Raw genomic sequence first — 144,179 nt, forward strand, 5'->3', positions numbered from 1 at the left:
CCGGTGCAGGAGACATGGGTTTGATCCCTAGGCCAGGAAGATCCCACGTGCCACAGAGCAGCTAAGCCCGTGTGCCACGACTACTGAGCCTGTGCTCCAGAGCAGAGGAGCCCCAGTGACTGAAGCCGGAGCACCTTAGAGCCCGTGCTTCGCCTCAGGAGAAGCCGCCACAATGAGAAGCCCTCGCATGGCAACTAGAGAAAAGCCCAGGCAGCAGCGGAAGACCCTGCACACTAAAAATAAATCATTTTATTTTTTTTAAGACAATAGCAATTAGTAGAAAGGAAACCACAGGGTGGGAGAAAACTTTTGCAAATTATTCATTTGACTAAAGTTAATATGCAGACTATATAGTGAGAACTCCTGAAAAGGTTAAAAAAAAGAAAGACCAAAGGCAAGCATTTGCAACACCAGAAATTAGATATAGAGGTCTGTGTGGCTCCAGCCCACAGAGTCTAGGAAGCTAGTGACAGATATGAGGCTAGAGAGACAGGGCCATATCATGGAGGATCTCATAGGTCAGGATAAATATTTCATTTATTACAGACCCATAGATTAACCTTTTAAATAGATCACTCTGGCCACAATGTAGTGATGGAAGAGGAAGGGAAGAGAGCTTGTAGACAAATCAGCTAGAAGCTGTTACAGTAGCTCGATGAGTGTGTGGATCAGAATAGGCGAGAGGGGAGATGGAAAGAAGGGACTAATTCGAGAGACACTTGGGAAGTAGAATTGACAGAACCTGGTGATTGGTTGGTTATGGGAAGAAGGAAGTGACTCCCAGTTTCTGGCTTATTTCCAAGAGCATTATCCACTAGTAAGGGAATGCTGGGGGAGGAACAGGATGGGAAGAAAATGAGGGCGGAATGAGGGAAATGATAAGCTCAGTCTGGACATGTTGATTCAGGATGCCAATGAGATGTCAGGTAGACAGTTGAGAATAGGTGTCTGGACTCAGAGAAGAGTTGGATTGAAAATATAGATATCAGTAAAAAGGTGGCATTGGGAACCATGGGTGTACATTAGATTGTCTCAGTTAAGTTTAGAGAGAGATCAGAGGAGACCTGAGGAGCTCTGACAAGTAAAGAGTGACTCGACGAGCCTTGGCCAGGGAAGGAGGCTGAGGAGTGGCCAGGAAGGCGGGAGGAGAGTGTGGTGTCCCAGAAGCCAGAGGAAGAAACTGTTGCAGGAAGGAGAGAGCACTGATCAGGATGAAATGCTACTGGTTGTCAAGTATTTCCAGCTTTATGCACTCCAGAACTCTTTGTAACTAGAAGAGGCACTGTGACTAGTTTGGTCCAATAAACTGAGAACCAAAGTGACAGATGAGGTTTCTGGCTGGAGTATATGTCAGTACAAGACCCACTGGAGGTCTCTCTTCCCTCTGGTAAGGTAATCAGCAATGTCTGAAATGGTGTCTGCTTCCATCAGCTTGGAGTAGTGTGGGTTCTAGCATCTATAACTTCTGAATTTAAAACTTTGTAGTCTTGAAAATTCTGGAAATAGACTAATAGTTTTGATAGCTCTAAAAATTAACCTTGTTAAATATACTGGAAACTCTTACAGGTTTTGATGGATACGTGGCTTTATTCTTGCAATGAAGAAAGGTCCTCAGCAAATAATTTCCAAAACAAAGATGCCACCATCATCTCACTCTCCTAGTCCATCATCTCTTACGTCCAATATGAGATCTAGGTCACTTTCACCTTTAAACGGATCTGAGACTCTGCCTTTTCATTCTGGAAGACAGTGGTACGAGCAAGTCGAGATTATAGGTGAAAACACTATGCTTTTGGACTACCACGACCAGAAAGGTAATGCTTTTTAATCTGCAAATTTCGCCAAATACTCTTCTAAGTACAGATGGAAAATATTGAACTTACATTTTTGGTCCAAATATAACATGTATCCATCCTACTAGTAACTTGACCCATTGTTTTTGACAGAAATTGTCTAAGGACAGTGGAGGATGGAGGCTTCTGGTTGAGGGTGAAGATGTCTGAAAGGGTTAGGAGAAGGGTTTCCAGAAAGAGGAAGCTTTATTTCCTGTGGTAGGAGAGGGCTTTAAAGCTCATATGCCAGTTCACCATCATCCTTGGTTGAGGGGAAGGCATATCTGGTCACTTAGTGCTTTGATTCCGTATAGACATGTCGTCCACCGCTGGGCTGTTCCAGTCTGCCTGTAGGCAAGCTGCCAATCTGTGAATGGACTGATTCTCACATCAGGGACGTACATATGAATGTTCACCAAGGTTTTTTTGTTTTTCTTAAAAGCATTCCGTCAGTCTAGGAATCTGTTTTCAAAAATGGGTCCTTTTTTTAAGAAATTTACTTACTGTGATTAAATACAAAGAAAACTTTTTTGTGATTTCTTTCCTATGTCATGAAATCACGGTCATCAAATTCGATTGATGAATACTGCTGCTGCTGCTAAGTCGCTTCAGTCGTCTCCGATTCTGTGCGACCCCATAGACAGCAGCCCACCAGGCTCCCCAGTCCCTGGGATTCTCCAGGCAAGAACACTGGAGTGGGTTGCCATTTCCTTCTCCAATGCATGAAAGTGAAAATTGAAAGTGAAGCCACTCAGTCGTGTCCGACTCTTCACGACCCCATGGACTGTAGCCCACCAGGCTCCTCCATCCATGGGATTTTCCAGGCAAGAGCACAGGAGTGGGTGCCATTTCCTGCTCTGATGAACACTGGTCAGTGTTTATTCATAAATATCATCAGCATTGAGTTTGGACTGTACCCTTGCTGCCCACTGGCACATTGTTATTTCTAATTTGATTAACACTTTAGAATATTTTCTTCGCTAGATTGGGCCAAATTTTAAAAATTATTTTCTTTTGAACCAAAATAAATGTAATATATACTTATTATAAGTAATCATGGGGAAACTTTGGCCTACAGCCTGGATCTGGGCTCTGAAACTGGGCTCTGAAATCACTGGAGATGGTGATTGCAGCCATGAAATTAAAAGACGCTTCTTCCTTGGAAGGAAAGTTATGACCAACCTAAACAGCACATTAAAAAGCAGAGACATCACTTTGTCAACAAAGTCCATCCAGTCAAGGCTATGGTTTTTCCAGTGGTCATGTATGGATGTGAGAGTTGGACTATAAAGAAAGCTGAGCACCAAAGAATTGATGCTTTTGAACTGTGGTGTTGCCGAAGACTCTTCAGAGTCCCTTGGACTACAAGGAGATCCAACCAGTCCATCCTAAAGGAGATCAGTCCTGGGTGTTCGTTGGAAGGACTGATGTTGAAGCTGAAACTCCAATACTTTGGTCACCTGATGTGACGAGCTGACTCATTTGAAAAGACTCTGATGCTGGGAAAGATTGAGGACAGGAGGAGAAGGGGGCGACAGAAGATGAGATAGTTGGATGGCATCACCAACTCAGTGGACATCGGTTTGGGTGGACTCCGGAAGTTGCTGATGAACGAGGAGGCCTGGCGTGCTGCGGTTCATGGGGTCGCAAAGAGTCGGACACGACTGAGGGGCTGAACTGAACTGAACTGGATCTGAACCCAGGATTAATTGTCTTTGATTCATAAAGAACCAAGAGACAATTTTCTTTTTATGGATGCTTTTGTAGAATTTAACTTGGCTTTTTTAAAGTGTTTTTTTAAACTGGAATATGGTTGATTGACAGTGTTGTGTTTCACACGTGCAGCAAAGTGAATCAGTCATTCACATGCACGTGCACACTCTCTCTCAGGTTCCTTTCCGTGTAGGCCATTACAGACTACTGAGTAGAAGTTCCCTGTGCTGTGCTGACATGGCTTTAATAAGCTTTGATTGTAATATCCAGGAAGGTCTTGAGATAGGGTATTCTATCCATTAAGTTAGTACTTTATCTCTATAAAATATGTTGTGATCCCTTACCATGAGTTTCCTACCATAACAAAAAATAGGAAAAGGACATTTTTAAGAATTCCATTATTTTTTTACTTGATTAGATTTGTTTAAAACAAAAAACTAAATAATCCAATATATTTTTTAAAAACTAACATTAAAATTCTGCTAAAAACCTCAATGCTGCCCGTACTTAAAAGTGTAAATTTTAGATTCATCTGCCTAGGTTCAAGTCCTAGATTTGCACATTTTTGGCTGTAAGAGCTTGAATAGATTGTTTTTCTAATTTTTTTTTAATAAAGGAGAATAGTAATTTCTATCCCAAAGGTTTGTTGTACAAATTGCATTTTTTAATGTAAAGCGTTTAATGCAAAGCTTGCACACAGTTTATATTTATGAAGTATAACTTACTGTCATCATTGTGAAATGCTACATAAAGTAAAATAGTACTTAAACATTCCAATTAGAACTAGCCAGCTGTTTTTACAATTGCATGGTTTAAATTTTTGTTGTTGAATAACATCAATACAGTTGGTTTCTCGTGAAGTATTCCTGTCTTCCTCTTCTGATAATGATCTGTTTGTATAACTTCAGAAGCTGATTCACAAGCCGGAGTTAGGTATATTACAGAAGCCCTTGTTAAAAAACTTACTAAACAGGAAAATTTGGCCTTGGTAAAATCTCTGAACCTTTCACTTTCCAAAGATGGTGGCAAGAAATTTAAGGTAGGTTACCAACATTTCTGAATACAGACATTGATTTTAATTTTTGCACTTTAAAATGAAAAAAATATATATATGGCATTTACAGTACTATTTCATCCTAATGTTGCTGGATTTGTTGCAGATCTTTTAGTGTTTCTAGTGAAAGTTCTCCATCAGAAGTGTAAAGTGTGACATCTTTAAATTCATAACCTCCTGTTATTCTACATGTTATTGATTCTTTCTAGAAAGGGACAGCAAACTACAGTCTAAACGCCAGATTAGGCCTACTGCTTGTTTTTGTTAATAAAGCTTTATTGGAGCACAGCTACACTCATTTATTTCCATATTGCCTATGGCTGTTTTTGTGTTACAATATCAGAAGTAAGTGATTGTCAAAGCAACTATATATGCCTCACAAAGCCTTACTACCTGGCCTTTTGCAGAAAAAGATTACTGATCTCTGCTCTAGACTGTTTGCTACTTTATTCTATTCATAAACTCTACACCATGAGTACATTGGAATTTAATTTTTATTTTTTAAAATAAAAATAATTTCTTGTTTATTTTTTATTTTATTATTTTTGTTTATTATTTTTTTTAAATTATTTACAACTTAATATTTTTGTTTGGAAAAAATATAAACTTAGATGCCTCCTACTCCAGTCACAAAAATTAATTCCAGGACATTGACGATCTTAATGAAAACAAAACAAAAATCAACCAACAAAAGTGCTATGAAAGTATTAGGAAAGAATATAGTTTTAAATCTTAAAATTGGGAAGGCCCTTCTAATTGAACACCAACCCTAATACCACAAAGAAAAATATTGACAGATTTAGCTTACATAAAGATTAAAAAGTGGTGTTTAACGAATTATTATCTTTTAAAAAGTTAAAGAAAAACAACAGGCTGGCGGGTAGTGTTTCCAGCGTGTGTAACAGTATCCACATGATATAAAGAGCAGCTGTGATTCAATAGAAAGAGACAACCAAACGGTAAATGTGCAGAGAATAAGTCTGTTCACAAGAGTGTTATAAATGGCTGTTAACATGAAAATATATTCAGTTCCATTAATGTCAAAGAGATGAGAAATAGAACAATGGTTTGATGCCATTTTCCATCTTGTATGTCTAATGGACAAGAATTAAAAAGATTGTTTCAGCATTCAGAAAGATGTGAGAAATGGATCTTCTCATTTGGTCTAAGTGGATGTATAGATGGGTACAACATTTTAGGAAAACAGTTTGGTAGTATTTATCAAAATTTCAAATGTACTTATTTGATCCAGCAGTTAAGTTTGTACTTACTGAGTTTATACTCACCAACATAGCAGTTCTACTCCTTGATGTCTATTAATATTTACACATGTATCCAAAAGTATCTGAAGAGTAATGTTTATTAGGCATTATTTAAAATAGAAAAATTGGAAATAACCAATTGTCTGTCAGTGGGGAATTGCTTAAAAATTACGGTGCAGTAGACCATGGAGTGGGCTTCCCTGGTGGCTCGGTGGTGAGGAAGCCACCCGCAGTGCAGGAGCTGCAGGAGACATAAGTTTAGTCCCTGGTGGGGAAGCTCCCCTGGAGCAGGGCATGGCAGCCCACTCCAGTACTCTTGCCTGGAGGATCCCATGGACAGAGGAGCCTGGTGGGCCACAGTCCATAGGGCACAAAGAGTTGGACACAACTGAAGTGACTTAGCATGCACGCACGCCATGAAATACTATCAAGTGTCTTGAAAAACAAGAACAGAAGCAAAAACTCCCAGAACTCTATGTATCAATGTGGGAAAATGGTCCAGTATGTTTAATGGAAAAAACAAATTCTAAAATATTTTTAGTAAGGTCTCAGAATACTTTCTTACTGAATAGAAAGGTCTGGGTGTATATACACTGGTCTGTTAACAAGGGTTACCTTTGAGCAGTGAGATTTTTTGGTGGGAAAACTGAGCTGAAGACCTGATGAAGAGAGCTTTTTATGTTTTGTTTGAAATTTTTATGAGAGTATATTTATGTCTTATGTAATTAAACAGGAAAAAAGGAGACATCCTGGAGTTTAAAGATTGTAAAAATGAAATATCAAGTTAGTAAGTCCTTACAGTGTGGTTTCTATATATGCCAGGTATTACATTAGGCTGTAGGAATAAATATAGTAGTGAATAAGCTTAGTTTCTGATTTGGGGAACTTAGAACTGAGTGTGAAGAATCCCTAGAATTAAGAGGAGAAATATTGAGGGGGAATCAAAGGAAATGAGTGGGTCTGGGAGAGACAGACCCAGTGAAAAAGTCTGAAGGGGCTGTTGGCATAGAAGATCCAAAAGTGTGGTGAATGGAGCCCAGAGGAGGAGGAACTTCAGGAGGAGGAGACACGCTGTAAAATGTCAGAGCATCAGCCGACCGCGTGGAAACTGGGAAGAAGCTGTTTGATTTGGGTGTGAGAGGCCCTCTCTGTCCTGGAAGCCCACCAGCTTCTTTCTTTTAGGGTCAGTGCTGCTTGCTTTTTTCTGCCTGGTATTCTCTGTCTGGAGATGGTCACACAGCTAGCTTACTCTTAGCGTCTCGCCTCAGTGCACCTCCTCTCTGTGAGGTCTGCTCTTACCACCAGCTGCAGGTAGCTGCCTCCTCCGTCACTCCCTCTCATTCTGCCCCGTGACAGAGACTGATGTGGCGCCCACTGCGTGCCAGGCACCAGTACCGAGTGGTGAACACAGCGACAGAACCTGCCCCCATGGTGCTTCTATTCTGCCCCATCAGGTTATCTCCTTGCTAGTATGCTTCGGTGCCTGGAAGCTTTGTTCTCTCTATTTGTTTATTGGCTTTCCCTGTAAATGAAATCAAGAGCCTTGTGTTCCTTATCCATCACCGTCTTTTCCATATTTGCAGAACAGCTCCTGGCACATAATCCTTGTTTGATTAGTATTTGTTGGAATGGGTGAATGAATGGCTATCTTGCAGAGAACTCTTTGAATACATAGTAGGGATGGAAGACGTGTTGCCTTACCAGTAGGCTAATACTGAATGGGAGGCCGCAGAGTGAGCAGAGGTACACAGGTTTTATGAGAACATTTACGCTTACTCCTTGGAAGGAAAGTTATGACCAACCTAGACAGCATATTGAAAAGCAGAGACATTACTTTGCCAACAAAGGTCCGTCTAGTCAAGGCTGTGGTTTTTCCAGTAGTCATGTATGGATGTGAGAGTTGGACTGTGAAGAAAGCTGAGTGCCGAAGAATTGATACTTTTGAACTGTGTTGTTGGAGAAAGACCTTGGACCGCAAGGAGATCCAACCAGTCCATTCTAGAGGAGATCAGCCCTGAATATTCCTTGGAAGGACTGATGCTAAAGCTGAAACTCCAATACTTTGGCCACCTGATGCGAAGAACCAATTCATTTGAAAAGACCCTGATTCTGGGAAAGATTGAAGGCAGGAGGAGAAGGGGACAACAGAGGATGAGATGGTTGGATGGCATCACCTACTTAATGGACATGAGTTTGAGCAAGCTCTGGGAGTTGGTGATGGACAGGGAGGACTGGCGTGCTGCTGTCCATGGGGTTGTGAACAGTTGGACACAACTGAGCAACTGAACTGAACTGAGCATGTTGAGTGTAGATTCCAGTGACAGGGAAATTGTCTGGTGCACTGGTATGTTGCCATTGCCTGGTGCCACATCTGGGATGTAGCAAGTGTGTAGTGAATATCTGTTGAATCATGACTGTTTCTGTTTTTTGGCCATACCACATGTGGCATGTGGGATTTTAGTTCCCCAACCAGGGATCAAACCCCTGCCCCTTGCATTGGCAGCTCGGAGTCCTAACCACTGGACCATCAGGGAAGTTCCGAACAGTGACTTTTTCTAAACTTGAGGGGAAGAACCAGGAGAGAGAAAGGCTGAGGATCCAAGAACAAAGGCAGAGGAGACGGGGGACATTGTGCCAGAGCATGAGCGCCTCAGCTGGGCCTCGAAGGAAGGAAGGGAGAGGCAGAGGAAAGTGGAGGAGGAGGGAAGGACTGATGGAGAAATCTCTCGCGGAATAGGCTTCAGTTTCTCAGTATGTAGGAAGTGTCATCTCCTGCAGGGCAAGAAAAGTTTGGCAGCTTGAGGAGAGTGGCCCCTCCTGACCACAGAGAGCCACACCAGGGTTCTGTGCAGGGGGGCAGGAACAGGGAGCAGGAGCGGGGAGCAGGGACGGGAAGCAGGAACGGGGAGCAGGAGCGGCTTGGTCTCTGGTGACTGATCAGCACGGCCCCTGATGCATGTGCTCATATGTCGAGCTTATGTCGAGGAGTCTGTTGTTTAAAGCATTTATTCATTTGTTTCCAATTAGTATATTGAAAATTTGGAAAAATGTACTAAGCTTGAAATACTGAATCTCAGCCATAATCTAATCGGGAAGATCGAGAAGGTGGACAAGCTGTTGAAGTTGCGTGAGCTCAACCTATCATACAACAAAATCTGGTGAGTAAATACTTCTTTGGGTGGCACTGCAGGGTCATCATCTTTGTTAATGAGGTAGATTCACACTGCCTGTGTTACTGAAAGAATCCTTTGAAAGAGCACACACTTTGGTTATTCACTTGTAGTCTAGCCCTTCACATAGGATAATTGTCATATTTTGGCATTTCTAAAGAACAGAATAATACCTAGTATTACCAAAGAAGGAGATACACTTGTTGATTACCAAATCTTATCTTAGTTCCATTTTGACAGGACGTTTTCCCAGCTGCAGTCTGTGATGAACTGCCTTATTCATTAAGGAAGTTGGCATGAAGCAGAATGTTTTAACCCTGTTGTTTTGATCCTAAAGATATTTCGACCTGTTTTGAGCCTATGTATTTTATCCTGATGTTCTTTGCTCATTTCTGTAATAAATATGCCCTCAGTCTTGTTTCTACTTCATAATATATATTACTGACTCTGAGAAATAAACATAATAAAACTGACAGAGGCTAAAAATACACATAGAAAACTTGCTTTAGGCGAAACGATACAGTTATCAAGTGCTGAGAGTCTTTGCGTCTGTGTATTTTCCCTCCACGTAAGACTTGGTGTATAGAATGTCCAAAGAACAAAACAACCTAACTGTAGCAGAAGCTCTAATATGGAAAAAATGAAATGGGAAAATATGATTAATGAATTAAATCCTTAATGTAAAGTTTGTAGTAAAAAAATTGATCCTGATGAAAATATTTTCAACAGAATAAAACTGTAAGTACGTTTGCCCAGTATAGAGAATTGACAAAGGAATTAAATTGAAATCAACTCAAGAAAATATTCCATCAATGAAAATTCACCAATGCAGGTGATAAATGTTTTATTAAATTTTGATTAAAACATCTTTATTCATAAATACAGTGTCATTCTGGGGCTCCACCCGCTCAAAATGGCAGCGTGTCTCATAGCTGGCATAGCTAATCTTTTGGTAGTGACTTACGGTAGTAGTTGAGGGCCTCTTCTCATGCGTGGCTAGAAGCCTGGAGAAGGCTGCATAGCACCGTGTGTGCTGTGGAACTTTGCAGCTCCCCGCTTGCTGCCCACTGGTAGTCTTCACAGTGCTTAGTGAGATTCTCCCAGGCAGCCTCTTCTTTTCTGTGTTGTGGGATCCTAAAGGCTGATAGTAAGATAGTTGGGACTCCTGGACACGGACAGTAATGGAGAGTTTACTGGAGCTGTTCTGGTAAATTTGTTTTTAGCCACTATTTTTAAATTCTCATTTGTAAATTATAGCTGTGAAAAGCAACTCCACGTAAAACCACGCCTGTTAATTTTTAAAATACAGTGAAGGGACACTATCATTGTACTTAATGAGTTTGATTTTACCCTTTGGTTTCTAGCAAAATTGAAGGCATAGAAAATATGCACAGTCTACAGAAGCTGAACCTTGCAGGGAATGAAATTGAGCATATTCCAGTGTGGCTAGGGAAGAAGCTAAAGTGTTTGCGCGTCCTCAACCTGAAAGCCAACAAGATATCATCGGTACGTTATTCAAAGTAGCAAAAGTACTTAAATTTTTTGGACTTGTTGAGGTAAAAAGATTAAAATCTAAGTGGTGTTTTTTTAATGGGACTTCTTCTGATGTCCTTGACCAAGCATCAGATTCAGACATAGCTTAGTGTTCTCTGTGGTAGTTGAATATACACAGACGTGGGTTTGCGTGGTCACACGGTGACAAGAGTTGGCCTTATGGCATTTTCCCATCTTTCGTTTCATCTGAGCCTCTGAGTTCTCTCCTTATGGAGACAGTGCAGGGGTTATTTTTATAATTCTGTGAATTAGGTGCCATTTTATTATTCCCATTTTGAAGTGACGTCTCAGAGAGGTTAACTCTCTTACCCAAAGTCATTCAGCCTGTGCTAGAATCCATGTCACTGCATGCCTGGAGCAGAGTTCTTTTTTTTTCTTTAATTCATGAATTAATCTGAATTAACCTTGATTATAGTATTAAGTACTACAGGAAGTGTTAATCACTAGCTTTTTGTAGTAAAGCAATTTTATCATGGTTCACGTAAGCTGATGGTGACATGTATTTTTCTGTCATAAAATATATGAGTATATTTTATAGTTTTCTTGTAACATTTATACAGTTAGATATTCAATAAGCATTGCAAAGTGAAAACATTAATTTATTTAAATCTGTATTAAAATGGAAACAATCCTCCTATAATTTAAAGAACTTAAGCCTTAGAATAGAAAATAAAAGAGGTGACTTCCAGTATGGGTCTAGATTTGCCTTCTGTGATCTTTGGATAAATTTTCATCTGTCTAAAACTCACTGTTTAAATTGGAAAAAGTTTATCCCCTGCCTTCTTTATGGAAGTGGTATAGGGCTCAGATGAAATGATAAAATGTGAAAATAAAACCTTTAAGGAATACAGCCTTAGAGTCATTTAGTGTTTTAAACTTTTACCAGTATAAGAGAGTAATAATACGTACCTTTTGTTTAATGCTGTGCAGTGTCTCTACTTTCCTGCTTCATCTTTATGAAGGTCTGATAAGGTGACCTGCCATTTCAGTCTGGCAGCCCAAAAGACTCAGAGCCGAGCCCCACGCCACGTTACACAGCGTCACCTTGGAGATCTTGGAGTTTAGCGGGTGATGGGAGGAGGTAGCCATGAATTCATCTAATATTGCCACACATGTTCCTAAAGTAGTTGATCCCTAGTTAGCACTGTTAACTGTACGGAGGCTCATTCAATAGATGCTTATCTATTATTATTTCTAGTTTTGGACACTCACTCGTCTCAGTTCGTATTTGAATTGCGTTCAACAAGAGCATCCATTCGGGGAGATTGTTTGCACTGGCCATTAGTAGTAGTATTTCTCAACCTTTTAAAATCCCTCTCTGGATAAATGTAAAAGTCTCACTTCAGGAATGTGAATGTTTCTATGTATCCCTATTTCTTTTAATTATCAACTATAACAGTTATCTGAAGATTTACAAAATTTCTCTTTTATAGCCATTTATATTTTTGATTTGTTCATTCAGAGTAATGAAAAGATAATAGGATTAGAGTTACCCAGTCTAGAATTCAAATCCTATTTCATTCACATATACTCTCTGAGCTTTGAGCAAGTCACCTAGACTCGAACCTCAGTTTCATGATCTATAGAATTCAGACGCTATGTCATAGGTTTCTGTGAGGAGTCACAGATGGCATGGCATGTGGAAAGTGCCAGATACAGCTCTTGATACATTCTAGGTCCTCAGATATTCCTCTCTGTCCCTCCCTTCAAACTACCATTGGATAATGGATTTTATGAATAGGTTCCTTGTCATGATAATTGCAATTTCCTTGACTTATTACTTCCCTTAGATATGTTTAGGATGTTTAAATTCAATTATGCCAATAATAATATTACATATCATTTTAGCTCCAAGATGTAAGCAAATTGAAACCACTTCAAGATTTGACTTCTCTGATCCTAGCTGAAAATCCAGTTGTGACCCTTCCGCATTACCTTCAGTTCACCATTTTTCACCTCCGATCCCTGGAAAGTTTGGAAGGTCGGCCAGTAACCACTCAGGACAGGCAAGAAGCTTTTGAGAGATTCAGTTTAGGTAAGGTGACATATTTTTTAAAAAACTAAATTCGGATGGGAGAGGAATTTATTTTCAGAAATGATTCAGAAAAGATGTATTTGTTATTAACTTTATAATGCTATTAAAATTGGCATAGAAAATGGCACCACAGATCAGTGAACTCAGCGAATACTCATCAGGCCTGTGCTGTGAGCCAGGCTCTGTATGTGGCACTGAAGATAGGGCTAGCAAGACGTAAGGCACTGGCCTTCATGCAGCTTCTGTTTCAGTGGAAAAGACAGACAACAAACAACTAAAGCCAGACAAAGGAACAGAGCTGAACCCCCTTTTGGAAAGTGGTGTAAAGGGATGGCTCTCTGAAGAAGTGACATATAAGCTGAAGGCAAAGGCAGAAGAGGGTGAGAGAGAGGGAAAAGCTTGTACTTTGCTGTTGGGAAGAGGCTGGTGGGTTGGGACAGAAAGAAGACTAGTCTGACAGGAGGATAGCTCAAGTTCAAGTTTGGAGAGGCAGGGGCAAGATGACACAGGGCCTGGGCTTTGGGTGTATTCCAGGCGCAGCAGAAAGCACTGACAGCATTTAAGCAGGTGTTATATGTTAAGAAGATTATTTCTGATGCAGGATGGAGAATGACTTAAAGCAGGGCAAAGTGGTGGTAAAGGGGCATGTTAGAAGGCTATTGACTTAGGAATGTTGGTGGCCTGTATTTAGATGATAGATGTGGAATGGACAGATCCACTTTGGAAGCAGAATCAGCAGCACTTTCTAATGGATTAGATAATCCTCAAGCTTCTGGTAAAAATGGGAGAACTTAGAACTCTGAGTTTGAATGTCTGTGAGGCAGCCAAGAAGAGAATCAGAAATGTGTGTCTGCGTTTCAAAGAGATCTGTCCTAGAAATGTAAATTTGGGAGTCGTCAGCATAAAAATGATACTTAATTCCACCTGAATCAACTAGCTCTCTCAGGCAGCCGTTGGGGAGAGCGAAAAGGGGAGCCAGTTAAGAAAACAGAAAGAGAGGCCATCAAGGGAGGAGAAAACCAGGAAGTAGTGGGTTGCAAAAGTCTGAAGTTTTCAGAAGAGGAAGTGGTCAGCTGTGTGGAGTGTCACTGAGACGGAAGGAGAAGGGTGCGCACAGAGAAGTGCCCTGGACTAGCAGTGTAGCGATGAGCTTGACGAGAGCAGTTAAGGAGTGGTTGGAACAAATGCTGGGTTACCGATTGAAGAATGGATGGGAGGAAGACATTTGGATAAAGATTTGAAATTTCCTCCCACAGTTTCTCTCCCCTTGTACCTAATAAGTGAGTTTTAAAAAATGTTTAAAAAATTTCACCAATCACTTCCACACCAGGAAATTGTCAGAAGCAGCAAAGCTGGTAATCAAAGAAGCAGAATATTCAAGAGTTAAGTGAAGAAACAAATCATGGCTTAGTTTCTTTGGTCCTTGGGAGGACAAGGAGATGAGACCAGAGAAGAAGAATAAAGAATGTCTCTTGATAAGTGGGGTGGGACACTTTCTCTATCAGAAGGAAGAGAAGATGTGTGTAGGTGTTAGTTTTGTTGCTTTGGGGCTAAGAAAATGAGGAGTTTCTACTGGTGGGGTCTGTCTTATCAATAAAGTATGAGCTCATCAACTGGAACAAGAAAATAGAAGGAGTATGGGAATTTTGAAGGGAAGAGGAAGATACGGAGTAGCCTAACACAATAGTTATGTAATAGTTACAGGCTACGAACCTGTATGTTCAACCATTTGAAACTGATGTTAGTCCTTGTTTATTGATAAAAACAGCGGTTTCATGTGGTTTGATCCAACACTTGAGAAATGTGGTAAATGTTTATTAGTTCGGGATCCCCTAACTCAACATTTGTTTCCCAGAAGGTGATGTTTTGGAATCATTAAAAAACATAAATGAAGCAAAGAGAAGTCAAGTTGCGGGAAGTGTTTAAAGTACCTATGATTCATTCGCAACTTTGAGTGTTAATTAGGAGCTTTTAGTGATGCTGAGCTCTTGGGAAGGCAGACACCAACTCCCCCTGTGACGAGGGCCACGGCAGAGGTGCAGGGTGGCATCATAGCATTCCTGAGAAGCATCTTATCTGGGGAGGGTAGAGTCAGGGCTGGCTTCTCATAGTGTTTTATATTAAAAAACCAAACCTGGAAGATGCAAAATAGGCCAGTAGGAGATAGAGGAAGACAGTTCCAGGCAGAAGGTGTGAATAAAAGCCTGCAGATGAGAACAGGCATCAGAAAACTGAAGAAGTGGAATCATTTCAGAAATGTGTGCTTGAAAACGGGGCTGGAGAGGGGATTTGGGACCAAATCATGAAAAGCCGTGTCAGTTCTCGATGAAAACCTTTTGGATCCTATCCTAAGCATCATAGGAAGCCTTAGAAGGATTCTTGAGATGTCTTCTCTGGTAGCTCAGCTGGTAAAGAATCCACCTGCCATGCAGGATAACGTGGTATTTTATTTTGTAAGCATGCTTGCAACATCCTTTAAAGTGTAATCACTAATATCAAATAAAATTTTGCATGTTTTTTCTAAGAGACTTGGAAAAAGCCACCTCATTTATCAACACACAGATGCTTGGAATTAAAATATTATCGTTTAAAATCGTTATCCAGATGATTATGCCTGCCTGCCTTTTAGTATAAATCACTGTCTAGCTCAAAATAGTCTTTTTTTCCCTAAACTATAGTGAATAATTTAAAAAGTAGAATTGTATTTTTACTATTCTAAGACTTCTTTTGCTGTTATTTAAGAAATAGTCCTGCCTTTCTTCAAATAGAAAATATAATGATTCATAAACTATTCAATTTTTACTGGTAGAAGAGGTAGAAAGACTGGAAAGAGACCTGGAGAAGAAGATGATGGAAACTGAAGAGCTTAAAAGCAAACAAGCACAGTTCCTTGAAGAAATTAAAAATCAAGATAAATTGAACCGATCATTAAAAGAGGAGGCTATGCTACAGAAACAGAGCTGTGAGGAGCTCGAGAGTAACCTTAACACGAAAAATGAACTGGTAAGTCTGTATTTTACATTGCTGTGACTGTATTCTCTTGAAATAGAAAATTCTCTGTTCTTAGGTCTGAAAACACAACTTCCTGGCCGTAGAATGGCGAGGATGTGGTTTAACGGAAATAGCGTGCTTCAGTTGACTGCTCACTGCATGGTATGGCTGCCCAAAAGATGCGTGCTATCTGGGACTGTGCCCCAAGCCTGCAGATAGTCAAAGGGCTGTTTCATGGAAGAGGGGCTGGAATTACTGATGAAGCGCCCAAGACATAAAATTAAGTGGCAACTAGTATTATAGGGAAGCAGTTTTTCATTTAGTAATGAAGAGGAAATCTAATCGCTGTCTTGAGATAAAATGTGGTGACTCTGATTGTGTTTGCTCTCACTGAAATAGGCATGTACTCAGGGTTTAGGAAAAAGATTTAAAAAAAAATTAGTCAGGGAGATGACTAAATCACCTTAAAAGACTTCTTCAACCTAGAGAATCTGATCCTGTAAAATTATTAGGCTACTTTCCTTGAAGGAAGAAGTAGCTGTTGGTACTCTTTTTTTTTTTTTTTTTAATTTGACAATTCTTCCTCTGATCTAAGCATAACTTCAAAGAACTGTATTTCTCTTATAATTAATAGAATCCTTTATACAGTTAATTTTTTTTTTTTTTTTGGTGTCCCTCTTTTAAAATTGGCATTCTGGCTTAATTACTTGATTTGTTGACAAGAATTCTGCCTAAACACTTGCATTTTTAAACAAGGGGGGAAAAACGTTCCCTTCTCTGTGTGGAGAGAGAAATTGTTGCTTGAAGTCTACATACCTCTTTCTTGAGCACTTCTTTATCAGTGGGGGACATGGTAAAAATCAGAACAGCTTCCCCAGCTCTGTTAGTCAAATATTCATAACATTTGTGGCTTTCTTCTTATGCCTTTTATTTGAAGGTAGTTTTCAAATATGCCTACCGTATTCTGAAGGCATGTTGTATATGATGTTAATAATTCAGTGATTATCAGTGGTCTTACGCGTATATCTGCCGTGCTCCTTTCCAGAATAGAATGGATCATTGAAGACTTACTACAGTCAGTTTCATTCTAGCAGTGAGCTCTTCGTGCCATCACTTAATGTTTGTATTTAAAATACAAAAAACAGTACTTAAAAAATAAAAACAGTACTTACTGTGGTAAGTTTTCAGTATCGCATTACATTTGTGAACATTTAATAAATTTTCCTGAGTTACTGATCTTTTCTGACAATATAAAATTCACTTTTATTACTAAGATAAAGGAAGATTATAATTTCCATATGCTGAGATTTTCCATGCATGTTAGTCAACCTGTTGAAAACCTTGGCAAAGTATTGTATTTATTTATTTATTTATTTTAAATTGAAGGATAATTGCTTTACGTATTGTGTTGGTTTCTGCCAAGCATCAACATGAATCAGCCTTGGGTTTACCCATGTCCCCTCCCATTTGTATTTATAATCGCGTGCTATCCCAAATTATGAGTTCTTACAGTTACCTAGTTTTCTCTTTTGTTTGTTTATAATGTTGATATGTTTGTGCTATAAATAGATGTTTTGTAAATCAACAGTTTTTGCTGTTTCTTTTCTGTAACTATTTTTGGTTAGAAGACAGACTGTGCTGTTCTTTAAGTCTTTATGTTATTTTTATCATTAACTATTTAAGTCACATTATATACAAAGTTAATATGTTTATTATAACAAATTCAGACAACACAAATGTATACAGTGGAAAATGAAGGTTTCATTCTTTCCTATCCCATTCTTTGGAGGTTAATATGTATCCATTTTGTTTTCTATGCTTATGTAATATATATTAATTACACATGTAATTGAATATATATACACATATCTATACCTTTGAATGTTTTCTGATTTAAAAAGGATCTTACTGTATATTTTTAAAATTCTGCCTCTTATTTTTAATAAAACAGTATATCATTGGACAGCTCTCCAAGTTAAAAACTACATACACATGTACATGTGTGCACACGTATATGCACACACACACAAGTTCTTTTTCTTTTCAAAGTCTGTATTGTGTTCTGTTATATGGGTTTTCTGTAATTTATTCAATCTACTGAATATTTAGGTTGCTGCCACTTTCTTGTTATTAGGAACAGAACTGTAGATAAAATCTTACTTAAGAAAATCTTTATGCCTTATGCATTCATACTCATAATTCCTTAGCATAATCACTGTAAGTTTAAAATTTTAAAATCTTGATTAATGTTAATGAACCCCTCAAAAAACTTATAATTGCTTCACACTTCTATAGGAATGGGTGAAGGAACCCAGTCCTTCAGTTGATATTATTTTGAACTTGTAAATAGAGTAGAAAAAAATAGAATCTCACTGCTTTAATTTCACAATGTTTTTAGTTATTGAAGTACTGAATATATATTTATTAGCTATTTTGTATTTCTTCTTTAAATTCATCTTGTTTTACTTGTTATTTTATGATTCCAAAGAACTGTTCTATGTTTAGAAAAAATAATTCTGTGTCTTATTTTAAGAACCTCCATTTGAAAAACACTTTCCTTTATCTTATGCAGAATGTCTGGTGGTAATATCATCTATAGCTGTAAATATTCTAGTTTCATGAAGTAATTCCTCATGTAGTATGCAAATTAACTTCTAAATGAAACATAATAGCATTGAAGGAAAACTTTTGGTGGTCATTTAACCTGTAATGGTCCTTCTCTCCTGCCACCAACAAATAATTAACTTTAATATTAATATTTCTCATTGTCTTTTCCAAATTATTTAAGTTACTTAACTCTTGTTCTTGTTTCCTCAGTTTTAAAGTGAGGACTATTTACCTGCCCTGTGACTAAGTGAGGTTATGAATCTGAAAATGCTTTAAAATGAACTAAATTAAGTAATATGGTAGTAAATTTGAAACTCATAGGTAGGATGATGATAAAATGCACCCATATAAAAATAATGCAGATGTTAATAAGCATATCTTCCTAAGGTAAGTTGTCAGTAAAGAGCAACTTACAGTGTCACAGCCTCATTCTCTAGAATTCTCCAGGTGATGCTGTCCGTCTGCTTCTTTCTCCTTTTAGCCCTTGTCTTGGCTTCTTGCAGACCCTTGTCTGCCGATTCTTCATTCCTCCTTAAAGGTAGTCTGTCCAGGGCTGAATCGTACACTGGTTTTCACGGTTTGCATGGTAACTTATGATAATAGACTTACGTCCATTTTAAGTTTTGAAACTGGCTTGCCTTTCGAGAAATGTGCTCGTGTGTGTACATATTTTTTTTTAATGAATGTGTACATAGGAGAGTGAGTATGAATGTGGGGAAAAGAATTTGTATTATTTTTCCTACTGGTAAATATGTTAAGTTCAGTCAACTCTTGATTATCCACAACTAATACTGTGACTACCCTACTTTACAGGGCCTTAGACTCCCAGTTTGTTCTCATTTATTCATTTCTTCAATGGACATTTATTGAGTGCTTACTGTATGCTAAGCCTACTGCTGTAAAAGACACAAAGCACAGAGTATTTATTGGTAAAGTTGACCCTTGAACAACATGGGGGTTAACCCATGTGAAACTTTTAGTTGACCCCCAGTATCCTTAGTTTCTTGGTATCCGTGGATTCAACCAACCACTAACCGTCTAGTACTACAGTAAATACTGTTGGAAAATACGTGTAAGTGGACCTGCTCAGTCAAACCCACATTGTTCAAAGGTCAGACTGTATTTGCCTGCAGAGGCCAATTCATGTATTCTCCATGGTCCAGTCACATTTGTTTTTCCCCACTGCCACCAAAGGAGGCAGTGGCCACCCGCTGCAGTACTCTTGCCTGGAAAACCCCATGGACAGAGGAGCCTAGCAGGCTACAGTTTATGGGGCCGCAAAGAGTCGGACACAACTGGGCAACCGAGCACGCACTGCCGCTGACCTTTGAGGAGCAGAGCCCAAGAGTCGTTGACACTGTGGGTTGTGAGTTGCTTTCTTGAGACTCAGGGACTCGTGAGCACTGGTGAAAGCATCTATGTGGGTAATGTGCTTGGCACCCCACAGCAGGACATGGAAGGCGGTGTCGTATAACAGAGTGTTAGATTTGAAATCAGGAGACTTGGAATTGAGCTCTGCCTCTTCCACTACCAACTGTGCAGCTGGGCAACTTACTTAACCTCTCTGTGCAGCTCTCGTCATCTCATTGGGTGGTTGTGAAGATTTACTGAGATAGCACATGCCAGATGCCTAGCACAGAGTCTCGCATCCCGTGAGTTCTGTCAGGATTGGCTGTTATCCCCGTTAGCCTTGCTTCCCCTCGGGTCGATAGTCAGGAGGTGACTGAAAGCTGAGTCATGCACGACTTTGGTTTCGTGGGCCTTATAAAATGTTCTGTGTCTATTCTCTTCAGCTTGCGTTTTCGTATTAAAGAAGTCTTTCTGCATGCATGTTTTTTGTCTAGTATCTACTGTTGGATGCTGGGGGCAATGAAAAAGCAGAAATCACTTAGTGGACCTTTGAAATGAATCAAGAATTGGTTTAGTAGAAAGGGAGCTGGTACTGGTAGTTAATAAAATATTTAATTTCTACCACTAATTATTTAACATCTGGCAAGTCAGTTAACCAATCTGGGATTCAGTTTCTTTAAATTTATTTATTTTAAATGAAACAAAGATGAATATTTTTAATGATAAAAGGTACAATTCACAAAGAAGATATCATAAACCATTGGCACCTTAACAGCAAACAAACAAAGATATAAAGCAAAAGTCAGAAGAAATATAAGGGAAAAGAAAAAATTCATAATCATATTGATACATTTCTCTGAGAATATTTTATCAAGTGCAGAAAAAATAAGAATAGGAGCATCTTAAGTGATGTCATTACTAATTTAAATATAATAGATTTATATTTAACTAATCTATATTAATCATATTATACACAAATATATTAAAAATTTTTTATCTCATGCATTGTTATTAGATGTCCATAGGACATGTAGAAAAACTGGCAAAAGATAAGCATTACTAAATTTCAAAAAGTAGAATTCTTTTTTGTGTGTGATTCAGTTATACATATATATGTGTGTTATTTTAAAATTTATTTTCCATTATAGGTTATTACAAGGTATTGACCATAGTTCCCTGTGCTATATAGTAAACCTTTGCTGCTTGTTGCATATTGTTTTAAATTAGAAATCTAGCATTCTAGTCATACTGTCAAACATGTGGAATCAAAATGTCATAAATTTTTTAGTTAGGCAAGAATTCATAAGTTTTCTAAAATATATATATTATTCATATATTTATATATATGTGTGTACAAAAGCTTTTCTACTATGCTTAATAAAGTCTTAAGAACATCAAAAGAGAAAAAAGGGATGGAGAAATGGAAAAACATAAACTAAATGAAATGGGAGCCCTGAATATGAAATAGAAGAAGTGAGACAAAATAGCTGAAAGTAGAAGACCCTCGTACAGTCCAGTTGTTTTTAAACATGGCTGCTCATTAGAAACAAATCTGGAGCTCTGGCAAAAAACAAAAGCAATACTTGGGCATTTGTAGTTTATTTATAAATTCAGAAGATTAGATTAGATGATTTGTTTTCTTTTAGCTCCTAAAATTTCCAAGAATAACTGAAAAGTTGTAATATGGTAGGATTACTTTATTAAAAGTTTAATAACATCACATATTTGGATCTGATTGGGCTTGTTTGCATCCCTTATCCTCTATTACAAACATAATGCTCTGAGCACTTAGGACCAAGCTGTTGTTAGTCATAGCCGAGATAAGACAGCGAGGGCAGTGCACCAGTCAGAACCAATTTCCTACTTTCATCCTTCCCACTCCTTCTAATTTCTTTGTAATTAATATCTAACATCATGCCTATCCATGAAGCTATTGTAAATAAATTAAGTAAATTAGTACCAATTATTGGAAAAATCAGGAAGCAGATACTTAGTAGACAAGTTACTTAAAAATAATTGTTAAGAATTATTTTCACATTTGGATAAAACAAATTTAAATGATTTTTTAAAAAACTTTTCATTACATCCTAAAATAACATAATAAACTTCAAAGGTCTCTTATGTGATCTCTTATGAAATGATAATTTTGTATTTCATTTTTTATAATACTTTAGAATTAAGATAAAATGCTCTTAATGTTCCATCTGCTGTGGGATTTTTTTGAAATCTAATAATCAGCTATGATTAGAACTTGCCACACCAGTCTACCTTTACACTAACTTATTGAATCTGTGTGTTGTTTCTTATCAAACTGGGCCAACAGCTAAGACAGAAGACCATGGAACTAACGCGAGCATGTCAAAAACAGTACGAACTGGAACAGGAGTTGGCTTTTTATAAAATCGATGCTAAATTTGAGCCACTGAATTATTATCCCTCAGAGGTGAGTTATTTTAATTTTGTAGTAATCCAAATTAAAGACAGGATAGAAGGGGGCAGGGGAGGGCAGGGTAGTGGTGATGTTTAAAAATATCTTATTGTTAATCATATTCGTATTATGAGGATATCAGCAGAGTAAATGTATCTTGGTTCAATCTGTGAATGACCTAGGTCAGTGAGATAGAGCAGTGTCCATAAGAGTTTAAAAGCCCTAAAAGGATGTTTGCCCACATCCATATTTGTAACCCAGAGCAACCTTCTAATGCTCAGTTATCTCACTCAAAACTGTAGTTTGATCAGTTAGTTCAGTCACTCAGTCGTGTCCAACTCTTTGTGACCCCATGAATCGCAGCACGCCAGGCCTCCCTGTCCATCACCATCTCCCAGAGTTCACTCAGACTCACGTCCATCGAGTCCATGATGCCATCCAGCCATCTCATCCTCTGTCGTCCCCTTCTCCTCCTGCCCGCAATCCCTCCCAGCAGCAGTTTTTTCCAATGAGTCAACTCTTCTCATGAGGTGGCCAAAGTACTGGAGTTTCAGCTTTAGCATCATTCCTTCCAAAGAAATCCCAGGGCTGATCTCCTTCAGAATGGACTGGTTGGATCTCCTTGCAGTCCAAGGGACTCTCAAGAGTCTTCTCCAACACCACAGTTCAAAAGCATCAATTCTTCAGTGCTCAGCCTTCTTCACAGTCCAACTCTCACATCCATACATGACCACAGGAAAAACCATAGCCTTGACTAGATGGACCTTAGTCGGCAAAGTAATGTCTCTGCTTTTGAATATACTATGTAGGTTGGTCATAACTTTTCTTCCGAGGAGTAAGCGTCATTTAATTTCATGGCTGCAATCACCATCTGCAGTGATTTTGCAGCCCCAAAAAATAAACTCTGACACTGTTTCCACTGTTTCCCCATCTATTTCCCATGAAGTGATGGGACCAGATGCCATGATCTTCGTTTTCTAAATGTTGAGCTTTAAGCCAACTTTTTCACTCTCCACTTTCACTTTCATCAAGAGGCTTTTTAGTTCCTCTTTGCTTTCTGCCATAAGGGTGCTATCATCTGCATATCTGAGGTGATTGATATTTCTCTTGGCAATCTTGATTCCAGCTTGTGTTTCTTCCAGTCCAGCGTTTCTCAGGATGTACTCTGCATAGAAGTTAAATAAGCAGGGTGACAATATATAGCCTTGACGTCCTCCTTTTCCTATTTGGAACCAGTCTGTTGTTCCATGTCCAGTTCTAACTGTTGCTTCCTGATTTGGATACAGATTTCTCAGGAGGCAGGTTAGGTATTCTGGGATTCCCATCTCTTTCAGAATTTTCCACAGTTTATTGTGATCCACACGGTCAAAGGCTTTGGCATAGTCAATAAAGCAAAAATAGATGTTTTTCTGGAATTCTCTTGCTTTTTCCATGATCCAGCGGATGTTGGCAATTTGATCTCTGGTTCCTCTGCCTTTTCTAAAACCAGCTTGAACATCTGGAAGTTCACAGTTCCCATATTGCTAAAGCCTGGCTTGGAGAATTTTGAGCATTACTTTACTAGCATGTGAGATGAGTGCAATTGTGTGGTAGTTTGAGCATTCTTTTGCATTGCCTTTCTTTGGAATTGGAATGAAAACTGACGTTTTCCAGTCCTGTGGGAACTGCTGAGTTTTCCCAATTTGGATTTTGGAAGTTTGGATTTAAGGAAGCTGAAACCGCTAGACCATTCTGGTATGACCTAAATCAAATCCCTTATGATTATACAGTGGAAGTGAGAAATAGATTTAAGGGACTAGATCTGATAGATCGAGTGCCTGATGAACTATGGACTGAGGTTTGTGACACTGTACATGAGACAGGGATCAAGACCATCCCCATGGAAAAGAAATGCAAAAAAGCAAAATGGCTGTCTGAGGAGGCCTTACAAATAGCTGTGAAAAGAAGAGAGGCGAAAAACAAAGGAGAAAAGGAAAGATATAAGCATCTGAATACAGAGTTCCAAAGAATAGCAAGAAGAGATAAGAAAGCCTTCTTCAGCGATCAATTTTGGCATATTGAGTGCAGCACTTTCACAGCATCATCTTTCAGGATTTGAAATAGCTCAACTGGAATTCCATCACCTTCACTAGCTTTGTTCATAGTGATGCTTTCTAAGGCCCACTTGACTTCACATTCCAGGATGTCTGGCTCTAGATGAGTGATCACACCATCGTGATTATCTGGGTCGTGAAGATCTTTTTTGTACAGTTCTTCCGTGTATTCTTGCCACCTCTTCTTAATATCTTCTACTTCTGTTAGGTCCATACCATTTCTGTCTTTTATCGAGCCCATCTTTGCATGAAATGTTCCCTTGGTATCTCTAATTTTCTTGAAGAGATCTCTAGTCTTTCCCATTCTGTTCTTTTCTTCTATTTCTTTGCATTGATCGCTGAGGAAGGCTTTCTTATCTCTTCTTGCTATTCTTTGGAACTTTGCATTCAGATGCTTATATCTTTCCTTTTCTCCTTTGCTTTTCGCCTCTCTTCTTTTCACAGCTATTTGTAAGGCCTCCTCAGACAGCCATTTTGCTTTTTTGCATTTCTTTTCCATGGGGATGGTCTTGATCCCTGTCTCGTGTACAGTGTCACAAACCTCAGTCCATAGTTCATCAGGCACTCGATCTATCAGATCTAGTCCCTTAAATCTATTTCTCACTTCCACTGTATAATCATAAGGGATTTGATTTAGGTCATACCAGAATGGTCTAGCGGTTTCAGCTTCCTGAAATCCGAACTTCCAGGAAAACTGCACTGCCTGCTTCAGTGTCCATGGCATAGTCGTATGCCTGTATTGTTTGTTCAGGAATCACTGGGTTCACTATTCATCAGTCATTATTTATACAAATACCATAAATGTCACTGTAATGGAAAGCCATTTAACTTCCAAGATCCAGTGATTCCAATCAATATCATATATCATTTAGTAAAAATTAAGTAATTAAAATTTATTAGACTGAGATTTTACTTTTATGCCAGCCAAGAAACCACAATACAGGAGTTGGCTTTGAGAGATCTGATTTGAGAGATTGAGCAGTACTTAAAAAAGCACATATCTGTAGGTGCTTCCATAATCAATCAATCCAGCTCACTCTTCAGGGACAGGAAGAGGAGTCTTTTTGGGGCCATTTTTTTGTTCTAGTTCCTTTTTAGTATTAAGAATAAGATGCAAGAATTCTGTATATAATTATATATATATTTTAACTTCTGTATATGTAAGATTAGTATTTAGGCAATTCTGTGCTATATTCTTCACTAATAAAACAAAAAACGTCACTTGACTGCATAGCAGTTACTTAGTAAGCATAAGCTCTGTTTATTTTGTTTTCAGTATGTTGACGTTGATAAAGCCCCAGATGAAAGCCCTTACATTGGCAAGTCCAGATACAAGAGAAATATGTTCGCCACAGAGAGTTACATTGCAGATAAGGCCCAGCCAGTTGAGATCAAGAGGATGGAGCCAGAGGAAGGGGAGCAACTTAGAAACGAGCATGTGAACTTGAAAGCCCGTATGCCACTGGACACGGAGCTGGAAGACAAAGAGAACAAAATAAGTACAGGTTAAAACAAGTTACTTTGAATTCTTTAAATATGTAAAAGGACTGAATTTATATGCTGACTTTTTAAATTCTTCTAGTTAAACATGCTGAAGGTATTTATTATGATGGTGTTTACATGAGAAGTTTAAAACAAAAGTAGTGATTCATTGAGCAGGTTATTTTTTAATCATTCCTGTTAGGAGGGAGAATTAAAATCTGACCATAATTTGGCAACATGTCCAGGGGCTCCAAGAAGGCTTAAATCTGGTTGTCGTGACAACAGATTCTTCTCACCATTGGACCTGCACCTTCAAAGGCACATTTAGTAATTGAAGCAAGTACAGTTATTGATGCCTATACACGCTGCTAAAACCTGAAGCAGTGCTGTGGGTAAGCGGGATTAGTGTATTCTTCTTAGGCTTGGGTCCAGGGCTGACTTCTGACTCTTCTTGACCTGTCCCACACTCCACCTCCTCAGTTGCCTCCCAAATCATGTAATTCAAGGAATCTTACCACTTCCTGGCAAGTCATAAAGAGAAAGAAGTCATCCCAAGGGGACACTTGGAGACTGTCCAAATGGCAGAGTTTGAATGCACTTACCCACTTAGCTCTATGCATATGAAGGAATTAGAAAGCAGTCTTGAGTTCATGCGTCTATCTCACTGGTAACCATGGCCCATTGTGGGGATCTCAGTCAGTGAGATTAGTGGTCCATCTTCCCATTTAGCTGGTTGGCAGCTAAATGGAAGAACTCAGAAGGCCAGTAGAGGTTGACCTGGAGACAGGAAAAACGAGGCTGGCTGCCATGTCTGCGTACACTATCCTCAAGGCTCTGGAAGGGAAAGGCAAACTGCATCAGACACCTGTGCTGCCCAGCTTCACGGGGCTCACGGTTCCATAGGAGATGGGGAAGGAGGGAGGGAGAGAGGAATTAGAAACTCGAGGCAGAAAATCATTTGTAAGTGCATATTTTCAAGTAAAATCCTTAGTCTCTCAAAAGTTCCTTAATCTGGGGACTATCAAGTAAAGCCCCTTTTATGTTAAGAATTTTACAAGTAAATGGATCAATTATAGCTCTATGTCATATCATGAAACTATTCTATAGATTAATAGAGAGGAAAACCTTCATAAGCAATTACTTTTTTTATGCATGTGATGTATAATTACAGAATTTAATTGGGGAAGTTATTGCTAAGAAAAGGGTAGAAATTTGAGAATTAACTATTTTTCTTGTGTGTGTCTGTGTGCATGGTTTTTAAATTTGTAGCACAAGCTCGACTATCAGAACTGCATGATGAAATAGAAAAGGCAGAACAACAAATTTTAAGAGCCACTGAAGAATTTAAACAACTGGAAGAAGCTGTACAGCTTAAAAAAGTAGGTGAACGTAAAGCTGTATTGCTGAGAGGAAACGCCGAGAGTGAAGCGTGCTTCCCTCTTCACAGCTGTGTAAAGACCGTCTTCAAACAGTCTTTACATCAGTGCTGCCTGTTTAATTGTGGAAGAACACATTTTAGAGTCAGACGTGGTTCTAGCATTTTCCAATTTCATTTCCTACCATTCAGGATGGCATCCTATTAGCATTTTATAGATTGTACAGGTATACGTTACTTTTATGTAAAAAAGATACATTCCATCTACTCTATTATGAAAGTGTCTAATTTATCAAGGGAAGCAGCTTCCTAATATCTTTCTTAATTTAATTAAACAGTCCCCACCATTAAGATCTTACCTGGGACCTAGATTAAGAGCCAGAAGACATCTCTGTAATAACATTATTAAACACAGGCAGCAAAAATATAAATGATATAAAATGTAGTATGTAAAAAGACGATGTCATGAAGAAGTAAACAGCTCAAAACCTGTGACATAGCTGAATAGGAAGAAAGATCAAAAAAGGAAATATTCTGACATTTTAGTTTTTAAGTATGTAGAAGGTTTTGATTATTTGCAACTTCTAAAAATCAGTATTTCAAAATTATGATGGTAACTGTATTCACACCATAGTAAGTAGAAAAGAACATGAAGTCCAAGTTATATGTTCTTTTAAAAAGATACCCTGTGTGTTACTTTCAGATTGTTTAGTAACCAGAAACTGATTCAGGTTTGTGTGGCGGTTGCTGACTGGGCTGCGCCCTGAGTAACGAGCAGCTGTGTTCCTCCCACAGGGACAGGAAGTAGGCAATAGATAGTAAAAATAAGTGTAGCAGAAATGTGTAGATAAACAGCATAGGTTGTAGGGAGGGAAAAAACGAAAATTAGGAGAAACGATAGAAGGGATGTCGAGTGTGGCAGCCCACAGAGGCCTCGCTGAGGAGGCGACAGTCAGGCTGAGAGAGTGTGACAGGGAGCCAGTGAGGTCTTCAGGCAGAGGTGACAGAGTGTGCAAAAGGCTTCAGACTGAAGAGTCCTCTGCAGAGTGAGGGAGAGTGTAGTGGGAGATGAGGTTAAAGGTCATGCCAGGCATCATAGACCCTTTTAAGGGGTATGAATGTATCCTGAATGGAATAGGAAACCTTTGCAGGACTTTAGGTGGTAGAGTGGCTGATCTTATTTGTATCTTTGTAAGCTCGCTCCCCTACTTGATGAGATGAAGTGGGTTGAGAGAGATGGAAGGAATGGAGATGAGCACATTGGTTTGGAGGTTTTTGTCTAGTGCAGGCGAGGTATGCTAATGGCTTGGACCACAAAGGTGATGGCAGTCATGGAGAGAAAGGAGGCTAGGTAAAAATCTGGAAGGAGGAATGGCGGGAGTTAAAGAAGGATTGAAAGTGGGAGATGAGGCAGACAGAGCTGTCAAGAGTAGTGTATAAGAATTTATAATTTATAAGAATAATTAAATAAGAATGTTTTAAAACAGCACTGGCCAAAGCTTTATATAGATAAATTGATAGAAGTAAAAAATGTACAAAATATTTAAGTAAATAGATCCTTATAAAATGTACTTAGGAAAAAACTATTTTAAGTGAGTTATTTAAATATTTTTAAAATATTTATATTTTTAAATATAATAAAGCCTTATAATAAAGGCTTTTAATTACACTGTCAGTTTTATATTCTAATACAAGGGTAAGTGCTAAAGTCAACTACCATTAAGGCTATGGTTATTATTATTATTAATTTATGTTATTTGTACTAGAATGAAAAGTTTCATTACTACCTGCATTTATTTTCTCATAAGCTCTTGTAAAATAAACATTTTTACGTGTAATAAAGATAAAAGTGTAAGCTATGAATGGATTGCCGAGATAACTCTTACATTTTACTTTTACTAAGAAAATCTGATGGAGCATGCAATTATACTTTTTTAAAATTGTGCTAGTTGTTTTCTATAAATTTGAAAATCAGTGTTTCTGTCCTTTGCTAATTGTGTATTGGGGTGTGGGGGGAATTAGATTTCAGAAGCAGAGAAAGACTTTCTTCTCAAGCAGCTGAGTGGCAGGATACAACTTTTAAATAAATTACGCCAGGAAGCCCTTGATCTAGAAATGCAGATGGAAAAGCAAAGAGGAGAAATTGCTGAAAAGCAGGAGGAGATCAAGGACCTCCAAAGAGTTATTGATAGTCTGGATTCCAAAGACCCAAAGCACGTAAGTAAATGAAGAGAGCTTTGGCTTGGTCTGTGGGGGTGAGAATATCATCCCTTCTGTTAATAGACACTATGTCTCATCATTTTTAGCCTCAGAGTCCTTTCTGAAAATCTCTTACTTTGATGCACAAATGTGAGCGACGTGTTTATGTGTGTGTGTGTATATATAACGTCTGTATATACATATTGTTTGTTGTTTTTATTTAGTCACTAAGTCATATCTGACTGTTGTGTGACCAAGCTGTAACCTGCCAGGCTCCTCTGGGATTTCCCAGGCAAGAATACTGGAATGGGTTGCCATTTTCTTCTCCAGGGAATCTTCCCAATGCAGAGATTGAACCTGATCTCCTGCACTGCAGGCGGATATTTTACCACTGAGCCACTGGGAAGCCCACATGAAAAATTAGAGGTTTTAAATAATATATAATATGGCCAGCAAATTTGGAAAACTCAGCAGTGGCCACAGGACTGGAAAAGGTCAGTTTTGATTCCAATTCCAAAGAAAGGCAATGCAAAAGAATGCTCAAACTACCGCGCAATTGCACTCATCTCACATGCTAGTAAAGTAATGCTCAAAATTCTCCAAGCCAGGCTTCAGCAATACGTGAACCGTGAACTCCCTGATGTTCAAGCTGGTTTTAGAAAAGGAAGAGGAACCAGAGATCAAATTGCCAACATCTGCTGAATCATGGAAAAAGCAAGAGAGTTCCAGAAAAACATCTATTTCTGCTTTATTGACTATGCCAAAGCCTTTGACTGTGTGGATCACAATAAACTGTGGAAAATTCTGAAAAAGATGGGGATACCAGACCACCTAACCTGCCTCTTGAGAAATCTGTATGCAGGTCAGGAAGCAACAGTTAGAACTGGACATGGAACAACAGACTGGTTCCAAATAGGAAAAGGAGTACGTCAAGGCTGTATATTGTCACCCTGCTTATTTAACTTCTATGCAGAGTACATCCTGAGAAACGCTGGACTGGAAGAAACACAAGCTGGAATCAAGATTGCCAGGAGAAATATCAATCACCTCAGATATGCAGATGACACCACCCTTATGGCATAAAGTGAAGAGGAGCTAAAAAGCCTCTTGATGAAAGTGAAAGAGGAGAGTGAAAAAGTTGGCTTGAAGCTCAACATTAAGAAAACGAAGATCATGGCATCTGGTCCCATCACTTCATGGGAAATAGATGGGGAAACAGTGGAAACAGTGTCAGACTTTATTTTTCTGGGCTCCAAAATCACTGCAGATGGTGATTGCAGCCATGAGATTAAAAGACGCTTACTCCTTGGAAGAAAAGTTATGACCAACCTAGATAGTATATTCAAAAGCAGAGACATTACTTTGCCGACTAAGGTCCGCCTAGTCAAGGCTATGGTTTTTCCTGTGGTCGTGTATGGATGTGAGAGTTGGACTGTGAAGAAGGCTGAGCACTGAAGAATTGATGCTTTTGAACTGTGGTGTTGGAGAAGACTCTTGAGAGTCCCTTGGACTGCAAGGAGATCCAACCAGTCCATTCTGAAGGAGATCAGCCCTGGGATTTCTTTGGAGGGAATGATGCTAAAGCTGAAACTCCAGTACTTTGGCCACCTCATGAGAAGAGTTGACTCACTGGAAAAGACCCTGATGCTGGGAGGGATTGGAGGCAGGAGGAGAAGGGGACGACCGAGGATGAGATGGCTGGATGGCATCACGGACTCGATGGACATGAGTCTGAGTGAACTCTGGGAGATGGTGATGGACAGGGAGGCCTGGCGTGCTGCGATTCATGGGGTCACAAAGAGTCGGACACGACTGAGCGACTGAACTGAACTGAACTGAACTGAACTGATGGCCTATAATATCTTCCCTTATCACATTTATTTGCTCAAAAGTTGACCACCCTGTGTAAGGCCCCTAAGGACAGGAACTGTATCCCCAGGGGTCAATACTACATTTAGAATGATTGCATTAAGGAAAATAGTCAAGAATAGGCCTATAGCTACTACCCAAACAAAGCTACTTTCCTCCCTGTTTGAGTTCTGTGATCTATGAGTGGAATTACACCCTAGATTGTCTGTTTGCTTTCAACAAACAACTGTGATAGTCTTGGCATACAGGGAGTCTAATACACGCTGGATGTCTGTAAAGTATTACATATAGAAAGAGGTTAAATGAAAAGTAGGAAAGGCATGCAAGTTTTGAAGGTTGTCACAATCAGTGTGTCAGTGGAGATGAAGCATGCAGGCCAGATTTTAAGACTCCTGAAGTTCAGTTCTAGGGCTGTAGCTTTAGTCTCAGTACCAGAGGATGTCTCTGTTTCGCTCATTTACCCAGAAGGAGCATTTTTTTTCTGGTTTGCACAAAGTTAACGTTATTGGCTAGTGTCTGGCCCCCATTTTATTGCTGCAAAATGTGAACAGTTTAGCAAGAGGGAAAGAAGCATGGTATTGCGCATGTTTTTCTGCAGATATAGACTAACTTTATTATCAGATGAAGTATTTTTCTGAATTGCAAATAGAATTTAAAAGTAAAAGCTTGACAGATCAGAAAGCGGTAAATGAGATATGATGAGAAACGTATTAAGTGACAGTGATGTGTCTTGCATTGCGCTTGGTTTTAGGATATACTGTGAGTAACTTTATTTTATTACAGCATGCAAATGAGATTGGTGACTTTTTAACTTGCATAAGATTAAAAAAAAAAAGAAAAGAAGGGGGGGACTTCCCTAGTTCACAGTGATTTAAAAAACAATCTGCCTGCTAATGCAGGCGATGTGGGTTCCATCCCTGAGTCGGGAAGATCCCCTAGAGAAGGAAATGGCAACCCACTCCAGTATTCTTGCCTGGAAAATTCCATGGACAGAGGAGTCTGGTGGGCTACATACAGTCCATTGGGTCACAAAAGAATCAGACTCAACTTAGTGACTGAACAACAACAAATAAGATAGAAGTGAGATCAGCCCTGGGATTTCTCTGGAAGGAATGATGCTGAAGCTGAAGCTCCAGTACTTTGGATGCCTCATGCGAAGAGTTGACTCATTGGAAGACTCTGATGCTGGGAGGGATTGGGGGCAGGAGGAGAAGGGGACGACAGAGGATGAAACGGCTGGATGGCATCACTGACTCAATGGATGTGAGTCTGAGTGAACTCCGGGAGTTGGTGATGGACAGGGAGGCCTGGCAAGCTGCAGTTCATGGGGTCGCAAAGAGTGGGACACGACTGAGCGACTAAACTGAACTGAAATGATTTCCCAAGTCTCCCTTTTAGGAAGAGGCAGAGCCCATGCTTACGCTACTAGATGACTTTCTCCTCACAAAGGAGTTAAAAATCTAGAGCTTAATTACTTTTAAAATTAAATCAGTGCCAAGCCTAATCAAGTTTTCAACAAACGCAAGCATTTAACTAGTTTTCAAAAGCAAAAGATACTATGTAAAAATCAAATCCCTTTAGTTAGAGAAAACGGTTCACAGTTAGAAGCAGAAATATCAGAGGAACAAGGAACAAATGTGATAAGGGGGGATTTGTATCCCTGTTCACTATCTAGCTATGCCCTATGGAAGCAAAAGGTAACAGTACCCCTGGAGGGAATCAGCCTGTAGTAATCTGTTGCAGACGTTTTCGTGATTGGCCTGGGGGAGCTTCCTGTGTTGTGATTTAAAGCGTGGAGGGTGGGGCCTGCTTGCAGAGGCTGCTTGCGATTGGACGGGCCGGGTTGCCGCTCAGCCTCCGCCAGGAATGTGGTTTGAAGTGCTGGGAGGTTAGAGGCTCGGAGGCGCTTACAAAAATGTGGCTGTCAGAGAGGGAAGTGCACATGAGTTTCAAGGCAACATTAGAAAGCGTTCCGCCCACAGCTCCTCTGTTCTCAACGGCTCAGTTTTAACAGGACACATTCTAAGTTAAGGTATGACCATTTTCTCTCTCGCTCGCTGTACGAGGACTTAGAAAGGAGGAGGAGTCAGAGATGTAAGTTCCTGTTTTTACAATACCTCTATTGTGAGCTCCACGGTAGGGAAAATCGCTGAATATACTTTTGCTCCCATGTGTTTAATGCAGATCATTGACGTATTGAACTAATTTTTTGTCCTGCATGTAGAGATTTCAGTAGAAGTTTTAATGGTGAATTTTTAAGATTTATTGATACAAGTATGAGGGCAGAAGATTTTAAAAATTTACTCTGAGCCACAAAAATCCTAAATTTACTTAGAATTTAAGCTTTTATCTTTAGTTACCTTTTGAGAAAGATTTCAGATGGGTATTTTGGGAGAGTAGGAGGAGTTTTGAAAATCCCACTGAGTCAAGCTGGCTCTCATCTGTTCTTCAGAAATGAAGAGACTTTTTTTCTTGTCTTTGGAGGCAACAGCATATAAAGCTGAGGACTGTTCTTTTATAGTGAAATTACAGTCTTAGACTTGAGAAGAATGGAGTTTGTTACTCAGATGGATGTAGCTCTTTCTCCTGATCACTTTCTCTTGATTTATTTTTGTCCTGTTCCTCTGATCCTGTGGGGGCAAGCTAGAGCTCTGAGAGTGTGTGTGGGAGGACACAGGTTCTCTGGAGAATCATTTTGTCTCCATATGAACAGTCGCCTAAGGAGACCTGGGCAAGTCATTTGGTGGACCTGAGATTCCATCCTCAGGCGTGAAAGAAAGAGGTAGACTAGAGCATTGGTTCTCAGGGTTTTATCCCAGCATACCTGAGAAATGCAATCCAGTCCTTTCAGTTAACAGCAGCTCCCTAAAGCAATGACTGTCAAGGTATATGTGGGTGTGTGAAAGCTTTTTTTTCTACCAGGAATATATGTAGTGGTTGGAGGAGAAGGGCGTGCCTCCATAGGGCCCTCCGTCTTGAGGATCACTGGCCTAAATGGTCTTTGAGGTCTCTCTCAGCTCCCAGTTTATAGAACTTAAAAGCAAAATGTTTCTTTGTATAAAGAATTGGAAATAAAATTGAATTCTAAGGAAGAGTTTATTTCATGTCTCTATCTCCCCCAAAATATTATAAAAACATTATTTTGCTGACAAAGATCCATCTAGTCAAAGCTATGGTTTTTCCTGTAGTCATGTATGGGTGTAAGAGTTGGACCATAAAGAATGCTGAGTGCCAAAGAATTGATGCTTTTGAACTATGGAGTTGGAGAAGGCTCTTGAGAGTCTCTTCAACTTCAAGGAGATCAAACCAGTCAATCCTAAAGGAAATCAGTCCTGAATATTCATTGGAAGGACTGATGCTGACGCTGAAGCTCCAATACTTTGGCTACCTGATGCGAAGAGCTGATTCGTTGGAAAAGACCTTAATGTTGGGAAAGATTAAAGACCGGAGGAGAAGGGGACGACAGAGGATGAGATGGTTGGATGGCATCACTGACTTGATGGACATGAGGCTGAGCAAGCCCCAGGGGTGGGTGATGGACAGGGAGGCCTGGCGTGCTGCAGTCCATGGGGTCTCAGAGAAAGCAGCTCATGTGAAAACAACACAGTGTCTGACACAGAACAGATGCAAATCGTTACATTTTCTTTTCCATTCTTCCTTAGAAATGTTATTAAGGATTATTATTTTTATAAACATTAAAAGAATTTGGATTATTTTTTTTTCAATTTAGTGCCATATGAAGGCTCAGAAAAGGGGTAAAGAACAACAGTTTGACATTATGAACAAGCAGTACAAACAACTTGAAAGCCGTTTGGACGAGATACTTTCTAGAATTGCTAAAGAAACTGAAGAGATTAAGGACCTTGAACAACAGCTTACTGAAGGTGAGAATTCTAAGCAGGATTTGAGGTATATCAGTTTCAGTGTTAGTAAAAGACAAATGACAGGCATTAATCCAAATATTAGCTGAATATACTTCAGCTGTTAGTGCTAGTATTTGATAGGGAAATATTTACAGAGTTCTCAAAAATGGTTAATAAAGTTAAAAATTTTTATTTTGGTTTTCTTGGGTTGATGTCCTAATGAGTCAGGTCACTGTGGCAGGAAGTGCATACGTGATCATGATAAACACTGGTACGTGATTGTCTTCTTCTAAGGCATAAAATCCTTGTCACTTATCCCTGCTATCAAGCACTCAGTGTCTGGTTATAAGGAGAGTGCAGAAAAGAATTTTAGACTCTATTTTTGGAATGCAAATTAAGTTGTGACATTGCCGAAACAGTGGAAGAGGAAGATGCTAGACGGTAGTGAAAAGAACCTTGGCTTGGTGTAAAAAGATCCCAAGCCTCGTTTTGCTGTTATCAGCTGTGTCACCTGGGACAAGTTATTTTTGTCCTGATCATTTAGTTTTAGAGAGGTTTAAATGAGATAGTGTTCATAAAGTGCCTGGACATAGTAGGCAATCACCCAGTATGTGATTGGTTGTTGTTTTTTTAAGTCTTCAGGTTATAGGTTGATGCTGCTAATCTTGGATTTGACTTGGTTTTGTTTCGTGTGTCCAGTAGTAAGATCTCAGTTTTGTTGCACATTCTTCATTATTTTATTTGGAAATTACTACTTGAAACTTTTTACAGCATGAATTAAAGCATTTCATAAGCAATGCCAATGATTATACTATTTTTATTGTATACATGCTTGATACTCCCGTACCATGGATAATAGGGGGGAAGCTATTATTGTATCTTAAATATGAAAAATAAGATAGGAAATCATTATTAGAATCAAATCTCATTCTTAGCTAGTAACAAATAGCTAAGGAGTCTAAATGCAGTAATAATGTATCCTGAAAGCATCTTCTTGTATAGATCATCACCTTCCCTTTCTCTGTCTTGCTTAGGCCAGATAGCAGCAAATGAAGCCCTGAAGAAGGACTTAGAAGGCGTCATCAGTGGGCTGCAAGAGTACCTGGGGACTGTGAAGGGCCAGGCTGCTCAGGCCCAGAGTGAGTGCAGAAGGCTGCAGGATGAGAAAGAGGTGTTGCTGCAAAGGTTGACCGAGGTTGAGCAGGAAAGGGACCAACTGGAAATAGTTGCCTTAGATGCAGAAAACATGAGGAAGGTATGATTTGTCTCTTCTTGTCTGCTCTCCTTAGCCTCAGAAGTAGATGGTGCCCAAATGAAGTTAAGGACGTTGGCGACACTGCGGTTGGAAGTGGCAGAAGCGGCAGTGGCTGTCCTGTGTTTTGGGCTTTTTTCCCCTTTGCAATGTGCTTGGAATGATTTTTTTTTACTTTACTAAGAAAAGGAAGATTATTTTAGCAGAATTTCTATCCCTGAAAAGTACTGTGCTCAAATAGCTTGAAAGAATAAGAAAGTGTAGCTGTTATAATAGGAGAAGGCAATGGCACCCCACTCCAGTGCTCTTGTCTGGAAAATCCCATGGATGGAGGAGCCTGGTGGGCTACAGTCCATGGGGTTGTGAAGAGTCGGACATGACTGAGCGACTTCACTTTCACTTTTCACTTTCATGCATTGGAGAAGGAAATGGCAACCCACTCCAGTGTTCTTGCCTGGAGAATCCCAGGGACGGGGGAGCCTGGTAGGCTGCAGTCTACGGGGTCACACAGAGTCGGACACAGCTGAAGCGACTTAGCAACAGCTATTATAATTACTATATTAGATGTTCATATTTTATTATTTGTGCAGCAAAATTAAGTACAACATGATTTTTCTTATTCTTGTTGTTATTACTTCATGATGTTAGTGTCATTTTGCAGGTAACAAGATGGGCACAGCGTCGTAAATCAAACCCTCCCATGCTTGATTTGTTGCCCTTCATTCAGAGATTTCACTTGCTTTGTTTCAGTCGTTTGGCAGACTTTATACTGCAAGAGAATCCAGATTCCCAAACCTCATCCCCAGTAGGGCTGTCTTTGGAAATTTGAATTAATGTGTTTTAATGTTATGAAATTTATCAGGCGTATAAGAATATCAAAAATATTGAGCACCATGTACCAACAACTCAGCTTAAAAAATAAAACAGACATACTTGAAGCCCTCTGTGTACTGCCTCCTAGAAGTAGCAAAACCCTGGGTATGGCTATTATTTCCCTGTATATCTCTTCTTTTATTTTATGTGTGTCCATCTATACAAATATGTAGTATTGTTTTGCATCATTTTAGGATTTATATAAAAAGCACATAGTGTATTCTTTGGCCACTTCCTTTCTTCCTTCATGTTTATATTTTTGAGAATTGTGCACAGTGATACATTCAGCTCTATTTTATTTATTTTGATGTATGGAGCATCCCATTGTCTGTGTATGCCACAGAATTTATTGCTTATTCCTCCTCTTCTTGGGGGATATTGAGATGGTTTCTAGTCTTTCGCTATTATGATACTGAGAGTGACATTCTTATATATATCTGGAGCATGGGGACTGTGCTTACAGGGGACTGGGGGTCAAGGTACGTGCGCCTCCTCCAGTTCACTAGACGTCATCGAATGGCTGTCCATGTTCACTCTGCGAGTTTCTGCTCCACCCGCAGTGTGAAGGCTGCCATTACACGTGCTTGCCATCTGACTTTCGTTCTGTAAAAGCCTCAATTTTGAAATGGTTTCAAGCACACAGGAGAGCTGCAAGAATAACTCACTGTAATTTCCATTCAGAGTCACCAATTAATACTTAGCAGGTTTGCTTTATCTCATATTTAATTTTACATGATTTTATGTATATTTTTATATAAATTTTTTTCCTAATCATGTTAGAATTAGTTGTAGGCAATCATGCTCTTTAGCTTTGAAATACTTAAGCATTTCTTTCCTAAGAACAAGGACATTTTCTAACGAAAGCACAGAATAAGGATCAAATTCAGGAAATATAATATTTTGCCAGACTTAATGTTTCCCAATCTGCTAGATTTGAAATGATCTTTGTGTTTTTTTAACTTTTACAGGAAAGTTGAAAGAAGAGTTCACTGAGCTTCTGTGTGCTCTCCTAAATTAAACAAATAGTTTACCATATATATATATATATATATATTTTGCTGGGTCATTTGAAAGTTGCAGGTGTTAAGACATCATCCCTTTAGTCCACATCTCTTTAAAACGAGGCTATTTTCTTCCATCACTATGAAACCCTTATTGCACCTAGAAAATTAGAAAATCAACAGCAGTTCCTTCATACTGCTTACTCTCTGAGCCATTTTCCCGTTTATGCCAAGGGTGAGTTGTACAGCTGTGTGTGTCTGTGTAGAACCCACCAGTAGTTCTGGATGGTGTCCCACCTTCTAGGTGTGTCTGATTGTCTCCTCATGGTTGGTTTAACTTGTTCCTCGATGCTCTGTGCAAAGTAATGTCTTGTTTTAACTACACTTGCCCCTAATTACTGGAGAAGTTAAGTACTTTTCATCTGTTTATTTGCTGTTCAGTTTTTCTCTCCAGTGAATTCCCTCTTCATGTTCTTTGCCCACTTTTTTCTGTTGGATTGCCTGTCTTTTTCTTAATGATTTGTAGAAGCTCTTTATATATTCTGGATATTAATTCTCTGCTGGTTTTATGGAGAATCTGCATCCTGGACCAGCAGCCCAGATGATTCAGATGCCAGCTGGTCTGTTATCACCCACTGAGAAACTCTTCTGTAGAAGTCCTCATCACAAGATGCTCCTTTGTAATCCAGAGCAGTTTGGTCTAATTCTTCAAGATCCCAAATAAATAGATGAAAATTATAATGTTTAATCATTAAAAAAATGGACTAAAATGGATCAGAACTGTGGCATACTAATCAATATGTACTATACTTGTCAACATTCATTTAAGTTTCTCTGTCATCCTTAACATTAGAGAGTGCTGGTCCCGTTTTGTTCTTCTGGTAAGTGAACATGCTATGGTTCAATAGAAAGTCTCGGCTTTGGAGTCAGAACTCTCAGTTCACATTCTGACTCATCGTTTTTTTAGCTGCACAGCCCGGTGCTGTTTACCTCGATGTTCATTCTCCTTTTCCTCATCTGTAAATCTGGGATAATACCTTGCCTTACATAGTTACTATGAGGGTATAGTGAAATAACGAATGTAAAAATATTTATTCCAGTGTCTGAAGGAAAATAGGCCTTAAATTTTATCCTCTTTTTTTTTCTTTTATGAATACATAAGACTCGTTTAAAGGATCACAGCTGGTTACTCTGAAAAACACGTTGTAGCTTGCTGACTTTTCTGATAACAGTCAGGGTTTTGTTTTCCAACCTAGACTCACACAGCCTGCAGCCTCATCGTGTCGCCAGTGAATGCTGCCTGTGCCTGGGCAGCAGTGGCTGGCCAGCATTTGGTGTAAGTGCTCGGGTTACTTATAATGACTTGCAGATGCTTAAGCAGCACAATGAGGGTTCTGCACTTAAACATACACTGAATCCTTGCAGGAGCTTGCAGAGCTAGAAAGTGCCCTGCAAGAGCAGCATGAGGTGAATGCGTCCCTGCAGCAGACCCACGGAGACCTCAGTGCCTACGAGGCTGAGTTAGAGGCGCAGCTCAGGATGAGAGAGGCCGAAGCCAGCCAGCTCAAAGAAGAGCTGGGAAAACTAGCAAGGCTCAGCCAGGTGAGTAAGAGCATGAAGCCATGTAGAAACCAAGTAGTCTGGGCCTTAACACAACAGCTTTCCTTTCATTTGCGCTAATATTAAACCCTTTTTAAGCCCATGTGGACTGATGGGCCTCCCCGGTGGCTCAGTGTTAAAGCATCCACCCACAATGCAGGAGACGCGGGTGCGATCAAGCCCTGGGTTGGGAAGATCCCTGGAGATGGAAGTGGCAGCCCGCTCCAGTGTTCTTGCCTGAGAAGCCCTATAGACAAGAGGACCCTGGCAGGCTACAGTCCATGGGGTCACAGAAGAGTCAGACACAGCTCAGCAACTAAACAACAGTGTGACACGGTGAGAAGAGCACATGTTTGGAGTCAGACGGCCTGAGCGCAAGTATGACCCCTGTGTGAACGTGGGCAAGTCACCTCATGGCTCTGAGCTTCTGACGGATACTTACACTTACTTCTTCTGTCATGAGAGCTATGGTGAGGATAAGTGAGACAGTGGACAGGGAGCACTAGCAGTTGGTAATCACTAAATTCTAGTTTTTCTTTCTCAAACCAGCTTCAAGAGACCTCTTTCAAGTTGATGGTAAATTTTACTGTGCTACTTTCTGTTTTGTTTGGGTGAAACATCCACAAGTTTAAATTATACCTTGAAAATTAGATAAACATTTATTCACCCAATAAATACTTATTGATTGGCCATTAAAGACCAGATGCCCTGGGTGCTGTAGAGAGAAGCACAGCCATGGTTACTGTCCTTGTGAAGCTGACAGTCTGGTGGGTGAAACAGGTGTTAGAGGGAGAAAGGGGTAGGGCCCTGTGCTCGGGGAGCAGTGGTCAGGGAAAACTGCCCATGGTAATGATGTTTCAGCCGAGACTTGGAAGATGACTAGGGTTTGGCTGTGCAGGGGGAGCAGGGGCGAGATGAGCAGAGGTAAGGGATGTGTTCTAGGCGGAGAGGCAGGAGAGAGAGCATAATGCATTTGAAACGCTGAAAGTATGCCTCCAATATGCCAGGGATGAGGAGAGGAGTAGGGAATGAGAGTGAGAAATAAGGGCAGAGAGGCAGACAGTGACCAGTTATAGTACATTCTTGATCTCGTTAAGATACAATTTTGTTTAGCTGTTAGACAAATGGGTTGCATTTTCTACCAGGAAGCCCACTCAGACCTTCCACTGTATCTGCTGAAACTCTGGGTTCAGGACTCTGATTTTCCTTTAACTTGTGCTCAAAGCATTTTATCCTGCATGTGAAATCAGAATCTGTTTAGATTGTCCATCTCTCCTGCTAGACTCAGAGCACAGTGAATGCCCAGATTGCAGGTGCCTGTTCCAGTACCTGCACCTGAGGAGGGTTAATAGCTTCTCACTGGGTGAAAGTTAAGTAAGGTAAGATAGTTTGAAACAGGCACAGGAAAAGATGCTCAACATTGCTAATTATTAGAAAAACAAAATCAAAACTACAGTGAGGTACCACCTCACACTAGTCAGAATGCCCATCATCTACGAACAGTAGATGCTGGAGAGGGCCTGGGGAAAAGGGGGCCTCCTGCACTCTTGGGGGAGTGTAAGTTGGTACAGCCACTATGGAGAACAGTATGGAGGATTCTTAAAAAACTGAAAAGTTACTGTATGATCCAGCAGTCCCACTCCTGGATCTATATCTGGAAAAGAGGAAAACTATTTGAGAAGACACGTGCATGCTTGTGTTCACAGCAGCACTGTTTATTGATGCAGTAACCAAGACTTTGGGAGCAACTTGAACGTAAACAGATGAATGGACAAAGAAGATGCAGTGTGTGTGTGATGTTACTTAGCCATAAAAGGGGATGAAATACCATTTGCAGTCAAGTGGAGAGGCCGAGAGATGACCATTACCAAGTGAAGTAAATCAGAGAAAGACAGTTAGCACAGATCACTTACATGTGGAATCAAAAAAAATGATACAGGTGAACTTATTTACAAAATAGAAATGGACTCATAGTCGTAGAAGACAGATTCATGGCTACCAAAGGGGAAAGGGAAGAGGACAGATAAATTGGGAATTTGGTATTAATATATACACGCTACTGTATTTAAAATAGGCAACCAAGGACCCCCCTGTAGCACAGGGAACTGTAAGTAGTATCTTATAATAACCTATAATGGGAAAGAATCTGAAAAAGAACAGGTGTATATTTGTACACTGAAACATTATAAATCAGTTATGTGTCAATTAAGAATAAGGTAGTTAATTAAAAATTGAATTAGTTTGAATCCCAGGAATTCATGTAAAATTGCTTTCATATGATTAGAAAAGGAAATAAAAATAGGTTGGCTTATTATAGTAATTGTGTTACTTTCCATTCGTTTACTTATTAGATACTAAATGACCATTTACTGATTGACAGCATTATATTTCTTAAGAGTACCAAGTTTTATAAAGAGTGTGGAAAAGAGGAGATTGGGAAGAAAAACAATAAAATAGCAGTAAATATTAATATAAATAATATATTTATATAAATATATTTATATAAATAAATATTAATATATTTTGTAATAGTAAATACAATTTCTAGATATCTCCTTTGAAATAAAATTTAAATGTTTAAGCCAGCCCTTACTAGCTTAAAACTCTTTTGTACTTCCCTTGTCCTTTTTTAATTTTTCTTATAAGTCTTGACAAAAATAGGCCTTTTCTCAAATTCATATGGCATTTAAAAGGGCATTCCCTTCCTTGGCATCAAGACTACCAGCACTGGTCTTCCAGCCGCACGTGGAGAGCACGGGGGTGACAGTCCTTCTCTCTCGGCTGTACAGGCCTCTGACTGGCACCTTTTAGTTATTGAAGTCACTTGTGATGCATGTTAAAAGCAGATTCCTGGGCCATGTCCTAGAAACTCTGGCCCATCAAGTCTGAGATGGAGACCGGGCCTCTACGTGTTTAACAAGCGTGCCCAGTGATTTGGTGCAGGTGGCTGAGACCACAGTGTAAGAAATGTGGGTCTAAGGGAAGGGAGAGCAGTAGTTGTTGACTCCCTCACAGAGCTCTTAAAGGTTGGTGTCTGGGCTCCCTCCTGGAGATTCTGATGCTTACCCGTCCTTATGTGTTAATAGTTGAAGGAGGCCTGTGAAAACCCTACCTTGAGCCTTTTAATTTGGAGGTACAAACATAGAACTGAATTATAAAACCAAGGCTCCCAAGGGATTGCATGTGTATGTAAGTTTATGCAGACGTGCTAAGTCCCTTCAGTTTATGCCTTATAAGATCATAAATTATTGCTATTTTACTTTTTTGTATCATTGTTTCCTATGGCAATAGCTAGAACAGTCAACTCTACAAACAGAACTTGAGAAAGAAAAACAAGCCCTCAAGAATGCCCTGGGAAAAGCCCAGCTCTCGGAAGAAAAAGAACAAGAAAACAGTGAGCTCCGCACCCAGCTTAAACAGCTGCAGGTAGGGACTTGCTGGCTCCAGATGCATTCTTACTTGGGACGGCCAAAGATGCTGCCATCCATTAGTCAGACACTCTACAACCTGCTCTGACATGCAGTAAGCTATTTGCAAAAAGGAATTTGAGCTAGGATAGCACCACAGCTTCTGTTCCTCGTGAGCCCAGCGTTCTGAGATTATTACTGTGCGTGTCCTTTGTGTTGTTATGATGGTGCAGAGAGATGCAGGCTGTGTTGATCCTAAACCGAGAACACTGTAAGCTGATGGGTGGCAGCAGTGCCTTGCATTCCCCCTAATAACACCATTGTCACAGCCTGGGCTAAAGTACGCAGCTGGACACATTCTTCCTCCACTGAAATATTCTTGTAATTATCCAGGAATATAACTAGAATGGGTTGTAGTAGGACTTCTTAATTGTAAAGCTTTCACAGTCTCCTCAGAAGTGATGTCATTTTACATTTGTGAGAGTTTTCTAATTCTACAGCTATTTTCACAATAACCTGCCCCATAAACTGCAGGAGAAGCAGGTGGACAGGATTTTCCAGGTAATTAAACGTTCTCAAAGAGGACAGGTGCCTGAAAAAATGAGTACCTGGACCAGCCCACAGGCTTCCAGGTCTGTGGGGTCGGGGGCCTCACAGCTGAGGCGCCAGCTGTTCCCCTTCACCAGAGACCAAGGGGCAGAGTTGTGCTTATCTGTGAGGAGGGCTCCAATAATTCATGTAGGGGGGTTGTGACAAATAAGACTATATAAGCTCACCTGAATTCTCTCTCTTTTCTCCCAATGCATAGAATATTTTTTTCTCAAAGTTTAAGTAGATCTAGTTACCTGGAATCTTGTTTTTACTGCTATCATTTCAGCTTCTGAAGTGAATATCATAAAAAATATACATGCTTTCTATTCTTGTGTGAGTTCTGTGTTTGTTAGGTATTTGTTGTGTTATTTTTTATTTTTACTATGGGAATTTGCAAATCATTACAAAATCAAAGAGGAAATACCCTTAGCCCTTTGCTCACTCAGCTCAACCGGTTGCAACATTCTGCTATTCTTGTTTCAGTGAGTCCCCCCCCCCCTTTTTTTTTTTTTGGCTGGGATACTTTAAAGAAAATATCATACCTCTTTATTTCAACACTAAGTACTTCAGTATATTCTCTTAAAGAAAAGGATTCAGGAGCCTTCTCTCCAAAGGAGAAACTGAGATCAGCTTTCCAGAATGCTGGTCCATGCTATGAGATTCTTTTAGTTGGAACTGGGTCATTTGGTTGCTTGGCCTTCTAAATTCCTGATACGGAGCTCAAGTTAAACTCACTCTGCATTTATCTTTGTCAGAAATCATTTAGTTGCCGTGAGCCAAAACCTACTAATGCTAGCTCAAGGAAGGAGACAGGCAGCTTGCTAGGGACCAGAGCTGCTTTGTCAGCCACCCATCCAGGCAGTTCTCATTCCTCCTGCTCTGTCTCCCTGGACCCAGCATCGACTCCAGGCCTGCACCAGTGTAACTTTACAGGACTCGCTCTCCTGCAGACTTGCTGGACAGGATTTTGGTTGATGCTGGAGGGAGTGAGAACTCTCCTCTGTCTAATCAGTGCGTTGGCTGTCCTGGGTCAAATCACCTGTAACCAGGATTAGATAGTAGTGCAAATATGGGTGCCTTGGGGCAAAGGGCAGAGACAGTTTACAGAGAAGAGACTCCAGGTGGACAGACCTGTTCGTTGTAATGCTGAACTCACCCTATGAGTTCAGTTCAGTTGCTCAGTCGTGTCCCACTCTTTGCGAGCCCATGAATCGCAACACACCAGGCCTCTCTGTCCATCACCATCTCCCAGAGTTCACTCAGATTCACGTCAATCGAGTCCGTGATGCCATCCAGCCATCTCATCCTCTGTCGTCCCCTTCTCCTCCTGCCCCCAATCCCTCTCAGCATCAGAGTCTTTTCCAATGAGTCAACTCTTCACATGAGGTGGCCAAAGTACTGGAGTTTCAGCTTTAGCATCATTCCCTCCAAAGAAATCCCAGGGCTGATCTCCTTCAGAATGGACTGGTTGGATCTCCTTGCAGTCCAAGGGACTCTCAAGAGTCTTCTCCAACACCACAGTTCAAAAGCATCAATTCTTCAGTGCTCAGCCTTCTTCACAGTCCAACTCTCACATCCATACACGACCACAGGAAAAACCATAGCCTTGACTAGACGGACCTTAGTCGGCAAAGTAATGTCTCTGCTTTTGAATATACTATGTAGGTTGGTCATAACTTTTCTTCCAAGGAGTAAGCGTCTTTTAATTTCATGGCTGCAGTCACCATCTGCAGTGATTTTGCAGCCCCCAAAAATAAAGTCTGACACTGTTTCCACTGTTTCCCCATCCATTTCCCATGAAGTGATGGGACCAGATGCCATGATCTTCGTTTTCTTAATGTTGAGCTTTAGGCCAACTTTTTCACTCTCCACTTTCACTTTCAAGAGGCTTTTTAGTTCCTCTTCACTTTATGCCATAAGGGTGGTGTCATCTGCATATCTGAGGTGATTGACATTTCTCCCGGCAATCTTGATTCCAGCTTGTGTTTCTTCCAGCCCAGCGTTTCTCATGATGGACTCTGCATAGAAGTTAAATAAGCAGGGTGACAATATACAGCCTTGACGGACTCCTTTTCCTATTTGGAACCAGTCTGTTGTTCCATGTCCAGTTCTAACTGTTGCTTCCTGACCTGCATACAGGTTTCTCAAGAGGCAGGTCAGGTGGTCTGGTATTCCCATCTCTTTCAGAATTTTCCACAGTTTATTGTGATCCACACAGTCAAAGGCTTTGGCATAGTCAATAAAGCAGAAACAGATGTTTTCCTGGAACTCTCTTGCTTTTTCCATGATCTAGTGGATGTTGACAATTTGATCTCTGGTTCCTCTTCCTTTTCTAAAACCAGCTTGAACATCAGGAAGTTCAGTGTTGAAACAAAAAACCCAATATTATACCAGGTTTGAAGAAAATTAATCATTGAAGTAGCATATAGGTATTCGGGGAACCTTAGGATGTAGAACTATCTTTCTGTCTAATTTAGGGAAATTCTATCAGTTTTTTTTTTTTTGGTTTTTTCACTTGAAAGAGACATTATCTGGATTTAATTCTGGGGTCTAGATATGCTCACTAGTTTGTTAGTGAAGATATGCTCACGTATAACAGATACTCCCACAGAGCACTGTGAGCTGTCAGGGAAGCTTCAGTGCCATGGGGAGGTGCTTCTGTTTCTGTTTTTTCTAACTTTGAATTGTGTCCATTCTCCAGCATATACCAAAGGAGAATACTAAAGTGAATCCGGATGTATATATCACTCATCTTTAGCAGTTTCAACACATGGCCCATCTTACTTCATCTGTAACACACCTCTAGTCTTATTTAATCTATAACATCCTCCACCTTGAGAGCTTGTTGGGAGGTTCTAGAATGATGCTGTGAAAGTGCTGCACTCAATATGCCAGCAAATTTGGAAAACTCAGCAGTGGCCACAGGACCGGAAAAGGTCAGTTTTCATTCAATTCCAAAGAAAGGCAATGCCAAAGAATGCTCAAACTACTGCACAATTGCACTCATCTCACACGCTAGTAAAGTAATGCTCAAAATTCTCCAAGCCAGGCTTCAGCAATACGTGAACCATGAACTCCCTGATGTTCAAGCTGGTTTTAGAAAAGGCAGAGGAACCAGAGATCAAATTGCCAACATCCTCTGGATCATGGAAAAAGCAAGAGAGTTCCAGAAAAACATCTATTTCTGCCAAAGCCTTTGACTGTGTGGATCACAATAAACTGGAAAATTCTGAAAGAGATAGGCATACCAGACCACCTGACCTGCCTCTTGAGAAACCTATATGCAGGTCAGGAAGTAACAGTTAAAATTGGACATGGAACAACAGACTGGTTCCAAAGAGAAAAGGAGTACGTCAAGGCTGTATATTGTCACCCTGCTTATTTAACTTATATGCAGGGTACATCATGAGAAACGCTGGGCTGGAAGAAACACAAGCTGGAATCAAGATTGCCGGGAGAAATGTCAGTCACCTCAGATATGCAGATGACACCACCCTTATGGCAGAAAGTGAAGCCTCTTGATGAAAGTGAAAGAGGAGAGTGGAAAAGTTGGCCTAAAGCTCAACATTCAGAAAACGAAGATCATGGCATCTGGTCCCATCGTGGAAATAGATGGGGAAACAGTGGAAACAGTGTCAGACTTTATTTTGGGAGACTCCAAAATCACTGCAGATGGTGATTCCAGCCATGAAATTAAAAGACACTTACTCCTTGGAAGGCAAGTTACGACCAACCTCCATCCTAAAGGAGATCAGTCCTGGGTGTTCATTGAAAGGACTGATGCTGAGGCTGAAACTCCAGTTCTTTGGCCACCTCATATGAAGAGCTGACTCATTGGAAAAGACCCTGATGCTGGGAGGGATTGGGGGCAGCAGGAGAAGGGGACGACAGAGGACAAGATGGCTGGATGGCATCACCGACTCCATGGGCTTGAGTTTGAGTGAACTCTGGGAGTTGGTGATGGACAGGGAGGCCTATTGTGCTGCGATTCATGGGGTCGCAAAGAGTCAGACACGACTGAACGACTGAACTGAACATTCTCCACACCCTACCCCCACATCTGTTCACACTGAATTATTTTGAAATAAATCCAAAACATCTGATTTTATCTGTAAATAACATACCACTGTATGTGTCTCTGGAAAAGAAGGGCTTAGAAAGAAGCATAAAGGAATTCCCTGAAGGCCTTGTGGTTAGGCTTCTGGGCTTTCAGTGCTGTGGCCAGGGTTTAGTTCCTGGTTGGGGAGCTGAGATCCCACTAGCTGCACGGCATGGACAGAAAAAAAAAAAACATGGATGCCATTGTGATACCTTAAAATTATAGTCACCCCCGATATCATCAGATACCTTAAGAATATTGAAACTGTCTCATTTTTAGAAGTGTTTTTTGGAATCCAGACGATGTGTTCACAGTGCACTTAGTTGGCTTGATTCTTAAGTCTCCTGTAATCTACAGGTTTGCTTTTTCTGACCTTTGTTCCACACTGAAGAAAACCAGGTCTTTGCCTTGTAGACTCCCGTAGTCTAGATTTTGCTGGCCACATCCGCACGGCGTTGATTAACATGTTCTTATATAGAGGTTTATTTAGATTCACGTTATTTAGTTTTGGGCAAGAGGAAGGTAGTGTCCACAGGTACTTCCTGTGGCGTCACCACGACACAGATCATAACGCCTGTTCGTGTCTTTTGTGACTTCGGATTAATCAGTAGATTCAGATATTGTCAGCCGTAGTGGAAAGGATTTTTTAAAAATTGGTGAAAGAAGTTGACTAGAATGATTACATGGTAAATAATATAGGCTGTGTGTGTATGTGTGAGTGTATTTTTAAATTTTGTTTTGGTGACTTTTACCCCTCTTCATTTTGCCTCCCTCCATAGGATGACAATACCCTGTTAAAACAGCAGCTTAAAGACTTCCAGAGTCACCTTAATCATGTAGCTGATGGTCTGATTCATCCAGAAGAAGTGGCAGCCCGTGTAGATGAAGTAAGGAGGAAACTGAAATCAGGAGCTGGAGAGATGAGGTAATGGCAGGTCAGGACCGCCTGGTATAGAGCGGGCCGAGGGCCGAGTGTGGGCTTCAGTGACGGAATCCCCTTTCCGCAACCGTGCATGGCTGATTCCTTTCGTAAGGTTTTCTCCTTATCATATGACCATGATTGAGACACAGATTACTTAATTCAAGTTGTCCATCACTGATATTTTTAATCTTTTATATGTTTTGTTATTATTTAATTTAAAAAACATAAAGGTTTTATGAGTAACTCATTCTTGAAAGCTTACTGCGGATGGTCAGGAAGTAGAGTCACATTGTACACTTTAAGTAGAAAACAAATAGCTAAAGAAAAACAGGCTAATTTGAAAATGTGAAAGGGACGTTTATTCTTTGAACACACGTTGTTAGCCTGAAGGTAGCCTGTGCTCTCAGAGCGGCAGCATCAGTTGATAAAACAATGCTTTGCGCTCCAGAGATGCACAGTGATTTGCCATGGATTGACAACAGGTGCCGTCCCACACAGCTCTTCTCGTGTACTAATGTTACTGGCGTGCTTGCGTCCAGCGTCAAAAATAAAACGTCACGTTTATAACATCTTTCCTCTCCCCCCTTACCAGAATCCACAGTCCTTCAGATGTCTTAGGGAAAAGTCTTGCTGACTTGCAGATACAATTCAGTGAAATGCTGACACGTTCTCAGTGGGAGAAAGAGGAAGCCCACGGGAGGGAAAGGAAACTCCAAGAAGAAATGGCTCTGCATCGGGAGAAGCTGGCGGATGGACAGGAGGCGTTCAGGAAGGCCTGTGAGAGCGCGCTAGAAGCAAGGGTGAGAGATGGGCAGGCGGCAGCCGGAGGGAAGCCTTTAGAACACATGCACGCTTCTCAGCAAGTCACCTTGCCGCCTTTTTTGTGTGAATACAGTGTAGGGCATTCCCTGGTGGTCCAGTGGTTAAGACTGCTCACTTTCATGGCCAAGAGCTGGGGTTCGATCCCTGGGCGGGAAACTGAGATTCCACAAGCAGCATGGCATGGCCACAAAAAAAAAAGTGTTTGTTATATTAATTATACCTTAATAAAGGTAATTATACCTTTAAGGTCTAATTAATAAAGCTATAATTTTTAAAAAATACAGTAATTGCGGTTAAGTTTCACTCCTAGTAAGTCAGGCTGTGTGTGACTGAAAGGCAGCCCTGAGTGTGGTGCCTGATGGCAAAGTCAGGCTCCTGCAGGACGCTGTTTTCCTTGCTTTTGGAAGCAAGTGAGCTGTTTCTTAACGTGCAGGTCAGTAACACCGCATTGCTAGAGCATAGTATGGTGCCAGAATCTGAGTTTTTGATGTAGCTATTTTAATGAGGCAAATGTTAAAATGGATCCTAGAGAACAGTTGTGATTAACCCATCCCCAGTAAGCCATTAATACTCTTTAGTAAAATGAAATACAATTCTCCAGAAGGTGTTTATTTTGCTCAAAAAATATTTTGCTTAAAAATAAGTTTTGAAACCTTATTTCCTCACAGATTAATTTTGACAAGAGGCAACATGAAGCAAGAATTCAGCAGTTAGAGAATGAGATTCACTATTTACAAGAAAACCTAAAAAGTATGGAAGAAATCCAAGGCCTTACGGATCTGCAGCTGCAGGAAGCTGATGAAGAGAAGGAGCGAATTCTAGCCCAGCTCCAGGAGTTAGAGAAGAAGGTGGGCAAGACCAGGAAAGAGACACACGAGTCCCTGCTGCCGGGGTCCTGCTCTCAGCGAGGGGGCAGCTCAGAGAGCTGTGGTCCACGGTCACCTCTAGCTGCACGGCTGGCTCGGGGCCTGCCCTAGAGAGGCCTGGGTGCACATCACTGGATCTGGAGCCTGAGACGAGGGAGCGTGATAGACAGAAACAAGGGAATTGGGATGTAAGGAGCGAGCGAAGAGTTGGCTGGGTGGTACTTAAATGCTGTTGGGATGATTTGCCTCCTTCCACACCCCTTTCCAAACTGGACACATCTGTGGAACATTACTTTTCAGCTCCTCACTTTTCTTTCTGATTCCCTGGCCTCTTTTTAAGCTTCTCCAAAGCTACCTCAGCCACTACTCCCCTTGGCACACCTTGTGCGATTCAGAAGCTGCCCCCAGCGTCTCTGAGGTCACAAGTGGAGCACCCCGACTGACCACAGACTCCTTTGCCGTCCGCGCCCTCGCGCTGCATGATCCCAGCGCCTGAGCCCCGGCTTTCCTTGCATGTGGCTCTCCTGTCCTTGCTTTCTTCCTTGTCCAACTTAAATCCCACGGTCCCCCACTGTCGTCATCGTTTGCAGATATCCTCAGATTCCTTGCTCCTTTGCCCTGTCTTCTGTGACAGAACAGCAGCTGTCTGCGTTCTTTAGCCCTGCACTCGTGGCTGAGTGTTCCTGAGTTAAAACCCACCCATCCAGGCATAGTGGTGGCACTGGGAGTGTGTGCAGCCTCGGCGGCGGCCGCCTCACTCCTCTCTGGAACCTCGCTGTCAGGCTGCAGTGTTCTGTACCTTCTCCCAGCCCCCGTGAGTGGCCTCCTTCATGCTCTAGTGAGAACACATCAGCTCCCTAGTCTTACGAGTCTGCCTCCAGAATCTCTCTGGAGTGTCTGCACTTTGTCCTCCTCCAGGGCCACCAGCCTCATCCGCCGTGACGCGTCATCTCTTCTGGACAATGGCTGCAGCCACGGCACAGCCGCCGTTTCCACTTACTGCCAGCTCCGTGGAGCAGCCAGCACAAAACAGAAACAGACTCTTGTCAGTCCCTGCCATCTTCCTCTCCCTCCAGCAGCCTCTGTTGTTCCTAGGATAAGGACTGAAACGCCTTCGCCTCTGAGCCGCCGCGGGCTTCGCCTCCGTTGGTGCCCCCTTTTCTCACCGTGCTGCTGCTTGCAGTCCCCGAGACCCCCAAGTTCTGGCTCCCCCTGCACCACGCCTCTCCCCATCTCTTCTCCCTGACTCCCTCTCCCACCAGTCTAGGTCTCTCCTGCCAGCCTCTCACAGAGGTGGGTCCCTTGTTCTCTCCCTTGAGAGCACCACTCACAGTTTCAGTTACACATTTGCCTCGGTGTTTGTTTAACGTGTGTGTCTCATAAGCCCCTCGAGGGCAGCAGGCAGGTCTGTTTGGTTTACCACCATATGCCCCAGTGATCACAAGGGGCTGGTCCATTGCTTGCCAGTGGTGCCAAGAAATGTTTTTCCAACAGATGAATGGATTTACGAGCACAAAGCTTCCAGACTAAGTGTACTGATTTCATTCTAAGTTACTGTACAGTTTGGAGGCGTTTCTATTTTTTAAGTCCGAGCACCTGCTGTGTACCAGGTATTGTTCTAGGCATGGGGTATGTGAACAGAGTCCCTGCTCGCATGGGGCTTACATCTTAGTTCATTGCTACCAAATGAGTCATCTCTCTGGTTTTTTTTTTGTTTTGTTTTATCTCAGAAGAGACTTGAAGATGCCAAATCTCAGGCGCAGGTTCTGGGTTTAGATAAAGAATTGAAGAAACTAAAGAAGGCTGTGGCCGCCTCTGATAAGATAGCCACGGCCGAGCTCACCATTGCCAAAGACCAGCTCAAGTCCCTTCATGGCACCGTTATGAAAATTAACCAGGAGCGTGCAGAGGTGAGTCCCACACACAGCAAGTGCCCACCAAGGCTGCCCCTGCCGAGGCACCAGCCCCTTGCGTTTTTGAGCTCTCATTAGAGACTCTGGCTCTTGCGTAAAGTTGTCTGTTTCTCTTCAGACCTGATGGGTGCACTTCCACCATCACAGCCCTGCCATGGGTGTGGTGCTCTAGAGAGTCTCCAAAGAACCATCAGATGAAGCGTACCATCCTTACCTCAGAGGGCAGGGGTCTGCTGAGGGAGCCAGCTGTGAGCGCAGAGCTAAGCAGGAGTCTGCAGGCCTGCGGGGTCATCCTCCTGAGCCTCAGCCCTTCCATCACGTATAGAGGCTCGTGTGTCTCTTCACGGGGTTATTATGAGTCTTGCCCGAGATAAGTGTCACAGCCTGTATAGGACGCAAATGCTGTTGCGATTAAGACCACGGGTCGTAGGAGGGAGAAGCCTAACCATGGGAGCCCAGAGTCCCCCCAGTCATGGGAGACTGTGGGACGGGGGAGGAAAAGCTGGTCTGTGCTTTTTGATGCAGCACCCTGCCCACTTGGACCCCACAGAGGGCTTTGAGGGGCTCCCAAGTGGTGGGTAGGCGAGGTGGGGCCAGGCGCCTCCTGTGCAGGGGGTAGCCGGGCGTGCGAGCTGACGAGAGCAGAGGCTGAGTCTGGGAGGGAGAGAGGAGAGCACAGCCCGCAGTGCCGTGCCGCCCTCCCCGCGCCTCCGTCCCAGCAGGACCTGCAGGAAGCAGAGCGGTTCAGCAGAAAGGCAGCACAGGCCGCGAGGGATCTGACCCGAGCGGAAGCGGAGATCGAACTCCTGCAGAACCTCCTCAGGGAGAGGGAGGAGCAGGTCAGTGCCGGGACCCCGTGAGACCACCTCCTTGGGTCCTTCTCAGTTCCTAAGCGATTGCATTGTGGTAGGGACCCTCTCAAAGGATTCTGAGGTCCCGTCAGCAGTCAGTCAGTACTCGATCCTCTGCTGTGTGCCGGCCATTGTGTGGTTTAAATGCCCAGAGGAATGGGGTTCCTCATTAGTGCAGTAGAAGTAAAAAGTCAGAAGATTATAAATCACACTGCAAGGAGAAGTGCATCTGGAAAAGAATATTCACTGGCAACTTCTTATATGTGATTTTTTTAAAAGCTTCAAATTGAGATGGAGAAAGTAGAGGTAGGCACCCGAGGAGCAAGCTCACAGGTGCTGGAAATCGAGAAATTGAATGAGACCATGGAGAAACAGAGGAGAGAGATCGCGAGGCTGCGGAACCTATTAGACCTCACCGGGGCTGGTACAGTACTGGGCTTTGGTTTTAAAATCAGATCATTCTGTTTGTTTTTTCCCTTTAACAGATTTATTTGTTACCAGTCAAGCCCATGCTTGATTTATAGAGCTGTGATAGTTAGCTTAATAAGTAAAGAACTTTTTCCAGTGTATATAAGTGCAGTATCAAGGGACTTGATTACAAAGAGAGAAGAGATTCATTTTTGTATTTTCAAAAAAAGGAATGTTTACAAATCTGTTTCTTTCTCTGGCTCGCTTTCTAAGTGAATAGCAGTGGGGTATCTGTCCTCTTTTAAGAGTCAGCAAACGCTTACTACCAAAGGACAGCTGTGAGGAACTAAGAGTCATCGGCTCTCGTGGAATCACTTTTGTATTTTGAGAGAGAAAGGAAGTAGATGATTTCATGCCCAACTCATGGAATAACTTTCCTTTACAGATAACAGAGGAGGCATTGAAAATATTTTGGAAGAAATTGCTGAACTCCGATGTGAAGTTTCTTACCAGAATGATTACATCAGCAGCATGGCAGATCCTTTCAAAAGACGAGGCTATTGGTACTTTATGCCACCACCATCATCATCAAAGGTAGGAAGTCTGTGTTGTTGGAGATATATACTAAGTTTTCTTTAAGAAAATGTAACAAAGTTGCCTTCCGTAAATCTGTGATCAGATGTCAAGAACAACATATCTAGGCTAAGCCATGCGTTGAGGTTCTTAAGTGTTTACACTGAGATCGAAGTAGGGCGTTCCCAAGGAATGTGGCAGTTGCCCACTCATGCTCAGGTGTATGTGGTGGGCTCCTAGAATAAGGATCCTGTAAGGGAGATAAAGTGACTTGAGCCCAGAGAGCCTGTTGAAACTGTTGAAAATGGCAGTGGAATTATACAGAGGCTGAGACAGAAAGCTAGGCACCTGGATTTCATTTCCTTTTAACAGTCATTCATTCAGTGCTTACTGAGGTCTAGGTCAAGTGCAAGACTTTGGTGGGAAGCCATGATGAATGATACAGCCCCTGCCCTCCAAGAGTTCATGAGCTGGGGAGGAACACAGTTACACCAGTGTAATTACAAAACAGTGGCATACACGTGACAATAGACCAGACATCTCTGCCCCCGTTGCAGAGAATTACAAATTTATCTCATGGGAATGTTTAGGAAAGAAGCCTTCACAAGCAGGGGCATGAAGTGAGCGCTAAGCAACCCTCACAGGATGTGCACTCAGGAGCGAGGGGACAGCCCGCAAGGACGAGGAGCGTTGGGTTAGCCACGGCAGGTAGCCTTGCGGGGCTTGAGGGTGGGATGGGAACAGTGAAAGGCAAAGTAGATTGGGGCCATGAATTTTTTTTTAAAGGGACTTCAGAATCCCTTACCCTTAATTATAGGCCTTGGGAAACTGCGGTTGTGTGTGCCATGATCAGAGCTCGAGCTTTGGAGGAATAGTCTGGCAGAGTGTGAAGGCTAGACCTGCAGTGCGTGAGCTGCTCTGTGTGGGGCTGTTTGAACTCACTTGGGTGAAGGATGGAAGAGGCTAGAGCAGAGGAGCTGGAGGAGAGGAGGGTTGAGGGGTGTTCAGTGGGCACAGAGTGAAGGTTTGTGGCCTGAATCTGGGAAGGAAGGAAGGATGGATTCCATCCTGCTGGAATCCGCTGACAGCCCCAGTCGGGAGAAGCAGCCCTAACCCGCTGGGATCCCAGGGACGTGTGGACTTCCTCAGAACCCCAAGAGCAGAATCTAAGATCCTCCTCCCAGATCCCTAAGGAAGCCAGACATCTTGGCACAACCAGGGCCACAGGTGGAAGCAGTGTTAAGTTAGAGCAGAGCCCGAGTTGGCTGAGGGTTTGGAGGGCCAACCTGCAACTGGGAAGGAGGAGCGTAACAGTAGAGCTCTAAGGCCAGGCCCGGCCCCCAGCGCCGCAGGAGACGGAGACCCCAGGCAGCCTGGCGAGCGCCTGCTTTCCATGATCTTACCGAGAGAAGAGAGGCCACTAGGAAGGATGAGTACGGCAGCCAGGAGGCTGACACCCTTGCAGGCTGTATGACCATGTGCCCACGTCTCACTCTCATGTGAGAACGAGAATTATGATGTAGGAGGAGAAACCGGTTCTGTGTCGGCGTTGCTGTAGACTTTGATCTTTCTCCACATCAGTCTTTTTATCTTTAAGAGATGCTGTGCGCTTCTGTCATTTGTGTAGGTTTCCAGCCATAGTTCCCAGGCCACTAAGGACTCTGGTGTCGGGCTGAGGTATGCAGCCTCAACTCCTGTTAGAAAACCACAGCAGGACGGGAAGGAAGACGGTGCCCCTCCAGCTGCCTCGGGATACTGGGTTTATTCTCCTATCAGGAGCGGGTTACATAAATCGTTTCCAAAAAAAGGTAAGTCAGATCACATCCGGGAAGTTGCACGTCTCTTGCCTGGTTAATGACTTTTGGTCCCCTGAAATCCATAAAGTACAGCCCAGTCTCTTCGCTTGCTCAGGAGGCCCTCTGTGACCTTGTCTTGGCCAGTGGCCCCCTTGCCTCCCTTCCCGTCGCTCTCCCGCCTGTCAGCCACGCCCAGCTGCATGCTGTGTTTCTCACACCTCCATGTTTGAACCCCTCTGTTCAGAATGTTCTACTCTTCTTTTCTCTCCCAAACTATTCCTGCTCATCATGACTTCAGGAAGACCCAGGTCCTCAAAAAGCACTCTTCTTCTGGACCCTTCCTCCTCACTGCCTTACCCAGGCACGCTGAGCAGCTCACCTGTGCTCCTAGAACATGGCAGTTTACATCCTTGTTTCAGGGTTAGCACACTAGGTAGTTACTGCAACTGAAATGAAGTATTGCAGGTCTGTCTTCCAGAGCCCCAGAGGAAAGAGTTGGACCTGGGGTAAATCCCAGCTCTTTCACTAAGTAGCTGTGTCATACTAGGCAAATTATTTAGCTGCTCTCAGAGTGTTAATCTGTAAAATGGGAATATTACATTCTGAGAATTTGTTCATTCAGGAAATGGAGTGCCTGTTGTGTGCTTGGTTCTCTGAGATAAACACAGCTAGTTCTTGCTTCCTGGAGAGATAAGTGAGCAAACCCCCACCGAGAGAGGCTGTGTGCCCTGACAGTGGTGGAGCTTGGCGCTGTGGGTCTCATAGCACTTCTCTGCTGGCCTCATGTAACATGAAGCAGGCACCCACATGTTGCTGAATGATGAATGAATGAAGACGGGAAAAAAGCAAACCAATGGATAGGTGTCGGAGAAACTCAAGTTCACCTGGTGGAAAGAATTGGAATCCCTGTTTTGATCCACTTTTCAAAACTGCTTTTGACCTTTTTTACAAAATTTTATTTTTCCATCTCTCATATCTTGGCCTGAATGCTGCTGTTCTCTGCTAAGTGTGTTTACCTAGTAAGCCACAGGAATAAGACACGCTCCTGTGTTTCTGTTTGAAGATGCAGACAGTGGAGGAGAGAGCCGGGAGGAGAGCGAGCTGGATGACCACGACGACCGCCCGTTCGTCCCTCCTTCTGGATACTTGATGTACACCGTGTTCCCCGACGGCTCTCCTGTACCGCAGGGCATGGCCCTCTACGCACCGCCGCCTCCCTTGCCCAACAGTAGCCAACCTCTCACCCCTGGCACTGTTGTGTATGGCCCGCCCCCTGCCGGTGCCCCCATTGTATACGGGCCCCCACCCCCCAGCTTCTCTGTCCCCCTCATCCCAGTGGGCGTGCTGCACTGCAACGTTCCGGAGCACCACGCCTTAGTAAGTGGGGAGACGCGCGAGCCCGGTCCACACTGCTTCCCTGGGGGCCTCCTCAGAGCCTGTGTCCCAGAAGTGTGCTTTTAAGGCTGATGTGTAGAACCCAGCAAACATTCTGTTATTAAAATACTGTTCTGGTCAGAAGTTAGGGTGCCAGTCAGAAGTTGTGGTCCTAGTTTAACCATTTTATAACAAAAATGCTTTCAGCCCAGAAATTAGCCATTTTTAAAGAAGGCTTATTGTGTATGTTTTTGTTGATAAGCACTGTATGAGTGTGTATGTATAGGCATGTGCTTGCTCAGTTGCTGCGGTTGTGTCCGACTCTGTGACCCGGCACATGCGCGTGCCTGCCTGTACTTGTGCACACATGTGTAGACGTGTTTACGTGTAAACATGTGTAACAGCAGCACAAAGTAACGCTTTGCTGGGGATCATCCCTCGCTGGTGAGATTAATGACTATTCTCTCTTTCTTTCCATAGCTCTCTTCTTGTTGTGCCCATAATTTTGTGTTCTGTTTTTCCTACTTAATGTTACAAGCATTTTTCCCATGGTTTTCATAGACATTTTCAAGCAGTATTTTAATGACTGCATAACACTTCTTTATTTGTAGGAAGTGTAGTTCGTTTAATTTTGTATAAATTTTACTGTATTTCATATTTCTGCTCTAGGCTAAATTCAAGAAATGATTCCTTCCTAGTCCCTAGCTTACTTTTCAAGCTTTTGGCACTAAAGAAATAAAATGCATTGCAAGTACCTCCTTCAAACTCAGGACACCTGGATCCTGATGTTTTCCTGAGCTCTTGATTTTTCCCTTTTCCTCTCAGCAAACTGAGAGGAAGAGAAAGGATTCGAGTACCTGGGTGTGAAGCCACCAGCCCAGTTTTAATCAGTCAGCCTAGTTCCAGAGCTGTGGATATTTGCATGGTTAAATGGCCGTTACTCTTGTTCGCCTGCCGTGCTCTGGTGCACACTGCTCTTGGAACAGTTCTGTTGGCTCACTTGCTAATCTCGTAAGCTGGCTCTTTCACCCTCAGCCAGTTCCCAGCGCCCATGTGGTTCCCCAGGTATGCCTCTGTATCTCCTATATTTGTACCTTACTTCTTCGGCTTAGATAGTTCCTGTTTCATTTGTTCTTCAAAACCAAGCAGAGCACCCGTTTCTCTAAGTAGCCTTCTCAGCCCACTCCCCTCCCATGTGTCCAGAGGAGGGGGAGACGTGTACGTCTGTGTCTCTGTCAGATGCTGAACTCTGGGACCAGACAGCACCCGCAGGAGGTGCCTGCTGTCTGCTTATCAGGCAGGCATAGCTGGACTGGGGGAAGAGTTGTAGGGTCTGTCGGTCCGTCCATTGCATCTATGACCTGTGAAGACATTGGCTTGGCTTAATTTTTCTTTTCAAACTGAAGTCTTAGCAAGCTACCACTATTTTCAGGGCATAGATACCACTTTAACCACAGTTCATTTCAGTTTGGGGCAGGAAAAAGGGGAAATGACCTCATGTGATATTTCAGTATTGCATTTTTTTCTTTATTCAGGAGAATGAGGTTTCTAGATTGGAAGACATAATACAGCATTTAAAATCAAAGAAGCAGGAACAGAGGATGAGAGCGTCCAGGCGGCAGTCTGAGAAAGAAATAGAAGAACTGCGTCATAATATTGATGAACTTTCGCAAGAGAAGAAAGACTTAGAGCACGAAGTAGAAGGACTGCATAGAACCATCCAGAAACATCAGCAGCGAAAGTAACTATTAGCCATTTTATTTTTATGATTCAGATGAATTAGTTATTAAGGTAACCAAAATCAGTGTTGTCCTGTAGCACTTTCTGTGATCTTGGGAATGTTCTAGATCTGTCCCATCCAGAACAGTAGCCTTAGCCATGTGTGGTTGTTGAGCACTTGAAATGTGGCTAATGAAACTAGGGGACAGAACTGAATTGAGTTGAATAGCCACGTGGTGATTTCTAAGTTCTTGTGGCCAAAAGTCCGAGCCAGCGTCTCTCATAGTCGCTCTTGGAGAATGGCATCCCTCCCCGTCGTCCTGGCTGCAGGCTTGCCACTCCCCGTTCCGTCCACTCCCCTAGGCGTCCAGCTGCTCTCAGCCCCGCTGACGCTATGCACAAAGGGCTCTCGCGCTGGCCCCCTTCTTTCATTGTCGCTGCCCTGGCCTTCAGGCACTCTCACCCTAGGTCAGGTTCTCCAGGCCTGGTCTCTGTCGCTCTGTCCCACCCTCGACGTGGCTGCAGCCCTGGCCGTGCGTGCCCTCATGCAGCGCTTATTCCCACCAGCGGACATTCTGCCCTCCCGGCCCTGCACCCTGCCTCTCTGCTCGTCTTTCTCTTCCCACGCAGCGCTTATTCTGGCCCTGCGCGCTTTGCCGCGGTTTCCCTGAACACCGCCTTTCCTCCTGCCGCCCCACCTTTGTGTGCGCTGTCCTCTGCCTGCAGTGGCTTCCCTGCCTGCCCCGCGCAGCTCCAGTGTGTCTCTCCAGGTGAAGGTCAGGGACCCCTCTGATACAAGAGGTTTCTCACCTCAGGCTCCCACAGTTAAGAGTTGGCAGCGTTGGGCATAGTGCTATTCATACTGTGTTGTGCGATACCCAGGAGGGCAGGCGGGCAGGCGGGCAGGTGCAGGGCCTCCCTCTCTGTGCCCCAGTGTCTGGCAGAGCGTTCGTCAGCTAACACACTGTCTGCTCCTTGGGTCAGTCACACAGAGCGCATCTTCTGCACTAGGCCATGAATTATGACAGTTCCTCAGTTTTTGTCCATTTAGCCAGACTGGCCCACGGGCCAGGGTTGGAGGAAGACCTGTGGAGGACCTTGAGGTGGGTGAGATGCGGTCTCGGCCTTCTAGGAGCAAATGCAGGAGTGACTAACAGACCTGGCAGGAAAAAGCAAGGGCCACCAAGAGAAGGCTGGACTCGATGCTTGAAGGCTTACAGGAGGGTTATTGCATTTGCGTAGGTGTTTTTGAGGGGGATGTAGGCCAGTGGGACAGCCACTTCTTTTCCTAGTTGTAAAAATAAATTATCATTTGGGGGAATTTGGATAACACAAAAACAGTCAAAGAAGAAAGTAAGAATTGTCTGTATTCATTTAAAGACAAACTGTTAATATGTTAAGTTTATTTTCACGTTTTTCTGTATAGATAGTCCCATTTTCAAGCAGTTTTGACTTTAGCCTTGTGTTACTAAGTCCTGTGTTATGCTTTTTGATTTGTCAGATATCGTCACCACAATTTTACTCTAGCAGAAATGTAGAATAATTTTGAGGGAAATAGATGGTTGTCTTGGGAGTGGCTTGCTTTATTTTTATACCACAGAAGAATTGAAGTATCAGCATTGTCTTGACTAAGTGTTGATTAAAAAAAAAACTTTATATTTAAAAGGGCAAAACAGGAGCATCATACATTATACATACTATTCACTTATTGTCAGCAATATGCCACGTTGAGTAAAAATATGGTAACATAACCTTGAACTTAGGTATACTTAGACCTTGAACCAAGGTAAACATAGGCCTTGAGCTTAATCAGATGTAGCTGTCTGTCCTATCCCTTCTCGTATTAGAAGGTCAACGTGCATCTTTTTATCACTAGGCTATAGGTATTGATATGGTCACATTTAAAATCTCTCTATGTGTGTGTATGTGAATTTTTTTTAGAGACTTCATTGATGGAAATGTTGAGAGTCTTATGAATGAGCTAGAAATAGAAAAATCACTCAAGCACCATGAGGATATTGCAGATGAAATTGAGTGCATTGAGAAGACCCTCCTGAAACGTCGAGCGGAGCTCAGGGAGGCTGACCGACTGCTGGCGGAAGCCGAGAGCGAACTTTCATGCACAACAGAGAAAGTATGTGCTGCTGTGCTTGGATGGAGGGGCCTCACTGTCCCCCGCAGGATGGGTTAGAAGGAGAGCGTGTAGGAGCGCAGTCGTCAGAGTCAGGCTGCGCTCTGCTGGTTAAGGAGCTGCAAGGATTTGGGCAAGTCACTTAAGTCTCCGAGCTTTGCTTTCCTTAACTGTAAATTCAGGCTAAGAAAACCTAAGCTGGGGAACTTCCCTGGTGGGCCATTGGTTAAGAATCTGCCTTCCAGGGCAGGGGACACAGGTTCAATTCCTGATCAGGGAGCTAAGATCCAACATGCTGCGTGGCAGCTAAGCCCACGCGCTGCACCTGCTGAACTTCAGGGAAGACCAGCACAGCAAGAAACAGACCGCCCAGGCTGCTCCGGATGAATGGAATGAAGTCGCGTATTTAAAGCTCCTGAAAGCCGTTTAGTTCCTAACACAGCCCACCTCCTTATCCTGTGGGTGTTAAAAATTACTTGGGCTCTAATGTTTATTAAATGGGTTAACCTTATATTCTTATAAAATAACAAGGGACCTCATAGTCAGACTCTTAGTTACTCTCCAGGTTGACAGTTGATATAAAATCAAGTATTTTTTGCCCTGAGGTAATATTCTTGAGACTTAAACACAGAGTAATTTGGGGAGAGAAAGGAACTGCCTCTTATTGAGCCCCTGTTAGGCCACACGTTGGCTGTTTTATAAATACCTCTTCGTTTAATTTTCCTGGCAACGCTGTTAGATGGTCGTTAGCCCAGTTCCCAGATGTAACTCAGAGAGCCTGGTCTAGCTTGTGGTCACGTGGCTGAAGTCCTGCCTCACCAAAAGAGCTTTTTAGCTAGATGGGAATTCCAGGGTTAAACAAAGCCCCTCATCCACATGGGGCACCTCAGGGACTACTGGTTTTACATTGTTGTTTCAACATGGACCGATTTGAATGAATAGAAATCTGTTACCCAGGAGCTGAAATGAAGGATTTATGAAAGTAATTCTGAGTGGTGGCTTTTTAAGAATGGAAAAGTGTCCCCATCTTCCTTTCAGATGATCAGTTGCCTCTTCTGTCGTATGGTAGATCACTGTGAGAGCAAATAGGTGTGTGAGCAGGACCAGAGGAAAACCTGTTGGTGGTGTGTAAAAGATTACTGAGACCGGTAGTTGGCAGAGGGAGGAAGTGAACCTAGGTTCAGGCTAGTGAGCTTCTCCTCCTTCACCTCCCAAAATGACTCAGGGAGGCAGCTCGCTCAGGAGGAAGAGGGAGAAGGTGCTGCGTTTTGTAAGGAATGTGCCAGACTTGTTAAAACCGGACATACACGGAGATAAAAAACTGCTTGGAGATGTGCTGGCTTTCCACAGTGGGAAATGAGTTTTGTCCAGTGGCTTGCTGATGAATCTGGTCGAAGCTGGCCATCCAAAGTGGAAAGCAGTGTGATGAAATATTTAGCACTTCGGGAGCCAGCCAGACCCTCTTGCGTCCACACACAGTGTTTACCAGATGAGCTTCGCATACAGACGTCTCTGACTTGCGTGCAACTGCAATGCGAAGTGTCTCGCTGAACAGTGAGTCACTGCTCAGCCACGTTCTAACGACACTCTGGTTTTGGATCTCTCATGACATTGTTTTTAAGCCTCTTATTTTAGACAGAAAAAGAAACCAAGCTGATAGGGAAGAAAATGCTGTTTTTGCCAAATCTTGTATAGGAAGGTTTTGAAGTATTAAATATTTGATTCCCAGTCATAATTAAACTATCCTTAGAGTAATGGGATTTTACTGAAGATAATATCAAGAGTAAAGGTGGAGGCTCTAGGAACTCCCGCAGTGGTCCAGTGGCTGAGAGTCCGCCTGCCAGTGTGTGAGACGCAGGAGCAGTCCCTGGCCTGGAAGGATTCCAGGTGCCGCAAAGCGACTCGCCCATGTGCCGCCACTGCTGAGCCCAAGCTCTGGCGCCTGTGCTCCACAACATAAGAAGCCCCAGCAATGAGGAGCCTGCAGCTGCGCCTGGAGAGCAGCCCCCACTCACCGTGACTGGGGAAAGCTCACACGCAGCAGTGAGGACCAGCTCAGCCGGAGATAAATCAATAATCTTATTAACAGAAAAATCTCTATGGAGGGAATTTTGGTAAAATAACGTCTTTGCCACTTAATTGGGTAGCTATTCACTTTTTTCTTCTCTTTTTAAATTTTTTTTTGGGGGGTGGTTGTTTTGGTTTAGATAACTTTTACATGAAAAAAATAATAGTACAGACTATTTTTAAATAGAAAATCATCTACCATCTCACCACCCTCAAATTACTATTTTTAACTTTGCAAAGCCTTTCTCTTTGTTGACAAGATACAGTTTTATATAGTCGCTCTTATAGTGCTTGTACCACTTTACATTTATTTTTTTTAGTTAACATTTTATATTAACATTCTTCCATGTTACTACCTTGTCATCTTATTTTAAAGACTACGCAATATTCCATTGTGTTGATGCATTATCACTTGCCGAATCAATTATTTGTCAAGCCTTACATTATCTCAGTATGCAATGAGCAGTTTTATATAGCAGTTCTTCTGAATTCTTTTCTGAGAACTGGCAGGTGAAAGTGAATGGACATTTTTATCACTCTTTCGGTGTTGTTTTCTAAGAGTTGTGCCAAGTTACAATCCCAATAGTTGTAAGAGAATATTGCAGCTGAATTGCTTTTAATGACAGTTTCCTTTCTAGACAAAAAATGCTGTTGAAAAGTTCACTGATGCCAAGAGGAATTTGTTGCAAACTGAGAAAGATGCTGAGGAGTTAGAAAGGAGAGCTCAGGAAACAGCTGTTAACCTTGTCAAAGCTGATCAGCAGCTCAGGTAGGCAGACTCGCTCGGCCACTGATACACCCAGTGAGATGAATGGGAAGTTTGATTCTAAGAGGATGGTAATTGCTTTAGGATAAATAACACGTCACGTCAAGGCTAAGGAGTCTGGGGGAAATAAAGCGATGTGTTTCAGATTGTTGCAGGCTGACACAAAGGATTTGGAGCAGCACAAAACCGAGCAAGAAGAAATCTTGAAAGAGATAAACAAAGTTGTTGCAGCAAAAGACTCAGACTTCCAGTGTTTAAACAAGAAGAAGGAGAGACTAACAGAAGAGTAAGTGCGGCCTCGGCCCGGCTTCGCGGGGCCTGTGCCGGGTGAGGGCCCCCGGGGCTCGGCCTCCCTACCGATTTGCTCTAGTGCTACCGGTGCTTTGTAGGCTGCAGAAGCTACAGAAAGACATCGAGACCGCAGAGCGCGCTGAGGGTCATCACCTGCAGGTCCTGAAGGAGTCGGAGGCCCTCCTGCAGGCCAAGAGAGCAGAGCTGGACGAGCTGAAGAGCCAGGTATGGCAGCAGCGCCTTGAAAGCCAGTTCCTGGGGCTGGGAAGCCTCCATTCGTGTTGCGGTTATAAACATGATATGTGTTTGATTGTGGGAAAAACTGGAAAATACATAGTAAAGTATGATTGAGGCTATATATCCGAGTGGATAGGAATAGAGCCCAACCCAAATTTGAATCTCAACTCAAAACAATATCTTATTGAATGAGTGAGTCTGAAGACATGATCTTTCTGAGATCGTTTATGTTAAATGTGTGTGCAAATATTTGTGTTTGAATTTTTAGTCTCTGCCAAACTGCAAACATGGTCATCTGATAAGGGAGGACAGTGAATGTTGTCTGTTTCCTTCCTTTCACGTGTCTGCATTTTCTGTTTGTCTGAAACTGAATATGTATTGCCCTTAAAATTGTAAGTTTTAAATTTACAAAACGAGTAAATTTCTTAAATCCCTGCCTGGCTTTCATTGCCAGGGTGGTGTCAGTTGGAACGAAGCACAGATAGAGAAGCTCTTTGAAACCCTGACCTGAGGGGTGATCGTTGCTTTCCTGTCATTGTTCTCGCTGTGATTTGAGCGAGCTCAGGGCCTTTATTAGGCATGTCATGCCTGCATTCCCCAGCCCGGCCTTTCTGACTCTTGCGGCCAAGATAACCAAAGTTAGACTCCCACCTCCACACAGCATTTGGCTGGACGAAATATTCTCCATCTCAGCACTTTGGTCAAGCTGCGTCTTCTTCCCCTCTCTCTGATGCAGGTGACGGGTCAGCAGCAGGAGATGGCTGTCTTGGACAGACAGTTGGGGCACAAGAAGGAGGAGCTCCATCTGCTCCAGGGAAGCATGGTCCAGGCCAGAGCTGACCTCCAGGAAGCGCTGAGGTTGGGGGAAACTGAAGTGACTGAGAAGTGCAGCCACATCAGGGTGTGTCTCTCAGTACTTTCTAAGAGCCCTGTAGTTCTGTAGATTTATTTCCGGATGTTTCTGCTGGTCCCCCCAAGATGCAGATATGAGTCCCTGAGTCTCGCCACCCGCCCCACCAGCTCGCTAGTCTCGAGCCTCTGGGGCTGTCGTGTGTCGCTGGCCCTCCATGTTTTCTGGCCATGCCTGAGGTCTTCTGCCTCTGCGTTTCTCATGCTGTTTCTTCAGGACTTTCCTTTCTGGGAATGCCCAGATCTGACCTAGTTTGCATAGTTCAGCCTCACGCCACTAAGGGACTTCCCCAGCTTTTCCTGGAAGCGATTTATCTTGCTTCTGAGTTGGTAACGCTCTGCACATTTCCTACAGAACCTCAGCCTTTCTTGATCATGGTTCTGTCCCCGGCCTTACTTCCCCGAAAGGTACTAACAGCCCCTGGAGGGCAGGAGAGGGACCTGAATCAGCCTTTTCTCTGTAACACACAGCCTTGCCCATAGTAATAATTGTATATACATTTTAAATGTAAATATGTCAGTGTAAATACAGTGCTATTCTTAATGTAAAACACAAAGATGAGCTTGTTTTCAAATGAGAATTTATATGTGAGACAATTAATAACAGAATTGATTTTAAAGTATTTTCTGTTCATAACTTGGTAGAGGTGGGTTGACTTTTTTCTTTGCATAGGAACTAAAAGGTCTTCTGGAAGAACTGAGTTTTCAGAAAGGAGAACTGAATGTCCAGATTAGTGAGAAAAAAAATCAACTTTCACTTATAAAGCAAGAAATTGAAAAAGAGGAAGAAAATCTTCAGGTAGTTTTAGGGCAGATGTCTAAACATAAAACTGGTAAGTTTAAAGTTTAACCTTATTTCTAATCAAAGAAAGGCAGATTATAAATGGAATATTTAAATTAACTGAAAGCAAAATTTTCATTGCTACCAGAGTGTGATGAAAGATCACTTATAGGCTGTTGATTGAATTATAAAGTGAAACAACCTCCCAGTGTCTTAAACTCTTAAAATACACACCTGTCAAACTTACTAGGTAGCCATTTCTATTTATCTAGAGAGGGCAAGCGTTTATGCACATCACAGCAATATTTATTTCTATTTTTCAGTTTTATTAAGAAATAAGCCTTAATTTCCTTGTTTAACAATTTAGCTGAGTTACTTACAGTAGAATTTATAATGACAAAATTTGGAAACAAATGACCAATTTAAAAACCATATTTTAACATTTAATGGCATGCAAAAATACTGATAAGAGTGAAAAAATAGATAAAAACCAAGCATTGCACGTAGTCTTAACTTGTTTTAAAAAATATGCTGGGGGGGCTCCCCTGGCAGTCCAGTGATTAAGACCTCGCCTTCCAGTGCAGAGGTTGCAGGTTTGATCCTGGTCGGGGAGCTAAGACCCTACATGCCTCACAGCTGAAAAACCAAAACATAAACGAGACGCACTGGTGCAGCAAATTCAGTAAAGACTTTAAAATGGTCCACATCAAAAAAAACTTAAAAAAAAAGACTGTTAAAAGTCTTAAGTGAAATGAAAGTCACTCAGTTGTGTCCGACTCTTTGCGACCCCGTGGACTGTAGCCTGCCAGGCTCCTCTGTTGATGGAATTCTCCAAACAAGAATATCTAGAGTGGGTTGCCATTCCCTTCTCCAGGGGATCTTCCTGACCCAGGGATCGAACCTGAGTCTCCCACAATGCAGGCAGATTTTTTTATTGTCTGAGCCACCAAAATATTTAAAAAGTAAAATATGTGTGTGAGGGTGTGTACATGCCCACACAGAAGCTTCCGGAAGGAAATTGTCAAGGTGCTGTTGCAGTGGTGATCATCTTTGGATGGTAGGATAATGATGGGTTTTAATTTTTTTCTTTTGTACTTTTTTCAGATTTTCTATAATGAACAAATATTCTTATAATCAGAAAAAGTTGTTAATATTTAGAAATCTATATTTCAAAGGACAAAAGAATTGATATATAAATTTCAGCTGATATAGTTTGAAGTTTTTCTGTTTGATTTAAAATCTTTTAGGTAGGGTATAAGTTCTTTTAGAACTAGATCTTTTTTGAATATTTGTTTAAATTTTTTCAGCAAATTAACGTTTAGCAATACTTTTAAAGGATTTTTTTGTTCAAAATGCAATTAATTAGCTCCATTAATTCAGCACAACAAATATGTATTTTATTACCTATTGTTACATCAGCCAATAGCATTATCTTCTGTCTCATTTTGTAAATGTTTCCACATTCAATTAATAGCCTGGACCATGCTTTGTTTCTGTTAGAACTTAAGAATATTCTGGACATGTTGCAACTTGAAAACAATGAGCTGCAAGCTTTGAAGCTACAACATGACCAAAAGATGTCTGAGTTAGAGAAGACTCAGGTTGAAGTGCTGGAGGTAAGACACCAAGGCATTTCACTGGTAGCAGACCACGCAGCCTTTCCCCATTTGTACGGCTGAGTCCTCTTTCACCTTCTTTAGGAGAAACTGGAGCTGGAGAATTTGCAGCAGACAGCCCTGCGACAGAGAGGGGAGATCGAGTGGCAGAAGCAGCTCTTAGAGAGGGACAAGCGAGAGGCTGAGCGGACCACTGCTGAGACCCGAGCATTGCAGTTGTGTGTTGAGTCTTTGTGCAAACAGAAGGAAGATCTCGAGGAGAAATGTGACAGCTGGGAGAAGAAGCTGGCACAGACCAAACGGTGAGAGCAGGAACGAACAAGCTTGCAAGGCCCTTTCTGGAAGGCCAAGGCCAAAGCATTATAAAGACACTGTTTAAAAAATTGGAAAAGGCAAAAATAAGAATACAAAATATACCACAAACTCAATATCACAGTACAATTCACCAGTAGCATTTTGGGATGAATTTTCCTTTTAGGCTTTTTTCCTCCCTTAAAGCATTTTTTTTTAATAACTTGTGATTTAAGTAAAATAATGTATGCTTGGAATATGTGAGTCAGTGGAGAAATATACCTTGTTGTGGGTAGGAAGGCCCAGTATTAACCCATTGTTAAGATTCAGTTCTCCTCAGATTGATCTGTAGATTCAAAACAAGCACAATTAAAATCCCAACAGACTTTTTCAATAGAAATTGGCCATCTGATTCTGAAATTCTTATTGAAATGCAGAGGACCTAGGATAGAAGCCTTTTTAGCTATGACACCAAAACAACTTTAACAAAGACTAAAAGTCCAGAGCCGACAGTGTGATTTTAAGACAGTGCACAGCCATGGTGATCGGAAGCACTGTGGCCTTGGTATAAAGGTCGGGAGAGAGGCCAGTGCAGCAGAACAGAGTCTGCAAGTGAACTCACAGAACATGCACAGCTGATTCTGACGAAGATGCAAAATAGAGGAGAGATGGTTTCAAAATATGTTGCTAAAAGCACTGCGAAAAAATGAACCTTGATCTATACTCACACCAAGTATGAAAATTAACTCAAAATGGGTCATTAACATAAAGGTAAAACCAAAATATAAAACTTGTAAGGGAGAAAACTAGGTTAAAAAGTCTTCATGGCCTTGGGTTAGGCAAAAATTCCTTAGATAAGACCCTGAAAGCATGATCCGTAAAAAAGTAAATTGATAAAATTGAACTTCATCAAAGTTTAAAATTTCTGTTTCTTGAGAATTCCCTGGTGATCCAGTGGTTAGGATTCCATGTTTTCACTGCCAAGAGGGCAAGTTCAATCCCTTATTGTAGAACTAAGATCCCACAAGCTTCACAGTGTGGCTGGGGGAAAAAAAAAAAAAAAACTTGTTTTGCAAAAGACACTGTTGAGGCAATAAAAAGACATCTCAGACTGAGAGAGAAATCTTTGCAACTTGTATCTGATGAAAGACTTGTACCCAGGATGTATATACATGGATAACGAACTCTCAAAACGCAGTAATTAGAAAATGAAGAACCCAATTTGCAAATAGGCAAAAATTTGAACATTTTATTTAAGAAAATAGATTAATGGCAGATAAGCACATGAAAAGATGCTCAGTGTCATTAACAATTAAGGAAATGCAAATTAAAACCACAACTAAATATCATTATATACCTATTAGAATAGATTAAACACTGACCACCAAATTCTATCAAGGAACTTTCATACACAATTGGTGGGAGTATAAAATGTCAGTAAGAGTACTTTGCAAAATAGTTTGGCAGTTAGACTTAAAAATGCAAACATACACCTACTAGGAGATCTAGCTTTCCCACACCTCGAGGTGAAAGCGTGTGGTGTGTGCGCACGCAAGCATGCTAAATTGCTTCAGTTGTGTCCCACTCTTCACACCCTGTGGACCGTAGCCCACCAGGCTCCTTTGTCCATGGGATTCTCCGGACGAGAAGACTAGAGTGGGTTGGCATGCCCTCTTCCAGGGGATGTTCCCAACCCAGGGATCAAACCCACATCTCTTGTGTCTCCTATATTGGCAGGTGGGTTCTTTACCACTGGCGCCACCTGGGAAGCCCAGAGGTTAAAGCCTGCGTCTATATAAAAACTGTACACTGGTGTTCATAGCAGCTTTATTTGCAGTAGCCAGACACTGAAAACACCCAAAATGCCCATCAGCTGTTGGATGGGTTGGCAGATTATGGTATATGCATACCATCGAATGGGCTTCCAGGTGGCACAGTGGCATGGAACCCACCTGCCAATGCGGGAGACACAGGTCCACTCCCTGGGTTGGAAAGAGTTCCTGGAGTAGGGAATGGCCACCCCCTCCAGTATTATTGCCTGGAAAATTCCATGGACCGAGGAGCCTGGTGGGCTGCAGTCCATGGGGTCGAGAGGAGTCGGACACAACCGAGTGACTTCCCTTTCACTTTTCATTTTCATGCACTGGAGAAGGAAATGGCAACTCACTCCAGTGTTCTTGCCTCGAGAATCCCAGGGATGGGGGAGCCTCATGGGCTGCTATCTGTGGGGTCGCACAGAGTCGGACACGACTGAAGCGACTTAGCAGCAGCAGCAGCATGCCATCGGATGGGCTTCCAGCTGGCACAGTGGCATAGAACCCACCTGCCAATGCGGGAGACATAGGTCCACTCCCTGGGTTGGAAAGAGTTCCTGGAGTAGGGAATGGCCACCCCGCCAGCATTGTTGCCTGGGAAATTCCATGGGCAGAGGAGCCTGGCAGGGTGCAGTCCATGAGGTCACCAAGAGTTGGACAGGACACAGCATACACACGGGCGCACCGTCGAATGGGCTTCCCTGGTGCCTCAGTGGCAGGGAGTCTGCCTGCCGATGCGGGAGAGGCGGGTTTGATCTCCGGGTCAGGAAGATCCCCTGGAGAAGGAAAGGACAGCCCACTCCAGTGTTCTTGCTTAGGAAACCCATGGACAGAGGAGCCTGGCGGGCTACAGTCCATGGGGTCACAAGAGAGTCGGCCATGACTTAGGGACTGAACAATAGCAACAGACCATAGAATACTACGAGGCAACGAAAGGCAAAGGAGTATTAATAACATGCAACTACGTGGCTGCGTCTCAGAGTAATTATGCTCAGTGAAAGAAGCCAGACAAAAACCAGTCCATAGTGTGACTCCTGTTCATGTAAAGGAACATGTGCTCATACATACATTTTTTTTTTTGACAACTCTTATACATAAAATTGTGTTTTTTGCTTTTTCACTTATAAGTTAAGTCCATTTTAATCACATGTTTGGAATTATAAGTGCTATCCATGTTGTCCCTGGTTTTTATAAAACTTCAATTTTAGCAAGTCACTTTTTGAAATGACAAACATTTCCAAATGTTCTATTTGGAAAGCTGAAAATAAGGGCTTTTTTTTTTAAGACTGGGTTGAAGAGCCTTACAGTTTGTTAATATTTATTAATGTTTGTTATGTTAGTAAATTATTAATAATTTATTAATATCATCCAGACTCCACAGCTGCGTTGTGACACGTAACACTATTCGTTAGTTGTCTGGTATTTGTGCTTGGACATTTTGTGTTTGACGGTCTAACAGCCTCGCTTGTATCGTAGGGTTTTAGCAGCCACAGAAGAGAGTAGCAAAGCAAAGCAATCAGACTTGGAAAAGTTGGAACTGGATATCAGAAAACTGCACCAGGAACTAGACCAGCTAAACAGAAACAAGCTCTCACTGCACAGAGACATCGCGGTTGTGCAGCAGCAGCTCCAGGGTAAGAGGCGCGGCGGGGAGGCGACTGTCTTCCTTCTGCCGGAGTCTTTGTTTAATTGTTTGCTTTCTTATTACAGAAATAGATCATGCTGGAGGGCATGGGGTTTCTTTTAGAAGTGAGAAAAATGTTCTAATATTAGGTATGGTGATGGTTGAACAACTCTGAATTTACCAAAAGCCAGAATTACATCTCAGTAAAGCTGTTTTTTTTTTTTTTATGAATTCATATTCCTTATAGAACAGTGTTAAAACATAGCAAAGTGACAAAAATTACTATTGACCACACTCTTCAGAGATAATTTCTACTAGCAATGTAGTAAATATCCTTCAAGATTTTTCCTTGAGGGGTAGTGTGTGTGTATAGATTTAAAAGCAAAGATGGAAATAACGTATTTATGACCAAATCTTTATAAATCCTCATGATTGTTTATTTATGTTACTAAGTAATTCCAGCCACCAGTATACTTGTTGAACACTTCCTGTGTACTGGGCATGACTGTAGATGTTTCATATGCATTTTATCATTTAATTCTTATAACATTTTTATGAGGTAGAAACTATGATTTCCCCCATTTAAAGAAGCCAGCTTAAACCCAGTTTCCTTGGGACTTGCTTAAGCGAGAAGTGACCTGCTCAAGCTCACCCAGTTAGTAAGTGACAAAACCAGTACAGATAATAAAATTTATTTTCAAATTGTCTTCCTGAAAGGTTGTACCAAATTTACATGTTTATCAGCAGTGTGGAAGGTACCTGTTTTTAAACCACGCACCTCATCAACACTAGGTATTGTGTGTGCGTTTTTTTTATTATGAAGTTTTGAACCTGTTAATCTTTTTTTTTTTTTTTTAACATGTAAGTCTTTAAAAAACGCAAGGCCCCAAGCCCAGGTCTGGCTTGCGCATGTGCCTCTCTCTCGGCCTTGAATAAGATAGGGTGGCGAAGTCACCTGTTACACCGTAACAGAAGGAAGCATGAATTCACTGTCAGTCTACATGTTTAAGGGGACTGATGGGAAACTGGAAAATGTATGCATATGTATTTCTTACTCTATGTAAACGTCATTTCTGTAGAAAAACGAGAAGCAGTAAACTCACTACAGGAGGAACTAGCTGACGTCCAAGACCACCTGAACCTCGCGAAACAGGTGAGCCTAACAAACGTAACCTTCCAGTAGTGTCCCGCAGGTGTGCAGAGAGCTGCTTGAAATAACAGGTCAGAGGCTGGTTCCTTCTGATATGAGCAGGTCCCGTAGAGCCTTATCTAACACAAATGTAATATATGCTAAACCTCTGATGCAGAGCAATAGTTTTCTAGTTTATTTTAGCCCTAGAATTCTCCATTCAAACAATGTTTTGCTCAAAGCTAGTAAGTAAGGTGGCTAGAAGACCCCCGTAGTTGCTCAGCCGCCATTCTGGGGGCTTCAGGGACCAGACGGACCTCTCTTCCCCGTGGCACAGATGAGGCCTTTAGGCTTCTCAGCGTCTTCCTGCAGGGATTCAGTGTTGCCCTGTGAGAGTATTGCCGTGAGCTGAGTTCCAAAGAACCTCAAGCAAGTTTTAGACCTTAGTTTCTACTCTGTAAGTTACAGGTTAGATAAGACATCTAAATGCTCTTCCTTCTACCTTTACGATTCTGTGTTTCTAAGATGTATAAAACTTATAAAGTATTTTGTCCTTTAAAAAGTCTTACACGGTTCTTATGAACATTTTCTATGTTACTAGAAATATGGAAACTTTTCCAAAAGTGTTTAATTAGGGTTCTTTGAAGAAAGAAGTATTTATTGTTTTGTGAATTTTTTTAAACCTGTATAAATATTTCAGATGGTAACAAAACCATGACTTCAGGTTCAGTTTCAGTCAGAGTTAAGGCTTGTTCACAGCTCTTCTTAATCCTAGCAATCCTGTGAGGTGGGTGGTGTTTATTCCCACCTCAGTGACGAGATGGCTAAATTTCGGAGGAATCAAGTCTCTTGCTGAGGTTCTATCATCTTAGGTACTAAACAGAGGGAAGTCAGTGATTAGATGGAGCTCTGGGTGTCTTCGCATGTTTATTGCAATGCTGAAGGATGTGGAGCTTCCATCTGGGCGGGCTTAGGTGGCGCAGCTGTGGCACTGGCGCCCGTAGTGAAGGCGGCTCTGTCCGTGGTTTGAGTTGTTCTTTGCCCTGAAGGACCTGCTCCGCACCACCAAGCGCCAGGACGTCCTGCTTGGCGAACAGACCAGGCTGCAGGCGGACCTCCAGGAACGCATGAAGAGGTTGGAAGCCTGCCAGAAAGAAGAGGAAGCAAAACAGCAGCACCTGCAAGCGCTTCAGAACGAGGTGGAGGAAAGCAAGACCGAACTCGCCCGCCAGGAGACGGTACTGCACCCCGCGGGCGCCGCAGAAGAGCTGATGCTTCCCCGGCGGAGCCTGCTGAGGAGCTCCCACTCTGGGTCTCGCTCGCTGTACCTGCCCTGTGTGACCTGAGGGGGATTTCACACCCTCTTTGCCTCCCTTGGTATTAATATTACGGATCATTAAGACTGTAGAACAGGCCCCATAAAGAACCGTGGTGGCCACCTGTCAGTTCCTGCATATCCCCTCCTCACATGCTAGCCAGATGGTTTTCCGTCCCCACCTGATGCCTTTTGCAAAGAGAACTCCCTCTCTATCACCGTGGGCTATTCGCTACTTTCTGTTTGAACTGGAGTCCAGCTAGTGTCCATGAAGATTCCCGCGGGACATTGTTTGTTAGCTGGTGACTAACTGAGGGTGTTCTCTAATAAGACGTTTCAGAGACTCCAGAAAGAGAGAGAAAGTGAAGAAAAAAAGTTAGAAGCCAGTCGAGCGACCCTGCAGGAGCAGCAGCAGCAGCTGGAAAAGGAAATCGCAGCCCAGAAGAGCACGCTGGACCAGGTGCTCAGCCAGGTGCTGGGGGCCGAGGAGCGCGCCAGGACTCTGCAGCAGGAGGCGAGGTGGGGTGAGACCCTGGAGAAGACGCTCTCCCAGACCCGTATGTATCTCGGAGCGCTGCCAGGGTCGGGGGGGGACCCGCTGACTGTCCTACGAAGCGTGTAGAGGAGGCCCGGGCCTCGGCCGTGGCCCAGACAGGGGGCAGGACCGGTGTGGGGGGACATGCAGCCCCTCACTCGGTCCTCCGGGTCCTGCGAGAGATGAGGAGGCCGGCCCAGAGCAAACAGAGTCTGTCTTTATGGAGATGGAATTTGATCCCGACACAGTCAGGTGTTTCTCCTTGACTTTATCGCTTTCTTTGAGAATGCTTTTTCAAGGAAGTGGAATATTAAGGCAAAGAAGTGCCCAAAGGTGCCCTAAAGGCTTTCTATAAAACTACATTAATTCTGAGCTTTGGAACAATGATCCATTTCATCTCAGCCTGTTACAAAAAACAATATTAACAGTTCTATGATACAGTTGTTGGCCATTGGGTCTGTTTATTCTTTTGAGCCATACGTAAATGAACTTGACTCCAGGGCAAAAGATGGTTCTTACGTCAGTAAATGAATTCTTTTTCCCTCAGACTTCAGGTTTTAATAATGCTCAGAAAATGATGTTCTCCCCTGTGAAAACTTTGAGGACTTGGGTTTTGAAAGGGTTATTACTCCTTTTTCCCTGGGAACTCTTGATTCAGACCCAACGTTCCACATTTTGAAACAAACCTAAGTATGCTGAGTCCGACCATGCCAGCGGTGTGAGAAGCGATGTCTGGGCAGGGCGCTGCTTTACACAGGTCGGTTAGAAAAACCTGTGTTAGATATCACTGTTGCGTGTAAGCGTCATCTGTTGAGTATACTCACCGTGCATCAGGTGTTTGCACGCATGATCCCCATTAAACACCAGGAAATGGGCTCCTTCTGGAGAAAATAAGACTCATGCCACTCCAGAGCCACTGTTCTTTCCCTGCGCTGCCTCCCATGAAGGAAGAAATACTGTGCCCCTCCCTTCATTTGAAAGGAGGTTTATAACAAAGCATTCCAGGGCTTCCTTGGCCGTCCAGCGATTGAGACTCTGCACTTCCAATGCAGGGGCGCGGGTCCAATCCCTGGTCGGGGAGCTAAGATCCCTCGTGCCTCATGGAGCAGCTAGAAATGTAAAAGTGGAGAAGGGGCGTGAACAAACGTTTAAACGAGCAAGTAAGTAACCGGCGTCTCGGCAGTCTGCTCCGTGTTCCACGAGCCTCCCAGGATTGGTGCTCTCGGGTCTGAAAGACTCAAAAGAGGAAATGGTGGACGCCTGTCACACTGGAATCAGGTCCTTCAGGAACAAACTACATCAAAGGGCAGCCTTCTCTGAACCTTTCTCTGGGCTGCCGGTGTGGGTCAGGGGGGAGTTAGACAGCTGGCTGGTGGAAGAAAGTGGCTGAGCGAGCAGCATGTCCTGTGCAGTCTGCCTCAGCCAGCCCAGGGCCTCGGGCTGAACTACCTGAAATGCTGTTTCAGAATGCCAGCTCTCCGAACGGGAGCAGCAGTTGTTGCAAAAGTCAGCTGAGCTGCTGGCTCTTCAGAAGGAGGCGGACTCTCTGAGGGCAGACTTCAGCCTCTTGCGAAACCAGTTCTTGACAGAGAGGAAGAAAGCTGAGAAGCAGGTAGCCAGCCTCAAGGAAGCGCTCAAGACCCAGCGCAGCCAGCTGGAGAAGACCCTTCTTGTGAGTACCCACTGCCCCGCCCTGGCAACTTGTGTGCTGACGCCTTTCCATTGTTAACTAGCATACGGCTTCCATGTAGAGAAAAGACTGGGCAGCCCAGTCCCTAACCCAACTGTTGATTTGGGTACCTCTGTGCATAGTTTGTGCCTGAAGCTAATGGTAGATGTTGCCTGCGTCTGGGCTCAGCCCTGGCGGAGTCGGCTGGCTGGCTGGCTGGAATGCTGATCACAGGCTCAGACAGCACCCTCGGCGAGCCAGCCTCTGCACACCTCTCCAGCGAGGGTGCAGGGGTTTGGGGGCAGGAAAGCTTCTGAAGACCCTCTTCCCCAGCTGCAGTCTGTGCTCACAGGCTTTCTCACCGTGCCCTTTCTGGTCAGCATTGGCTTTAATCATTATCCTAAAACTAGCAGGCTCAGTCTGTCATGCTCTCATCCCTGAGACAAATTGTGGGTGGTGGTACTCAGATGAGTTGAAAACAGTTTCTGATGCCTCGAGACCGACGGGCAGTGATGGGGGCTGTCCCAGAAAAGGGTTTTCCTAACCCTCTGGAGGAGTTCATGTCACCCTGCAGTGTGAGTGTGGCTTTGCGTCCGGATGTATTTCCCAGAGGGCAGCACCACTCACAGCCAGTGTCGTGCAACAGGACTGCGAAGAGAGTAGGCAGGTGTCTAGGCTTTAATCCTCCCAGGAGCCCCGTGATGGTGGCTGTTGTCCATGTCTCCCAGACAGGGGAGGGTAACCTGATCTCAGTGGTAACACGGCACACCTAGGGTTCAGGCTTTCTGCTCCCGGCTCTACCACCGCTGCTGCAGAAGGCTGGTCGATCATCCCTTTTATAGCTGGAGGCCAGACAGGAAACGAAGTCTCAGAGCTAGTGAGTGTGCCAGGCAGCCGCGCGCCCCTCCTGAGTCGCTCTCCTCCTCCCCTGCTAGGAGCAGAAGCAGGAGAACAGCTCCATGCAGAAGGAGATGGCAACCATCGAGCAGGTGGCGCAGGACAACCACGAGCGGGCCCGGCGCCTGATGCGGGAGCTCAGCCAGATGCAGCAGGAGTACGCGGAGCTCAAGGAGCAGGTGAGCCTGCAGCCCCGGGCGCGGGGCGGGGCTCAGCGGCACTCGTGCAAGGGGCGTGGCTCTGTGGGGACTGTCAGACTAGCGGTCAGATTGTTCTTCTAGTCCTGAAATTTAGAACTTTCCACAAGAAGAAAGTATTTGTTCAAGATACACTCCTAAAATGCCCCCAAGATACACTTTTGAAATGCCTTAAGTTCACCAAACTTGTTAGTTTTTGAAAGAAAAATGGCAGTTCTTCAGCATAAAATTTTATCAAGTCCCAAAGTGCTGTGTTGAAATACTAGATTTTATGCCAGAAACCAATCTGTAAGAGACAAACTCCCAAGGAAACCTCTGATCGTCTGTTGTGCAGCCGGGCCGAAGAGAGGAGGAGGACGGTTCGTCCTCGATGGAGGGTCTCACCCTAGACCCCCCTGTGTCCCTCAGCCCGTGTCAGGGACTGGGCCGCCCCAGAACTGTCTAGTCAGCCCACTCGGGCCCCTCGACTGACCCTGCTACACTTTGTCCTTTGGATGACCCCATGTGGCCCTTTAGTTTCATCTGTTCCTATAACCACCCTCCCAAAACACACACACACACACACACACACCATACCACACCACCCCACCCCACCCCACCCCACCCCACCCCCTGTTTGGTTCAAGAAAAAATTACTTTTAAAGGCCCCTCGGCCTCTCTAAATTTGGGAGGGCAGTTAGCAGAGAGTATGACTGTAGTTTCTCCACCGTGCTCTTTATGGAGAGAGCCCCATAGAGTGGTCTCGGGTATTTAACACAATCTGTGGCACCTGAGGAAACCTCCAGACTCCCCACCACCAGATTCTTCACATGTAAAATGAAAACATTCAAGCAGACCTTTGCTAAGCCCCGTTCAGTGCTAACATTTATAACCTAGACCACCTACAGCTTCTTTCAGTAAATGCCCCTTTTCTCATTTGAAGACCACTAAGGTGCCGCATATGAATTCTCACCTAGCTCTCACGTTTCAGGACACAGGAGGTTTAGAAGTTAGCTAGCTTGCCCTGAGTTGTCCTGGTGCTGTCTATTGGAGGTGGGGCTGGAGCCCAGCTCTGTCCAGCTGCAGCGAGGCTGGCTTCGATGGTGTAGGCCACCTGCACGCAGCACCACCCTGGGCTTTTCCATACGGGAGTCGCTCCAGTCGGAAGGCCAGTAAAATTGTTCGCTTGGTAGCTTAGAGATACTTGAGTAGCTGGGAAAATGGCAAATTTTTACAGTTCTAATCATAATAAGTAACATTTGTAGGTCTTTTGGTATATGATACATGTATTTAAAATGTTAAATCATTAAATAACAGTTCATTTCCAGTACCTGGTGGTATTTGACTCTCACTCGCTCTGTAGATGGTAAACCAGAAAGATCTGGAAAGAAGACAAGTAGAAATCAGTGAAGCGATGAGGACGCTTAAGTCTGAAGTGAAAGACGAGATCAGAGCCAGCCTGAAGAACCTCAACCAGTTTCTCCCGGAGCTGCCGGCAGACCTGGAGGCCATTCTGGAAAGGAGCGAACACCTAGACGGAGGGCTGGAAAGCTTGAAGGAGAACTTTCCATTCGCCCTGAGTGAGAAGCCATCACCTTTTGAAGAGAAACTGCATTTTTCTCACGTTCACATAATGGTAAGGGCTTGTTTATCCTGCTGTTCTCTGGACTTCCTGAAAGGGCCCTTTGGTCCCCACCTCCCCCAGATAAGTTCAGACAGACTGGAGGGTGGGAGGAGGGAAAGGCGGGTTGGTTATGACGGTGGTGCTCAGAGACTCTCTGATGGTTCCCTTTTCGTCTGAAAAAGGATGAACACTGGCGTGGAGAAGCTCTCCGGGAGAAACTGCGTCACCGTGAAGATCGACTCAAGGTTGCCCTTTTAAAAGAAAAAAAAAAAGTATAAGCTGCTCAGCCTGTTGAGGGTGGGGGAACGTGCTCTGTCGCAGCTCTCACAGTAGGTTTATAGGTTACACGTCCGAAGCTCAGAGAGGTTGGCATCATAGTTAATCAGCGCCAGGGTCAGGGTTCAGAACCATGAGTTCTGGTGCTCAGCCCAGGGTTCCTGAACCCTCGGTAATGCTGCTTTACCTCAGCTGAAACTGATAGGACCCGCAGACAGAAAATAGAGATGCGCTGATAAAAACACGGCTCACAGGCCTGTGGTCGAGGGAGGGATTGGGGAAACCAGAAAAGTAGGCATGGGTGTCAAATGAGAAGCTGTTTGGCTCAGGATATGTTGAACTTGAAGGCTTCATGAGACACACAGGGAAGGATGTCTGTCTGTAGGCAGCTGAAAATAGGTGTCTAGAATTTAGTTGTAAGTTCAGTTCAGTTGCTCAATCTTGTCCAACTCTTTGTGACCCCATGAACTGCAGCACACCAGGCCTCCCTGTCCATCACCAACTCCCAGAGTTTACCGAAACCCACGTCCACCGATTCGGTGATGCCATCCAGCCATCTCATCCTCTGCCGTCCCCTTCTCCTCCTGCCTACAGTGTTTCCCAGCATCAGTATCTTTTCAAATGAGTCAGTTCTTCACATCAGGTGGCCAAGTATTGGAGTTTCAGCTTCAGCATTAGTCCTTCCAATGAATATTCAGGACTGATTTCCTTTAGGATGGACTGGTTCGATCTCCTTGTAGTCCAAGGGACTCTGAAGAGTCTTCTCCAACACCACAGTTCAAAAGCATCAATTGTTCAGTGCTCAGCTTTCCTTATAGTCCAATTCTCACATCCATACATGACCACTAGAAAAACCATAGCCTTGACTAGACGGACCTTTGTTGACAAAGTAATGCCTCTGCTTTTCAATATGCTGTCTAGGTTGGTCATAACTTTCCTTCCAAAGAGTAGTTCAATTCAGCTGCTCAGTCCTGTCCGACTCTTTGTGACCCCATGAACCGCAGCACGCCAGGCCTCCCTGTCCATCACCAACTCCCAGAGTCCACCCAAACCCATGTCCATTGTGTCGGTGATGCCATGCAACCATCTCATCCTCTGTCGTCCCCTTCTCCTCCTGCCTGCAATCTTTCCCAGCCTCAGGGTCTTTTCAAATGAGTCAGCTCTCTGCATCAGATGGCCAAAGTACTGGAGTTTCAGCTTCAACATCAGTCCCGCCAATGAACACCCAGGACTGATCTCCTTTTGCAGTCCAAGGGACTCTCAAGAGTCTTCTCCAACACCACAGCTCAAAAGCTTCAGTTCTTCAGTACTCAGCTTTCTTCACAGTCCAGCTCTCACATCCATACATGACCACTGGAAAAACCATAGCCTTGACTAGACGGACCTTTGTTGGCAAAGTAATGGCTCTGCTTTTGAATATACTATCTAGGTTACTCATAACTTTCCCTCCAAGGAGCAAGCATCTTTTAATTTCATAGCTGGAATCACCATCTGCAGTGATTTTGGAGCCCAGAAAAATAGCCACTGTTTCCACTGTTTCCCCATCTATTTGCCATAAAGTGATGGGACCAGATGCCATGATGTTAATTTTCTGAATGTTGAGCTTTAAGCCAACTTTTTCACTCTCTTTCACTTTCATCAAGAGGCTTTTTAGTTCCTCTTCACTTTCTGCCGTAAGGGTGGTGTCATCTGCATATCTGAGGTTATTGATATTTCTCCAGGCAATCTTGATTCCAGCTTGTGCTTCCTCCAGCCCAGCGTTTCTCATGATGTACTCTGCATATAAGTTAAATAAACAGGGTGACAATATACAGCCTTGACGTACTCCTTTTCCTATTTGGAACCAGTCTGTTGTTCCATGTCCAGTTCTAACTGTTGCTTCCTGACCTGCATATAGGTTTCTCAAGAGGCAGGTCAGGTGGTCTGGGATTCCCATCTCTTGAAGAATTTTCCAGTTTATTGCAATCCACACGGTCAAAGGCTTTGGCATAGTCAATAAAGCAGAAATAGATGTTTTTCTGGAACTCTCTTGCTTTTTCCATGATCCAGCAGATGTTGGCAATTTGATCTCTGGTTCCTCTGCCTTTTCTAAAACCAGCTTGAACATCAGGGAGTTCACGGTTCACATATTGCTGAAGCCTGGCTTGGAGAATTTTGAGCATTACTTTGCTAGCGTGTGAGATGAGTGCAATTGTGCGGTGGTTTGAGCATTCTTTGGCATTGCCTTTCTTTGGGATTGGAATGAAAACCGACTTTTTCCAGTCCTGTGGCCACTGCTGAGTTTTCCAAATTTGCTGGCATATTGAGTGCAGCACTTCGACAGCATCATCTTTCAGGGTTTGAAATAGCTCAACTGGAATTCCGTCACCTCCCCTAGCTCTGTTCGTAGCGATGCTTCCTAAGGCCTGACCTAAAAATGTGGGGGTGAAGAGTATAGTGGGGAGCTGGGAAATGAGAGTGAGGCGGGTAGAACCAGAGAGGACAGCGTGCGTCTCTGAAGAGCGGCCACTCGCCTCGAGGGCTGGGAGGGAGCCACGTGCAGTTCCGAGGGAGTGAAGGCCCTTAACATCAGATAGCCTCCGGCCACACGTGGCTGTTTAAATGGAAATTCGCTGTCATTAAACCAGATTAAAAATTCTGTTCAGTTACCACACTTCACGAGCTCGGCAGCCACCCATGGTTAGAGGTTACCATAGAGGGCGGCAGATTTAGAACAGGGAACATTCCTGTCGCCGCAGGAAGTTCTGCGGGACAGTGCCTGCTGGCAGCGTTGACTAGAGGATCGTTTCAGAGGTGCCGTGGGGGAGCCGGGAAGCACCGTGGGTTGAGGGTTCCGTACACTGCGAGACACTCAGAAGGCCTCAGTGTGAGCCCGCCATCGGAGTCTGAGCAGGCGCCTAACGAGGAGGAAGCGGAAACCCCGAGGGTCGTGACAGTGGCGCACAGCGCACAGGCTGAGGGAAAGGCCCAGTTAACGAGGCTACACGGGAGACGTCTGGCACCTGCCCGCCCCACCTTCCCCCCTTTAACTTTTGCAGACAAGAGGATTTTCAGCAGCCACTTCTGTTCTGACGTCAGATTTGCCTTTCAAATGTTAAACGTGAGGAAGCTACTCAGCACTAGTTCTGACACATCCCTCTGTAAAGCCCTAAGTCTTCCCGTAACACTTTCAGGCCCAGCTCCGACACTGTATGTCCAAGCAGGCAGAAGTGTTAAGCAAAGGGAAGCGGCAGACCGAGGGCACGTTACACAGCCTGAGGAGACAGGTCGATGCCTTAGGGGAGCTGGTCACCAGCACGTCTGTGGAGTCCCCGTCGTCAGCCACTCTGTCTCAGCGCGAATCTTCCCTTGCAGAGGACTCCCATCTTGGACCAAGTCAGGTAGGAGGCGGCTCTTCATAAGTGGTCTGGCTTGTACACGGAAAGTCCCTGAAAGCTTTGAGGCCCACAGCCTAGAGGAGACTCAGAAGGACACAAAACAGTGAAAGTCGCTCAGTCCTGCCCAGCTCTGCAGTCCTGCTGACCATACCGTCCACGGAACTCTCCAGCCCCGAATCCTGGAGTGGGTGGCTGTTCCCTTCTCCAGGGGATCTTCCCAACCCAGGGATTGAAGCCAGGTCTCCCACATTGCAGGCGAATTCTTTACCAGCTCAGCCAGCAAGGAAGCCCAAGAATACTGGAGTGGGTAGCCTATCCCTTCTCCAGAGGGTCTTCCCAACCCAGGAATCGAATCGGGGTCTCCTGCATTGCAGGCAGATTCTTTACCAGCTGAGCTCCAGGGAAGCCGAAAGGGCATGAGTTTCCCCAAGATTTGAAGGTGGAAGGACACGAATGTCACCTTCAGATCTCGGGGAAACTTGTCTTAGGGAAGACTCACAAAAGTTTTCATGGTCCCCCTGGGAAAACTGGAATCAATTGGTTGGTAGTAAATGTGTAAAGAGGATAAGCTGATGATTTAGGAAATCAACTAGGAAACAGGGACATAGTTAATTCTCCTATGAAGGCTTTCCACTGTTTGGATTTCCTTATCATCTATTTGGTAAATATAACGAGTTTAGGTAATTCCCTGCTGGTCTAGTGGTTAAGGATTCTGTGTTTTCACCACTGAGGGCCCGGTCTGCCTCTCACTGGGGAGCTAAAATCCCATAAGCCATGTGGCACAGTCAAAAATAGAAGAGTTGAGACCTCTGAAGCCAACTTGTGTCCCAGTTTAGTCTGTCCACTTGGGAAAGGTGATTGTGCCAATTGTTAGTCCTAAGTGAAGTTTGAACACAGTTTGAACTCTTAATTCAGAATCTGTTTAAAAAACCACAGCACTGGCTTTCACGTTTTCTGTGTGAGACCTAGATGAGGTTAGTAATTATTTAGAAGGAACATAAAATATATTAATGGAATCCGTAAATAAGAAGACAGTATTCCTGTCAGATAATAGCTACCATGTTGCATGCCTAGTGTGGGGGTGTGGTGGCTCAGCGGTAAAGAATCTGCCTGCGATGTGGGACTTGGGGGTTCGATCCCTGGTCAGGAAGATCCCCTGGAGGAAAGCATGGCAACCCACTCCAGTATTCTTGTCTGGAGAATCCCAGGGACAGAGGAGCCTGGCGGGCTACAGTCCATACGGTCAGAGAGTCAGACATGACTGACGCGACTCAGCACGCAGCGTGTGCGCACTGAGCACTGCGTGCATCGCCTCCCTTACATCCTGGGAGCCAGGATTTATCCTTCTCTATGAATAAACTGTAGAAAACAAAAAATGATGTCACGGTCACAGCAAAACACGAAACCAGGATTTAGACGCTGATCTCTCTTTACCGCAGAGCAGTGTGTTGCGTGTGAGCCCAAGAACATCCAAGGCCAGTTTGCATCTTTAATAGACACACAGCTTGCTCATTAGCAGCAGAGCCAAGATGTGAATGCGATCACCTTAAATCTTCCACGGTAGGACCCAAGTCAGATACAGGCCAGGACCGTCATGGGCCTCAGGGCAGGCCGTGAGGGCGAGTGTCAGAGGCACAGAGCTTTGTAGAGATGGCGACTCCGGAGGTGAGCCCCGAAGAGTGGGAGACAGGCACGCAGGGGTGTGGGCGCCAGCTGAAGTCTTCAGCTCCCGTGGCCGCCAGAGACCCGCAGCGCCCCAGGCCCAGGAGGGCAACGGAGGCGGCGGGAGAGCCACAGCACGTAGAGAGGGTTTTGTCAGAAGTATGTTGGGTTCCGGAGTCTCAATCTATTGTTATGTGGGATGAAAATCTGAACTAGGTTGGAGTTAGGGGTCTGGCTTCCGAGCTGAACGCTTTATCTTCTTTCCAGAGCTCCTTCCATCAAGTTCTCCAAGGTCCATCACAGTCAGTGGACAGTTACCGACACTGATGCTGTCCTCAGCTTCCTGCTCACAGGGTACATGTTACAGAAAGTTCTTTTATTTATAAGTAACTAGCACTTTCAATCGGCAGATGTTGAATTGTAGCTTATCATACAGTCTTAAGAAAAGTAACCGTCTTACTTTTATCCTGGGTAATTTGTATGATGGGTCATCTTAAAACAATTTTCCAAAGAAGTACTCAAATATATTTACCTGTTCGCCATGATGCTATCATCTAGTTCTGTGAATTTAGCTAAAACCTGTTTTTACTGTTGCAGGAATTCGCCCTCAGTCCTTTCCCATCCTGCTGTAGGACGAGTGGCTCAGGCAGATGGAGGAAGACGCTCTCGCCTAAATATGAGGAAATAACCTGCTCCACCACCTCACTGACTTCACTGGAACGTCACTTGGCTTTTGTCGAGAGCCAGTCAGTCCAGACGCTGAAACCCCACCGCGGTTCATCCCACTGCTGCGGCGGCTGTCAGCGGTTTGGAAGTCCCCTGCACACACGGGAATATTGTATGCTATTTGAACCAGGGTCGTATATGGCTGAGGGTTTTCTTTTTTAAACCTTTGAAATGCATTATGATGAAACCAGTGCTGATCTGAATCTATGAACTGGTAAAATCTGCAGTTAGAAATGCTAAGAACAACATACTTAGGCTCCTCTTTATTTATAGTGCCAGAAGTTATTTTTGGATTTTGTTTAAAATCTTATTTTCATATGAAAATAAAAGATAAAATGTGGGTCTGACATCTGACTTTACATTTCACACATCTACAGTAAAGCTATATATTTTTTACCCTAATTCCAAGAGAATGTCAAATCTTTGAGATGGCTTTCCATCTCTGTCTGCAGGTTGAAGTATGTTGTATCCATCAGTGATTTGAAAATGCCTGTCATAAAACCATAATACATACTTCAGATGCCTTTCCTCAGCGAGAAACATTCTTTGGTGCAAAATTAGAATTTTGGGAAATCCACGTGCATCTTTAGTCGTTCAGTCACGTCTGACCCTTTGTGACCCCCACGGACTGCAACCCACCAGGCTCTTCTGTCCATTTGGTTATTCGGACAAGAATGCCGGAGTGGGTTGCCATTTCCTCTTCCAGGGGATCTTCCTAACCCAGGGATCGAACCCGTGTCTCTTGCTCTGGCGGCTAGATTCCTTACCACTAATCCACCTGGGAAGCCCTTGGAGAATCCAACTCAGCGGTAAATTCAAACTGTGTTCAGACTTTAGGGTTGTTTTAAAATATTCCCAGGAACTATTTTGTAGGTTCCTAGACAGCTTTTGAACCAGAATAGGTATTATATACCATGTTACTATAGATAGTATAGCAGTATTCTCTGACTACCTGCTGAGGTTTATATTCCTAAGTTTGCCTAGAGCTGGACCATTAAGATCTGGGATAGGCACTGACATGGGATAAATATGATTAAAGACAGTGAAAATGGCATAAAACTAACACCCAGTAAGTTCTAGAAAACATCTACTTCCAATGTAAAGTTGATTTGATAAGTGTCTTTTTTACTTACATTGTTTCATTTTCACAAGTCTTGGCAAAATGCTTAAAAGCCTGGCCTATTCAACAATTATTGAAATCCTTCAAGGACAGTTTCCTGGTCTGTCCATGTACTGAATGAGGGTAAAATACTTTCTTCCTAAACTGCCACATGAACAGGAATCATTTGTCTTCCGTTAAGGTTGCGAACTGAGCCACACGTTTATAAGAAAAGTGAAAGCGAAGTCGCTCAGTCATGTCCGACTCTTTGCGACCTCGTGGACTGTGGCCTACCAGGCTCCTCTGTCCATGGGATTCTCCAGGCAAGAATACTGGAGTGGATTGCCATTTCCTTCTCCAGGGGATCTTCCCAAGCCAGGGATCGAACCCGGGCCTCCCGTGTTGGAGGCAGACTCTTTAACCTCTGAGCCAAGAGAGCACACTTAAAACAGGGGTGTGGAGAACTTCCCGAAACTAGAGTCTTATTGATTTAGAAGGTGATTTGTGTATGAAACCAAACACCTGGTCTCAAAAGACGTCTTTCCAAAGAAACTACTCCCTCCAACTATGATTATGTAAAAATCACCAGCCACCACCCCGCCCCCCCCAAAAAAAAATCAAAATCACTGCATCAAACACTTTATTGTCCATGAAAAATACTTGAACATCATACTGGAATGTCTAACGCATAGAGTACTGAGCACCAATTACTACTCAGGAGGGCCTCATAGGTGCAAGGGCAACAAGGAACCCAGAAAAGCAGGTGACCACACAAGTAATAAGCTCTCCATGGATTAAAAATTAAAAGAATTTCACATTCTCCCCAAGGTGTACTTGCCCAATATCTGGCACACAGATGTTTACAACAGTCTGCCTCTCTCTCTCTCGGAGCACCCAAGTTTATTACAGGGGATTACACATGCAAGTAACAGAACCTGGTCCCAGGCAGCAAGGGAGAACAGTGTCTGCCACCAGACGTGCTGGTCTCACACTGGAGGAGGCCAGACACCACCCGAGAGTGTGATCTGAATGCACGGGTCGGACTGGAGCTCCGTTACCGAGTGACGTGGATTTATGTGCTACTGACGCAGACGTCTCTTTTTAAACAATTAAGGGCAAGTGCTGCAGTAAAAACTGGCAACTTAATGCCAAACAGCTATTTGCCTGAAGAAAATATGAAATCCTGGTATAATTTAGAAAATAAGGCAAACAATTTTACTTTAATCTAGATACAGGTACTTTATTTACAAATATTTAGATTAATAGCATTTTGTTACATCAAATGAAGAGTACAGCAGTCTGAGTAAATCCTGTCACAGATCAGGTAAGACCCACTGTGACAAACTCTGCGAACCAGGGTGTGCACCTGAACACGCCACAGGCTTCCGTCTGTGATGGCTGCCCTGCACCCCGGCGGGCGGGCGGGTGGTTTTGTTTTTGTGAATATATACACACACACCAGCAGGTCATGGTCCCTGGGTGAGCCCCTTGTGATCCAACAGTGTAAGCGAAACGGATCACTGTGCGTCCTTAACAGCACATTCCCGATACACTCCAGGTATCTTGTTTTTTAAAAAAGTTAAACAAAGACAAAAATAAAGATGAGTCCACAAATTAACCAAATCCTATTTTCTGCACATTCCAGTTTTGGCTTTTATTTAACATTGACTATACAATACTCTGGTACTATCACGTGTTTACAACCCAGAAAGCAGTATTTTTTACTTTAGTGTCTGTAAATAGGGATTTTAAATGTGTATTTTAAACACAGCAGTTGAGCTGAGGGTGCATTTTATATAACATACTGAGGTTTTACCTATCCTACTTCAAATAACTTCTCAATTCCCAGCCTGAACCATAAACTCAATTAGGAATCAATCAACAGAAGTAGAGAGCTTGGTAAAACATCTAAGTTTGCTGTCTACAGACATGAGATCGTTTCCTTGCAATGCAGTATTCAGTGGCCACACCGCCTAGTCCAAAGTAGTCACTTACTTTCTATCAGCACAAAGGCTGCAACACCATGAGAAACACTTTCCCCTTCACAGACAATTTATGCCAACACGACATAAATACACTAAGAATGCAAGGGGTATCTTAAATTATTTCACTGTAGTGTTAAAAATGCACTGTTTAAAATCCCTTAACAGCAGACCTGCAGTTCTGGCTGTCTGGTTCAGAATCTCACCATTCCGAGATACAGGTATAAAAGCTTAAAATGTGCAATAAGAAACCCAGCCTTTTTTCTTCTTCTATACAGTAAGGCAAGAAATGCAGCCTGTGATGCAAAATGTTTACAGAAAGAGAAAAGCAGGTTAGCACATTGTTGACTGCACGAGAACAGTTAAGAAAACCAGCAGGGAAGCCGCAGTGCAAAGATGGAGCAGAATCTGCTAGTGTTAATCCTCTGACGCCAGGAGCTCTTTCCAGCATAACGTCCCCAAACACTGCCAGCACCAAAGGGTGGAGCCAGTATATCATGTGAACAGAAGTTGTGTCTATTTCCTCGTGTGAAATGGAAGGGGGTAACATGGGTCACATATAGGTCCTACTGTACAAACTGGTATTTTATACTGTTCCAAGGCCAGTAATCAATTTATTTTCTTCATTAAAATAATATACACAGAATGTATTGTTAGTTCGGTTCCTTCAAATTTTATACATATTTACTTTCTGCTAAAGAGAAAAAGATAAAATGGTGTAAAAAAAAAAGGATAAAGCTATTAATTAAGCATAAGAAAAAAGATAAATGGATATTTCCCCTGCGCAAGGCTAAGACAGAAGCAAACCGCCTTAAGAAAAATGCCACCCACACAACAGGGAATTTATCCGACAAAAACAAAAGGCTTTGAAGAACGCTTTCTCTATCATCAGAAGTCATTTCACAGCAATAAATTTATGGGTTACAACAGACATACCTGAACAGTTAAAGATGGGAAGAAAGCTTAAGATATCATCAAATTAAACCGTACAATGAGACAAAGCCTTGCCAAAAAGGGCGGGGGGGTAAAACAATCAAGTCCAGCATCAGTGCTCCGTGTAAGTCATGGACTGGTGACATACCTATCAGGAGGACAGTCAGGGGGAAAAAGTCTCGATTTACCATGCAGGAGAGATTTATTACTCTACTTGCCTTTGATAACCTGATTACATCTAATTGTTTAGCAGTTTAGTATTGTGTTAAACTGTTTTTACAACAGAGTTGTTTTTTTCTTTTTAATTAAACCCAGTAAGATGTACAGAAGACAGTGAGGCAGTAAAAAGTACTGCTTCCAACAGACAGAGGTGAAAGGTCGAGTGAGAGCCACGGCGAGGAGGTCACTAGCAGCCGCAGCCTTCCCTCTGGGGCTGGGGCTCGCTGGTTAGCCGGCCCCCCTGTGGGGCTGAAGGTTTGTGCTGTACACCAGACTCGGCGGCATTCAGATCCAAGCTTCCATCCTGAATGTTCTGATAGATCTTCTTGGCAGCCTCAAGGAAAGCATCTTCTACGTTCTCTCCCCTAAGAGGCAATCGACAACTTTATTGGCAAACCATAGCTTTCTACAAAATGTAAGACATTACACACTGACCTTTTGCTAACCTTTAGTCAACTGCCATGATGTCTTCAACTCAGCCACTGTCATCTAATAAGGGATTACTGAGCTAAGAGAACAGCATGGGGAATACTTTCTGTGGAAAGTGTACAAACAATACCAAGAGCTCTTTGTGCAAACCTATCTGAAACTGTACAGTGCTCTAATCATTAAAATGCTATATAGTAATATATAACAATAATTAAGCAGGCCATAATGGGGGGTGTTCTACACAGAGATAGAATTATCTCCAAACAGTATTCCAGGACTTGTATGGCCTGATTAGCCAAGCATAAACTGTACTGTTCTTCTGTGAAGTCAAGTCGCTCAGTCGTGTCCAACTCTGCGACCCCATGGACTATAGCCTACTGGGCTCCTCCGTCCATGGGATTTTCCAGGCAAGAGTACTGGAGTGGGTTGCCATTTCCTTCTCCAGGGGAACTTCCGACCCAGGGCTCAAACCCCAGTCTCCCGCATTGCAGGCAGACGCTTTACCGTCTGAGCCACAAGGGAAGCCCAATGAAGTGAAGTCGCTCAGTCGTGTCCAACTCTTTGCGACCCCATGGACTGTAGCCTACCAGGCTCCTCTGTCCATGGGATTTTCCAGGCAATAGTACTGGAGTGGATTGCCACTTCCTTCTCCAGGGGATCTTCCCAACCCAGGGATTGAAACCGGGTCTCCCGCATTGTAGACAGACGCTTTACCGTCTGAGCCACCAGGGAAGCCCAATGAGGGGTGTTCTAAACAGAGATAAAATTATCTCCAAACAGTATTCTAGGACTTGTACGGCCTGATTAGCCAAGCATAAACTGTACTGTTCTTACCACACTTAGCCATGTTCACGTTTGATGTTGGCCCTTTTAGCACCAACAGTATAGATTGAGGCTAAACACTTTTTGTTTAGGAGTGGAAAATTTTATAGGAGTGCTGGGGTTCAATAATGGACGTGGAATAACAATTAGAAATGTTAATTATGCTTCTAATTCCTCTTAAGACATTGAATATTTCCTAAAGTCATGCTTTTACTAAAATGAGAAGTATTAAATCAACAGGTTGAACAACCTTGAGTCCAAGATGCCAAATTCAGCCTTGGTTGTAAAGGTCACTGTTAAGCCTTTACACAATTTGTGTTAACACAATTTCATTTATTAACCTGTATTACCAATGGGTATAATCAAGGTATAATATTTTAGGGAAAGTAACAAAAAACATTATTTTGAAAAGTGAAACAAGCAAAGGGATTTTTGCTGTTTTCCCTGCCATAAGCATCACACATTTACATATTATACATTATATGTATCGATACATTATACATTTATATATATATGGTTCTACTTTCAGAAATTTGAATATAATTAAAAATGATCTACTAATTTTAGTCATACTTACGTTTTCGCACTTGCTTCAAGGAACAATAAACCTAAAAATAAAATTCAGACTATGAAGAACATTTCAAATTAACTCACAAGGACATTCTCTTCAGTGACTTCTGAGTAAAACTTTCCCATCAGCTTTCAGTACTACCACCACAGTATTTTATGAAAGACTATGAGTTTGAAATGGAGGGAATCTTTATGTCATTAAATAATTCTACTGCCCTCGAAATGAATCTCAAATACAAATGCATTTTGTTATTTCCTCATTCTTCGATTTGAGCAATTTGCACTTAATAAAAAGAAAAAACTGTCCAATCATCTGCACTGTCAAAACCCCACTTCTCCTTAGAAATTCTCCCATGTGTGACCCAAAAAAGCCATTAAGTCTCAAAAGAAACCCACCATTTTCTTCAGCAAACTGTTTGGCTTCCTCATACGTCACATCCCTCTGAGCCTCCAGATCTGCTTTATTCCCTATGAGGATTATCACCTGGATTGTAACCGAAAGAGAGACGTCTTACACAAAAGCAACCTTTAAATCAGACGTGAAAACTCTAAAATCCAAAAATCTGGAGGAAAAAACATGCAGGTCTAAAAAAGAAACTAAATACTACCAATTACCCATCAGACAATGGCTACAGAATCGTGAAGGTGTAACTATGAAGAGGGGCAGAGGATGTCTCCCAGGACACTGCCTGCGCAAGAGATGGTTTCTGCCTTTCATTAGATTTTCTAAAGTTCCTGGAATCCACAGAAAGCTTTAAAACTACTAGTTCAACTTCTGAGGCTACAAGTAAGGAAATTAATACTCAAATAAAGCAAATAAGGACTTGTTAAAAGATCACTCCAGAGTCTGTGGTAGGCAGACATTAGAATCAGGCAGAAAACCCAAACTGTGGCCTTCCAATCCTGCCCTCCCCTGCACCATCCGCAGGCTGGGCCAGGTCTGTAGCAACTGGTGACAATGATGCATCCACGATGGGGGACAGCGGGGGTGGGAGAGCGTATGTACAGTGAGTTCAAACTGAAGGCAAAATACGTTCCCCTTCAAAACTGATGTGGTAAATCGAGATACTTCAGAAACGGATGGTTTCAACTAAAAGGGCTGTCCGCCACTGACTTCTTTTCATGTGAAATTTCAGCCCCTGGCCGTCCTTTCAAAACATGGTGTCCATGAACTGTAACTATTTTGACCCAAATGTCCACCTTTAGCGTTCTTCAATCAGTGTGGACAAGTGCCCACTGAGGATGGGAAAACATTTTCACATACGGTCACTCCACCAATCCAGTATAGAATAAGGCAAGAACACTTAAAAAATGAAATCAAGGTTTTAAAAAAATCAAAGTTGGTAAAGTCACGATGGCTAAGTAGTACAGGGCCATTATAACAGGCACTCAGTGTAAGAAATGTTTGCTTAACGGAGACAACACTGCCTGCTCTCCATTCCTTAAGCATTTCCAAACCACGCTTCCCGTCTTCAGGAGAGGGGAGGCATAACGTGGCATGCTAACGAGACAGAGGTGCAACATACACTATCAACAAAATTAGAAAGCACGTAACTTCCACATAGAAACCAAAGGCAAAGTTACAGAAAACACAACGTTTCCATTGGACCTTGAGAGTTTTTCTTTCTTCTATAATAAGATCTGGTAAGATTTTAAGAGGCATAAAGGAAACAAGAAGGACATGGCTCATTTTTTTTTATTATGCTCCTCTAATGACTCTCTACAATAAATTGTTTTCTTGCTGTCTTTAATATTTTACTTGAACATAACAAAAGAATCACAGAAGTTTACTGAAGAGAAGAGCTCTTATATATCCCTTTCACCAAGCGTCCCCGATACTAGGATCCTACACACTCACTGCGCACACTCAACACCAGGGAACTGACACTGGCAGAACCCGCCATCCTCACTGAGCGCCCAGTTCTCCTGCGTGTAGTTCTGGGCAGTTTTACTGCAGGGACAGACCTGTGTCACCACGATTGGCTTCTTCACTAAAAACAGGCTACGCTGCGCTGCCCTCTCCACAGTCAGCTCACACCTTCACCCCGTCACTAACCCCTGGCAACCACAAACCTGCTCTCCAACTCAGTAACTTTTCTTTTTGAGAATGTTTTATATAAATGGAATCATACAGTATGTACTCTTTCGAGACTGACTGTTTTCATTCAGCACAACACCCATGAGATCTATTTATCTACAGGTGATTCCCTTGTATGGCTGGAGAGTATGCCCCAGAGCAGATGCACCAAATTGTTTCACTGTTTACCTACTGACAGCCATCTAGGTCGCTTCCAGTTTTTGACTACTGCAAACAAGGCTGTATGAACATTCACCTATAGATTTGCATGTATACCTACAGTGGGTTTACTGTGATAATGAATAGGAAAGTTCCAGACACAGTCCCTGGCATAAAAGGCAAACCATGTTAACTGACTCTTAAAATAATTGAGTCGCTGTTCCCTCATGAAAGCCAATCTTACCACTGATTACATATTTACTAAATCAGGCCACTGCCAGGCTCTGGGGTACAAAGCTAAGTCAGACACAGGCCTTACTCTCACAAAGCTCAGTCAGTCCCAGCTCAGGGCCTTTCCTCACTTGTTCTGGAATACGCTCCACAGAATCCACCAAAACCTTTTTACTCCTAAGTCCCAGCTCAAACACCACCTCCTCTGTCAACCTGGTTTCTCCAGACGGCACTGTTCATACTGGCTGCCCCTAAACACACCACCAGCAAGCGCTACCCCAGCCAGGCTGTGTCCAGCCTTCACTCTGCTTTCCAGTAGCCATCTCCCCACAGGTGATCTCCCTGCTGGACTATAACCTTTCATTGGCCAAAGACCCACATTCTGTTTTGTATACTGCAGAGCCTACCATAGTAGCTAGTCTTTAAAATCTCAGATAAGTAACTATCTTTTCAGACTGGCTAATTTTTTATAATATGCAGAACTGTTTTTATTTTTATTTGAAATTTTATTGAGACTCATGTAGTAAGAAATTATAGAGATCCCTAGTACACTTTGCCCAGCTTCCTCTAATGGTAACATTTTACGAAATTAATGCAGATTGAAGTGCAAGTTTCAGATTTCATAGTCTCCATCTGACATGAGATCACCACCCCACTTGTAACTTTCATCTTTCTTAAACCACAAATATGAACAAAAACCAAGTGTAAGCGCAAAACCTGCCATAATCCATATTCGAAAAGAGGGTCTAAGTTTTCTTCAGTTTAAGAATAAAGATTCTCTCGTTCCTAGTACCCAAATACAAAAAAAGTCCACTTAGCAAATGGCTTTGTTTTCTGGGTCAACTTAGATCCTAAGTGTTTTGTACAGCAGACGTCGTTTAACTCACAGTGTTTGGGTTGGTGAGGTTCCTGGCGTCCGTCAGCCAGCTGCTCAGGTGATTATATGTGCTTCTCCTACAAAAGTTAAGAGTTTCGTTTTGTGACTGCCACATACCGTTGCCATTTCAATAGGGAAAAAAAGAAACTTCATCAAATATATTTTAAACATATACTTAAAAAGTATTTTTGATTTGACTAGATTGCTGCCCTAGAGAATTGTGGAATGTAAACATACACTTTTCAAATATCTAGCCAAACCTTTTGTTTTAAATAAACAACTCAATAGTCAACAACTTTGCTAATCGCTTACACGTTAGGAGTAAATTATTTACATCTAAAAACATAAACAGACCAATGAGCAAGCAAGAACAAGATAAAAAATTGATGGAAAATAATTCTGAACTCTGAATTTTAAAAATCGGCTTTAAGAAGATTAATATATTTGACTAGAAACTGAAGTCCCCAGGTATATCAGAGAGTGAGTTTATCCTAACTGTACACTCTCATTTACCAGCAGCTAGATCATTTGGGGACTCAGAACGCCGTATTTCTCCATTTCCTCCAAATCTGAGAGTTTAAAATCTCCTGGCTCCTTTGCAATAGCCAAGTAGGACCAAAGATAGCAAACAAATCCAAATAATTTAAAATAATACATAATATACTATTAGTATTAGTTAGACTTTACCAAAAAGGTCAAAAAATTTTTTAAATTTTGATGGTTAAAAATATTTCTAATTTATACAGACTCATAGAACATTAATCTATCAGGTGAGGCAACAGAGCCCCATCAAGAGGCAGGAATGATTTCGGAGCAGGTGCAAGGCCTTCCACAGACACTGTGTCCTGAAGTGTCTCGAGTTCAGTCTAGTGAATAATGTTCCATCATCTCCAGCTGCCAGTGTTCACACAGAATCTGATATACTCCTTTCCCAGAGAGAACGGAGAATTCCTTACTCAGAATTTCTTTTTACTGTGCTATATCATATTATACACAAACCACCACCTACATGTCAAAAAAGTCACATAAAAAGTTTTTTCCCAGTGTTTTCAACTTGTCCAAGTAAACAATGATCAAATATAAATTTTAAAAAGCACAAGCCTTATCACTCATGTCTCAATCGGCTGGAATTAAAAAAAGAACACACAAAGAAAAAGCAAAACAATCTACAATACTATAGATACACTTAAGGACACATCACCGTAGTTAAATTTTATTAATAATGAATGCAGTTTTCCACTATGCAGCGCCTTCAGGAATGCATCCCTCACAGAAGGATGTCTGTACAAATGGCCAGGTGCTTTACCTGTCTTCCCACAAAACCACTTACCAGCTGCCTGGCTCCAGTGAAGAGCCTTAAAGCTGTTCCCTCTGTTTTGCCCTGAGACCACCTAATTCGAAAATTTAGTAAAACTTCAAGCACTATCATCTTAATCATCCACTATCTTTATTCTAAATAAATAAAATAACCTTGCTGCTACTGCTGCTGCTAAGTCGCTTCAGTTGTGTCCGACTCTGTGTGACCCCACAGACGGCAGCCCACCAGGCTCCCTGTCCCTGGGATTCTCCAGGCAAGATACTGGAGTGAGTTGCCATTTTCTTCTCCAACGCATGAAAGTGAAAAGTGTCGTGACCCCATGGACTGCAGCCTACCAGACTCCTCCGTCCATGGGATTTTCCAGGCAAGAGTACTGGAGTGGGGTGCCATTGCCTTCTCTGAAAATAACCTTAGGAAACACCAAATTAAACAAACTTACGACTGAAGCGACTTAGCAGCAACAGCAGCAGCAGGAAAGAGTCCCTTTACTACAGAACTTCTCAGTGTGACTCTTCGAGGGCAGTGTGAAGCACTTCCCAGGAGGAAACACACGTGCAAAGTCTCCCACCCGCTCAAAGACGAGGCAAGAGTCACTCTGCTTTAGACACTCTGCGTTAATACGGAAGGTGGCCTAGTTCATTTCCTAGCTTACAGCAGACAAACAGCACAGCGTTTAATGAAGCGGCACAATTTTCCCAAATTAAACATTTAAGGTCCAGTTTTGTTATGCTGCATCAATTTCTTTTGCGTTTCCATAAACAGCAGAGCTGAAATAAATTTAATCTTGCAGCATGGAGTATCATGAGCTTCTTCAATCCATTTTAGGACACAAAAAAATTTTAATAAATATTTCAGATTCAAGTATGAGAATTTTTTATAATCTACCACGTTGGATTAGCAAAACTACTTAATTCCTTTGCTCGGCCTTATTTTGAAGACGTGAACTTTTAACACTGCTGCTGCTGCTAAGTCGTTTCAGTCGTGTCCGACTCTGTGCGACCCTATGGACGGCAGCCCAACAGGCTCCTCCGTCCATAGGATTCTCTAGGCAAGAGGCTGAATAGAGTAACTCTTAAAGATTTGCTTGCTTTCTACTGAAGTGAAAATATTTGGTGTGAAATATTTCACCTCAAGTAATTCAACTAATACTGCTTTTCAGAAGAGTATTCTTTCACTAGCTCCACCAGCATCTCCTAAAGTTTTCTTTAGTCTTACCCACTTTCAGATGAGGAAATCAACATGTTATCAACCTATCAAATCTCACACACAGCAATTTAGAGAGAAAAACCCTAAAACCCAAATAATAAGTCATTTAACAGATACACAATTACAAACTATAGAATGCCGAACAATTTTTAAAAAAATCACACGGCCTAAAGTAGATGTCCTTTCTCAAGTATGAAGGTTGGAAATTATTGACCTCTCACCTAGTGATGTCATACACCATCAGCGCTCCCGCGGCTCCTCTGTAGTAGCTTCGTGTGACAGCTCTGAACCTCTCCTGTCCTGCTGTATCCCAGATCTGCAATTTGATTTTTTGGCCACTAACTTCAATTATTCTTGTACCAAATTCAACACCAATTGTGTGAGGACAGTCAGCCATAACTGTTAGGGAAGAAAAGAAATACAATATTCCAACTTGCAGAAAGCTTCAAGTTTAGATCAATGGGAAAATGATTCTACTAGACAGCCAAAGGACTCATTAATGCTTATAGGCTATAAACAGAGTGAAGCTTGCATGGAAAGAAAAACATCAGCAAAAACCCTTAAGTAAGGAGCCACAGGGATGTGACTGGAACAGGCTTAGAAATTTCTGCAAGGAACCAAATAATAAATAGTTCACATTTTGCCAAAAGACCTCTGTTACAAGGACTCCACTCTGCTAAAGCACAAGAACAGCCACAGACAACACATGGAATAGGCATGACAGCATTCCAGGAAAACTTCACTTTTAAAAACAAGCAGTGCCTGGATTTGGCCCACAGGTTACTATTTGCTCTGGGCTAAAAGAATCTGGTAATTAAAAATAAGGATTTTAATAAACTTCATAACAACATTATACTATTTAGCCTTCTGACACTTCTTACCTAATAACAAACTAATGGTTTTAAGACTCTAGGAGTTTTCAGTCAAACTAGTATTTAGTCTAAAAAATGTTATCAATACTTCAAAGATGGTCATGAAATTTAGTATGTATTTATAATTATATATTGGCAAGTCTAATCCAACAGGACAAGTCTATTAATCCTTTATAATTAGGCCACTGAAAACCTATATTCACTGTTACTCCTCTACAGCACACAGACTGCTAAACACTTCCTAAAATGCTACATTAAGCCAAAAAATGCCACAGAAATAATTTTAACTATTGGGAACAATTTCAACTATATTTAGCCTGTCAGTCACATGAAATAAAATGGCCCTTCTCCTACCACACAAGACAAAGTAGCACTGACTCTAAAATGACCAGCCGTGGATGCAGAAAGAACTCCATTTTAAATATTTCCAATCTACTATTATTTAGCTATTAGCAAATGGTATCTGAGCACATTTCCCTTAATAAGATAATTTCTATAATGGAAAGTCAGAGAACAAGAAAAAGATTATTTAAATTTGAAACTGTATATTTTTATTTTTTAATAGTATATATTTTTAAAACCGAAGTTTATATCATCAAAAATCTAGTCAATCAAACTATATATGGCATAAAAAAACACCACCATATATACAAGTATGTTTCATCTGTACCTATTAAAAAAAAAATCACTTCCTAAAGACAAAAGTACATATACACAGGGAAAAGTTATATTTTATTGCATAGAGTATACTGAAAATAACTTTAAAGGCAAGAAAGTGACAGTAGGAATCCGCCGATGCTCCGCCTTACACACTGAACTTACACTTCTTCTCTGTGAACTGGTGAAGCAGGCAGGACTTTCCCACTCCCATGTCCCCTGGTAAAAAAGAGTTCCAGCGTTATTCTCTGATAATGACATGCAACGATTGCTATACCTCTTTTACCATATTCCATCACAAACCTCTGGGCACTTCAAAGATTTACATTTTCATAATTTATAATGAGTTCAAAAGATCCTAAAGGCAGGTTTTCACTGTGATATATAAACTGACTATTCCCAACCTTCACTGGTGGTAGAATCTGGTTATGAATTATGTCAACAGACAGACACCAGCTGGGAAAAGCTTTTTAACAGAGAAACTGCTATAATGGTGTTTTTAACTATTGCAACTTTGTTTTTTTCCCTTAACCCACATAACGCATAAAAGCCAGAACCTCCTAGGAGTGACCAACAGGGCAGCATATAGCAAGCAGAAATCACCAGCTTTGGAATTTGACTCACTAGGTCCCATGTTATCTCATATTTCTTATAGACTTTCACAAGAGAATGTGCGTCACATGAAAATCCTAACAGAACAGATATCATCTCTGACTGTACTAATAGCAATTTAACCTTAGGTGAAGGAAGCATTACAATACAGTCACATAAGCTCAATATTAAACCAAACTAATGGGAAGAATTAATAGGAAAATACGTATATTTCAACTTACTCTTACATATGGATAAACAGCATTGTCTTACTTTGAGCCAAATCTTCTTGAAAGTGGATTAAGAGAAAAACTACCATTATATTTCATGTATCTTACACAATTATTCTGAATTTTTATCAATTTTTGGAATCCAGGGGGCTCTGAGAAATTTCATGATATTTTTGGAATGTATCAATGCTCCTAGGAAATTAATCTCACTCCCAGTATTAACTTTCAGGTAGCCCTCAAGAAAAAACAACATCACTTCAAAGGTAGCCAGCTTTGTATCCAGGGTCACAAGGTAACAGGTACATCATTGATGAAAAATAAATCCTACCAAAGGAGTTTTAATTTTGCAGTGAAAAAGACAAGAATTCACTTCCCCTGGGGCACTATGTTAAGTATTGGCATATAAACATTTTGCATTTTAACCTTTGGAGAACAAGAGCGTAAGCTAAACAAGCTTACCGATAATAATATATTTAAAGATGTACGAGTAGTTGTACGGGGCGGTTGCCATGGCGGCACTAGAAACAAAGAAAACCGAGTTACTTCAGGGAAAAGCGTGCACGAGTTATCCAGGCTGTGTGTCCTGTGAAGATACGTAAAACAAACCACAGTGATTATCAGCAAAATGTAGGTCACAACAGCAGAAAAAAGTGCATTCCCCAAATTAATCAAATACACAAATTCTCTTGGATGAACACTGCTTCAACACTCTCCTGTATTATCCACAGAAACAGAACATATATCAAAACAATTCCAATATTTCACTTTAGGAAATACCAGATAAGAAACACTACTCTGGAAAATTTTGATCAAGGAAATCTTTATAAATTTAAGTTTAAACAGTATCATTATAAATAGTCCTCCTCCCCTGTTGAGGTCTGCGTCGCTGTAACTCATCAAGTCTAATCATCTATTTGTTTGGAACACTTTGATTTTACAATAGAATGTTATAAAAAGTAACCACCAACTTATAAACACAAAATAACCTTTTCACTCTACTTGAAATAATCATAGCATCCAAAGAAAAAGTAATCATATTATTTCTATAGCATCCAAAGAAAAAGTAATCATATTATTTCTAAGCAAAACGTCAGAAACAGAACCACATGAAACTGCTTTTGTTGTAGATTTTTTTAAAAAGGCAATTACTGATCATTTCATACAGATCCTAACATAGCACTTGAAGGTTAACAATATACCAAATGTCTGCTATATATTTTTCCAGGAGTAAATGACATATCGTGGTTGTAAAATTTGAAAGTTTATGTATTACAAGATATGTTTGAAGATCACAGCTCATTTCTCACCCCCAGAGAAGACTTTAACCTAAAGAAATCTAATTTCTCTCCTACTTTTAATAACTTTAAAAAAAACCTCTCCGATTTATTCAAATGAATGCCTTGACTGTGTCTGACACTGGGCTAGGTCCTAGAGAAATAAGAGGTGAATTCTAAAACTGGTAATAACTTACAATAAACTTTATTCCCCAATAAACTGAAAGAAAAAAAATTTATTCTCAAAGCAGTTTTCAGCTGAAGATAAAAATTCTTTATAAATATGAAGGTTTAACCTCATTTTTACAAGAACTGATTTTCCAATATTTTTTTAATCTGGTTTTTACTGTTCTAGCCAACTGTCACATACTTAACAGGATTGGGGAAACCCATTTACTGAAATTAACAGCTTACTATATGTTACATTTCAAATAAAATTTCTCAGTAACTAATAAAATCTAACTTGCAGAAAAAGTACATATTTAAAATAAATGAATTATTGTTATTAGGGAAGAGAAAGCTGTTAATTATAGTCAATTACCAGACAATCATTTCACACAATATAGTCTTCCTACTTAGCTGTATGAATTACATTTAACAGAACTGGCACAGGCTGTAACATTTATCATCAGTCACATCACAGAAAACTCCCTTGACCAGTTCCTTCAGAAAAGAAAGTGTTTCTAGTTAGAGTAACTGTGATTCTGAACATCATACATTAGTACGGTTGATTCCTTTTTTCCAGAGACAAGAATGACCTTGGTCCTGAGGTTCAAACTGGTCTGTATTATTCACCAGATTTTGAAGAGAAGGAACAGAATCATTTCTCACAATAAGTGACATTTAAAGGCTATTAATTTCTTCTTGGGCTGCATTCCCTTCAGGTTCCTCTCTTCTAACTCGTCTTTAACTTCTCTTTTAAACTTCTCTTTTCCCATTCAAACTTGGGGGAAAGTAATCAGTCATCTTTAAAGGACTGCTGCTCTCCTGGCTCTCCTCTGATGTTGCTGTATCTTTTCTTTCTTCTAACTCAGTTACAGCTGTACATACTATGCTTCCTTTCATTTTATAATATTAAAACTGTGGACTCTTAACAATCCCAGTTTCTACTTGAAATGCTCTAAAGGCTAATCATGAAATTATAAACCAGTTCTAGTTGTACTAATTTGTGTACTTGCTAATTAATCATACAAGCATTTGTTAATATCTGAGATGACTGATTTTGAAATTTTATTTCCAACCATTAATTAGTAAGCTATTTATAAATAAAAGAGAATCATCACTATTTCAGACTGAAAGCCAGCACCCTGTTCTCCACCTCACCACCCAATTTTCTGGTTAAGTTTCTTAAAAATTACAATAAAAATCCTAAAAAGCACAGGTAAAGGAGAACTACTCTAACTGACTAATTCCAGTAGACAGGCAGCGAAAACTGTCAAGCTCTGTAGCCACTAACACAAGATTCAAAGATTCCCATAGGTAACTGACACAGTTCACTCAAAATTATGTATTTGCAATAGAACCACGTTCACGTGGCCCCTTTTAACTATGCTTGGGGCTTCCCTGGGGGCTAAGGTGGCAAACAAGCTGCCTGCAATGCAGGACCCCTGGGTTCCATCCCTGGGTTGGGAAGATCCCCTGGAGAATGGCATGGCTACCCACTCTAGTATTCTTGCCTGGAGAATTCCATGGACAGAGGGGCCTGGTGAGCTACAGTCCATGGGGTCGCAAAGAGCTGGACAGGACTGAACACCTTCCCTTATTAATACTGTTTTAGCAAAGGATTTCTCAACCTCATCTTGTGAACATGAACATACACCACTATTAAGGTAAGAAATATATTTAAATGGAGTATGCTACTGAATGAAACTCTACAACAGGTGCTTTTTTTTTTTTTTCACTTCATAGCAGCATGGATCTATTTCAAGGCCAATACATATAGACCTAATGGTTACTAACGGTTACTAAATACATGTTAAACACTAATCACTGCTGTGCCAAAATAGAATCACACTGTCTCCATCTACTGAATCAGACAGTGTTCCAAACAGAACTAAACATATAAATGGCAAGTTTTGAAATGTACAAATACAGAGGAAGGTAGGTACTTTCAAATACTGCGTTTGTGGGAGTCTGAAGTGCCAAAATATTTTTACTAAAGTACATCGGTACTATGAAATGATACACATCTAATTGAAAAACCATTTAGATATATGCATTAACCTGGAAGCATAGTCACGATTTTAAGTGAAAAAAAAAACAAACAAACACCATGCTGCAGAGTTCCATGAGATAACATATACCCATTTTTAAAGACATACACACACAATCCTATATGTATACAACATAGAAGGATACACACCAAACTGTAAAAATTAACACATGGAATGAAAGAGAAAAAAGGAAGGGGAGAACTATTAACTTTTTTTACGTATCACTAAGAAAGAGAAAGTGAAGTTGCTCAGTTGTGTCCAACTCTTTGCAACCCTATGGACTGTAGCCTTCCAGGTTCCTCTGTCCATGGGACTTTCCGGGCAAGAATCCTGGAGTGGGTTGCCATTTCCTTCTCCAAGGGATCTTCCCAACCCAGGGATCGAACCCGGGTCTCCTGCATTGTAGGCAGACCCTCTGAGCCACCAGGGAGCCCTGATAAGTCACTGGGAGGACACTGTAAGCGTCCACTACATTCATCAGTAAAACCCTAAAATGTTAAAAGTAAAAAAAAAGGACTGTTAAAATATTCTAAGCATTTTTACATGTAATTCTAATGTGAAACAAGAACAAACAAAAAAACCCCAGCCATGATATTTCCAACATTACTTCCACATTTACCAATAAAATGGGGAACATCATATGAAGTGACTCGTGATCAGATTCAAAACACAAACAAAAGGGGGACTCCCTGGCCATCCAGTGGCGATGACTCTGCTTTCACTGCTGAGGGCCCAGGTTCAATCCCTGGTCGGGGGAGCTAAGATCCTAGAAGGCCCCTGGTGCTGCCAAAAATAAAAACAAAACAAAAAACAACAAAAAACATAAAAACTAGAAACAGCTCTAATCCCCAATAATGGAGTATAGTTTTTCATTTTCTTATTGAGTCCTTGCTGTATTAACTTACATGTCTAATCCTTTCACAGCTGTTACGCGGCATTTTATTCCACTCTTAGGACATAAGGTGTTGCTGTGTAATTTCTATGTAACCGATTCAAGACAACAAAGGAAAAAAGCACCCCCAAATAAACATATTCTGGGTGACTTAAATTCTGACCCTTATAGTCTAAACTAAGTGAGGCTTTTTTATACATGAAAAATGCTGTTACAAACACCTGAACCAAGATAAACTGCTTTTGTGATTCCAATATAAAAATTTTTAAATTATGTTAGGTTTTGACAATACAGTATTGATCAAAAAATACATATATATATATTTATATATGGGCTCTCACTTCATGGAGCTCAAGAAGAGAAGCCCTTTGGTGCACTTACAAGACTGCACCTGATCTGTCAGTGAAGTGGACACAAAACTTTGGGAGTTAATCTATTAAACTAATCAAAATATGTGGTCAATTTCCTGTCCTCAACCTTAAAGCAACCTCTGAAAATAACCCACTCATCTCCAAGAGCCACCTAAAAATCACCTCAGTTTTGACAAGATATTTGATATCACACTTTTTTATAAATTAATGTGGTAAGAAAAAAGTTGATTTCTCCATGTGTCAAGAGAAAGACAAAATTTTTTAGCTAATTATGATGGCACACTGTGAACAGGAAATAAAGTAACACTGTACCTCTGTCCACAGAAGGAAAGTATTCACGAGAAAACACAAAACTAACACCCTGCACTTAGAATTAAAAGGATCAGAAATAGTGAAAAATTTACTGAGGAAAGGACGTGTGAGATTTGCTTCAAAATAACCTGGTAGATGGAAAAGAATCTAAAGTAGAGTGGAAGGACTTTCCCGGTGGCGCAATGGATAGGAATCCACCCGCCAACGCAGGGGACACTGGTCCGACGATCCCTGTTCCGGGATGATCCCACATACTCGAGAGCACCTAGGCCCACACACCACAACTACGGAGCCCCTAGACCACAACTACGGAGCCCCTAGGCCACAGCTACGGAGCCCCTAGGCCACAGCTACGGAGCCCCTAGGCCACAGCTACGGAGCCCCTAGGCCACAGCTACGGAGCCCGAGTGCCCTAGAGCCTGTGCTTCCCAACAAGAGGAGCCGCTGCGATGAGAAGTCTGTGCATGCCAACGAACACCCAGCTCAGTCAAAAACAAAAACAGAATTTTAAAAAGTAAACAAAAAATAAAAATAAGAGAGTGGATATATGTGTATGTATAGCAGATTCACTTTTCTGTGCAGCAGAAACTAATACAACATTGTAAACCAACTATACTCCAATAAAAAGTTTTTTAAAAATAATGATTTGGTGGAGAGGGTACAAGTATATATGGATGAAATAAGACTGAGCGCTGTTGACACTGGATAATGGGTATATGAAAGCTCAGTACACTACTCTATTCTGCACATGTTTAAAACTGTCCAGAAGTTTCTTAAAAGCATAGGATCTTCGATACCTCTACCTGTACACTGCTGTCTCCAGTAATGCACAGCACTCTTAGTCACAAAAAAAGTCTCAAGTTTTAAAAAATGAAACATATCTCAGTAGCCCTAGTTTTAAAGTAACTTATTTGCCTTATACAAAGTTTCCTCTAATTGTATAATATTTTACTAAAATTATGCAAAGATACTTAATACTGATAAAAATCAGTTGTAAAAACACTCCATATTCTGTTGTGAGGTTGCAGTATGCACAACAATGAAGTTTAACATGAAATGTAAAAAAAAAAGGTTTTAAGTGTAGCTTTAATTCCAAGGGAATTTTTTAGGTTATTAAAATTCTAAAAGTTTTACATCTTTACAGTAACTGCCATTTACTGAGTGCCTAATATATGTCAGCTACTTTATAAGCAATCTCGAATTCTAAAAACTCACTTTACAAATAAGGAAGCCAGCTCAAAGAGGAGATACGTCCATGGTCATATACTACTAAAGGGAAAGCGAAGATTAAGGCTCAGGTCTAACGATACAGCTCTCCAAAGCCATGTTCCTCTCACTCACTCAACAAATCTTAGACACTCACCACTAGCCTGGCACTGTCAGAGACAATGGGGGCTGACCAAACTTCAAGCAATGTGCTAAGGGTTTTAAACCCCACTTAAATCTTCACAACAACTCTAAAATGTAGGTACAGTTATCCCTTGAATGGACAAGGACCCTTAGTCTGAAGAGGTGAAGAACTTGCTTGAAGTCACCAGGAAGTGGCAGTACTGGAGCCGGAACCCTCCAAAACTCCTAGCCACTACAAGTCTCAAAGGCATGACCAAGTAAATGGGTGTAAACAAAAAACTGAAGAAAAATTCTGCAACGTCTTGAGGAATGGGGGAGTGGGAGCTGGGTTACTGCAAGGTCAAATCTGTCCTCGACAACCACACCGAAATACTAGGCAGTTCTGACAGCGACGAAGCGAGCAGTCAACTTTGCAGGGCTTCAAATCTGGACTCTCGACACTTGCTGTGGGACCACCAGGAAAGCATCTGCTCTCTGGGAACTCACTTCTTCCTCAAACATAAAACGGAAATCTTGTCATCTATCCTCTGGGGTTGCAAGAATGTGAACTAGCAGTGTAGTGGCAGACAGACTTTGGGTTATAAAGGAGAAGTCAGCTGTTATCCAAACGCAAACATAGGGAAAAAGGAATCAGACTGTAGCTCCACGTTCAGTGCTCACGTCTGTGCCCCTGGCCTCACCTGAGTTTGCGTGCACCATCGTTAATCAGCCACATCGCACCTCCACACCTGTTTCCTCACCTGGCCGATGAAGATCCTCTCTTCACCACCCAGAGCAACGGGAAGCAAGCTAAACCCGCGGGTCTAGATGCCTAAAACCCGCGTCTAGCACACAGTCAAGAGCACACCACCGAAACACACTTGGCTCCGCCTTCTTTGCTTAAATTCTAGAAAGGCCAAAAACTTTTTGTCCTCGTTATTTCCACACGCTACCGACGATCGAGACCGTACAGGATGCCACAGACATCACAGAGCTTCCCCCAAATCAGAACCTCGCCGCACGGACCCCCAGACCCCCGCCCAGCCCGAGGCCACGCCGGTCTACCCCCACCGGCAAGGACGCCGGAGTCGGTCCAAGCCGCCGGCGGGGCTCCGGGCGCCCGGCTTTTGTGCTCGGGGCCAGACGTGGCCTACGGGCCAGGGGTCGCCACGTCCGGGGCTCGCGGGCTGCGGGGCGGCGCGGCTCGAGCGGACAGACCCGGCGGGGGCAGGTCGGCGGCGGCGGCAAGGAGACGGGGGCCCGCGGGCGGCGCGGGTCGGCCCAGGCCGGCCGGAGAGGCGGGGAAGGCGACGCCGCACCCACCCTTCCCCACGCCGCGCCCGGAGCCCGCCGCCGGGCGGGGAGGAGCGGGGCTCCGGCGGGGACGGCCTCGCCCCCGCGCGGACTCCTGTCAGGCCCTGCGCCGCGGAGCCCCCAGCCGCCCGCGGGCTCGCTGCGGCCTGACGCCGCCCGCCCCGCGCCCGCGCCCCCGGCCCGCCGGTGCCCCCGGCGCTGCCCCGGGAGAGCCCGGCGAGGAGAGCCCGGCCGGCCCCGGCGGGAGGCCTGGTTACCTGGGGGGTTGCTGGTGGCTGGGCAGCTTTCCGGGCGGGAGGGGGGCGTCAGGACGAGGAAGAGGAGGGCGGGCGCAGCGGGAGAGGGGCGGGCGCGGCCGGCCGAGGCCCGGGCAGGCAGCGGGCAGGCCGAGCAGCTGCAGACGCGCCGGCGGCAGTGGCGGTGGCAGCGGCGACGGCTCCCGCGGCTCCCTCAGGATCTTCCTCGGGCTGGTCCAAGATGGCGGCGCTCCCTGCACAGGGTTTCCTGTCACCCTCGCGATGGGTCGGACCACAAAAGAAGGGGGGAGGCGGATGCGCGCGCAGCTGGCGGAGCCCGGAAGGGGGTGGCCGGGCCCGGCCGGTGGCCACGCCCCTTCCTCAGTCCTCCCCTCTGGACTCGTCGCGACGCCGCCGAGCCCGCCCCACGGGTCCTCGCGCCAGAAGGGGCGGAGGAAAGCACTCAGGCGCAAGCGCAGTCTCGTGTCCTCCCCGCCTGGGGGAGCCGCTGCGCAGGTTCGCGGGGGACCTGAGGTACCTCTGGGTCTTGCAGGTCCAGGAATGTTGCGCTGGGCATTTTTTACTATTTTTACTGTCACTTAATGGACGCTTGCCGGACACCGGCCTCTATGCTAAGCACACGTTTACTGCACTCATTCATCATGTATGTATTGAGCGATTCGTACCTAACGGTGAACACGCTAGGTCCCTATCCAACAGCCCCAGAAGGTGCATATCACCATTTTACTGATGGTAAAACTGAGGCTCAGACTGAGCAAGTCGCTTGTCCAAGAGCATGCAGCTAGGAAATTACACTTTCTGCTCAGTTTCACCTCTGTCCCTTACAGCCTCCCTTTGAGGGGTACTTTTAATGAGAGAGAACTTGTGATATTTTTCAGAATTTGGCCACCCTCTTCCAGCTTAGGCTTCTGTATCCCCTCACTCGAAAGTTTAGTGCACACCCATGCAAGACCGCATTCTGACTTTCGTGGGCCCTGGGCACTTTTGCTTTCTGCTGTGGATACATGTTGGCTTAAAATTCAACAGTCAGAAAACTAAGATCATGGCATCTGGTCCCATCCCTTCATGGCAAATAGATAGGGAAACAATGGGGAAAGTGTCAGACTTTATTTTGGGGGGCTCCAAAATCACTGCAGATGGTGACTGCAGCCATGGAATTAGAATGCATTTGCTCCTTGGAAGGAAAGTTATGACCAACCTAGACAGCATATTAAAAAGCAGACATTACTTTGCCAACAAAAGTCCGTCTAGTCAAAGCTATGTTTTTCCATTAGTCATGTACGGATGTGAGAATTGGACTATAAAGCTGAGCGCCAAAGAATTGATGCTTTTGAACTGTGATGTTGGAGAAGACTTTTGAGAGTCCCTTGGACTGCAAGGAGATCCAACCAGTCCATCCTAAAGGAGATCAGTGAATATTCATGAAAGGACCGATGGTGAAGGTGAAACTCCAATACTTTGGCCACCTGATGCAAAGAACTGATTCATTTGAAAAGACCCTGATTCTGGGAAAGATTGAAGGCAGGAGGAGAAGGGGATGACAGAGAATGAGATGGTTGGACAGCATCACCAACTCGATGGACATGAGTTTGAGTGAACTCAGGGAGTTGGTGATGGACAGGGAAGCTTGGCACGCTGCAGTCCATTGGGTCGCAAAGAGTTGGACACGACTGAGCGGCTGGACTGAACTGTGGATTTGTGGATTTATGTAATAGGTCATATTTGTTTAAGATACACCTCATACTTTATAACTGCATTGATATACAGATGAATAAATTGTTCTATAGCAAGTCATTTTCTTCAACCTAAAAGTTAGTTTTCCTCTTCTGATTTTGAAAGAACTTAAAAGATTTTGTAGACCCCCTAAAAATATTGTGGACCCTACTCACTGTGGATAAGAGGGCCCTGCCTCAGTCCACCAAAATGAAGTTCAAGCTTGCTTTGGGCATTCAAAACCTTTCATAAGCTAGTTCCGTGATGGGCAAGTGAGATTTCATTGGAAAAAAATGTATTGGAATTTATAAGTATCTTTTTGTTTTCCTAGAAAGACTTGAGAGTGAATCTCTGCTCTACAACTTACTAATGATGTCTTCGGGCATGTCACTTGAGTTCTCAGGTCCTCAGTCTCCTCAAAACTAATAATAATAATAATAATAATAAATAAATATCACATGAGTCTGTGCAAATTAAGTAAGATAATATATGCAAAATGCTTGGCATATGAGAATTTAATACATGGGATTATTATTGCATGATGGGGCTTCCTGGTGGCTCAGACAGTAAAGAATCTGCCTGTGATGCCAAAGATCTCTGTGTCAAGAAGATCCCCTGGAGAAGGGAAGGGCTACCTACTCCAGTATTCTTGCCTAGAGAATTTCATGGACAGAGGAGCTTAGCAGGTTACTGTCCAGGGGGTCGCAAAGACCTGGACATGACTGAGCCACTTTCTATTTCACTATACTTGATAATCTAATATAAAGTAATATTGAAATCCATTCCAGCCCTATAGGTCTATGCGTCTATTACTATATTCTTTAATTCCAATAAGTATAATTTGTTTGTGGTCACAGTTTAACATCTCTGAAATCAAATTTGCCTGCACCAAATAAAGGAGAAAGCTGGGAAACAACTGACATTGCTTGTCCAGCGACAAACTTGTGTCTGGCTGGTAAGTTTCTATGTACACAATTGCCATCTGAACTGAAACCACTAATGCTTATTGTGGGCTTCCCTGATGAGCCAGTGTAGAAAATCCACCTGCCAATGCAGGAGACTGGGGTTTGATCCCTGGATCAGAAAGATCTGCTGAAGAAAGAAATGGCAACCCACTGGAGTATTTTTGCCTGGGAAATTCCATGGACAGAGGAGCCTGGCAGGCATGGGGGGTCACAAAAGAATCTGACACAACTTGGCGACTGAACAACCACCGCAATGCTTACTGAATCCTTACTGTGCTCCAGAAACTGTCCTAGGAATCACACATATTTTCTTATTTGTTACTTACAACATCCTCATGAAGTCAGTGCCCTATTCACCCCATTTTATGAATGAGGAAATTGCGTGTTATACAGGTCTAAAGTCATATACGTAAAAATCAGTACTGGGACTTGAACTCAAGCACACATGACTTCAGATCGCCCATCCTAAGCACTGCTTCGTCCTTCATTGTCTATTTGCACTTGTAGCAGCTTAACTGTAGATCCCTAAGGCTGCTGAAGTTTGTGTCAAAAGGGTTACACTTTGATGCCGCATTGAAGAGAAACATCGTTGTGAATCCGGAATGCCTATCGCCTGCTACACGATGCGATTAAACACAGAAGAAATTGTCAATTCTTGTAAAAATTCACAGAGTTTCCAAACTAGGAAGAGGCTGTGTTTCACTAATTGCAGCATAATTAACACAGAATGTCCCTTGGATGACAGACATTTGTCAGTGTTTCTGTTAACTTTTTCTTTAAAAAACAAAGCAAAACACTGTTTGTGTGAAAAGAGTGTGCACAAAACTTCAGCACTGTTTGTGCAAGCAGAAGACTAGAGAGCATCGCTAGAGAACTGTTACAAATGTCAGGGTGGGCACATGGCGGGATGTATGAAGCCACAAAGCAGAAAGAGGCGCTTGAACATGTCCTGAAGTGGAACAACCTCTAGGAACTACTTCAAGTGAAAAACACAAGATATGGAAAAGTAAACAGCATGCCAATATGTATTAAATTTTGAAAGGAGAGGAAAATAGACATATATTCTTGTGTAACTGGACATGCAAAGAGCTTTTTCCTACTGTCCTGAAAGTGCTGCTGAAGCCCAAATCTGAACCAAGAAGACCCTAAGGAGCCCACATTCTACATTTAAAGAGCTGCCAGTGGCTGGAACCCACTGTCTTCCAGCAGGAGATTGAAAAGCCACTCTCTACCAGCCCTTCATCAATCCTGATTCTACTTCTCCCTGCCTATTCCCCATTCCTACCCATCTCCCCACAGACAAAAATATTACCACTGGTCAGTGGAAAGAAGAGATGGAGAGATGGGAGGAAAGCCAGGCTTAAAGACAAATACGGTTTTCTGAAAAGAGACCCATCTCTTCCCTCTCCCTCCATGGGAAGGGTTGGACGGGGGGAGTTGTAGTCTCTTAGATGCAAGAGCGAAGGGCTCAAGAGAATCATCGGTGAAGAGTGGGCATGCCTGCAGGGGAGGAGGAGACTGGCCGCCCCCAGATGTCTGTCACTTACTAATCTGCTCTGCTCATTGCCTGCTAAGCAAAGGAAAATGCAAATGGAGAGAGACCACATGGAAGGGGACTTTGGATGACATGGTGGAGGGCTCTGGGTGGAAGAAGACTGAAGCTGGGATCACCATGCTCACACAGGCCTTAACTTCCCCATCTTAGACTGAAGAGCACAAGCTGGCAGTCAGCTGGAAGACACAGCCATTGTCTGAGGGTTCATTCATTCCCAGAGGAGATGCATAGGAGCACTCCAGGTACCGATTCTTTGTCGTATCTACATGTTCTTGTTTCGTTGATACATGTATAATTTCTTTTGTAAAAACAGATGGTATTCTAGTCTTTATCTTTTTCCAGAGCCTAAACATTTAAGTTCATTTTCAGATCTCTCTATTTGTTTAGTTAAACCAAATCGATTCATCTCCTTGTTGGTTTTATAGGCTTAACTTTATTTGTTAATTTTCTTTGTATGTTTTAGAACTTTGATGCCTAGACTTATCTTGGATTGTACAGTCTTTTTCCTCTCTCTCTTTGCTCACCCCATTTTTATGTAGTGGTTTTGGAGTTGCCATCAATCCAGATATTAAAATATTGATGTCCCGGTCCCTGAGGTGACATTGAAGATAGAGGAGAAACAATACGATTTGTACTCTGATGTCTATTGCCATGTGTCACCTGATTTTCAAAAAGCTAATATATAGTCAAATCTGGTTGATTAATTTCCAGTGATACGTAATTCAATTGAATAAGGATGAATAATTTAAAAATGCTAATCAAAAAAGAAGTGGCAATTTATGTACTGCACTCCAAAATTTGGCAGACTGACCAAGAAATGAAAATTAAGCCCATGGGATTCTTTAGTCTCTGGATATGGAAAATTATTTGATTCAAATTTATGATACAAAAGAAGAAAAGTGAGGTACAAATGTAAAGATAAGTACATGCTATACTGAATTGTAAAGGAAATGTTGTGACTATTAAAATATCCACCCCACACCTTATGGGGGCTTCCCAGGCACTGGTGGCCAAGAACCCACCCGCCAGTGCAGGAGACACGAGATTCAGGTTCGACCCCCGGGTCGGGAAGATCCCCTGGAGGAGGGCCTGGCAGCCCACTCCAGTATTCTTGCCTGGAGAATCTCATGGACAGAGGAGCCTGGCGGGGTGCAGTCCACAGGGTTGCACCCCTATCATACAATCCTCTGGAGTCATAGCTTATGAGGGTGTGTTTGCATGCATGCTTAGTCATGTCCAACTTTTTGCAACCCCGAGGACTATAGCCCACCAGGCTCCTCTCTCCCTGGAATTATACTGGCAAGAATACTGGAATGGGTTGTCATTTCCTCCTCCAGGGGATCTTCCTAGCTCAGGGATTGAACCCAAGTCTCCTGTGGCTCCTGCGTTGGCAGGCAAGTTCCTTACCACTGAGCCACCTGGGTAGCCCCTTACGAGGGTGTAACAACAAAAATCATGTAAGATGAAAAGTGTATTTGAAAATGGCTTAGGAGAGCTGTCTACAGAAAACAGGTTTTTCGCCTCTAGAGTTTCCTCCAGTATTTGATCTGATAGCCTTCTCTTCGATTGACCACCAGAAGTGGATGGTTCAGATTTAGAGGCCACGTTCCATGAAATAATATGCATCTTTGAACGTTAGAATCACACTCAGTATGGCAAAATGACCACACCATGAAATCCACATGAAAACTAAGATCTGGTAAGAAGATGGCAGGTTCAGCTCTTTCATCGCATGCTCTCTCCAAAGCATGCACTTACTTAGAAAAAGGGAAGGCAGAGTGGCACTTGAATTTTCTTTATTGCTTTGTTGGCCTTGCACATTTCGTTGGACATAATGTAAGTGGAGAACATTGGTGACGTGACACGAGGACTGAATATGGTCAATCTTTCCGTGGCACAAATGTGGCAGGTGCTGTCAGGAGCTAAGATCTTATCCTAATTGCAAGCCAACAGCTTAGCATCCTCCAGGTTCATAGGTATGGGCAGAGGATATGAGACATCCGGGTCAGGGACAAACGGCTTTATTATTCACAGCACCGTATGCGACACGAGCATCGGGAACCAAATGTCAGGAACCCTGAGCTCAGGGAAACCAAGTCTTCTGCAGTGGGGAGTAAGCCTTTCTGTCCTTTGCTCTGGAGGGAAGTCCTGTATCTTCGAAGACCATTTGCTCTCCAGCCATCCATGTAAAGACGGTCTGGGACCAATAGAGTCAGCGCCTCTGCTTGCAAGATGTGCGGAGACGGAAGAGGCCCACGGGAGGGCAAGAGCTTATTATGCTCAGAGCACCGGATTTGGTGGAAGGGGAGAGTGAGTAAGTGGTTTGCTGTGGAGGAAAGAAAATGGTGGGGAGCCACACTGACCCTGGCCCCATTTCTAGCATAACTTAAACATTTATGTGTTTGCTTATTTTCGCCTGTGCTGAGTCTGTGCTGCTGTGCACAGGCTTTCTGGAGTTGCAGCGAGCGGGGAATGCACCCTTCACTGCGGTGCGTTAAGTCTTATTGCGAAGGCCTCTCCTATTGCAGAGCACAGCCCCCAGGGCTCGTGGGCCCCGTAGTTGGGGTGCATGGCCTGAGCTGCCCCTTGTCCTGTGGAACCCTCCCAGACAGGCACTGAAGCTGTGTCCCCTGCGTTGGCAGCTGGATTCTTAACCAGTGGACCACAGGGGAAGTCCTAGCATAGCTTTTCATAAGCTAAATGACCTTTGTCAAAGCACTTAACTTCTCTGAACCTCAATGGCATAATGGGATAATAGATCTTCCCCCATATAATTGTGGTTTAAATCAACTGGGAAAAGGTAACAGAAAGAATTAGTCACAGTATCCGAAATATTCTAAGCATTCAACAAATGCCCAGTCCTTCTATCTTTCCCTCATTCACTGATTTCCTCGGAATCAGATGCAGTTAGACCCCTGCCGGAGCCTTAAATCCCTCCCCCTAATTGAGAGGGAAATTCTTGGGTCCCTTCTTGACTTAATTAAGATACACGGCTTCAGATGTTGTACCTAAGCGACCCCAAAATGATAATGGATTTCACAAGCGAGACGTTTGCGTCCTCTGTCACACAGACGTCTGTGCCAGGACCGGGGCTACTGTGGCAGGTTGCTCGTGACAATTCTTAAGCTCTTCCTTGATGCCAGTCGAATATATAGTTTTCATCTCATGGCTCAAAATACTTATTCCAGCTGCCAAATCCTGTCTCATTCCAGCCAGCAGAGGGGAGAAAAAGAAGTGGATGGCACAAACCCTCCCTTTCATATGATCCAGAAGTTGTGCTTAGCACCTCTGCTCACATCTCAATAATGAGTCAGGTGGCCACACCTCGCTGTGAGGGAGGCTGGGAAACTTAGTCTTTATTCTGGGGAGGGTTGTTAAAAATAGAGGAAGGAAAGAGAGATCTTAAGAAGCAGCTGGCCATCTCTTCCACATCACCCGGCTTTGCTCAGGAGAGGGCAGGCCTGAGAACTGGGTTTACGCTCTGAAGCCACCGAGGCAAACACCAGAGCCAGCAGCAGGCCATGAGACGTTCCCATCAGTGTAATTCCCAGGGAGACTCTGAGTGAACAGCATCCCATTTGCCTTGCCCGAGTTCTGAAAAAGTTGAGCAGTAAAACAAAGAGAAGCAGAGGGAGGCCAAAAGGTCACCTTGATCACTGACATAAGGTTGGAAAAGCCACTTTTAGACTGGTACCCAGTCAGTTCAGTTCAGTTCAGTCACTCAGTCGTATCCGACTCTTTGCGACCCCGTGAACTGCAGCACGCCAGGCCTCCCTGTCCATCACCATCTCCCGGAGTTCACTCAGACTCACGTCCATTGAGTCCATGATGCCATCCAGCCATCTCATCCTCGGTTGTCCCCTTCTCCTCCTGCCCCCAATCCCTCCCAGCATCAGGGTCTTTTCCAATGAGTCAACTCTTCATATGAGGTGGCCAAAGTACTGGAGTTTCAGCTTCAGCATCATTCCTTCCAAAGAAATCCCAGGGTTGATCTCCTTCAGAATGGACTGGTTGGATCTCCTTGCAGTCCAAGGGACTCTCAAGAGTCTTCTCCAACACCACAGTTCAAAAGCATCAGTTCTTCGGCGCTCAGCCTTCTTCACAGTCCAACTCTCACATCCATACATGACCACAGGAAAAACCATAGCCTTGACTAGACGGACCTTAGTCGGCAAAGTAATGTCTCTGCTTTTGAATATACTATCTAGGTTGGTCATAACTTTTCTTCCAAGGAGTAAGCGTCTTTTAATTTCATGGCTGCAGTCACCATCTGCAGTGATTTTGCAGCCCCCCCAAAATAAAGCCTGACACTGTTTCCACTGTTTTCCCATCTATTTCCCATGAAGTGATGGGACCAGATGCCATGATCTTCGTTTTCTGAATGTTGAGCTTCAAGCCAACTTTTTCACTCTCCTCTTTCACTTTCATCAAGAGGCTTTTTAGCTCCTCTTCACTTTCTGCCATAAGGGTGGTGTCATCTGCATATCTGAGGTGATTGATATTTCTCCCAGCAATCTTGATTCCAGCTTGTGCTTCTTCCAGTCCAGCGTTTCTCATGATGGACTCTGCATAGAAGTTAAATAAGCAGGGTGACAATATACAGCCTTGACGTCCTCCTTTTCCTATTTGGAACCAGTCTGTTGTTCCATGTCCAGTTCTAACTGTTGCTTCCTGACCTGCATACAGATTTCTCAAGAGGCAGGTCAGGTGGTCTGGTATTCCCATCTCTTTCAGAATTTTCCACAGTTCATTGTGATCCACACAGTCAAAGGCTTTGGCATAGTCAATAAAGCAGAAATAGATGTTTTTCTGAAACTCTCTTGCTTTTTTGATGATCCAGCAGATGTTGGCAGTTTGATCTCTGGTTCCTCTGCCTTTTGTAAAACCAGCTTGAACATCAGGGAGTTCACAGTTCACGTATTGCTGAAGCCTGGCTTGGATAATTTTGAGTATTACTTTACTAGCATGTGAGGTGAGTGCAATTGCGCGGTAGTTTGAGCATTCTTTTGCATTGCCCTTCTTTGGAATTGGAATGAAAGCCGGGCTGTAAAGACCAGGGCCAGCTGCTTGCTGTTGGGGTGGGGGGACTCTAGAGCAGTCCCCTCCCAGTAAGAAGGATGATGCCAAACTGAGCATGACCAAGTGATCCCAAGTTTACCAAACAGATCAATCCCTCATCTACTCAGGAATGGATAAAGTAAGGAGAGGAGTCAGCAACGTGCTCAGAAAAACAAACAAGCGAAACCCTTCCTCACTGAAACCAGGGCTGGAGCAAAGGGATTCTGCTCTTCCAGCCATGGTGAGCAAAGACGGCGGCGTAGAAACAGCCTGTCCAACTCTCGGTGACCCCAGGGACTGTACAATCCATGGAATTCTCCAGGCCAGAGTACTGGAGTGGGTGGGCTTTCCCTTCTCCAGGGCATCTTCCCAACCCAGGTCTCCCGCATTGCAGGCGGATTCTTTCCCAGCTGAGCCACAAGGGAAGCCCAAGAATACTGGAGTGGGTTGCCATTCCCTTCTCTAGAGGATCTTCCTGACCCAGGAATAGAACTGGGGTCTCCCGCATTGCAGGCGGATTCTTTACCAACTGAGCCATCAGGGAAGCTAGAAACACCAGATAAGACAAAAATAATAGAGTCTGCAAATGAAAGACCCAAATGGCAAGTCGGAAACTAGCCCACACTGTGATTGGACTTGAGTCCCAGCCTTACCTCTTAGTAGCTGTGTGGGTTCGGATAACTTCCTTAAAGTCTCTCAGTCTCCATTTCCTTGCCTCTAACATGAGGCATTAGAGCCTATGGAAACCCACTGCAGTGCTCCTGCCTGGAGAATCCCATGGATGGAGGAGCCTGGTGGGCTGCAGTCCATGGGGTCGCTTGGAGTTGGACACGACTGAGCGGTTTCACTTTCACTTTTCACTGTCATGCATTGGAGAAGGAAATGGCAACCCACTCCAGTGTTCCTGCCTGGAGAATCCCAGGGATGGGGGAGCCTGGTGGGCTGCCGTCTATGGGGTCGCACAGAGTCGGACACGACTGAAGTGACTCAGCAGCAGCAGCAGGATCTAATTCCTCAGGTAGTTGTGAAGAGAAAACCAGATAAAGCATGAAAAGTTCTTAAAGAGCGCCTGATCGTCACCAAGCCCTCCGGAAACAGTGGCTGCAGTCATTATTTCTGACAGTCAATCAGTAACTCCTGAAGCAGTTCCTCCATATACATTGGGGGAGGGAAAACCTTTATCTGCTATTAAGGAATGCAATAGAGATCCGAAATTTCCTGCAGGAGAATAAAAATTATTAGAGAGAGAGGGGAGAGGAGAAGAATAGGAAACAGGCTCCTGTAGGTATAGCTAGTTTGAAAAACTGAGTGGAAAAGAGTCCAGGGCAAACTTGGCTAGGTCTGTCCTTCCTATAACCACTGTGTGTGTGTGTCTCTCTCTCTCTCTCACACACACACACACACACACACACACACACACAACCATAGACCAGCCAGTACTCATCCAGGGTCTGACATCACTATTCCCGGGAGAGGTTATTGTCTTTATAGATGTATTAGTTAGGGCAAATTAGGTTTTGCTGTGTAACAAATGACCCCCAAATCTCAGTGGTGTACAGCCACAAAGGTTTATTTCCTGCCACAAAGGTTAGGTCCATGATGGGCCCTACTCTATGTTGTCTTTACTCCAGGACCCAGACTGAGGACGTTCTCTCTGTCTTTCTCTGGAACACTGCCAGGTTTCATAGCAGAAGGAAAGAGACATGGCAAACAACACGCTGGATCTTCAAGCTTCTGTTCCAAAGTGATGCACGTCACTTCTTCTCTTGTTTCATTGGCCAGAGCAAGTCTTGTGGCCTCCCGATGACAGATTTGGGGCGCATAATTCTTCTCCAGGGAGGTTATGTAGGCGAGGAGAAATCCAATCTACCACAGTGGGTCTCCTCCCTATCCAGACACACTCAAACGCCCGAGAGGTAGACAGCCACGAAGTGCTGCTTATTGGCTGACCCTGGGCCTTCTCTGAGCCTCAGTTTCATTCTCTGTGAAGTGGAGACGGCCAGACTTGTCCTGTGCACCGCGCTGAAAAGGGGTAAGAATTCAAAGGCAATCACAGGTATGAGTGTGGCTTGTAAACCGTACAGTCCTGCCCTTCCATAAAGGGGTTTTATTGCTGCTGTGAGTCTAATAGGACAGATAATCGTGCCTCTTAAAAATCAACTGAGGAAGGGAGTTTCTGACGACTCTGAGGTTCCCTTACTGAGACACCTGTGAGACCCACTCAGGAGAGGCTGCCAAGTGGCCACAAATCACAGATAACGGCATTCGCCCATCAGGGATTCGCTCAGGGGCGCCTGAGGTTCAGACTTGGGCCCCTGTCTCCTTCTGACCGCCGGCGCTCCTCAGAACTTCGTTCCTATTTTTCTGTTCGGGCCCTTCAAAGGAAGACCAGTGGGTGTCTTCCTAGCCGAGCCCCTGGTATGCGCAGAGAAAAGTAGAGACCCAGGTTGTTAACTGACTTGCCCAACTCGGCAGGTGTGTTCAGAGCTGGGACTGGAGCCAGACGTGGGATTCCTAATCTACAGCTCTTCCAAGACTTAGATTCCAACAGTGCAGCCTCCTAGCTCTGAGATGTGGGTGGGCACCTTAATCTCTCTGGGCCTGTTTCCCCATCTATAAAATGGGTCTGGTGGCCCTGGCTTTACTGAATTGTTGTGAAGGTTGGACACGCATATAAAATCCCTCTTCCCCAAACCCTCAACCCCACCCCACGTTTCACCCCTCTTTCCCCCTCCCGGGCATCAGTTCCCTCCTGAAAGAGGCCCCTGCAGCCTTCAAGGCTGATTCTGGGCCCAGGTCCTGGCTTCCCTGCAGCTGAAGGGATTCCCTCCCTCCTGGTGCCTCAGTCCAGAGGAGGATTTAGATATTTTCCAATTCCCAGGGTATCTGTGAAACAAATGAAACTTTTGAGAGCAGACAGACATTTTGTTATTCTTAAAAGTCTACATTGTTCTTAAAAGTCTCTCTCTCTCTTGTTGGGTCTTGCCAAAGATCCTTTCGCCCTCCAGATATTGGAAAGAGAGCTAAGGATAAAACGGAGTATGAAGGAGGAATTCATTCCTGTCTGTATATTTATTCTGGGTTTTACAGGTTTAATGTCTGACCTTTCACTCAGTGCAAAGGAGAGGTGCCGTTTATGTTGGGTTCACTGCCTTATACCCGATACAAGTCTGTACAAGTTGTGGACTTGTTTCATCAATAAATGAACACAGGGTAGCTCTAAGCGGCTCATGCCTTCAGTAAGTCTCCATTTTAGAACAAGAACCTGGGCCACTGGTTTGCAAAAACCACTGGGAAAACCGCTTCCTGCCTCCCCGAGTGCCGACATCTATTCTGGGATCCAAAGGAAGGAGCTGGCAAAGCAGAGCATTTCGGGCCTGGTCCACAAGAGGGCGTCCCAGGCCCGCGCCGGGCCAGCCTCCAGGTCGGAGCTCCCGGCTCTGGCGCCTCCCGAGTCGCTCCCGCAAACCTGGCTTGACAGTACTCCTTCCATCTCTTCTTTTTCGTTCTCTTTCCCGGGCCCAGGAGGAAGTGAGGAAGCTTTTGGAGTCGGGTGGACTTGGATTAAAATCCTGGCTCGGTCATTCGCTGAGACACTGGAAAATGAGTTAGCATTGTGAGCTAACTTGTATTATTGTATTATTAATAATTGCTCAACCTTCCCAAGCCAGGGAAGCACTGAATTACATGCAAGAAGGGCCCTTCAAGATTGGCCAGCAGAGCCCCCGCGTTTCACAGATGGGGACACTGAGGTCCAAGCTACACCAGAGCACAGCTGCCTCCAAAAATATAAGACAGAGCCTTCCCTGGAGGCCCAGTGGCTAAGACTCCACACTTCCACTGCAGGGGACACTGGTTTGATCCCTGGTTGGGGAACTAAGATCCCACATGCTGTGCAGCATAGCAAAAATAATAATAATAAAAATACATAAGAGCCTTCATCAATGAATGAACGAATCGATGAATGAGAAGATAAGCCGGCAAGGACTTTGGATCCAGACAGAAACACAGACTTGTGTATCAACCGTGTAGCTTCGCTGTTGAGTAGCTTGACCAGGCTGCCGACCCCCTGCGCCTGTTGTGCCGCCCTCTTTCCTCGCCTCAGTGGGGAACGGGAGAGATAACCAGGGATAATAGCAACACCTGCTTCATGGGGTGCTGTGAGGATTCAGTGAGCTCGGACGTAAAGTGCTCAGCCAGGTGCCTGGTACCTAGCTGATGCTCTATCCTATTTATAATCCAGGTCTCAGTCATGTCACCTTTCTGAGCCTCAGTGTTCTCACCGACAGAGTGAGAATTTTACATAGCACTGGGGGGAGGACTCAATGGCACCTTATAAAAAAGCCCTCAACATAGGACCCAGCTCAGGGTAGTGGTATAAAATGCAGTTTGTAATAATAGGGACTTCCCTGGTGGCCCAATGGCTAAGACTCTACGATTCCAATGCAGGAGGCCTGGGTTCAACCCCTGGTCAGGGAACTAGATCCCACAGGCTGCAATTAAGGGTTCACGCAGCACAGCTGAAGATCCCGCATCCCGGAGCTGAGACTCAGGGCAGGCAGTTCAGTAATCATCATTATTCTCACTTCATTCCCATGCGTGAAGTCAAGAATAACTGTTTCTAAGAGCACAGCTTTTCACACGCACACACACCCTTGTTACTGCATTAGTTGAGACCTCTTGTCTCCCCTGGACTATTGCTGCAGTCTCCACCTTGAGGGGAATGACGGATGCCAGCTGGCTGGAGGCTCCCCTCCAGGGGGCACCCTTCCTCAGCTCCAGACAATTGCCAGGGGGGCAGAGAGGTTCCGGGTTGAATCTGTGTCCTGTAGCTGCTGTAGCCACAAGCTGGCACTTAAAACAACAGAAACGTGTTCTCGCACAGTGTTGGGAGTTAGAAGTCTGAAATCAAGGTGTGGCAGGGCTCTGTACCCTCTGAGGTGGGGTCAGATCCTTCCTTGACTCTTATGGCTTCCGGGGGTCAATGCTTGCTGCTCCTTGGCTGACAGCTGCGTCACTCCCGTCTCTGCCCCCATCACCAGCCACATGGCATTTTCCCTACTGGGCATCTGCATCACTTCTCTTCTTATCAGAACATCAGTCACATTTGATTCAGGGCCCATCCTATTCCAATAAGGCTTCATCTTAATTTACGTCTCAACTGCATCTGCAAAGACCCTATTTCCAAGTAAGTTGAAGTCAGGCACCACAAGTTTGCACTTCAACAAATCTTGTTGGGGGGATGCAATCAACCAACAACACTTGTTGAAAGATTTTTCAAAAACTTTGAAATTTTGTGAGCTCTTTCAGTTTATCAGTATTTATACATAGAGTATATCAGCATAATTTTCTTTTATTAGTTTCTGTGAAATTAATATAAATTATATAACTATTTAGATTCAAATCATACCAATAAATTATTAATTACATTATGAATCTAAATTATTTATAATTTCTGAACTATTAGAACAGTTAATTTTTTAAAAATAGCTACACAAGTCAAAGAACACGTCCCCGTAGACGTGAGAGGCCTGTGCCCATGTGCATGCTAAGTTGCTTCAGTCGTGTCTGACTCTTTGTGACTCTCTTAAGACCAGGCAGCTACACCTGAGCACAGACTTTAGCACAGACTGTAGCCCACCAGGCTCCTCTGTCCATGGATTCTCCAGGCAAGAATACTAGAGTGGGTTGCTATGCCCTCTTCCAGAGGATCTTCCCGACCCAGGGATCGAACCCACGTCTCTTATGTCTCCTGCATTGGCAGGTGGGTTCTTTACCAAGAGTGCCAGCTGGGAAGCCAGAAGGCGCACGGGCCATGCCTTTTTGACTCTGGCCTCGTAGACTCCAGGGTGGTCTTTCTACTAAGCAAGATGACACTGTTGCTGCCTCTGTGATGGCCTGCAGCTGTCGTCAGTGGCTTCAGTTACCTCTCTCCTACGGCCCCTGGCGCGGTCTGCACTCAGCTGTAGCTGTCTCGTCTTAATCTGACCCAGAACAGACCTTCACGGCCGGCTTCTGTGTTTCCTCCAAGAACGATCCCATCTTCCCCCTTCCCCATCCCCACCAACCCACGCACCACCACCACCCTCCCCGCCGCTGCCCTCCCCCGCCCCCGCCGCGTTTTCTCCGCTTCTCATCACCCAAGGCCCAGCTCAACGGCCACTTCCTCTCTGAAACCCGCCAGGCGCGACACTGTCTCCCGCCCTTAGTTCCACAGTATCTTGCTTCTGCATTCTGTAGCGCTTCTCCCGCTTCGCCTGGGATCATAGTGAGGTTGTACTATTAACTTCCTCTCCCACTAGGGCAGGAGCTCCCAGAAGTCAGGAGCATCGCCTTGGTCGTTGTATCCGTTTACCAGGCCTGTGACAAAGATTCCTTGCTTTGGAATCGTAGTCAGCCTTCTGCACCTGCTCCTAGGAGCATCTCTGCACTTCCCTCTAAAATCTGCTTTCAGCCAGAGCCCTGCTAAGACAGTTTAACCCGAATCCCCAGCCCTCGATATCTGATCGGGTTCCTTATCCTCTGCATCTCTTGAGTGATGTCTGATTATCCCCGCCTGCCTTCAGCAAAAATCCTGTTCGGCTGCTCCAACCAGAATTCCTCTTACCCCTGATATTTCCTCCCAGTAATTTTCCATCCACTGACCCCACCCTGCTGCCTGACTCTAAATTCCCACTTGCCCGTGCTGTGTTTGAGTTCAGCCCAGTCTCTCTCCCACATTGTGAGACCCCAGTGAAACCCCTGTGCCCGTCACTACGGTCCTGCATGGAGTCTGCCTTGGTGTCTTTAACAAATACCATTGAGTTTTTTTCTTTAACATCTTCCATGACAAAGATCACAGACTCGGCAGCTTACACAGCAGAGATTCATTTTCCTCACAACTGTGAAGACTGCAAGTCTGAAATCAAGAGTTGATTCCTTCGGAGGCCTCTCTCCTTGGCTTGTAGGTGGACGTCATCCGTGGTCCTCTCTGTGTGTCTGTATCCTAAACTTCCTCTTCCTGTAAGGATACCGGTCAGATTAGCGTGTGTGTGTGTCTTCAGTCATGTCCGACTCTGTGACCCCAGGGACTGCAGCTCGCCGGGCTCCTCTGTCCATGGGATTCTCCCAGCGAGAACACCGGCGTGGGTTGCCACGGCTTCCTGCGGGGCATCTCCCTGACCCAGGCACCAAACCCACGTCTCTCGCATCTCCTCCGTTGGCAGGCAGGTTCTTTGCCTCTGAGCCACATGGGAAGCCCTATGTCGGGCTATGGCCCACCCCAGTGACTTTATTTTAGCTTAATTACCTCTTTAAAGACAATGTTTCCAAATGTAGCCGATTTCCGAGGTACTGGGGGACAGGACTTCAGCACAGGAATTTGTGAGGGGACACAGGTGGTGCTCTGGTAAAGAGCCCGCCTGCCCGTGCAGGAAACAGAGACCCGGGTTCGATCCCCAGGTGGGGAAGGTCCCCTGGGGAGGGCCTGGCAGCCCGCTCCAGGATTCCTGCCTGGAGAGGAGTCCCATGGGCAGAGGAGCCCGGCGGGCTACCGTCCTTGGGGTTGCAAAGAGCTGAACACAACTGAAGTGACGCAGCAGCAGCAGCAGCAGAATTCAGCCGGTTAACAGGCATCTACTTAAAATTTTAAAATCTAAAGAATACAGAAGTGTGTGAGCATTATTATCTCAAACAATTACAGGTAAAATAAAGTCCCCCTTTCCCTTCCACTCCACCCAACTGTGGACACCGCCACCAGAGCCGTTGCTAAGCTTTTATAAAAACAGGTGCACACACATAAAGAATAGCTTTGCCGGTGTTTGTTTTCTTTCATCTGAATAAGATCACATTTTCTGTATTTTTTGCAAATCGTCATCTTGCTATTTTCTTCATGTATATAGCCACCCCACCTCCTGCCCAGACCCAGAGTTTAGCTACGGTGGTTAAGCATATTCAGAACCTTTGTTGAAATACTGGAAAGAATGAAGGCATGGAGAATGGGTCTGTTCTGTGTTTTCTGGCAATCATCTGATATTATAGTGTCATTTTCTCATTACTGGAAAGCAGTAATTATAATACTCATCTCCTTAGGTCCGTAATACCACATATAACCATCAAGACACCTCAGTGTTTGCAGGACCAGAATGACAGATTCAGATGGCTTAATTTCATTTTAACTCTTTTCTGAAATTTGTTGTCAATACAGTATTTCCCATCAATAAGGTTGAAGCGATCTTTTAAAATGGTTGTTGGTTATCTGTCCATGAAACAAAGTATATTCCACAAAATTCATTAGGCACTGTCTAGTAAATAAGCTGCCAGGGGAAAAAGAGAGAGAGAGGGAGAAATAGCTGCCCTTTAGCTCTTGGGAGCATAATTTCTGAGGGGTGTGTGGAGGCACCTCTTTGTAGCAATGACTGAAGTTTACTCATCCTCTCTTGTTGCTTCATAGCAGCACCACGGGATGGGGTAGACTGTTCATGTCATTCAGAGGTTACCGTTCACTTTAATGGGCTTTCCTGGTGACTCAGATGATAAAGAATCTGTCTGCAATGCAGAAGACCTGGGTTCAGTCCCTGGGTCCCAAAGGGAATGGCTACCCCCACTCCAGCGTTCTTGCCAGGAGAATCCCATGGACAGAGGAGCCTGGTGGGGTCACAAAGAGTCAGACAGAGCTGAGCGACTCAAACTTGAATGCTCAACCAGTCCTGTCTGAGCAATATCTTTATTCAGTTTCACTTCCTTGATAATTCTGAGAGCCTGAGGAATGCTTCCATTTTCCACAAATCCACGTCGTGGAAGTTAATTCTGTTGACCACGCAGCCTTCTGCTGATCGCTCTCCTCCTCTTCACTAAAGCAAAGACCCAAGCTGTTCATTCAGATCCCCAAAGCAAATCTAATATCTGAAGGTTCAGCTTAATGAATTTTACCAAAGCGTTTCTAATAGCATCAGACTTTCCCCGGTAGCTCAGATGGTAAAGAATTTGCCAGCACTGCAGGAGAGCCAGGTTCAATCCCTGGGTCAGGAAGATCTCCTGGAGAAGGGAATGGCTACCCACTCCAGTGTTCTTGACTGGAGAATTCCATGGACAGCACAGCCTGTGGGCTACAGTCTGTGGGGTGCAATGAATCAGACATGATTGAGCAAGTAACACTTTCACTTTCATTTTTTTCCCTAATAGCATCTCTATCATCCTCACCTTTACCGCCATTATCACCGGAGGTAATACATCCTGTCAATATATGCCTTTTGCAAATGAGGACTCTGAGTTTCAGAGAGGTTGAGAAACTTTCCCAAGGTTATTCAGCTAATGGGTCAGGGAGCAGGTCTCAAAGCACTGTCCAGAGTTAGGCTGGGATCACTGGTAGAGCCAGAGCACACTTCAGCTGTTTCACAAAGGCACTAAGTAACTGAACCGCACAGTGAGACAGTTATTCTATTTTCTGTTACCTTTCATTTCCTTCTGATTAAATCAAGGAAAGCCTCGGGTTGCTGCTAATAGCTTTTAAAAGTTCTCTAACACGTGCCGATCGCCCAGAGAGCAAGCAACAGAATCGAGCTGGAATTTTATGACACTACTTTGCTTTCCTTGCATTTATTTTTAGGAAAAGAATATCGATTTCCCATGCAGGTAGCTATATAAATGCTCTTTATATATTTAAATTATTGTAAGTGAGTAGATTTACAGAAAATGTTGGGTTAACCGTAGTGTGGCGAGTTCACTGAAATGGCAAAAACTGTGAGGTTTGCGGCCTCAGGTCTCGGAAAGAGTGCGTGTTAATAAGGAGGAACTTAAGAGTGGCCTGGCCTCTCCAGTCCCAAGGGGCCACCTCTCTCCTCCGTGGCTGGCAGGAGGCCCGAGAAGAGGCCCCTCAACCCAGCCCAGCTCCAGCCCCAAGCAGAACCAGTTAACCACTTAACATCTTAATATTCCAGACCCACCTGGAGCACAGCCTTCCCTTTCTGCTGGCTTAGGGTCCCAACTTCTCCATTTCAAGGGGAATTTCCAACTCTCTTTGCATAACAAAAGTCCCCTAGACACTGTCTTCCTTCAGGCAAACAAAAAGAGCAGCCAGGTTTCCCTCCAATGCAGTTAAATGCCCGGCGGTCTGCGAAAGGCCTGGTTGCATTGCGTTCAGTCCATCGGTTGTGTCCAACTCTTTGCGACCTCATGGACTGCAGCACGCCAGGCTTCCCTGTCCTTCACCATCTCCCGGAGCCTGCTCAAAGATACAAAGATGTACTCTGTAGATAAGTTAAATAAGCAGGGTGACAATATACAGCCTTGAGGTACTCCTTTCCCAATTTGGAACCAATCTGTTGTTCCACGTCCTGTTCTAACTGTTGCTTCTTGACCTTCATACAGATTTCTTGGGAGGTAGGTAAGGTAGTCTGGTATTCCCCTCTCTTTATATATTAATATATTAATTAGTATATGTATATATATATATAATATAGGTATAGGCAATCGGTAATGCAGAAATAAATTTGTTAATAGATACAAAGTTGGCTATTATCTTTAGTACAATAACATGATATTTGAAATTATCTGTTAATTTTTAAATTATAAGACAAAGTCAATTTGCATTTCTGTGAGCAAGACTAGAAATATTCTTCTATAATATACAGAGTTATCAAATAACCTAGTCCAAGACAGTGAAAGATTCAGGCCTCTATGGTGCTAGGGTGCCCCCAACGATAAAACCCAACTTTCCATTGAAAGGACAGTCAATAAACCTTCAGTTTTTCATCTGAACATATATTGTAGTTATAAGACCTAACCCTGGAGAAGGAAATGGCAACCCACTCCAGTATTCCTGCTGGAGAGTCCCGTGGACAGAGGAGCCTGGTGGGCTACAGTCCACAGGGTTGCAAAGAGTCAGACCCGACGGAAGCAACTTAGCATGCATGCATAATAGTTCATTTTATGAGAGTGCTTAGTGTGTGCCAGGAACTGTTGAAGGCACTTTCATAAGAGTTCATCTTATTTAATCCTGACAACTAGTCTGTGAGCTAGACCATGCTATCAGTCTGTGTTGACCCATGAGAAATTCGGATACAAAAAGGTTAAATGCCTTGACCAATGTTACGCACGTAGGAAGTGAGACGCTGCTACACAGCAGCACTGTTAGTCCAGCTTTTGACTGGGGGCCATCCAGGTTGTCTCCACTTTTTCCTATCATGAAGGTCACAGTGAATATAATTACATCATTATATCAAAGATAGTATATCATTCTTTGCATCTCAGAATTTCTTGAAGTGGAATGGCTAGGTCCAAGAATACGTGCTTTTTACATTTGATCGATGTGAGCAAATTGCCCTACACCTTGCCAACAATAACCATTATCAGTCCTTTTAATATTTGCCAGTCTGATAGATGAAAAAATTTTTTTCTTGGTGTTATTAAAATTTACATTTCTTTTTATGGCGAGAATTCCTCAGTACATTTTTAGAAGGATAATTACCAGAGCCAGCGATTATCTTGCCCCACTTCCCTACCGCCGTCCCCCACCCCAACCTCTTAGTAGAGCTGTGAACTTAGAGTGAGGTGCCTGGAGGGGAAGGGATCTATCCAAGGCCATCCTGTGACTTAAGGGCAGGCCTGGGACTCTCCTCAGGGTCTGACTCTCTGGAATAGAGTCTCACCTGAGCCTCCCTGCCACTCATGTTGCGTTTAGTCTGAATACAAGTGGGTATTCTCACTTATCAGAAGTAAGCTCTTCTTGGAATTCCCTGGCGTTCTAGTGATTAGAATTCGCAGCTTCCACTGCAAGAGACACGGGTTCCATCCTTGGTAGGGGAAGTAAGACCTGGCATGCCAGGTGGCACAGAAAAAAAGTAAGCTCTTCTTTGTATTCGACAATCAATGGAGATGCTTAGATAGTTAGCTATGCCATTTGAAAAAAATAAAAAATTGAATTCCTACCTCATCACCAATGTACCAAGCACCTAAATGTAAGTAAATTAATGTTAAAAATGTAGATTTTAAGAAAAATATGAGTAAATTAGTTCTGTGATTTATAAAACAAGTCATAAAGATGAGTTTGACACACTTGACTGAACTGTTTTCAAGGCAGCCGAGAAGTACTTGGAAAACACAGATTAAACGCTAATAATGGCAATTCCTTGGTAGTCCAGTGGTTAGAACTCGGTGCTTTCACTGCTGTGGCCCCCAGTTCAATCCCTTTACAGGGAACCAAGATCCCAGAAGCCACTCAGCACAGTCAAAAAAAAACAAAACAAAAAAACAGTAATATTTCAGAAAAATCCCATAAAAACTATAATCATATTCACTTGCTTACCACTGAGTCCTATGTTACCAATTCTTGATTTTAATTAACAGTCTTGTGAAGCTGTCAGATTTCCATTCGCATTCTGTAATTTCTCCCCCAGTTCAGTGTGTGGTCTGAAAGTTTCCAGAAACCTACACTTCACAAAGTCTTCTTTACGAATCTTCTTGAAGACGCAGTGTTTTTTGCAGAAGCATCAAACAATACCTGTTTCTGTTTGTTTGTTTTGGCCCTGCTGGGCAGCTTGCAGGCTCTCGGTTCCCTAACCGGGGATCAAGCCCTTGCTCTCAGCAGTGAAACCAGAGGCTGAATCACTAGGCTGTCATGGAATTCCCAAATAATAACAGTTTACAGTTTACCTGTATGCAGGTCAGGAAGCAACAGTTAGAACTGGACATGGAACAACAGACTGGTTCCAAATAGGAAAAGGAGGACGTCAAGGCTGTATATTGTCACCCTGCTTATTTAACGTCTATGCAGAGTACATCATGAGAGACGCTGGGCTGGAGGAAGCACAAGCTGGAATCAAGGTTGCCAGGAGAAATCTCAATAACCTCAGATATGCAGATGACACCACCCTTATGGCAGAAAGTGAAGAGGAGCTAAAGAGCCTCTTGATGAAAGTGTAAGAGGAGAGTGAAAAAGTTGGCTTAAAGCTCAACATTCAGAAAATGAAGATCATGGCATCCGGTCCCATCACTTCATGGGAAATAGATGGGGAAACAGTGGAAACAGTGGCTGACTTTATTTTTCTGGGCTCAAAAATCACTGCAGATGGTGACTGTAGCCATGAAATTAAAAGACACTTACTCCTTGGAAGGAAAGTTATGACCAATCTAGACAGCATATTAAAAAGCAGAGACATTACTTTGCCAACAAAGGTCCATCTAGTCAAGGCTATGGTTTTTCCAGTGGTCATGTATGGATTTAAGAGTCGGACTATAAAGAAAGCTGAGCGCCGAAGAATTGATGCTTTTGAAGTGTGGTGTTGGAGAAGACTCTTGAGAGTTCCTTGGACTGCAAGGAGATCCAACCAGTCCATTCTGAAGGAAATCAGTCCTGGGTGTTTATTGGAAGGACTGATGCTGAAGCTGAAAGTCCAATACTTTGGCCACCTGATGGGAAGAGCTGACTCATTGGAAAAGACCCTGATGCTGGGAAAGACTGAGGGCAGGAGAAGAAGGGGACGACAGAGGATGAGATGGTTGGGTGGCATCACCGACTCGATGGACATGAGTTGGAGTGAACTCCAGGAGTTGGTGATGGACAGAGAGGCCTGGTGTGTTGCAGTCCATGGGGTCGCAAAGAGTCGGACACGACTGAGCGACTGAACTGAACTGGACTGAACAATTTACAGACAACAAAAGACTTCAAAATCATGGTTAGAGGCATGACCACAACACAACTGACAAAGAAATGTGGTTATTGCTGCTATAACTTACAACATTTTAAGATAATAACTATAATAACATTTTATCAGGGTGATCAACTTTTAGAAATTTCATATAATTTCTAAAACATTCATATTAGTAACATTAACCCATACAATATAACCTAAGAAGATGACTTATATACACTATAACCTAAGGAGCAGACTCTTGAGAGCCCCTTGGACAGCAAGGAGATCCAACCAGTCCATCCTAAAGGAAATCAGTCCTGAATATTTATTGGAAGGATTAATGCTGAAGCTGAAACTCCAATCCTTTGGCCAACTGATGTGAAGAACTGACTCCTTTGAAAAGACCCTGATGCTGGGAAAGATTGAAGGCAGGAGGAGAAGGAGTCGACAGAGGATGAGATGGCTGGATGGCATCACTCTCTCAATAGACACGAGTTTGGGCAAACTCTGGGAGCTGGTGATGGACAGGGAGGCCTGGCGTGCTGCAGTCCATGGGGTCACAAAGAGTCAGACACAACTGAGAGACTGAACTGAACTGAACTGAAGAAGGTTTATTACCACTCATTTGACAACGCTTCCCCTATAATTTAACGTAACAAAGAAACCTAATTAGTTTAAGATTTCTTTCTCTGAGATGCTTCAGGGACCATCTTAGTTTCCCAGCCAGGGACTGAACCTGTGAACAACTTTCTGAAGACAGGGTGGTGGGTCGAATGTGCGCTGCTTCTGGGTCTAGCTCTCCGGACATTACCCTCGGGTATGTTTAACTCTTACATGTCTTGACTTCTCCCTGGGAAAGTCTAAAACTGCCGTGGGTGCTCAGAGCACTCGATCAGTTCTTATCTCCTGCACCCCCGGAGGGACACTGTTTACTTAACAGCTGCTCTGGGGTCCCCTGTAGAACCGCAGGATCGTCACGGGGATCAATCCTCAGACACTTCCTCGAGGCCCTCATTTGCCTGAGGACACCCTGTGGCCAGAAGGAGCAAGTGTCCCTTGTTTTTTTGGAGTTGAATCAGTCTCACATTTCACTAGCAGAAGTTTTGTTCAGACCATATAACAGCTTGTTTTATTTTTCCATTTAAACCAAATTTAGCAAAGACCCAGCCACTCATGTTTCCTTGGGCCTTCTGCCCGTATCCCCACACGTCTCTAGGAGATGCACTGGTGCCCTTTAAGACTCCGAGTCTCAAGTAAACACAACTTGAATAAACATTTAGGACCATCACTTGAAAGCAATGAAATCTAGATATCAGGAGAAATCCCTGGAACACCCAAGGAGCACTGAGAAGCTGGTGGGACGCACGGGGTCTGTGTTGGTTCCAAGCACTGGTTCAGGGCAGACCCCAGGTGTCCTCTGGGAATCACTGATATCCTGCTGACTGTGCCATTCGTGTGTCGATGAAAAAATTAAGTGTTGATCTAAGAAAGAAACGGAAAATTTTATTTGAGCCAACTTGAAAGGATTATAACCTGGAAACAGTCTTTCAGAAAATGCTGAGGACTGTGCTGCCCACTGGAGGTCACAGCACAGTTCCTGGAGGTTTTGAAACAGAAGGTTAAACATCAAATGACGTATTCACAGCTGACGCAGTCCAGACCTGACAAAGTGAGTAAGTAGCGAGTCCTCATGGCCCCTCACAAAATGGAGAAAGAGTCTTACCTCCTAAGAAGATCTGGTTAAAGCATGTGCATAATTACACTCTAAAGGGGAGGGAGGAGACCCGAACAAGCAGAGGAAAATTTTGTGTTTGAATTTTTCTGGTCTTTCCATTAAGTATGAATTTACTTTTATCACCAGCTACAAGTCCACTTGTAGGCAAAATTAAAAAGGCGGGGGTGGGGGGAGTAGGGTTTTGGTGAACAGCTATCAATTTCTTCCGTGCATCATTCCACCAGTGCACATTTCCTGAGGGTCTGTGTTAGCTTCCTAGGCTGCGTAACAAAGCACCACAAACTAGGTGGCTTAACACAATAGCAATTTATGGTCTCACATTCTGGAGGCAAGACTCTGGAATTAAGGTGTCGGCAGCAGGGCATGCTGCCTCTGAACTCTCCAGGGAAGGGGCTGTTCTTCCTGTCTCTTTTCTAGCTTCTGGTTGCTCCCAGACATTTCCTGCATTCTCAGCTTGTAGACGTGTGCTTCCAATTCTCCACCTTAACGTGGCCTTCTCTCTCTGTGTCTGCACGTTGTCTTCCCTTTGGTTGGGTGTCTCTGTGACCAAATTTCTTCTTTTTAAGGACACTGATCATATTGGACTAGGGCTCACCCTAATGACCTCATTTTAACTTAATTATCTCTGTGAAGATCTTATTTCCAAATAAGGTAAACATTCAGAAGTATTAGGGGTTAAGACTCCAACATATCTTTTTTGGTGAGAAGGCACAATTAATCCGTGACAAGATAGACTGGGACTTCCCTAGTGGTCCAGTGGTTGGGAATCTGCCTGCCAATGCAGGAGACTGGGGTTCAGTCCCTGCTTGGGGAAGATGTCGCATGCCTCGGAGCAACTGAGCCCATGAACCGCAGTACTTAGCCTGTGCGCTAGAGCCCAAGTACCTCAACCGCTGAGCTTGAGCACCTCAACTACCAAGTCTGCACGCCTAGAGCCTGTGCCCTTCAACAAGAGAAGCCACTGCAATGAGACGCCTGAGCGCCGGAGCTGGACACTGCAGCACAGAGAGAAGGCCCGCATGCAGCGACCCAGACCCGAGAGACCAAAGCAAAGGAATTCCAAGAAAAAGACAGACCATCTGCAACCAACTCTTGGGCACTGATAATATTCTGTATCTTTCGCAACAAAAGCAAACCTAAACAAACAAAGAGAATGCATCGGAGGGATATTGAGTAGCTTCTGGCATCAAAGGAGCACTTAAGGAGGCTTTGGTAGAGAAAGTCTGGGCAGAATCAGCGGTCAGAGCAGCCCCAGGCAAAACCTCATGGACATCGTGGGGTCTGCCTCCTGCAGGGCTCAACTCCAGCATCCTACCAGCCAAGTATCCCTTCTCTCAAGACACGAATTCTTGGAAGAGTCAGTTGGGTCAGCCTGTGGTGGAGCTACGGGGTTGTGAATGGGATAGACAGTCTTGCTGGGACCTCATGGGGATTGAGGAGAGAGGCAGATACTCAAAAGAAACAGGGAAGGGGCTGCTAGGAAAGACGGGAGGGGAATGTGTTTTGCAGGCAAAACCACAAACTGTTTGCTACGCATTGTAATGCATCTGAGGACGATTTTCAGCTCAGACAGTTATATTTCTAAATATTTTGGCACTTAAAGAAGACATTTAGTCATCTGGAAAATGCAGAGTTGTGGAAAAATGGCTTGTCATGTGGTAAAAGAAGCGCTCATGGTGGATCAAGAGAGCAGGTTTTATTTTTTAAAAATATTTGCAGACAGTATAATTCTGCCTTGGAAACGGAAGAGAATCCACTGAAGAGCTCTTGGAAGCAACAGGAAGGTTGTCACTAACTGGAAAAAAATTAGCGGATCATAAATCAACTAAAGGGAAAGCGTAACAGAGGCGGAGGCAGCGTCCAAATTATCGACCGAGGCAATCTAAAAAGGAGTCAGCTCAGCGAAACGGCAAAGCTTAAGAAAATGCTTTTTCTTTACTAAGAAAAACCATCAGAGATGTCCCTGGGGTCCAGTGGTTAAGAATCTGACTGTGAATGCAAGGAACACAAGTTCAATCCCCGGTCCTGGAAAATCCCACATGCCTTGGCACAGTTAAGCCTGTGCACAACTCCTGAAGCCCGCTTGCCTACAGCCCATGCTCCACAAGAGACGCCACCACAGTAAGACACGCACAGAACCAAGAAAGTAGACCCCGCTCACCACACTAGAGAAAGCCCTAGTGCAGCGACAAAGACCCAGTTAAACCATTGGGTGTCATTTTAGGGGGCCTCCGAGTCATTTCAGGAGCGCGCTGAAGAGCTCCGGTACCACAGTCCTTTATGTCTCAGTGTAGAGAGGAATTCAGTGATAGACAGAGTGATACATAAGAAGTAAATTAGTGAAATAGTACTCTTGTGAGGTTTACAGGTGGGCGGGTGAGACACGCTGCACCCTGAGACCTTATTAGGCTACTGTTTTAAAGTCAAACGAAAAGAGAGGAAGGGAAAAGAACTTCCTTTTCTTTCTCAAGAAGACGTCAGGCTCCACCATCATTTCCTCCTCTAGGTTGATTGTGCAGGAGAGTTTTCTTGTCTCTAGATGGCCAAGCTAGGTCCACAAATTACTGTTTTGTGTATGTGTGTGTGTGTACAGAGTATGTCCTAGGGATCATTAACTTACGGAGCTCACCCGGCAGGTTGTGGGTCTCACAGCATCACTGTTTTATTGCTTTGGGGCATGTCTGATGTTGCATGACCTTGTTGCTAAGCAGGCCTGCTTGGTTTTGTGGTTATGCAAACCTGCTTTCTTGAGTAACCATTAACTTACAGGGGTTTCCCATATTTTCCTACTTAGAATCCTTTAGTGGGATTAATTATTTAATCACTTACTTTGTCCCTTTACTCTGTCTCTATCACCAGCATAGCGAAAAATAAAACAAAACCCCTCAGATTTGTTTTGGAGGCATAAAAGATGAACGACGCCGGACTTGACATTTAAACCTGAAAATCTGAGTCTAAAATTCACAGGAAAAGTCCTAGTCCTTGGACAGCAAGCCTTCACAGCCAGCAAGTTTCCTTGCAAGGGACAAGGTCCAGGGCTTGATTCTGCCTGTCACTTACTGGTTTGTGAGACCTTGGGCAAACAATGTACTCTTTAGGAGACTTACTCTCTCCATCTGTGAAGTGGGATAAGCGTATCTTCCTGCTTCAAGAACTGTTGCAAGGATCATGTGACAGAAATTATTTGAAAGTGCTTTATAAGCTGTAAGGCAGGCTTCATGTTGTAACTACAATTTTTTAAATCCCCCAATGAAGCCAGATAAATGTGACAAAATCACAATGAGAAAGTCTCTATTTCACTATTTTCATTTTGCCAAAAAGACAAACACATTTGATCTTATTAAACCAATTAAAAGTCAATTTGTAAACAACTTTCTAAGCTTTCCTGAAGGATTTGTTTATTCGTGGCAGCGCTGGGTCTTGCTGCGCGCGCTGGCTTGTGCTCCGCAGGCGGGGCGACTCTTCGCCGCAGTTCACGGGGTCTTACTGCGATGGTTTCCCTTACTGCAGAATGATAGCTTACACCTTGTTTTGGGGTCTCAGACGAGCCCCCAAGATAATAGACGAAAGCTTACGGTGTTCCACTGGATTTGTGGTCTCTGAAGGAGATTTAACTCCAGGACTAAAGGCAGTCTCCTTCACCCAGAGCTTTGTGCAGTAGAAATTCTATTAAAGTGATGGTGGCAGAAAAAGCTTTTGACACAGACCTCAGAAGGGGGTAGAAAGATTATACGCCTCCCTAGTGTAAGCAGAGTATTATATACTTGTCTGCTAGCTGCTGAGAATAGAAAAAAACACCTCAAGGCTGTGAAAATATTGCCCAGAGCCTGTCCTGTAACATACATCCTGGGGAGACATCAGCATGAGGCTAGCCAGAAGGAACCAGTTAACCCAAAGCTCAAGGCTGTGGAAGTTTCACCCAGACCTTCTCCAATAACATACGTTCTGAGCTTAAAAAAAAAAAAAAAAGCATGTCCTTGAGCAAGAGATGCTGTGGCCTATGAGGCCTATGTGCCTAAAGCAAAAGAATGTCCACCTCCTCCTTGAAGGGGCCCGGAGCTCGCCTCCTCCTTGAAGGGGCCCGGAGCTCGCCTCCTCCTTGAAGGGGCCCGGAGCTCGCCTCCTCCTTGAAGGGGCCCGGAGCTCGCCTCCTCCTTGAAGGGGCCCGGAGCTCGCCTCCTCCTTGAAGGGGCCCGGAGCTCGCCTCCTCCTTGAAGGGGCCCGGAGCTCGCCTCCTCCTTGAAGGGGCCCGGAGCTCGCCTCCTCCTTGAAGGGGCCCGGAGCTCGCCTCCTCCTTGAAGGGGCCCGGAGCTCGCCTCCTCCTTGAAGGGGCCCGGAGCTCGCCTCCTCCTTGAAGGGGCCCGGAGCTCGCCTCCTCCTTGAAGGGGCCCGGAGCTCGCCTCCTCCTTGAAGGGCCTTGGGAACCTAAGTTAACGCTCTCAGGAGCGTGGGCTCTTGGCATGCAGGCTTCAGCAGTTGTGGCCCGTGGGCTCAGTAGCTGCATCTCATGGGCTCTAGATCTCTGGCTCAATAGTTGTGGCACCAGGGTTGAGTTGCTCTGTGGCGTGTGGGATCTTCCTGGACCAGGGATTGAACCCATGTCTCTTGCATTGGCAGGTGGATTCTTTACCACCAAGCCACCATGGAGGCCCTGATTTGTAATATTTGATTCTTCTAGAAGAGAGAGAAAAGCTCTGTGAGCTACTGGCTACACTAAAGGGGCACCATTCCCTTGCCCACTCACTGCACACGTGGCCTGAGCAGGGCGCTTACACCTCCTAGTGCCCCTGTCTCCTCCGCCCTCCACCCCGAGTTATTGTCTCCCACCCTTAGAAAGAAGGCTTTGGACTTCATGAGGTTTGAGAGCAAAAACTCTGGAATCTTCACAGATCTCAATTTGAACCCTGGTGTCATCACATATCTTGGCTAACTAATTTTCTCTTTTCCTGCGTTGCAAAATCTATTAGATGGAGATGATAATAATATCTACTTCATCAGGAAGACTTGAGGACTAAATGTGATAATAAATACAAAGTGCTTGGAATATAATAAGTGCTCGATAGATGACAGCTGTTGCAATTACCACAATAATAATAAACATTACTGCTAACATACATTATTATTATTATTATTATTGTCACCTTTAAGGGACCTGACATTCTAGGATAATGTGTCAGAGAGAAGCCAAAACAGAGAGAGAACAGAAAACATTCCCTTAATAGGCCTTGAGTCTGTATTGCAAGTGGGACATTTTTCTGGAAGGCGGGCCAGTGTGTTCATGGGGCCTTATTTAACCTTGGTGACTCACAAATAGACCTCAGCTAGGCACTAACTCCTGTGGAAAAAGAGAGAAAAGGGCACAGCCAGATGGACATGGGAAAGCCTTGGCCTGGGAGGCTGCAACCGATGGCCCCTCAGAAAGTTTAGCCTAAGGGCTTTTAATTTTTATAAAATATATATTGAGCTGAGGGTTTTTCTTTTTCTGCAAATAATTTTTGAGATAGGCACCATTGGTAGTTAACCCAAAGCTATGCTCTTCTCCTTCCTTGAGGGCAGAACGCTGATGTGGTCAGGATCAGGCAGCTGTGAGAGCGGTGAGAGAACGTTTACAGCCTCAGGGCTAAGTCATGGGAGGAAGTCTGCTTATTCTTGCCAGTGATTGGTTTAGAGAAGACCATGTGACTCAATTCTGGCCAATGAGATATGAAGATGTCCTCTCCGGGGCTTCTGGGAAATTTTTCCTCATTCTTTAAAAAAGGACATGCCCTACACGTTGATGGGACTGCAAAAACGGCACGACTCATAGGGAGGGCACATTAGTTTCCAATTGCTATGGTAACAAATGACCACCAACTGGGTGACTTAAAACAACACCAATGACTCTTTTAAAGTTCCGGAGGTCCGAAGCCTCATTTAGCTGTAATCAAGGTGACTGGCAGGGCTGCGCTTGCTCTGGAGGCTGCAGGAGAGAACCTGTTTCTCCTTGGTCTTCTTCTAGAGCCTCATTCGCCCTGTGCCCGGGCTCCTCCCTCCGTCTTCGAGGCCAGCGTTTAAAACTCTGCTCAGTGTTCGCATGGCTGTGTCCTCCACAGCAGAGTCAGCTTCTGCCTCCCCTGTTATGCCCCTTATAAAAGGGGCACTTGTGGTGTGGCCAGGGTTTACCTGGATAGTCCAGGATACCCTCCCCATCTCAGGATTCCTAATTTAGGGAACTTCCCAGGTGGTCCAGTGGCTGAGCCTCCATGCTCCCAACACAAGGGGTCCAGGTTCAATTCCTGGTCAGGGAACTAGATTCCACATGCCCCAGCTAAACATGGTATAGCCAAACAAATAAATACAAAGAAATGAAAAAGACTCCTAATTGAATCTCGTCTACAAAATCCCTTTTCCCATGAAAAGGCAATATGCACAGGTTCTGGGAATTAGGACCTGGGTATCCGTGGGAGCCGTTAGTCACCCTGCCGTGGAGGGGATTTGGCGCTAACTAGGAGAACTACCTGTGCACTTGTCTTTTTTTGGAGGGGAATCAGGTTTATTGAGATATAAGCTACATGTAGTAAAATTCACTCTTTGGAGTATACAGTTCTACGAGTTTCAAGGAGCACATGTAATTGCATTATTCCTACCATAGTCAAGATGTGCAACAATTCCAGTGCCCCCTCCCAAATTCCAACATGCAGCCCTTTCGGCATCAAACTGTCCCCTCACCTCTGCCCTTGGCAACCACTGACGTGCTCTCTGTCTCTGTGGTTTTGCCCTTTGGAGAAGGTCATATAAATGGAACCATGGAGTATGTAGCAGGTTAAGTCTGGCTTCTTTTTCTTAGAAGAATTCTTTAGAAAATCACCCATGTTGTACTGTGTCAGCAGCTTGTTCCTTTTAATTGCTGGGTAGCGTTCAATTATAGCAATGTGCCACAACTTATCCATCAGTTGAAGGACACTTGAGCTGTTTCCAATTTGGGTCAGTTATGAATAAAGCCTCTCTAACTGTTCAGATAGACACAATTTTAGTGTGAGTACAACTTTTCATTCGTCCTGAGTAAATACAGGAAGGAGACTGCAAGGTTATCTTGTGATCGTGTGTTAGGCTTTGTAAGGGTCTGCCAGACTGGTTTCCAAAGTGCTGCACCGTTTTGCTTTCCCACCAGCAATGCGTGAGGGCTCCAGGTGCCCTGCATTCTCATCATCGTTTGGTATTATTACTTTCATCTCCTCTTAATTTTAGCCATTCCGATAGGTGTACAGTGATGTAGCAATCCTACTTCCACAGATCTATGGCAGGTACAGCGGCAAAAAGATGAAAAGATGCATGTCCAAGGCTACCCAGTCTTTGTAAGGGCAAGAGACTGGAAACGACCCAAATGCCTATCAATAGAAGACTAGCTGAATAAATTATGGTACACCCCTGAAGTGAAGCCTAGCAAAGAATAAGAAAATTCTCTATCACTACGGTATGAACTCCAGAATACAGGTGTTTTTTTTTTCCTAACCATGCTGTGTCTTCCCCGTGGCCCTCGGGCATTCTCTAGTTGTGGCCTGCAGGCTTAGTTGCCCCTCGGCATGTGGAATCTTAGTTCCTGCATCAGAGACTGAACCCATGTCCCCTGCACTGACAGGTGAATTCTTAACCACAGGATCACCAGGGAAGTCCCAAGATAAATTTTTAAAGCAAAATAAATGAAATTAAATTAATGTAAAAGAAAAATGTGTAGAGTATGCTGTCATTTACTTACAAATAAAAATTTAATAAATACTACTATAGCAGAGGGAGGGATTATAGAAAAAAGGAATGGGGTAGAATCTACACTTCAAAAAATATACTTTGTTTTGTAGATTTAACTTTGGAGCCAGGCAAGTATTTTATATAAAAATTTTTTGTTTAATTACCAAAACTTTTTATATAATTACCAAAAAAATTAGAAAGCAATCCTTCCTTAGAAATTGAAAGTAAAATAAAATACAAATGTTCTTAGATGTGAAATCAATGGATGGTATAACCATACGGAGAAGACTTTGAGTGACTTTAAATCATCATCATTAGATTCTGTATCCCTAGAGGGATGTGTCCAAGGACAAAAAGACTGGGTATTATGGGATAAAAAATATATATTCATGTCAGCATCCTTGAGAACTGATTTATTTGGCATAGAGATACAGTTTAGGATTGTTGAGGTTAACTGAAAACTGTAATTCTCCATTTCAATTGAAATTATTAGTATGAACATGTTATACCTTTTATCTTTAGAAAATAATATATATTTTCTAGCTATAACCACTAAAAAGGACTCAAAGTCAAGTAAACAGTGAAAAGGAAAACACATTTTTTTAGACTAGTAGGGGAAGTTGAACAGTTTTGCAGGTTTGATGACACTAGGAAATGGTTGACAATATTTCATTTGTGATCATGATATTGTGGCTGCTGCTGCTGCTAAGTCGCTTCAGTCGTGTCCGACTCTGTGTGACCCCATAGAGAGCAGTCCATCAGGCTCCTCTGTTCCTGGGATTCTCCAGGCAAAAATACTGGAGTGAGTTGCCATTTCCTTCTCCAATGCATGAAAGTGAAAAGTGAAAGTGAAGTTGCTCAGTCATGCCCGAATCTTCGTGACCCCATGGACTGTAGCCTACCAGGCTCCTCTGTCCATGGGATTTTCCAGGCAAGAGTACTGGAGTGGGGTGCCATTTCCTTCTCCATGATATTGGGGGAATTTTTTTAAAAAGGATTCATACCTTTCAACAATATATTATCAAAGATTTACAAAAGAAGTAAATGTTTAAGATTTGCTTCAAAATAATCTGAAGGAAGGGGAAAGGTGTGTGAAAATGTAGAAGGTACAGGATGATTGTGCAGTGAGAGTTGTGAAACCTGGGTGATGAGTATATTGGGACCACTATTCTATTTTATTTTTAAATGATTTAAAGGTTTTTCAAAATAAAAAACAAAACAGTATTTTTCTTAAGCAACAACAACGGGGGAAAATCTGTGGATATTGGGTGAGGATGTGATGCTTGGAGCTGCTGTAGCCACCTTGTGATCACGAGTGTGCAAGGCTGAAGTCAGGTGTAGCCATAGCTAAGAGTGAACACAGTGTGGATGCGCCATACCAGGAGGGAGCACACTTAACTAGACCTTGAAGGGAAAGCAGCATCTGCAGACAGAGGTCATGGGAACGGGGAGGTTACAAGAAGCAGAGGGAACAGACAGAGCAAAGCTTGAGAAGACATGAGCGTGTAGACTGCCGGGGCCCAGCTCCAGCAGCCAGGGATTCAACCTGGAGATGCACGGTGTCGGCGAGAAAATGAGGCAGCCTCTCAGGTTTCTTAGACTGCTTATTTATTTCAAGTTTAAGATTTTCTTTTATACTTTTACAAAAGCACTAGGTCAGAGGTTTGACATTTTCAGTTCCCCCTCACCCAGATTTATTATCTCCATAAATCATTGTTGTCCTTCAAACAGAGTTCCTGCTTTAGCAATTCTCTCAGAATCGGCTTTACCATCTATTATCTACTTCCTCTTATGTGTCCTATAGTTAACTTGTGATTACATTGTAACTCACACTACATCCCTCAGTTTATTTCTTATCTTTCTAAGTCCTGTTTGCCCCTGACATCCTGAGCTCACTATCCCTTAAAAAGGCTTCTAGCTATAGCATCTCTAAAATTCCTAACCTCTATAAGCTATAGTAAAACATGCTAACATTACAACATTCCTTAAATCTTCAACTTCTAACCATTTTAATTGTTTCTAAGCCCTAAATTCAGTAAACTCCTTTGCCATAAACATTTTCCTCACAAATAGGCTTCAGACAGCAATCTCTCCCATGGCCTCAAGCTGCGGCCTATGTGCTCATCCTGGAACAGTCTTTCGTAAAAGTCCTTGAACAAATTTCAGTGACTAACTTTATGAATTATTTTCTGAGCACAGCTGCAGAAGGCTTTGCACCTTCTCATGCTCCTCTCAAGAATAATAAGCACCTTAGTATTCCTTTTCAGTCAACTCAGCCGAGGAAAGGAAAAAACAAGTCAGAATCCCAAAGCCTAACTCCTTCATCCCGGGTCCGTGCCTGCGGGATAAAGAGAGGGGGTTGGGGCCGTGCCTCTGTTTTGTCAGTAATGCCTAACGCGGCTCCCAGCAGTAGACTGCTGGCAGGGAGGATGCGGGGAAGTCCTGGTTGTTAGGAAAGAAGGAAAGTCGATGGAGCTGTTATGGATCAAAAGGGGGCCTTGAAGGTTGTGCTACAAAGCTTGGGAGGTCATGGGGGCCATCGAAAAGTTTTAAGCAGGGAAATGTTGGGATTATGTGTTTGTCAGAAAGATCCTTTGGAGACCAGCTTGTGGTGGATGATTAGAATGAGGTTAGATAGGAGACACTGGAACCAGCTGAGAGACTGTTGCAACACTCTAGGCCAAAGATGATCAGACCTAAGGCACTGGAGGTGGAGTGCTGCTAAATTGCTTCAAACGTGTCTAACTTTTTGTGACTCTATGGACCATAGCCCACCAAGCTCCTCTGTCCATGAGATTCTTCAGGCAAGAATACTGGAGTGGGTTGCCATGCAGAGTTGGGGGGAGATACTTCACAAGAGATTTAGGAGACAGAATAGATGGGATTTGGCAGTGGTGGTCCATGCAAGATGAGGTATCAGTCAGTTCATTGTTCATTTGTGTCCGACTCTTTGTGATCCCATGGACTGCAGCGTGCCAGGCTCTGCTGTCCATCACCAACTCCTGGAGCTTGCTCAAACTCATGTGCATTGAGTCAGTGATGCCATCCAACCATCTCATCCTCTGTCGTCCCCTTCTCCTCCTGCCTTCAATCTTTCCCAGAATCAGGGTCTTCTCCAATGCTGCTGCTGCTAAGTCACATCAGTTGTGTCCAACTCTGTGCGACCCCATAGACAGCAGCCCACCAGGCTCCCGTCCCTGGGATTCTCCAGGCAAGAACACTGAAGTGGGTTGCCATTTCCTTCTCCAATGCATGAAAGTGAAAAGTGAAAGTGAAGTCGCTCAGTCATGTCTGACTCTTCACAACGCCATGGACTGTAGCCCACCAGTCTCCTCCATCCATGGGATTTCCCAAGCAAGAGTACTGGAGTGGGTTGCCATTGCCTTCTCCACTTTTCCAATGAGTCAGTTCTTTTCCAATGAGTCAGTTCTTTTCCAGTGAATCAGTTCTTCACATCAGGTGGCCAAAGTATTGGTGCTTCAGCTTCAGCTTCAGTCCTTCTAATGAATATTCAGGACTGATTTCCTTTATGATTGACTGGTTTGACCTCCTTGCAGTCCAAGGGACTCTCAGGAGTCTTCTCCAACACCACAGTTCAAAAGCTTCAATTCTTTGGCACTCAGCTTTCTTTAACAGTTCAAATCTCACATCCATACATGACTACTGGAAAAACTGTAGCTTTGACTAGACAGACCTTTGCTGGCAAAGTGATATCTCTGATTTTTTTTTTTTTTAATACTCTGTCGAGGTTTATCTTAGCTTGTCTTTCAAGGAGCAAGTGTCTTTCAATTTCATGGCTGCAGTTACCATCTGCAGTGATTTTGGAGCCCAAGAAAATAAAGTCTGTCACTGTTTCCATTGTTTCCCCATCTATTTGCCATGAAGTGATGGGACTGGATGCGATGATCTTAGCTTTTTGAATGTTCAGTTTTAAGTCATTTTTTTCACTCTCCTCTTTCACCTTCATCAAGAGGCTCTTTAGTTCCTCTCTACCTTCTGCCATAAGGGTGGTGTCATCTGCGTCCCTTGAAAGTAACATTGTCAGATTTGCCGGACGCTGTTGTCCAGAGTGTCCTTGTCTGTGTGTAACAGCGGTGTCATTAACCACTGTCCCATCTCAGGAGGCTTTGAGCTTGTTCAGTTCAAATCCCACTTTGCCCATTCCCCTTCCTGCACCAAATACAGATGCCCAGTTTTCCTGTCACCATTCCACTGGGTCCAGGGCCCCACTCCCTTGCTTTGGGCTTACAGGTTTTTTCTGGCCCCTGATGTCCCCTGCAGTAATGGGGCAGGTTCATGTTGCTGTGTGGTATGGACGGCCCTCTGTCCAGCTGGGCAGGCATCCAGCAAGTTACTGATGCTAATGGAGTGATCTGTTCTCCAGCTGCCCAGAGAAGAAAAACATGTATGGGTGACCTTGGGGCAGGCGACAGGAGGTTCTCAGGTCATGCCTGAGCGACCTGTGGCAGTGACTCAGCTCTTGCTCCTTGTTGCTCAAACTGTCTCCCTCCAAGCCTTCTTTGCTAATTCCTTTCACCTGGCTCAGCTGTGCTTTGGGTCCTGTTCCTTTTTGATCACCTTCCCCGGATCAGCTCCCAGGCCAGAGGTGTCCTTGTGTCAACGCCTCCCAGTCACCTTCCTCGCCTCCTCATATCTTCTGACCTCCTTCTACTTTTGAGAAAACCTTTCTTTCTGCTCTGGACCTCCACTGTGGCTCTTCCCAGCTGT

General features: G+C 43.5%; 2 protein-coding genes across 2 annotated transcripts; one reads left to right on the forward strand and one right to left on the reverse strand.

Moving 5' to 3' along the window:
- The first annotated feature begins 1,597 nt into the window (after positions 1-1,597).
- CNTRL (centriolin) lies at positions 1,598-85,056 on the forward strand. The gene is made up of 43 exons (XM_068973845.1): positions 1,598-1,814; positions 4,454-4,584; positions 8,889-9,019; positions 10,396-10,537; positions 12,434-12,620; positions 15,430-15,623; positions 21,892-22,011; positions 25,366-25,594; positions 26,841-26,950; positions 28,969-29,163; positions 34,745-34,898; positions 35,912-36,132; positions 39,429-39,605; positions 42,894-43,028; positions 48,479-48,624; positions 49,214-49,421; positions 50,112-50,291; positions 52,040-52,219; positions 52,945-53,061; positions 53,353-53,497; positions 53,927-54,075; positions 55,682-55,862; positions 56,914-57,227; positions 58,760-58,965; positions 60,885-61,077; positions 63,780-63,910; positions 64,053-64,193; positions 64,297-64,423; positions 65,172-65,336; positions 66,018-66,177; positions 67,626-67,741; positions 67,826-68,043; positions 71,323-71,480; positions 72,550-72,623; positions 73,649-73,837; positions 74,246-74,471; positions 75,916-76,121; positions 77,054-77,194; positions 78,555-78,827; positions 78,998-79,060; positions 82,265-82,471; positions 84,398-84,484; positions 84,728-85,056. Exons 1-42 carry the CDS (start codon positions 1,598-1,600, stop codon positions 84,455-84,457), a joined length of 7,017 nt encoding a protein of 2,338 aa, XP_068829946.1. The 3' UTR covers positions 84,458-84,484; positions 84,728-85,056.
- Positions 85,057-86,689: 1,633 nt separating this feature from the next.
- Positions 86,690-107,161, reverse strand: RAB14 (RAB14, member RAS oncogene family). The gene is made up of 8 exons (XM_068973689.1): positions 107,091-107,161; positions 99,588-99,646; positions 98,473-98,526; positions 97,000-97,177; positions 94,265-94,331; positions 91,307-91,394; positions 90,918-90,948; positions 86,690-89,454 (listed from the first exon to the last, which is right to left on the reverse strand). Exons 2-8 carry the CDS (start codon positions 99,637-99,639, stop codon positions 89,277-89,279), a joined length of 648 nt encoding a protein of 215 aa, XP_068829790.1. The 5' UTR covers positions 99,640-99,646; positions 107,091-107,161; the 3' UTR covers positions 86,690-89,276.
- Between the last annotated feature and the right edge of the window lie 37,018 nt (positions 107,162-144,179).

This window comes from Capricornis sumatraensis, chromosome 6 (assembly GCF_032405125.1).
Source record: "Capricornis sumatraensis isolate serow.1 chromosome 6, serow.2, whole genome shotgun sequence".
In the NCBI taxonomy this organism is placed as follows: Eukaryota; Metazoa; Chordata; class Mammalia; order Artiodactyla; family Bovidae; genus Capricornis; species Capricornis sumatraensis.

Coding starts and splice junctions, on each gene's coding strand:
- CNTRL (XM_068973845.1), top strand. CDS start 1,598: ATGAAGAAAGGTCCTCAGCAAATAATTTCCAAAACAAAGATGCCACCA. Junction 12,621..15,429: donor TTTTGAGAGATTCAGTTTAG/GTAAGGTGACAT, acceptor TTTTACTGGTAG/AAGAGGTAGAAAGACTGGAA. Junction 57,228..58,759: donor TTCCGGAGCACCACGCCTTA/GTAAGTGGGGAG, acceptor TTCTTTATTCAG/GAGAATGAGGTTTCTAGATT.
- RAB14 (XM_068973689.1), bottom strand. CDS start 99,639: ATGGCAACCGCCCCGTACAACTACTCGTACATCTTTAAATATATTATT. Junction 91,395..94,264: donor ACCTCACCAACCCAAACACT/GTGAGTTAAACG, acceptor GTTACAATCCAG/GTGATAATCCTCATAGGGAA. Junction 90,949..91,306: donor ACAGTTTGCTGAAGAAAATG/GTGGGTTTCTTT, acceptor TTTTATTTTTAG/GTTTATTGTTCCTTGAAGCA.